The 144,179-nt window shown below is 36.6% G+C and overlaps 2 protein-coding genes across 3 annotated transcripts; both read left to right on the top strand.

Annotated features, from left to right (window-relative positions):
* The first annotated feature begins 2,092 nt into the window (after nucleotides 1-2,092).
* On the top strand, nucleotides 2,093-7,055 carry LOC131161515 (sucrose transport protein-like). Its single transcript, XM_058117331.1, has 4 exons — nucleotides 2,093-3,904; nucleotides 5,498-5,561; nucleotides 5,691-5,734; nucleotides 6,487-7,055. Exons 1-4 carry the CDS (start codon nucleotides 2,570-2,572, stop codon nucleotides 6,691-6,693), a joined length of 1,650 nt encoding a protein of 549 aa, XP_057973314.1. The 5' UTR covers nucleotides 2,093-2,569; the 3' UTR covers nucleotides 6,694-7,055.
* A 64,262-nt stretch (nucleotides 7,056-71,317) lies between these two features.
* On the top strand, nucleotides 71,318-134,131 carry LOC131161514 (embryogenesis-associated protein EMB8). 2 transcript variants are annotated; one of them, XM_058117329.1, is made up of 15 exons: nucleotides 71,417-71,934; nucleotides 72,069-72,158; nucleotides 76,940-77,001; nucleotides 83,584-83,684; nucleotides 88,735-88,824; nucleotides 105,370-105,492; nucleotides 115,146-115,223; nucleotides 122,054-122,126; nucleotides 122,304-122,352; nucleotides 123,025-123,127; nucleotides 132,483-132,539; nucleotides 132,618-132,748; nucleotides 132,841-132,924; nucleotides 133,258-133,327; nucleotides 133,475-134,131. In XM_058117329.1, the coding sequence occupies exons 1-15, from the start codon at nucleotides 71,645-71,647 to the stop codon at nucleotides 133,925-133,927; spliced, it is 1,854 nt and encodes a 617-aa protein (XP_057973312.1). In that variant the 5' UTR covers nucleotides 71,417-71,644; the 3' UTR covers nucleotides 133,928-134,131. The 2 variants fall into 2 exon arrangements, with proteins under 2 accessions (XP_057973313.1, XP_057973312.1); XM_058117330.1 differs by lacking the exon at nucleotides 123,025-123,127 and having other exon boundaries at nucleotides 71,318-71,934; nucleotides 122,054-122,139.
* The last annotated feature ends 10,048 nt before the right edge of the window (nucleotides 134,132-144,179 follow it).

Raw genomic sequence — 144,179 nt, 5'->3', positions numbered from 1 at the left:
TAGCAAAAATTGAATTCTCTTATGTTAACTTAGGCTATTGTCAAATTTTAGTTAACGAAATGCACCTAGTAAATACCTAAAAGTATCAAATATGCTCTTTCTCATATATTAATATTACCATTGCAACATTTAAACGAAGCAAGAAAAAATAAAATGAGTTGTACTATGACTAGAATTGAAGGTAACAAGAAGCATTTGACTACTTGGAAGCACAAGATGGCAATCCATTTTTGGGATCTGACCTGAATGAGTCTTCTCTTTTGGTGGCAGGTGATGGCTTGCAGCGGAGGGGAGTCGATCCATGGTCTTGGGGCTGTGGCAGATTGGAATCTATCCACAAACTCTACAGCGGAGGGGGTTCGGGATTTTGAAGGAGGGGTTGGGGATTCTACAAAAGAAAAAAAAGAAGACAGAATCACCCTTTTCTAGGCAAAGTTTTTAGTAACAGTTTGAAAAAACGTCACCAATAGTCTCAAACCATCACTAAAACGAGACTATTAGTGACTGTTGAAAATCGTCACTAATAATCGAGAAATTATTGCTAATATTTTTGCACAATAGTTTAAGCGGGAAACCCATTTTTAGTGACGAAGTAAAAAATCGTCATGTACTTCGTCACTAAAAATGTCTTATTGGTGACAAATACTTGTTCCAACACTAATGCCTTAACTATTAATGACGAATTTAATTTCGTCACTAATTGTGCATTATTAGTAACAATTTTTTCTTCATCACTAAAAAGACCATTTTTTTGTAGTGATAATTTAAGCCTTCACCGCTCTTCTCTAACTACGAGGAAGAAACAAGAATAGGGGTACAACAGAAATATTTGGGGTGATCTTAGATCACATATACACTCATTAGAATTAATATAAGTTGTTCAAGGTCATCATTCATTGGGGCTAACATGGTAATCCTAGACCAATTAATCTTTTAGGTATGCCCCCACAGGCATGGCTCGGTGGAAAGGTATCAGCACGTAAAAAAGAGCATTAGGGGTTCAATTCTAGGTAGATACACTCACAAAACTAGCAGTACTTGTGGATGGTGAGAGTTTACTCTGTGAGCTAGCGGGAACCGTGGATGATGAGAGTTCGTTCTGTGAACCAGCGGGGACCATGGATGGTGAGAGTTCTCTGTGAGCCAGCGGGAACCGTGAATGGTAATGGAGATATGTCCTGGGGGTCGGATTGGCTAAACGTTCAACTGATGCACGAAAGCCGTGTCCGCATCTGAACTTTGTCCTGATCAACGAGACCTGGGGGCGAAGGATACTGATCCATAGGTTTGGTGCCATACCAGGGGGTCCGAAGGGCTCATTGGTGGATGGAGTTCCTATGTAATAAAAAAAAAATTAATGTTTTAGGTATGATCTTATTCTTTTAAATGAGAAAATGCTACTTTAGGTCATGAATCAACACAAGTGGGATGCATGTATGATTTGGTACAAAGCGTAATGATTGATGTCCCTAACAATTTAATGGAGAGATTATATACCGTTAGAGGCTACCTAACCATGTCATACAAGGGAGTTAAGAGATTTGATAGGGGAGACTATTCAATCTCACATCTAACATGTATATTATAGATATCTTGATCATAGAGGATGGCTTAGGTTTGGACCTTGTAAGATGTCTTTCATACAATAAAATTGTGAGGCTCAATAGGTAAAAGTTGGCAATATCTTATTGAAATTGGGTCGACCGTGTTACTACATTTGGCCTCAAAATTACCTCGAGTCTTTTGTCATAGGGCTACGTATACCTAGTCATATCATATTTTAGATAATACTTAAATCTTAATTCCAAAATAATTTTGAAAAATTAGGTAAAACTTGGCTTAACTAAATAATCATGAATTGAGAATTGCCCAAATTTAAGGATTTAATTAGTTGTAAGATATATAGTCAAGTGGCCAAAAACTTATAATAACATATTATTAAAATTAGATAAAATTAAGATTATGTAGCCTGTACTTGAAAAAGAATTATATACATTGAAGTGTCCAAAAACATTATATTAGACCTGATTTTACTAAATAATCATTGAAAATCTTAAGAATATGATTGATTGTGCAAGATGTAAGATAATTAGAAAATGAATTAAATTAATAATTCCTTAAATAATTTTTTTACAAGAAAAAAAAAATTATTGAAATAGAATAACGAAAAATAAGTTAAATTTTAGATGGCCAATCAAATATGCGGTGTCAGGAGACCACTTTCTCCTGCAACTCAAGCGGATAAGACCGACCGATACCCTCCGACTGTTTCCTCCCCTCCCCTTTAGTCAACTATAAATTTGAGCAAGCGAGCAATTCACGAAGCACCACCCAGCCCTAATAGACCTGCGAATGACTCGGAAGTTTGAGATAGAAAGTAAAGGAGAGAAGGATCACGGTTATAAATTGGTACAAAAGCAGCAGAGAGAGATCTAGAATTTAATCATTTTGAGAAAGAGGTAGAGAAAGGGTGAAAAAAACAAAAGGAGAGAGAGAGAGAGAGAGAGATTGAGAGGTGAGGGTAGAGAGGCGATCGAAAGAGAAGACCCGGAGATAAGAGTCGCCGGCCATGGAGGTTGGTAACGGAAGGAGGGATTTGAATAAGGGTAATGGATCTCCGCAGGAGGTCGACCGTCGTAGAGGCCACGGCGAGCACATACGCCCCAGCCGACTGAGAAAGATCGTGCTGGTGGCGTCCATAGCCGCCGGTGTCCAGTTCGGTTGGGCCCTCCAGCTCTCTCTTCTAACCCCCTACGTCCAACTCCTCGGTGTTCCCCACGTCTGGGCAGCCTTCATTTGGCTCTGCGGCCCCGTCTCCGGCATGCTCGTCCAGCCCATCGTCGGCTACTACAGCGACCGCTGCACCTCCCGCTTGGGCCGACGCCGTCCCTTCATCGCCGCGGGTGCCGCCCTCGTGGCCGTGGCAGTCTTCCTCATCGGCTTCGCCGCGGACCTCGGCAAGACCTTCGGCGACGATATGAAGAAGCCCATCAAGCCCCGCGCCGTCGCCATCTTCGTCGTCGGCTTCTGGATCCTGGACGTGGCAAACAACATGTTGCAGGGCCCATGCCGCGCCCTCCTGGCCGACCTCTCCGGCAGCAGCCACCGCAAGACCCGCACAGCCAACAACTTCTACTCCTTCTTCATGGCCGTCGGCAACGTGCTGGGCTACGCCGCCGGCTCCTACACCCGCCTCTACAACATCTTTCCCTTCACTAAAACCGACGCCTGCGACGTTTACTGCGCCAACCTGAAGAGTTGCTTCATTTTGTCCATCGCGCTGTTGACGATTCTCACCATCGTCGCCCTCACTTGCATTCGGGAGAAGCCGCTGGCGGCCCTGTCCAAGACGGGAAGCAGGAGGAACAACAGCAGCATCATTGACGACGACGACGACGATAGCGACGACGAGAACGATGGGAAGCAGAGTCCGTCGGTGAGCGAGCCGTTCCTGGGAGAAGTGGTTGGGGCGCTGAAGGATTTGCCGAAGCCGATGAGAGCGCTGCTGCTGGTGACGTGCTTGAACTGGATCGCGTGGTTCCCGTTCCTGCTGTTCGACACGGACTGGATGGGGAAGGAGGTGTACGGAGGAGAGGTGGGGAAGGGGAAGGTGTACGACCAGGGAGTGAGGGCGGGGTCTCTTGGCCTCATGCTCAACTCGGTGGTGCTGGGGGTCGCCTCCCTCAGCGTAGAGCACTTGGGGCGTGCCGTTGGAGGCGTCAAGCGCCTATGGGGTGGCGCCAACTTCTTGCTGGCCGTTTGCCTCGCCCTGACCGCTTTGATCACCAAGATGGCCGAGTCCCACCGCCACTTCGCCCCCGGTGGCACCGAACCCCTCCCGCCTCCCACCGGCATCCAGGCTGGAGCCTTGGCTCTATTCTCTGTCTTGGGGATACCGCTCGCGGTTAGTTCTTTCTTCTTTTCATTTTCCGGTAACTTTTCAACTTATTACTGTTTGCCGCATCTATATATATAAAAGTTATTTATTTTCCCAGTGATTTTGCAGAGGAAATTATTATCTTCCCAATCATTAATAATACATAAGTTGAATCCTGCATCGTAAATGAAAATTTTTAAACTTGTTATGTTATAGACAATAATTTTGATTTTTTCCATTCTAATTTTATGTATCTTGTAAAAATTTTAAACTTTTTATAGAAAATAATTTTTATTTTTTCCATTCTAATTTTATGCATCTTGTGAGACCACCAAGTAATTGCTTTACTACTAATTATAACTCTTACAGGCATGTTCGGTTGTAGTTGTAAACATATATATATATATATATATATATATATATATAGTCACAAATTTTTATTTTCATTTTTATGCCTTTATAAAAATTTTGAAATTATCTTTTATTTTTATGCTATATTTTCATAAAATTTAAAAATAAATTATAATTTTTAACATAACTAAACTCATTCTGTCAACTTTCGTAAAATATACATAGAAGCATATAAACTTTTTGAAATTTTGGAGAAAAATTGACTCCCTTTCCCAATCCTAAGAGAAACTTTTTGAAAAAAAAAAAAAAAAAAAACCAATTTTCAGGCCTTTTACTTAGTAATTTTTTATTTTTTGGCAATCAAACAAATCCACAATTTGCCCATGAGGATTGCAGACCTAGGTGGTAGGAGGCATCTGCTGGTTGACAGTTTAGGCACGCGCGATCCAAAGAGCGTGGGAGATGAGGGCATCGGCACAACGCGACGACCTCAGTCTGTCTGGGTCGGGAGCAGCGGGCGAAGCGGTTGTCTGTTTTCGCATGAAAGTGGGAGCGAACGCGCCTTGTGGCGTCCGTGCGTCGCACGAGCGTAACAGGGACCGTTAAATTCCCAGAGCGGGGCCTCTGTGGGCTCCGCCGTGAGGTAGTCCCACGTGTGCGCGCGGCACGTGTGTGGCTGCCGCGAAAGGGGAGCTGCGGAGGGGCTTGCCTGCAAAGTGTGGTTTTTGTTTTTAGGCTCAGCCCACGTGGACCTTATGCAGTAAATGGGCCTTGACAAAGGTCCAATACCTCATTGCCGTTACCAATTATGGGCCCCCACCCTCGGCTCATTCATAGCCCCTCTCCCTTTAGGGTCCATGCCCTCAAAGTCTAGGGCACTTTGGGTCTTCAACATCCTCTCGGCCCCATTAGATTCCCTTGACTTTAATTTTCAATTCCTCACAACAATCATATTTTAATTAGGATCTCTTCATTCGTGACTTTTGTAATCATCTAGGTCCATGAAAAGTTTATATCGGGTCTAAAATATATAACAAATGATAACTTATTTCTCCGAACCCCAAATTTTCAACCGATAATTGAGATAGTTCATCTTTCATTTACTCTTTTTTTTTTTTCGGCCATTTGCTGCATAGAATTTTATTTAAGGAGAATGAAATCAATTTTCATTATATTTTTCTTTGTATATATATATATATATATATATATATATATATAATTTGTTTCAAAATATGAAGGATGATAATTAATGCTTAAATTTGTGTGCAGGCAACTTTCAGCATTCCCTTTGCCTTGGCATCCATATTCTCTAGCAATGCTGGTGCAGGTCAAGGTAGGCTATTCATTTTCTACCCATATCATTAAACTGCTCGGCATTATGTATTTTGTGGTGAAAAATAATATGATTTGATTATAAATAATTAATTAATTTGTGAGTTTGGCTGCTTTATGAATGTGACAGGACTTTCCTTGGGAGTTTTAAATCTTGCCATTGTTATTCCTCAGGTAAGTTTTTTCTTTTCTTTTCTTTTCTTTTTGAGTCCATCCAAAGCTTATTGGGTCTGCCAACTTAACATTCAGATTATATATATATATTGATGAAATTTTAAAAACTAAGGTGGTATGTTTATAATTATTTCAGAAATTTTAAACTTTTAATTAACATATACTGAATTATAAATAACATTTAAGTAACGGTAACAAATTCATGATTAATTAATGTTTAAGTAATCATATGATTATTTTCCAATGTTGTTTCTTAACATCTTAAATGTTATCAGCTAACATTAAAAATAATTTAATTAAATCGTAAAATACACTAAAATAAAAGGTAGAATAATTAATTAAATAAAACAGATCACATGTTGATGGCAACTTTTCACCGGAAGTAATTATGGATCACTACAAATAAATTAATATTTGCTTTTTAAATAAACCCTAGTTGATCGTCATAATGGCATTATATCAATTGCCCAACTTTTTGTCATTTCAGAATCGTATTTTCAAACAAAAAGAAAAAGAAAAGGTTCGTTCATTATCATTTATGATTTTTCCACTAGAAAATTTTTCTAAAAAAAGAAATTGAATCATTGACCCCGATAGTAATTTATGATTTTTTAATTTCTCCCCCTCCGCCACCCCAAAACACAAAGAACTGTGAGCAGACTCAGCATAGACTGATGGGTACGTACGTAGTTTAAGATTAATTAATTGATTAATTTACGTGGTTGCATGAAATTGTACGTACGTGGGTGCAGATGATAGTGTCGGTAGCCAGTGGACCGTGGGACGCCCTGTTCGGTGGCGGGAACTTGCCGGCTTTCATAGTGGGAGCGGTGGCGGCAGCTACCAGCGGCATCCTGGCATTCACACTGCTGCCAACTCCGCCGCCGGACCAAAGCGTGCCATCCAATAAGAATCCGAGGAATGGAAGCAGTTCAGCTGCTGCAACGCAGCATTCGTGATGAACACAGCTGGCAAATACTAGATAATTGCAACCGTGGGATTTTGGTATATGATTATATGTCAACTACTTTCTTCTGTCTCTCTGTGGGTGTGTTTTGCTTCTTTGGTTTTTACTTTTTTTCCTTCGCTTTTCTGGGTTGTTCTCTATTCCTCTCCATCACTTTCTCGCTGTTAGCTCAAGGCCTTGTCAACTGGCTGCATGCTGGAATGGCCACTTGGTTGTGTAATATTTGCATCAGTGACAGTGTCATGCTTTGGCCTAAGCGTGACCCGTACAGTCCCATGACAGTTCTTAATTTTGCTTATATACAAATGAAGCAGCTAAGTTGTGATCGAGCAGCCATTCGGCTGTTTTTTTGCATTCTCCTTCGCTTTATAGTATGATTATTAATTTCAACTGCTTTACTTTTAAGATGGATGGGTATTTCACCACTAAGGATAATCTTACCATACCTACTACGCACTCAAGATTAGTATTTCAAATGATGATCAATTCATTTTATTAAGTCTCTCACTAAAGATAATTTTCATAATTGGAGTATTCGAATTAAAATTTTGCTTGGGTCTAACACCGTAAGATGTATTAGGGATTGTTCAAAAATGGATTTCTAACACTGCAAGATGTATCTGGGATTGTTTAGAAATGTTTGGATGAAGTTATATTTGAATAAGTTGTGTGTGCAACTTCTTCTAAACAATAATATGAGAGAGCCTACAAAACTCAATAAAAGAAGTCAGTAAAGTGGTAAAAGTGTCTCCCAACACTTAAAAATGAGTTTGAAACACTACATATGAAGATTTTAAAATTATTGCTCAAGAATTATAAGCATTGTTAAGTAATTGAAAATATACATGGTGAAGATCTAAATATGTTTGAGTCAGAAAAATCATCTGATTGTCCGTCCCTGTTCAGTTATGTTATTAACTGTATGAATAGAAGAATTAGTTATGTTTTTAACTATATGAATAAAAGAATCTAAGGATTTGAAATCCATGACTACTGCTCTTTACACGCCTACAGAAAGACTTATTAAGAAGATGCAAAAATAATTGGAAACAAAGTCTTTGAACCAAATTTTCGTTCAAGGTAAAAGAAGAAAGTTAGGAAATAAGAGATCATGGATGCAAATGTGATCGTCATCAAAGTCATGTAAAAGGATTGAACTCAAGAATGCAAAGGTATGGAAAAATCTCAAATTAATCAGATGTTACGATTGCAATTCAAATGGTCATTACTCTCATATGGGTGTAGACCTCCAAACAATGTTAAAGAAATGAACAATTATGTTGAATAAGAAAATGAAGGAACATTGAGGTGATGCCTACTTTGTTGCTAGCACAAAAAGGAGATGAAGGAGAAGAAGTGAACCCTCAATATCTTGACAATAATGTAGCAAGAAACAATATGTGTGGATGCAAAAATTTTGTTTGTGCACCTTGACGAGTTGATAAGTTGGCAATATACTTTTTGGACATGTCCAAATTTCCACCATACAAGAAAGATAAAATCTTGATTTATCTAAAATTAATATGGAAGATATCAATTCATTTTTAATATATATTATGTGTCAAATATGGAGAATAACATTCAAAGTTTGGGAGATAACTCTTAGGGAAAAAAAAAAAAGATAAGATATCCTAGAAGTGTTCAACAACCCACTTGCAAACCGCCCAATCTGACCAATCCGAACCAGACTAGCCCAAAAAATTAAGTTCAAATGGTTTATGGGTCGATTGGCGGTCTCTCATTTTGCAGAACCCAACTGTATGGATTGACTTATGGGTTTAGTGTATTACTCCATCTGACCCAATCTGACTTGCCTCTAATACATATACTAAAAATAAAATTTTAAAAAAGTGTTATAAGGGTCTATATCTACTTAGGACCTATGAAAGAACATTGAATAAGATGGACTGTTGGATTTCCACATCTAAAGTGTTTTAATTTTTACATTTTTTATTTTATTTTTATTTTCAATAATGTTTGTGAGTATACTAGTTAACTAATAAATATAGTCTTCTATATTATCAATGCAAACTTGAAAATTATAAAATACTAATTATATAAAATTATAAATTACAAATTTGCATCCTATTCTAAGGATAGCAAAAGAGATTTTAGGTGAATCCAAAGGAAGATACTTAGTAGTAAAGAAAGTTGGTGGTAGGATCAAGAAGTCTAAAAAGTTGTTAAGACGAAAAGAATTTGGTATAAAATATGGCAAAATTGTAGAAATATAGAAAACTTGAAAAATATAAAGAGACAAGAAAAAAGAAAAAAAAACTATTAGTGAATCTAAATATAGAGCTTATGATATTTTATATACTAGACTAGAAAAAGAAGGAGAAAAAGACATTAATAAACTTGTCAAAAAGAAAATGCAATGATTTAGGTGATGTAAAATATATAAAGGACAAGAATGATCATGTCTTAATTAGAGAAGAAGACATAAGAGAGGTGGAGAAGATACTTTGATAAGTTGTTTAATGACAACCAAAATAAAAAACTAAACTTGGAAGTGACAAATGGGAGAAGACTAAAAATATGAGATTTATTCACAAAATTAGAGTTCTTGAAGTTAAGATAGCATAAAAAAAAATTAAAAAATGGGAAATTTATAGGACCAAATAAAATACCAATTGAAGTTTGGAAACGTACAAGGGATAAAGGAAATTTGGTTAGCTAATCTATTCAATTTTATTACAAAAGCTAAGAAAATGTCAAAAGAATGGAGCAAAAATACTTTAGTACCTTTATACAAAAACAAAGGTCATATTCAGAATTGTAATAACTATTTTTGTATTAAGATTATGAGTCATACGATAAAATTATAAGAAAGGGTAATTCAACACAGAATAAGACTAGAAACAAGAATTTCAGAAAATCGATTTGGTTTTATGTCTGAGATATTAACAACAAAAGTTATTTATCTTTTAAGAAGATTAATGGAAAAGTTTGAGGAAAAGAAAAGAGACTTGCATATGGTTTTCTATTGACATAGAGAAAACTTATGATAGAATACCTGGAAAAGTTCTTTGGTGCATCTTAGAAAAGAAGGGGTTTGCAGTAGATATACTGAAGTCATTAAGGATATGTATGATTGAGTGGTAAATAACATTAGGACTGTAGGAGGGGAATCTAGAAATTTTTCAATCACAATAAGTGTATATCAAAGTTCTACTTTGAATCTTTATCTTTTTACTTTAATGATTGATGAACTTTCTATGAATATTCAAAATGAGATCCCTTTGTGTATGTTATTTGCAAATGATATCATGTTGATTGATGATAGTGAAAGTGGAGTGGATTCTAAGTTAGAACTTTTTAGAGAGTCATATTAAAGGTTTAGGATAAATAGGAATAAGGTAGGATATATAAAATATAATTTCATTAATGTATGAAGTAGTAGTTATCTTTAAAGGATATATTGTTTATTGAATATTGCATGCAATCCAATTATCAAGCAAACAAGATTTTACTAAGTTTATTGTTAATTTAAAAAGGGATTAAAGTTTTTATTACCCAATTCACCACCCCCTAGCTTAGGTGCCTACTTGGACCAACAATTGGTTTCAAAGCAGGGCTTTAGTACTTATTTTTCCCTAGAGTTAAGACCTATAGGTACCCATGCATGGAAATTCAAGGAGTTGCTAAGGGACAATCCACAAACCAGTCACCATTATTTGATAGGTCCAATTAATTACATATATTGGAAGGCTTATATGAAAACCTACATTCAATCAATTGATGTAGGTGCTACTAGTTCTTAAGTCTAAGAAAAAATGAAATGAGACCGATGAAATAAATATTCAACTTAATGCAAAATCTGTAAATATCTTGGGTTGTGCTCTAATTTAGGGTCAATACAATAAGGTCTCGGGCTATGACTTGGCCAAAGAATTCTAGGACAAATTAGAAATCCTATATGAAAGGACAAACCAGGTAAAAGATTCAAAGGTAAAAATGCTCATGAGTGAGTATGAGCTATTCCAAATTAAAGATAAGGAAACCATCGTAAACATGTACAAAAAATTCACAAAAATCATTAACCCAATGAAAGGGCTCGGTAAGACTGTTCTTGTTAGTGATATATTTAAGAAAATTATGAGATCCCTAAATAAAAAGGTGAGAAGTAAAGCAATCATAACTGAGGCAAAGGATTTGAACTCACTTTCTCTAGATAAGTTGATTGGCTCTCTAATCACCTATGAAATGACCATAACTATCACTGAACATCTTCTATGTAGGAAAAGAAGAATATTGCTCTCAAGGTTGTAGGATTATGTATTAGTTCAAAGGAGGAGAAAGATAAAGAATTAATAGCTAACATGGCTAGATATTTTAAATCAAAGGAAAAAAAAAATCCATCAATAAGTCTCACAAAGAGAACAAGAAAAGAGAAGAAGGTACATGTTATGAATGTAAGAAGCAATGACATTTTATATCAAAATTTCCAATATACAACAAAAGAAAATGCAAGGAATAAAGGAAGAATGCCATGACTACAACTTAGAGCGAGTTAGAGGCATCAGACAGTGACAATGAGGGTATCATAAGAGAAATGGAAAACTTATATCTCATGAAAGATATTCAAGAAAACCAAAAGGTATTGAATAATTCTTCCATAACTCTAAATGATGCATGTGATCGTTTGAAAGACCTATGTCACAAATATCTTAACTTAAGCAAAGATTTCTTGATTTGAAAAGGGAAAATATTGAACTAAAAGAAACAAATCAAGAAGAATACGAAAGTTTTGAAATCCATAAAATCCAATTTCAAATTGAAAATCAAGTTTTGAAAAATAAATTAGAATGTTGTGAAAATAAAATTAAGGAGCTCAGATTCGAAAATGATATTACTAAAAAAGGGTTGATTTTCTAAAAATAGAATATAGATTTCAAGTTAGTTTGAAAATGAAAAAGATACATTAAAGAAGAAAATACAGATCTTGAGTGATGGAAGCAATGAATTATATAATCAAGTAATTTATTGCAGCATCACCTTGAAGAGTTGTTTGTAGAACCATTTTCTTGAAAGGTTTCCAAGAAATCATTCATCTCCCACAAAATATAATTTATCAAGAAAATGGGACATTCGAAAAATATTACTTCGAGTGACAACATGAGTCTGCCAAAGGCAAACAGAAATGGGTTCAAAAGAACTAACCTTCTAATATAAATGGACCCAACCATTACAAGGTACCAAGTTTAGATAAATTCTTTTCTTTTTGTTTTTGTAGACAAGTAGGCCAAGGAATGATAAGTTGTTCCTAGATAGTGTCTATTCAAGGCACATGACAGGTAACAAGGTCAAATTCTTGACTATTCGACCAAGGGACTTCGAGTATGTAACCTTTGGTGACAACAACAAAGGTAAGATCATTCGTGAAGGTACAATAGGCACTGACTCACACACTTTAATTGAAAATGTACTATTGGTGGATGGATTTAAGCATAATTTGTTGAACATAAGCCAACTATATGACAAAGGTAAATGTATATCATTTACTAAAACTGGTTTTGTTGTATTGAATGAATATAACTCTATTTTTTGTGCTCTAAAAGAAGGAAACATTTACATCATTGATTTGACCAATTCATGCAAAAATAAATGCTTTGTATCTATGCATGATGATATATGCATCTTTAGCATAAAAGACTAGGTCCCATAAATTTTAAATCAATTTTGAATGTCTCTAAGCATGATTAACTAAAAGGGTTGTCTCATTTTGATCCGCAATATTATACCATGCATATGTGATGCAAGTGTCAAAGGAAAACACAGAAGGCAAACATTTAAACTAAAGAATGTTATTTTCACCAAGAGGCCACTTGAGCTTCTACATCTAGACATTTTGGTCCTTCGCAATCTCTAAGTATGGGTGAAAAACGATTCACCTTGTTAATGTAGATGATTTTTCAAGATTTACATGGACCATTTTTCTAAAATTCAAGGATGAACCTTTCATGAATTTTCAATGTTATGCAAAAGAATCCAAAACAATTTGAGTTTTCAAATTTTCTTTTTGAGAAGTGACCTTGGTAAATAATTTGGAACAAGGAATTTGATTCTTTTTGTGCGAAGTTTGAAATTACACATGACTTCTCTGCACCTAGAACACCATAACAAAGTGGAGTGATAAGAGGAAAAACATAACTCTTACTGAAATGACTCGGTCGTGCCAAGTTAAATGATGAATCTCTACCTAAATATTTTTGGGGTTGAGGTTGTGAACACAACTTGGTACACTAATAATATAATTCTGCTTTGACTTATCTTACTTAACGCTCCTTGTGAACTTTTATTTGATAGAAAGCTTAACATAACGTTTTTTCATGTATTTCGTTGCAAATGTTTTGTTTTAAATGAATGTGAACAAAAATAAAAATTTGATTCAAAAAGTGATGAAGGTATACTACTTGTGTAACGACCTCAATTTCTAAATATAAAATGTAACATAGTAAATAAAATGGTCAACCCGAACCTGTGGGTAATGGGGACACCTGTCAATCACAGTAGAAACCTAAGCAGCAGTAAACATAAAATCAAAATCATCCATTCATAAAGTATAATGCTAGAGTTTACTACAACATCATAATACTGTATTTTATATACATCTCCATAAATATCAAAATAACTCTAGGGTCCAACACAAAATGATTCTGACCCTAGTACAAAATCTCACCCTCCTAGTGGGGTAATATCACTGACTCCACGGCGGCTACAACCCGCCGGTCACTCAGGGTCTAGTGAAAAATATATTTAGTTCGGGGTTGAGATACTTCTCAGTAAGGGAAAATAAACTAAATACAGTTGTGTACAATATAAACATTTAATGCAATTTTACATATACGGTACATTTCATATATCTATAGACATTTATCATAACATACTGAATAATCATATACTTTCATACTTGTTAATAAATCATATCGTACGTAAAACATCTGTTATACTGATAATACTGAAAACATACGCAGGATGAATAGCTAGCTAATGTCATGTATTACCCTCCATGATCTGTTGTGCAACCCGAAGGCAGGACCCGACAATGGCTGGTCAACCACTGCTGAGTCAAAAATGTCTGTAAGTATGATGGCCCCTCCACACCCTGGTCCGGACTGCCAGGTGGACGTCTACAACTCTACACTGAAAGTCATATCGACTATCCATCTCCCACCCTCTCGTGGGGTGGTTAGCACAAGTTTGAACATAGATATCTGATCTATAAATGGCTACGGTACCGAGCTCCTGAATTGAACTAAACTAACATTCGGGTTCTTATCGATAACGTATAATACATAATCATATAGCATCTTTCATAATTGCATAAATATGGCCTTGTGCCGAACATTTCATAAATTAAGGCCTTGCGCCGAACATATCATAAATTACGGCCTTGCGCCGAACATATCAAAATATCATTTTGAAAATAAATCATTTAACATGTATTTCGACATTGTAATGTACTGTACTTTCGTAATTTCTCAAAACATATGTCATTCGTATATTTGTCATATCATGATATTTTTCCATATAAAATAATATTCATACCACACATTTGCTGTATAAAACTATACTTTGTACTCTAAAAATCATGGTTTCTGGCATCTTATACATATATACATCTTTCAACATAAATACAGTATTTTTCCCAAACATGAATTAATTCCATAATATTCAAATATCATACATATTTTCAAGAAATCAGTTTGCTCATAAATAATAATAATTTGCGTGAAAAGTACCTGGTTTAGTTTATTCTCTTACCTGACTATTGAGAAAGCCCCTAAAATATCATGGTCTAACCCCTGTAGGATTTCCTAATCAATACCCTGAAATTGAAAATTCCCAGTATTAAATCTCAGTATTTCTACGTGTACATCATTTTTTATAACTATCATAAGACCAAATTCGGCTTAAAAAACCTTACCTCAACTTAAAGATGATTTCCAACTTGCTTTCACCAACGATCCGCTCTGGCAGATTTTGGAGAGAACTTCCCCAAGAGCATTGTGGTGACTTCGGATTGTCGATCCGACATAAATCTGGCCCAAAATCTATGAGAGAGAGAGAGAGAGAGAGAGAGAGGGTCGAAGGGGAAAGAGAGAGGAGAGAGTTAGGTTAAGGGTGAAGTTAAAAATTGGATTTTTGATATATATAGAACTGGATTCATCGACGAGCCACATCATTTGTCGACGAATCCTTTAATAATTTCGTCGACAAAATTCAGTCCTCGTCAACGAAATTCAGTAGGCTCAAAACTCTCTTGGTATTTCTTTGTCGACGAAATTCAGTCTTCGTCGACGAATTTTCTTCTACCCTCATCGATGAATTCCTTGTGTTCGTCGACGAGTCCTCTGGGTATTTCCTTTCTTCTTTATTATTTAAATTTCATATTTATTTGGGTTGTCACAACTTGCCATTTTAACACTAGCAAAGTATATTGGATCTTTAAAAAGAAAACTCTAGTGGTTGAGGAAACATAAATGTTAAATTTGATGAATTGTCTATTAGAGAAACCATAGATCCCACAAGTGAAGAAGCTAACAGTGCTCAGCTAAAAGTAAAGGAAGAATAAATGAAACTACAAACTCTAAAGCATACACACCTACAAACGCAAGTGCAAACACTAAAACATATATATCCAAAAGCACGGACATACACATCAATAGATGCAATCATAGACACATGAATAAATACATAATTTTGAACATGTATTCAAATAGGGTAATCTCTCACCATTTACTACTAGAATTAATTATAATCACCCATTAGATCTAATAATTGGTGATTTAAATGCCAATTTGAGAACTATATCACATTAAAAGATCTTTTGTAGTAATTATGCTTTCATCTCTCAAATAGAACCTAAGAATTTTAAAGAGGTAGAAAATGATGAATACTGGATGTGTGAGTGCAAAGAAAATCTTAAGTAGTTCAAAAGAAATAAAGTATAGAAACTTATCCTTAATCCCTTTTATCATTCAATAATTGGAACCAAATGGGTTTTCAAAAATAAATTGGACAAGTTTGGCAACATAGTTAGAAACAAGACCATATTAGTAGCTCAAGGCTATTCATAGGAAAAAAGAATTGATTTTGATGAAACTTTTGCTCTTGTAGCTAGACTTGAAGCATTTGAATGCTACTTGCATTTGCATGTTACATGAACTTTAAATTATTTCAAATGGATGTAAAGAGTGCTTTTTAAATGATTTTATTGCAAAAAAATGTTTATGTAACTCAACCCCCAATTTTTGAAAGACATGCCCATCTAGAATATCTTTTTAAAATCAATAAAGCATTGTATGGTTTAAAGCAAACTCCAAGAGTTTGGTACGATAGGTTACCCAACTTTTTAATTTCAAATGGTTTTACAAGAGGAAATTTTGACAAAGCCTTATTTGGTTAAGTGAAGTTTCAAGGCTCAAGTATGTTGATAAAAGATCAAGATCAAGTGACACAAATGACCAATATCAAGTGCTTGACAAAGTCTGTTAAAAGCTCGAATCAAATGTTACAAGATCTTATGAAACTAAACACTATTAAAGCTTAAACTCAAGTTAAACATGAAGAATAGAAGCTATACATGAAGACTTAGTGAATAGAAGTGTCATAGTTGTTTAAAAGTCTCATGTAAGTACTTCGTATATTTTCAATATAAGTTTTTGAAGCTCTTAGGAATCTTTATTGACTTAGAGATCAGTTTTTGAAAACCCCGAGAAATATATACATTTTTTTTAAATTAAAGTTTCATTTAAGAATCAAAGTATTGAAAATCAAAGTTTTTAGAAAGATGCAAGCTCAGGCGACTGACCATATTTGATCAGTTGACTGACATTTTTATACTGAATAAATTGAGCAAACAGAATAGCATCAGGCGACTGACCTCTCAGGATCAGGCGACTGACCCCATTCTGTGTTTGAAATTTCACTAAATTATAAAGGCACAAGCGACTGACCTCGATAGTCCAGTTGACTAACCTTTAGTTATTTAAATTTAAAACAGCGAGGAAAATTTTCCAAAATTGATTACTTGGACCCCAAACTTTGTAAAAATTTGGGAAATATTACAAGTAAACTTGGGGAATACAAAAATTAAGTTTTTCTATCTATAAATACACGTGAAACCTAAAGATTAAACACACCAACAAGCAGCAATCAAGCTAAACTCTTTCTACTCTCCAAAGCTCTTTTGCTAATACTTTTATTGAAGTACCTACTGTGATTTTGTTGATAAAAGTTCACGGTTCTTAGATCTTCAATCTAACTAATATTTTTCAAATCTAAAGAACCCCGATGATATTTACTTTGAACTTCATCTCTTTATATTGATTATTGCTTAAGTATATTGAATTTTAACTTGTACAAATCTTCTCTAACTGAGAGTCTTACTTGTACGAACAAAATTTGTTCTTGTTTATTATTTTCTTGACGATTCAGGACTATTGGATCATTTCCGAGTGAGAGGGGATTCTCGTTAGAGAGGCGAACTCCACTTTTGAGGGAGAGAGGTTGTAACTTGGCATGTAAAGAAGTTGGAAAGAAAAATTTTCACAGTGGTTGCTTGAGGTAAGGACGTAAGCTGCTAGCCGAACCTTGTAAAAATCCGGTGTCTCTCTCCTCTTCCTAAATCTCTTTAAATTTTTGCAAATATATTAACTGCGTGGATGTTTTAATATTTGCTGGAAGTTGAAATATTATTAAATACTGATTTAAAACAAGGAGTTTATGATTGCATTAAATTAAAATTTTAAAAGCTGAAATTGTTGAATATACATTTGATTATCTCATCTATATTTACAAGATGCTTTAGATTGGTAATTTGAAACTATTCATTGAAGTCATCCTTATTCATTGATAAAAAGATAATCAAATCTAAAATTGTTAGTATTGAAAATTGAATGGTAACATCATATTTATTTTACAACAATTATTAAATTAGGTGGTTGATAAAGAGTTGAGTTGTTGATTGTAAAAGTGTAATTAAAATTAACTCAAGATTTAAAAAGGGTTATAATTTTCTAAAGAAGTTTTAAAACCCAATTCAGCCCCCCTCTTGGGAGCACACCTTACTTTTCAAGTCTCATGAGAGAATTAAACTATTTTCTCAGACTACTAATACAGCAATGCTATGATGGTATCTATATAAATCAAACTAAGGATGCAAAAAAGCTTGTGAAGAAGTTTGGCATTGAAAATTGTAAAGCGTTTCCTACAACCATAAAGTAGTTTAGCCAAATTTGATTCATTAGCAAATGAAAAGAAAGTGGATCACAGGTTATATAGAATCATTATTGGATCTTTACTATACTTAATTGTCAATAGGCTTGATATTATGTTAAGTAATTGTGTGATAGGTATTAGTCTAATCCTAGAGAATGTCATTTAATTGTTGTTAAAAAAATATTTTGACTTTCTTGGCCCCACTAATCTTGGATTATTTTATCTTGAACTGAGCTTAAACTTTTTGGATACTTTAATGATGACTTTGCAGGTTCAAAATTAGATATATAGGAAAAACACTGGTGGATCTTATTTGTTTTTAAGTTTCAATTTGACCATTTGGTTAAGTAGAAAGCAAAATGTCGTAGCACTTAGTACTATAATTAAGGCGGCGTATATTGCTGCAGGTAGTTGTTGTGTACAAATTCTCTCGATAATTAATTGATTAAAGGATTACGGTATGAATTGTAAACATGTTCCTATTTTATGTGATAATTCTAGTTTTATTTGTTTATCAAAAAGTCTAAGTAACCATTCACGCTCAAAACGCATTGATATCAGACTCCACTTCTTAAAAGAATATGTGGCTAATCAAAACATCACACTGGAATATATTAACACAGATGATTAGATTATAGACATTTTCACAAAGGCCTTCCCCAAAGAAAAGTTTGTTAAGTTAAGAAGGGAGTCAGAGATGTGTTTAATACATCACTAAATGCAGACTCATCAAGATACACACAAACCTAACCAACCAACTCTTAAAATTGTGTGTCTCCCTATATGTCTCCTAGTATCCCTTAATTCTCCTCAATAGCCTTGAAAATAAGAGGAAAGATCCATGGATTGAGGAGTCGTCCTCTTTATTCATAAGCATCCACATCAAAAGTATCTAGTTTGGTAGAACTCTCTGACAATATGGAGTGAAACCCTAGCCCTGAGCAGTTGCTGCTATCTTACCCTATTCCTCCTCCATCACCCCCTCACACTTAACCTCCACCCTCCTTTACTTTGCCAACCATTCAAGAAGAGAAATACTCCTCGACTGACTCAGAAAAACATGTCTATGTTAATTAGCATTTTCCCCCTCCAATCTTGAAAGGCTAAACCCTTCATGTAACGACCCTAAAAATAATTATACTTAATTAGGATTATGATCCTAAAAAAATTAATTAATTAATTAATAATTATTATTAATTAAATAATATAATAAAATAAAATAAAATAATATATTAATATAATATAATATAATAAAGTTTTATATATATAAGAATCACTTCCTGGGGATTCAATCAAAAATTGAAATCCCAACCCCCCCCCCCCTCACATTTTGGCAAGCACTCTCTCTCTCTCTCTCTCTCTCTCTCTCATCAAGCTCTCTCCCTCTCTCTTCAATTTCTTGGCCATTTTCCAATCAAATCGACAATCAAACACTACCACGAAGTCCCGACTTCGATCCTTAGCAAGTCAATCGAAGCATATTCGTGATATGGGGATCCTGGGCACTACTCTAAGGTTAAGGTAAGGGGAATAAATTATGTTAGTTATTTTTAGAAATTTAGCCGAATAAATTAAAGTATTTGTTTACAGAAATATTATATATGTTTTTCTGAATATTCAAACATATGGAAATGGTGGGTTGGAATTATTATATGTGTATTTTAGAATTTAATTAAATTGCAGGGATTTAATTAAATTATATTTTTGGAAGTATTTTGGAATTTAATTAAACTGTAGAGATTTGATTGAATCATATTTTTGGGGAATATTTTGGAATTATATTAAACTGCATGGATTTAATTACATCAGTCTTTTGGAAATATTTTGAAATTAAATTAACTTGCAGGGATTTGATTAAATTAGATTTTTTTTTTTGAATATTTTGGAATTATATTAAACTACAGGGATTTGATTATATTAAATTTATGGGATGTTAGGATAGTAATTGTTCAGGAATTTAGTTAATTAAACTAAAATATATGATTACAGGATTTTGTGCTTTGAATGCCACAGGCGTCGATTTAGGATCCTTGTAGGAACATTTGTCAGGTAAGGGGAATAAATTAGGTCAGCTTGTTTTCTAAAATTTAATTGTTTAAAACTGAGATTTTAAGTACAGAAATGTTTTACGTGATTATCTGAATGGTTAGGTATATAGGAATTTTGGATAATTATTGTTATAGTTATATATTTGCGAAATAGGTATTCTGAGGTTGAGTAAAACCATAGAGTTTATTATACCATTATTTTCAACAGGAAAATAGAGTTGTCCCAAGTAGATTTTACTCAAATTGTGTGGCATGAGAATAAATATTTTTATTATGTATATAAGTATTTTAGATTATTTTATGATTATACAGAACAAGCATGGTTGGATAATGATTTTTTTTTTTTTTTAGAAAGTTATGAATGTTACAGAAATTATGATATTGTTTAGTATATTATGATCAGATAGCTGGCCCAATGTCGTGATCAGTATAGCCCTCCCAGTACCGTGATCGATTATGATATGACAGTGATTTATATACAGATTGATAGTATGACAGTGTTTCTATATACAAGAGATGTGGTATGATAGTTTGTTATATTCATGCAAATGATTGGAAACTGTACCTCAACCACTTACGAATACATTTAGAAACTCTTACTTTACACACAAATTATATAACCTAAATCAGACAAATTATAAAACATGAAACATGAAACATGTAATCTTAAACTATAAAACATGTATTTAATAACAACGATAACGCACAAGTTATGCTTAGGACAACCAAAATTTGCAAATATAATTACACGATGATTACGCCCATCGAAACATAATGTTGTTTGTTATGGTAATGGTATGAATGGCTGGTTTGAGAGACGGCGATACGAAACACCTCAAACTCAGCGAGAGTATAGTATAAATGGTTGGTCTAAGGGACGGGGGTACGAAACGCCTCAGACTCAGCAAGTGTATGTGATGAAAGACTGGTTTGAGGGACAGCAGTACAAAATGCCTCAAAGTCAACAAGTGCATAGTATGAATGACTGATTGAGGGACGGCGGTGCGAAACGCCTCAATCATTCAGAAAATGTTTGATAAATGTATGTGATGAATAGCTGATTGAGGGACGACGGCACGAAACACCTCAATCATACAGTAAATGTTTAATATATGTGTAGAACATGTAACTTGTGGTTTTTATATGTATAGGGCTTTTGAGCCGAATTGTGAACCGAATATCAATGGCTGATTGGGGGACGACGATATGAAATGCCTCAATTTCAGCAAATGATTTATATGTGTACATATCATATAACTGGTAATTTATATGTATAGGGCTTTTAAGCCGGGTTATGAACTAAAAAAGAATATGTGATATTAAATTGTATAGGTATGAGTATAGTTTAAATTGTTATTTCACTTAAGTAATTAAGAGATGATTCATACGTATATATAAACTCATTGCCACACATTGACACTAATTTATTCTTTCTTACTGAGAGGTGTCTCACCCATGATTATTCAATATTTTTCATATGCCCTGTGGAGTATAACAGTTATCAAAGTAGCGCAGTGAAGTATGGGTGGGATAGAAGGTTTAATTTAGAAAGGATGTTTTATTATATTATGTTTTTGATATATTCAGTATATTCTTTTAGGGATATGTGAATTGTAATATTGGAAATGATATTGTTATATTGGGATAATTAGTACTCTGGTAATGTGTATTGGAGGTTTTCCGCTGTATGAAAATATTTATTTTAGGTGGTATCAGAGAATTTTAAATATGAAATTTTTCGGGTCGCCACACTTCATCAATAGAAAGATTCTATGTTGACTTTTTGAATTTGATCCCTATTTTGATACTGACGAAGCGCAAGGTTCTTATGTGTGTTTTTAAGTGCTTGAACAGGTTTACTATTCAACACACACATAAGGCAGAAGAGAAGTGGATGCCAAGAGGAACTTCAAGCTTATGTGATCTGGCGAATTCCATTAAGACAAAAGAGCAAAGGAGAAGAAGAAGACATTTGATTTTATTTTGTAATTGCATTTATTTTTTACTATTTGGTCTGCAATAAAACATACATATACATGATATGGATTGAATGCTCAAATGACCATAGATTGACCTTAGGAGACCTAACCTTTCACAACAAAATCTTTTTTCTTAAATGTCAAAACTTATAGAAAGGTTTTTGAAATAATTTAGGGCCAAAATTGAGTTTTAAAAAGCCTCGGTCGATTGACCCATTGACATTTAAATCACCACGGTCGACTGACCACACCGTAGGCCAAAAGTCAAATAGTTGACTAAGCTTCAACTGACCAACCCTAATTTGAACATAGTGTCCACAGTTGACCGATCAAAGAACTTGACCTTTCTACCTTCCCCGGCCGACAAAATTTTTTAGTTCAAAATCAGCCTTAGCTAACTAAATCCACGAAGAAAGGAGAATCGCCCTTTGCTCGGCCAACCGGCCCCTTGCTCGGCAAACCAAACCCTTTTGAAATTCAAATATCCTGTGTGAGGTCAACCGACTGACACCTTGGTCTGATAACCAAACCTCTCGAGTTTGGTAAAATTTCAGTACTAATCGTTATTAAGATTTTAATTAATCTTTTTTCAAAATGACGAGCATGTCCCTAACGGTCATAATTTTTTGAAATTCTATAAATAACCCTCCATAAGCTTTATTTAGCAACTTTGATTAGTTTTAAAATTCTCTAAAATCCTTTCTTAATCAAAGTTCCCCCAAACATAATTTTATTGCAAAAATCTTTCTTTTAGGGCAAATTTTTTACTCTCCTACTCTCTTTCCTTTTGTTTATTTGAAAAACTTTTTGAAAGAGAGCAGTTTTATTTTAGGACATTTATTTTTGCATCCATGCTTTCATAGATAAATTTCTATGTTGCAAAAATCATTTGAAAAACCAATACCCTAGGTTCTCCTACTTCGTATTGAAAAATATTTTTGGAGAAAATTTCTTATTAGGGTAAAATCTTTGAAGAACTTATTAAATACATTATTTTTCAAAGATTGAAAATATTATTTTGAAAATAACATCCTTACTCTCTGAGCATGCTTCATATCATTAGAGAGTGCATTTTAAGCTTAAATGTGTACATATTTGCTTGTATTTTTAGAAGCATTTTATGTAGATAACCAAACTAGGAAAATGAGGAAATTAAATAAGAAAAGGAAAAAAGGGGATTTCAGCAAGCTTCATCAACGAGGTCCATGTTCTCATCGATGAAGGCCCTTATATGGTTTGTCGCCGAAATTCAGTGCATCGTCGACGAAGAGATCTAGAATGACTGAAAATATCAGGCTTAGGGTTCATCAACGAACAACCTTCTATAGTTCGTCGATGAAGGCCCCATTTCGTCGATGAATTTGACCAAGTCAAGGGGGCTATAAAAGGAAATTTTGTTTACTTCTTTATTAAGAAAACTATATATATATATATATATATATATATACACATATATGAGTGAGAGAGAGAGAGAGTAGGCGTGGGATATCGTCGTTTGTTGCTCGTTTCGACGAACGGAAGTTACCACGAGGATCAGAGGACGAATCTCTACAAGTCTAGCGAAATGGACTCTTGAACTAGGGAAAAAGCTAGGGTTCAGTTTTCTAGTTTTTGGTCTGTTTCGGTTTTTCTTTCGAAAATAGGTAAGGGGATTAAGTTAATGCAGCATTTTAATGATTTTGAACCGATTGAAATATGATTTGAGTATGTATATTATGTTTTCAGTTATTCTTTTGAAAATTGACTGTTCAAAATGAGTTTTTTTTTTTTTTTCAAACCTAGGATTTGTTATGATATTTTGAGAAGAAATGAACGGTGGAAAGCTCGGTTTGATCCTACAAACCATTTATACAGTGTTCTTCTTGTTTGCCTATGGACTATGTTTTAAATATGGAAAATTATGTGGCAAGTGAATACTATTTTGAGAGTTATGGTAATACTAGAAATGAGAATGTTTGTGAAATACTGAACTATTTGAGAAAGGTATTGGAAAAATTTAAGAAATGCAGGGATTTTTTATGAGAGGACCGAGGGCCAAGTTTTACCAGACAGCCAAGGGTCGTAGTTTCATCCAGCAGCTGAGAGCTGAGTTGTAACAAAGGGTCGAGGCTGAGTTTGTATTAAACGGTGCAAGGTCAAGGTTTATAAAATGACAGACTTTATGTGAAATAAGTTTTAATTACTTAAATTGTATGATATGCTCTAGTAACCCTAAGGACCCAGTTGTTATAAACACGGTACCGTTGCTAGAGAGAGTTTCACCAGTTAATTGTGTGCACCCACATTGTACTCGAGAGTAGTGCTGGGTGGTCCAGCCGATTGACCTAGGTAGAGGTGTTACCTTCCTTGGAAGTACGTACCATGAAGTGGTAAGGCAATCGCACCCGCAAGCAACTTGTGGAAGCCTACAAACGTAGATTGCAGGGAGTGACTTGGTTTGGGTTGATCTGCAAGGTTTTAGTCCAGCCTTCAGGCAACACAACCCTAACCACGAGGGTTTATACATGGCATTTAGTTCCAGGGAGAGTCTTTTATGCATATCTGTATATTTATGTAAATGAGGTAATTGCTTTCAGTACTAATTTTTAGTTAAAAGAGAGATGTATGATTCTGTATACACTGAAATGCATGTTGGCCACACACTGTTATTAACTTAATCTTCCTTACTGAGAGGTGTCTCACCCCATTATATAACATATCTTTTTAGGGGATCCAAGAGATCGAGTTTAGTAGAACCAAGGGGTGGATACTAGTGTAGTTTTTTTTGGAGTATCTTCAAGAGCTCAAATGTGAGTAGTTTATGTTGTAAGCCTCTGGGCTTGTATTATGGTCATATGGACCAAGTTAGTTGACTTGTTAGTTTGAGATGTGATATGAGAATGGAAAGACCTTGATGTATGTTGATGATTAGACTCCGGTAATAGATTATGGAGATTGTTTTATTTATTCCATTGCATGTTTTATACTATGAGATGGTATCAAGTACTCAGACGACACTAAAGTAGCACCCTGAACCCGCGAGGGGTTCGAGGTGTAACAGGTGGTATCAAAGCCTAGGTTTTCTAGGTTCTGCAGACTTAGATGGTTAAGGATTACCATAGTATAGGTTAAGATGAGATGAGGATAAGAGTTAGTAAGTTAGGCGAGTTTTAGTCTAGAGGCTTGGAGGCGGATTTCCTTCAATGATCTTCTGTGCTTTTCCTAGAATGGCGATTTTAGGAAAACCATGGTAAATTCATCGATGGTTTTGTTTCATAGTTGAGGGGCTGAAATTCGGAATCTATGTTGAAATGTTAGGTTAAGTGAGTATGTAATTGTCTTGGAGTAGGGATTAGAGAGATGGTTTGTGAATGGCAAACCGTCAACAATTTTGTGTTAGGATTACTTGACTTATTCTTTAAAATTGAGAATTTACATGTTATGGCATTTCTTCATCTAATAATTGTGTTCCACCTGATAAGAATGGAATATTGAGCTGGTTTCTATCCCATTTATAGGATGGACTCTAGGGGAAAGGACGTGGATGTCAGGGGAAATAACCATGTGGACACATCTAGTAAGGACGATGTCGATGCTTTGGCGGTGCTGCGCAGTATAGCGCGGCAGACTAGGAAGGAAACCCGAAGGGATTTCATAGAGCAAGATTAGCTAGCGGCTGACAAGGGCTACACGTTCCAGCAATTCACCCAGAAGAATCCACTGATGTTTTCAGGAGGGTCGAACTCGATTGGGTTTAGGAGATGGAGGAGCTACTAGGGATGCTAGAATGCACTGAGGAAGATAAGGTTCGGTTTGCCACCTTCAAGTTGGTGGGGGAGGCAAAGAGGTGGTGGAGATTGGTTAGGCTGGTGGAGGAACATCGTCTAGGGTATGTATCTATTACCTAGAGCTGTTTCAAGGAAATCTTCTTTGGCAGATACTTCCCCATTGCCACCTGGGAGGTGAAGGCTAAGAAGTTCTTACATCTGACCCAGGGACCCATGAATGTATAGTAGTATACGGTTCAATTTGTGGAGCTATCCCAATTCGCTCCACATATAGTCTTGGATGAGCCAAAGAAGACTTGGATCTTTGAGAGGGGGCTGAGGCAGGCAATACGCGCACAGGTGGCAGCATTATTGACTTAGAGCTTTATTGAGCTAGTGGACAGAGCCATGGCGGTAAAGGCTAGCATTCAAGAGGGGGATAGAGAGGCAAATCAAAAGAAGAGGCCCTTGCCTTAGAGTTTTTAATCCACTACCATCCAGGGCTCATGGAAGCGGCCTGGTAGTTTGTTGAGCTAGCGACAAGTGATGGGTCCTCGAGCCCATCAGGGGAATTCTCAATGCTTTACCTATCCCAAATGCCATAGGAAGCATGCGGGTGAGTGCAGGACTGGTTTTACAGGTTGTTACTGATGCGGTAGTGTGGGACACCAGGTTCGGGATTGTCACACGGTATTAAACTATACGCCTCTACAGCAGCAGTATGGGGGAGGTAGTCAGGAAACCAGAGGTGGTCACCAGGGGGGCACTGCGAAGGAGCAGGTGTACTCATTGATGCCGGGTGATGTAGAGAATGCTAATAATGTGGTGACAGATACTATTTCAATTATGTCACATAATGTCATTGTATTATTTGACTCAAGTGTGACCCACTCATTTGTATCTCGAGGGTTTGCTAAAGTATGTGGAGTTGAGACTTAGTTGTTAGGGGTCAAGTTAGGTATGGTCATGCCGACAAGGTCGATTATTGTATGCAGTAAGGTGATTAGAGACCACCTAGTGGTGATTCAAGGGAGGAGGTTACCCGTTAGTCTAATTATTCTTGACATGCAGGGATTTGATGTTATTTTGGGGATGGATTGGTTAGTATTCAGCTATGTGAGTATAGATTGCTGAAAGAAGAAGGTAGTGTTTAGACCTCCTGGAGAGCAGGAGTTTAAATTTGTTGGGTCATATGTGCACTCTGCACCACAGATCCTCTCAGCGATGTAGGCAAGAAGGTTACTCCTGAACGGAGGCCCAGGATACATAGCATGTGTGAAAACAGTACCAAAAAAGGGGCTGAAGCTGAAGGATATTCCAGTGATACGGGAGTTCCCGGACATGTTTCCTAAGGACTTACTAGGATTGCCTCCAGATTGTAAGGTGGAGGTCACTATTGAGTTAGCACCAGGGATGGCACCAATCGCCAAGACATCTTACAGAATGGCTCCAGCAAAACTAAAGGAGCTAAAGGAACAGCTGTAAGAACTTCTTGGTAAGGGGTTCATCAGATCGAGTGTATCACCCTGGGGAGCACTGGTGTTGTTCATAAAGAAGAAATACGGGTCAATGAGAATGTGCATCGACTAAATAGAGATTAATAAGGTGACGGTGAAGAATAAATACCCGTTACCTCGTATTGACAACCTATTTGACCAACTGCAGGACACTCAGGTTTTTTCTAAGATTGATCTGCGATCTAGGTATCATCAGCTGAAGGTGAAATCAAAGGATGTATCGAAGATAGCTTTTCGAACCCGGTATGGCCAATACAAATTCTTGGTTATGTCGTTCGGATTGACAAACGCACCTGCAGCACTCATGGACCTAATGAACAGGGTGTTCCACGAGTACTTAGATAGGTTTGTGGTGGTGTTCATTGATGACATCCTGATTTATTCAAGGAGTTCTGCAGAGCTTGAGACTCATTTGAGGTTGGTACTTCAGGTACTCAGAGAGAAGAGATTGTTTGCTAAATTCAAGAAATGTGAGTTTTGGCTGGATCAGGTTGCATTTATAGGACATATAGTGTCCAGAGAGGGAATATCGGTGGACCCGAGCAAGATAGAGGCGGTAGTTAGTTAGGTTAGACCAAAAAACATACATGAAATTAGAAGTTTCTTAGGTCTGGTAGAATACTATCACCGATTCATCGAGGGCTTTTCTAGGCTGTCAAGTCCTTTGACACAGCTTACGAAAAAGAATAGTGGGTTTGACTGGACTAGTGAGTGTGAGCAGAGCTTTCAAGAGTTGAAGCAACATCTAGTCACAGCCCCAGTGTTGACAATTCCATCAGGGGATGGTGGTTTCATGATCTACAGTGATGCATCCTAGAAAAGGTTCAGGTGTGTTTTGATGCAAATTGGAAAGGTTATCATTTATGCTTCTCACCAACTCAAGGAGTACGAGAAAAACTACCTTAGCATGACTTGGAGCTAGTAGCTATTGTTTTTGCATTAAAGATCTGGCAGCACTACCTATATGGTGAAAGGAACGAGATCTTTACAAACCATAAGAATCTCAAATACTTCTTCACCTAGAAGGAGTTGAATATGAGGCAACACAAATGGCTTGAGCTAATTAAGGACTACGACTGCACCATTAGTTACCACCCAGGAAAAGCTAATATGGTAGCTGATGCATTGAGTCGAAAGTTAGTGGGTGCGTCAATTTCAGTAGTTGTTGTATAGCATCAGATCATTATGGATTTGGAGAGGTTAGGAGTAGAGTTGGTGGACAGGGATCCACAGGCGATCGTAGCCAGTTTAGTTATTCAGCCAACCTTACAGGAGATAATCAAAGCTACTCAGATGAGAGACATAGAGTTAATGAAAACTGTGGAGAAGGTACGGAGTGAGCCATATACGGACTTCAATGTTTCTAAGGATGGAGTTCTTAGATTTCACACCAGATTATGTGTGTCTAACGATGCAGAGACTAAGAGGAAGATTCTGGAGGAAGCTCATTGCTCTCTCTATATTGTTCATCTAGGGAGTACGAAGATGTATAGATATTTACGGGAATCATTCTGGTGGAGTAACATGAAGAGGGAAGTTGCTAGATTTTTGAAGCAGTGCCTAACATGTCAGTAGCTTAAGGTAGAGCACTAAAGGCCAGTAGGACCACTTCAGCCACTTGACATCCCAAAGTGGAAGTGGGAGCATATCTCAATGGAATTTGTGTTGGGATTTCCTTCAGCGGTGCATGGGTAGAATGCTATCTGGGTTATAGTGGATTGGCTAACGAATATTGTGCACTTCGTTCCCATCAGAGTCAGCTATTCCATGAATAGGCTGGCAGAGCTATATGTGCAGGAGATTGTATGACTCCATGGCATTCTGGTTTCTATTGTTTTAGATTGAGACCCACGATTTACCTCTCGTTTCTAGAAGAGTTTGCAGAATGCCTTGGGATCGCTGCCCACATTCAATACCTTGTTTCACCTGCAGACAGATAGGCAATCTGAGAGGACTATTCAGACTCTAAAGGATATGCTACAGGTGTGTGTGCTGTATTTTGGGAACAGTTGGATTCAGTATCTACCGCTCGTGGAACTCGCATATAATAACAATTACCAAGCCAATATAAAGATGGCACCATATGAGGCTTTGTATGGTCGCCGGTGTTGATCTCTATTGTACTGGGATGAGGTAGGTGAGCGGCAGATTTTGGGACCGAAATTGATTTAGCATACCTTTGTAAAGGTTAAGCTTATCAGGGAGAGGATCAGAGTAGTACATAGTCGGTAGAAAAGTTATGTGGATACTCGCCGATGGGAGTTAGAGTTCGAGGTTAGGAATATGATATTCCTAAAGATCGCCCCAATAAAAGGGGTGATGAGATTTGGGAAGAAGGGGAAGTTAAGCCATCGACACATTAGGCCATTTGAGATCCTGGAAAGGATAGGTCCAGTTGCTTATCGAGTGGCGTTACCCCCAGTACTATCCAAAGTTCATGACGTGTTTCACATATCAATGCTGAGGAATTACGTGTCATACCCTTCGCATGTGCTAAGTTATGAACCTCTGGAGATCAGGGATGCTTAGCATACGAGGAAGTACTAGTTCAGATTCTGGATCTGAAGTTACAGAAATTGCGTACTAAGAAAATACGATTAGTCAAAGTGTTGTGGTGGAACCATGCAGTTGAGGAGGCTTCATGGGAGTTGGAGACAAAGATACGTCAGAAGTATCCTCATCTTTTTAGAGATGTTTAGAGCTAGTTTGGTATGTAGCTCAGCGGGTAAGTGGTTTTATGTATGTATAGTGGTTATAGTAGGTTTGGTTATGATTTAGCGTATGTTGGGTCTTCCAGAGAGTTTTGTTTGGATATTGTAATCTCCTAAGACATTATGTGTAGCCACGGTATTCCTCTACCATAAGTTAGGGCAGGTAATAAATTTGGGATGGAGCTGCTATGTAGGTGGTTGTCGGCTCTTCCTAGAGTCATAGCAGTGATGGTTTAGATGATGTGATAGAAAAATGTTAGCAAATTTCGAGGAAGAAATTTTTATAAGGAGGGGAGATTGTAGAGACCCGAACCAAGAAAATAAGGAAATTAAATAAGAAAAGGAAAAAAAAAAAAGGGATTTCAGCAGGCTTCGTTGATGAGGTCTATGTTCTCATCGATGAAGGCCCTTATATGGTTCGTCACCGAAATTCGGTGCATCATCGACGAAGAGATCCAGAACGAACGAAAATGTTGGACTTAGGGTTCGTCGACGAAACCCTTCTTTCGTTGATGAACGACCTTCTATAGTTCTTCAACAAAGGCGTCATTTCGTCGACGATTTTAATCGAGTCAAGGGGGCTATAAAAGGAAATTTTGTTTGCTTCTTCATTAAGAAAACTAAATCTCTCTCTCTCTCTCTCTCTCTCTCTCTCTCTCTCTCTCTCTCTCTCTCTCTTCGATCTCTAGTCGTTCATTTCCCATTTCGACGGACGGAAGTTAACATGAGGATCAGGGAGCGAATCTCTACAAATCTAGCAGACTGGATTCTTGAACTAGGGAAAAAGCTAGGGTTTGGTTTTCGAGTATTCCATCTGTTTCAGTTTCTGTACCGAAATCAGGTAAGGGGATTAAGTTAATGCAGCATTTTAATGATTTTGAACCGATTGAAATATGATTTGAGTATGTATATTATGTTTTCAGTTATCCTTTTGAAAATCGACCGTTCAAAATGAGTTTTTTTTTTTTCAAACCTAAGATATATGTTATGATATTTTGAGTAGAAATGAATGGTGGAAAGCTCGATTTGATCCTACAAACCATTTATACACTGTTCTTCTTGTTTGCCTACGGGCTATGTTTTAAATATGGAAAATTGTGTGGTAGGTGAATACTATTTTAAAAGTTACGGTAATACCAGAAATGAGAATGTTTGTGAAATACTGAACTGTTTAAGAAATGTATTGGAACTGTTGAGAAATGTAGAGATTTTTTATGAGAGGGCCAAGGGTCAGAGTTTTGTCCAGCGGCTGAGAGCCGAGTTGTAACAGAGGGTCGAGGTCGATTTTGTATTAAACGACATGAGGCTAGGGTTTATAAAATAATAGAATTTATGTGAAATGAATTTAAAGTACAGTTTTAATTACTTAAATTGCATGATATGCTCTAAGAACCCAATTGTTATGAGCATGGTACTGTTGCTAGAGAGAGTTTCACTAGTTGACCGTGTGCACCCACACTGTACTTGAGAGTAGTGCTGGGTGGTCCAGTCGATTGACCCAGGTAGAGGTGTTACCTTCCTTGGAAGTACATACCAGGAAGTGGTAAGGCAATAGAACCCACAAGCGAGTTGCGAAAGCCTGCAAACGTAGATAGCAGGGAGTGACTTGGTCTGGGTTGATCCCTCAGGTTTTAGTCCAGCCTTCAGGCAACACAACCCTAATCACAGGGGTTTATACATGGCGTTTAGTTCTAGGGAGAGTATTTTATGCATATCTATATATTTATGTAAATGAGGTAATTGCTTTCAGTACTGATTTATACTATGAGAAATGAGTAAAGAGTATACATACTATTTTCAGTTAAAAGAGAGATGTATGACTCTATATACACTGAAATGCATGTTGACCACACACTGTTATTAACGTAATCTTCCTTACTGAGAGGTGTCTCACCCCGTTATATAACATATCTATTCAGGGAATCCAAGAGATCGATTTTAGCAGAACCAGGGGGTGGAGACTAGTATAGTTTTTTTTTTTTTTGGAGTGCCTTCAAGAACTCAGATGTGAATAGTTTATGTTGTAAACCTCTCAGCTTGTATTATGGTTGTATGGACCGAGTTAGTTGACTTGCTAGTTTGAGATGTAATATGAGAATGGAAAGACCTTGATGTATGTTGATGGTTATACTTTGGTAATAAATTATGGAGAATGTTTTATTTATTTCCGCTACATGTTTTATACTATGAGATGGTATCAGGTACTCAGACGTCACTAAAGTAGCACCCCGGCCCGCAAGGGGTTCGAGGTGTTACATTTTATATGCACAAAAATGTTTTAATGTAACAATTGGGTTCAGCCCGTTAATTGAACTGGGGAGTCTCCGCCCCATAAGGGAGACCAGTTCAGCTCAACCTAGTAATTAAGCTGGGGTATTCCTCACCCCGTAAGGAGAGATTTGTAGGTTGGGGTCAGCCCTGTAATGTGACTTAGGGTATTCCTCGCCCAATAAGGAGAGGAGGTTGTAAACGATTTCTGCTCCACCCATTAAGTGAGCAATGTTAGTGAAATCCTTGGGAGGTATGCCCAAGGCAAGGATGTAGGCTAGTTTGCCTGAATCTCGATAACAAATATCATGTGTCTCTCTCTCCTTATTTCATTGTTGGTCTAACAAGGCTTACAATTCTTATTTTGATAATAACAAATCATGATATGTTTAATATGGTTTGTTTCAAATGAAAGTTTTTCTCGAAGAAGGCAAAGCTTAGAGAGAGTTCAAAGCTCAAAATGATGATAAAGCTTATGATGAAAGTACTATTCAAAAAGACCAAGAAAGAATGATGATCAGAAGCTCAAAGATGATTTAAGAACAAAAAGTTAATTAAAGATCAAAAGAATATAGTTTTAAGAATGGTTAAATGAAAGTACTTCAAGTAAAATTCAAATATAAATTGAATTGAAGCTCTTATAAAACAAAAGAAACTCAGAAAAGTGGTGTTAGAAAAATCCTAAAGAATGTTTTAAAAAATCAAAGTGAATGAGGGTTCAAAATAAGAAATTTTTTATGAAATCTGATAGGCCAGGCGACTTCCTCCCTGTGGTAGACGACTGCCTAAATAAGAAAACTTTTTTAAAAGAGGCAGTACGGTGCCAGGAAACTGCCTAAGCATAGCCAAGTGCCTAGGTGGTCAAGCCAGGTGACTGCCTGGGTTCTGGCAGGCGATTGTCAGTATTCTGTGTTTTGAATTTCCTTTATGGCAGGCAACTGCCACTCGAATAGTTTTTTAAAAATATCCAACAAGAAGATTTTTTAAATAGATTTCTTAGGCACTACTCTTTTGAAAAACTTGGGGATTACTCAAAGTAAACTTGGGGGGGGGGGGGCAAGGAATTACTTTTAAACATCTATAAATAGCCCCAAACTTCAAAGATTTTGACACCAAGAAATTTTTCAGCAATCAAAATTCCCTAAAAGCTCTCAAACTCTCTTGTGTTCATCCTACTTCAACTACTGAGTTACTGCTAATACAAATTCCAAAGTAGAGCCTTCAAAGTATGAATCTTTCAATACTTGGAAGATATTTGGTGATCTAAATTTAGTTTGAGCTTCAATCTTTTTATATTTGATTTACTTTGAAGTATACTTGTGCTGAATCTTGTACTAATCTACTCTAGTGTGAGAGTGTCTTTTGTACACAAACTTTTCTTTATCTTGTTTCTTGTTTAGAGACGATTCAAGGTTGTAGAATTATTGGACCGAATGAGGGAATATCATTTGGAGAGGCGGGCTCTAGCCTAAACGAAGGAGTGGTTGTAATCGATATTGTTCCACCCATCAACGGAACTGAATTAGTGAATCCTTTGGTGGTTTGCCAAAGGCGAGGACGTAGGCTGGGTATAAGTCGAACCTCGTAAAACCTTGTGTCTCTCTTCTTCCTTACTCTTTATTTTTCAGCAAAACTTACAACTTGCATGTATGCTTTAAATGGTTAAATTCTAAGTGTATGGTTGTTAAATAGACCGGAAGATAATTTGTTTTGGCTTGATCAGCATTGATTGCGGAAACCGAAAGGGACTACGTTGGTTGATCATCCTAAACTTATTAATCTGAAAGTTTGTTTAATAACTAAACACAAAGAAGAAGTGTGATTGTGAAATAACACAGGGCTTATATAAATTTAGCGTGCTTTACACTTTGATATAGGGGCTATTGATATAAAGATTAAGATATTGATTATTTTGTTGATTGGTTGTGGTTGACTTGATTTTGTGATTACTTGTTGTGATTGTTGATATAAAACAAAGTATTAAAAAGAAAATTATTTTAAAAACCCAATTCATCCCCCCCCCCCTTCTCTTGGGAAGCTATCCTAATTTCAATTGGTATCAAAGCTTAGTTATAGAAAATAAATTCCTAACAAGAAGCTATAAAAAGATCTAAATGGCAAACATAGGATTAGCTCCTTTTGGAGAGGGCCAATCCTCAACTCGTCCACCAATCTTTTGTGGACACAACTACACCTTTTGGAAAAAGAGAATATAAATCTACCTCCAACACATGGATTGGAAAGTGTGGGAAGTAGTTATGTACGAAGACCTTATTCCCACTAAAATAGTAGATGGAAAACAGATTTCAAAAGAGAAAAATGATATGATCGATTCAAATTATAAAATGCTTCAAATAAATTCGAGTGCTATAAATGTTCTGTATTGTGCTTTTGACACTAATGAATTTAATAGGGTCCTGGCTTACAAGATGGCTAAAGAAATATGGGACAAATTAGAAGTTACATATGAAGAAACTATTGATGTTAGGGACAATAGGATAGACATGTTAACAAGCGAGTATGAAACATTCAAGATGAATCCAGATGAAACCATATCAAGTATGTACACAAGATTCACCCACATAATCAATTCCTTAAGTGCCTTAGGAAAAACTTATACCACCTACGAAATGATTAGGAAAATTTTGAGAGGTCTTCCCTCCATATGGGAACCAAAGGCTACAGTAATTACCGAAGGCAGAAACCTTAAGACCACTTCCTTAGATGAACACATAGGTTCACTCCTTACCTATGAAATGGCTTTAAAAGAAAGAAATCCTGAACCAAAGCATAAGAAATCTATTGCACTAAAAGCATCTAGCCACAGCTCAAGTGAAGAGGAAAGTGAAACAAGTGACTTAGATCAAGATGAATTAGCATTCATCACTAAGAGACTAGGTAAGTTTTATAGAAGGAATAAAAGATTTCCTAGAAAGTTCAATAAAAGGAAAACTGAAAAAGGAGAATCAAGTAGAAAAGAAAATAAAAGTAAAAATGAACCTCCAATATGCTATCACTACAAGAAACCAGGGTCTATCAAACTGGACTGCCCATTGCTCAAAAAAGACAAGAAGAAAAAAAAAGGAAGCTATGAAGGTCACTTGGGATGACTCAAGCTCCAGTGAAACAGAAAACGAATCAAGTGGACAAGAGATGGCAAACATATGCTTCATGGCGAATGACGAAAAGGTAAATTCCAACTACTCTTCAATAGAATCTTGCAATGAATCTTGTGATGAGTCATGTGATAGTGTGCCCTCAAACAAGGAATTACAAGCTAAATTGTTTTCCCTACATAAAAGATTCATAAAAATTTCCAAAAGAAATATAACCTTGAAGGATCAAAATAAAGAACTATTGAAGCAACTTGAATAATTCAAAACTATTGAAAAAGAAAAAGACTCTTGTATTGAAAAATTAGAGGAGGAAGTAAATAAAGTAACTCAAAAATTAGGCAAAACTCATAAAGAAAACTTGAATAAAAAGGATTTAGAAATAAATGAACTTAAGAAATTAGTAGGGGATAAGGAGAAAATTATATATAACTTTACAAAAGGTAAAGATAATTTTGAAAAGATGTTTGGACAGCAAAGGCTACATGGAAATAAAGAAGGAATAGGTTATAATGGTAAAACAAATATAAAAAAAAAAATTATACGTGGGATACTTCGTCAAGGAAGCCAAGCAATATGCTAGCACTTCCTCAAACAACAAATATGAACACACTACTTGCTCTATGTGCAAAACTAAAGGTCACGTAATGTTTGATTGCCCACTAAAAAGAAAGTATGTTAAAGTACAAGGAGAATGGAAAGTTAATAATGGAACTAACAGCAAAACAAAGAAAGTTAAAAGAATTTGGGTTCCAAAGACTAACACAATGAATCCTCCATTGTAGGTATGTTTTTAGGACAACATCATCAACGGATAAGTGGTACTTGGACAGCGGGTGTTCAAGACACATGACCGGCGATAAGACCAAGTTTACCTCTCTAAGAAAAAAGGATGGAGGATATGTCACCTTCGGCAATAATGCCAAAGGTAAGATTATTGGCATAGGGAGAATAGGTAAAGAATCTTTTATTACCATTGATAATGTGTTATTAGTAGAAGGATTAAAACACAACCTTTTAAGCATTAGCCAATTGAGTGACAAAGGGTTTGAAATAACCTTTAAGAAAGAAAAATGTGTTATCCAAAATCCTAAGGAAAATAAAACCTTGTTTATAGCTCATAGAATAAATAATTTTTATTGTATAAACCTTGAGAATCTAGTGAATCAAAACATAACTTGTTTGGTAGCAATGAATTAAATAAGTTGGCTATGGCATAGGAAATTAGGACATGCTAGCATGGACCTATTATCCAAATTATCAAAGAAAAATCTTGTAAAAGGATTACCAAATACCAAATTCATAAAAGACAATATGTGTGATGCATGCCAAAAGGGAAAGCAAGTTAAAACAAGCTTTAAAAAGAAAATATATATATCTACTAAAAGATCCCTAGAACTATTACACCTAGACTTATTTGGTCCAACTAGAACCTTAAGTCTAGGAGGAAAACAATATGTTTTTATAATAGTGGATGATTATTCAAGATTCACTTGGGTATTATTCCTAGCAAACAAAGATGAAGCCTATGACATGCTAATTACCTTATGCAAGAAATTACAAAATAAAAAGGGCTATAATGTAACAAGTTTTAGAAGTGATCATGGTAGGGAGTTTAGAAACAAAGAGGTTGATAAATTCTGTAATGAATATGGAATAAATCATAATTTCTTAGCACCTAGAACTCCACAACAAAATGGAGTGGTAGAAAGAAAAAATAGAACCCTACAAGAAATGGCAAGAACAATGATAAATGAAAATAACCTACCTAAATACTTTTGGGTTGAAGCTGTAAATATAGTGTGTTATATTGTAAATAGGGTGTCTATAAGATCAAGTATAGACAAAACACCGTATGAACTATGGAAAGATAGAAAGCCAAATATCTCCTACTTTCATGTATTTGGATGCAAATGTTTTATCCTTAACACTAAAGATGATTTAGGAAAGTTTGATGCAAAATTTCATGAAGGTATCTTCTTAGGCTACTCTACAAATAGCAAAGCCTATAGGGTTTATAATAGAAAAACACTTACTATCATTGAATCAATACACACAACATTTGATGAATCAAATAATTATGACAATAAAATTAAGATTGATGAAAAAGAAGATATTCCACAAAAAGAAGATCTTGAAATAAAAGAAGAAAATAATAATGAAACTTCAAATGAAAACATTGTAGAAAATCCAAAACTACCTAAAGAATGGAGATATGCTAAAAGTCACCCAAAAGAACAAATTCTTGATGAAACTTCAAAAGGAATAACCACTCGAGCCTCATTGAAAAATATTTGCAACCATTATGTCTTTTTATCTCAAGATGAACCCAACAATATTGAAGAAGCCTTAAAAGATGATTCTTGGATTATAGCTATGCAAGAGGAATTAAATCAATTTGAAAGAAGTCAAGTGTGGAAACTTATACCTAAACCCAAAGACAAATCAATCATAGGAACTAAATGGGTGTTTATAAATAAAAAGGATGAAAATAGGATAGTTATAAGAAAATAAGTTAGGCTAGTAGCATAAGGTTATAATCAAGAAGAAGGTATTGATTACGATGAAACCTTTGCTCCCATAGCAAGAATGGAAGCAATTAGGATGCTCTTAACTTATGCAGCCCATAAGAATTTTAAATTATACCAAATGAACATAAAGAGTGCATTCTTAAATGGATATATAAATGAAGAAGTATATGTCAAACAACCTCCAGGTTTTGAAAATTCAAAAAATCCAAATCATGTATTTAAGTTAACAAAAGCTTTATATGTATTGAAACAAGCTCCTAGAGCTTGGTATGAAAGACTAAGAAAGTTCCTAATTCAAAACAATTTTTCAAAAGGAAAGATAGATAGCACTTTATTTATAAAAACCAAAAACAAAGACATGCTTATAGTACAAATTTATGTTGATGATATTATTTTTGGAGCAACTCATGAGGATTTGTGTAATGAATTTGCTAAGTCTATGCAAAAAGAATTTGAGATAAGCATGATGGGAGAGTTAAATTACTTCCTAGGGTTACAAATCAAACAAGCAAAAAATGGAACTTTCATAAATCAAACTAAGTATATTAAAGACATGTTAAAAAAGTTTGTTATGGAAGAAAGTAAACCTATAGGAACTCCCATGAGCACCTCAACTAATCTTAACAAAGATGAAAAAGGGAAACAAATAGATACCAAGCATTACCGAGGCATGATAGGAAGCTTACTTTACTTAACAGCAAGTAGACCAGATATTATGTTTAGTGTATGTATGTGTGCTAGGTTCCAATAGGCTCCTAAGGAATCACACCAAATAGCAGTTAAACGAATCCTTAGATATCTACTAGGCACACTTAAACTAGGCTTATGGTATCCAAAAGGAACTAAATTTGAAATGATAAGCTATTCAGATGCAGATTTTGCTGAATGCAAGATAGATAGAAAAAGCACTAGTGGAACTTGTCATTTTCTAGGACACTCTTTAGTCTCCTGGTCTTCAAAGAAACAAAACTCTGTGGCATTATCCACAGCGAAAGCAGAATACATAGCAGTAGGAAGTTGTTTTGCCCAAACATTGTATATGAAACAACAACTAAAAGATTTCAAAATTCAATATCAAACTATTCCAATAAAATGTGACATCAAAAAATCTGGTATCTCACTCAAGAACAAAACATATTGACATAAGACATCGCTTCTTGAGAGATCATGTGCAAAATGAAGACATAATGCTAGAATTTGTAAATACAAACGACCAATTAGCAGACATATTCACAAAACCACTCTCAAAAGAGCGGTTCATATTCATTAGACGAGAATTAGGAATGATGCATATACGAGAAGCAACCTAAACAAGTTTTCAGCTTGGCAGGCGACTTCCACCTAGGTGCCAGGCGACTGCCATGCTACTGACTTTATATTTTCTTGTTTGACAGACATTTGCCTTCTCCTTGTAGGCGACTGTCTCGCGATGGGTAGGGTTTAAAACCCTATTATATGTCTTTTTAACTTCCCACATGCACCCGCCACTTCTCCTCTCTCTCCAAAAATCCTCATTCCTACTCATTTCCAAACCAATTCCTCTTCCAAACCAGCCTAAAACCTTGAATCAAACCTAACCTCTACATCATTTTGCATAAAAACCTAGGGTTTATCAGTTTCCCTCTTCAAAACAAACATGCCATGAATCAAATCGGTTGGTAACAAGGGTTCCTCCTCCTCCACAAGGATCAACAATGATGAAGTAAAGAAGAGGTTAGTAACTCCTCACACTAAAACTCTCTATAGGAATCAAATCGCTTCTGCCAAACCAATCCTAGGTAAAATACTTGATGTTACATTCTTCAATTCTGATTTTCCTGAAATCATGGAACTTTTTAAGGAAATTGGGTGGGAACGGTTTATCAAGTATTAAGCAAAAGGGTACTATCCAAACGTGGTTCGTATTTTCTATGCTAACATGGAGAAATTTGAAAATGGGATAAAAACAAATTTTCTAGGACAAAGTATTCATCTTACTCCCATATCTTTGGAAAAAATTTTCGAGTCAAGCTAGGAGATTTTGAGGTTCAAATTGCTGAGAAACAATGGATAATGACCCAAGGATTTACTCTAGAGGAATTTTTACCTTTAGTCATAATTAATACACCTATCTCCTTTAGGCATCCACCTCTTTACAAACAGCTCAATCTCCAAGCTTTAATCCTGCACAAACTTATTACATATAATATCCTACCACGATCCGGTTCTCATGATCATATTTCCTTCAAAGGAAAAAAGCTGGATTTTCCAAGTTTACTTCTCAAATGGATCAATATGAAATTTGATGCCCTTCGTGTCATTCTACCATATGTTGGGGTCTTAAATATGGAATTTGCCCATTTCAATGTTCTCACACCATCGTTCAACTTCACTAGAAAAACCCATTGCGATATCTTTTCTGATACTATTCTTAAGCATATGGGATATAAGCAAACTTCTCAAGGATGGTTTCATAAGGGACATCATGACATCTCATCTGCACCACCTCCTTATCCTTCCATGCCAGTCCCTTTAGTACAGCTTGACCCAGAAACTCCCTTTTGGTTCAATCCATTTTACAATCACTATATGACCTTCAGTGATGGAATGCAATCTGGACTTAGTACACTTCGAGAGAAGATTTCCACTATGGAAACTCATTGTTTAAGCCTTGTTCAGCTTGTTGACAAGATTGAGAAACATTTGGCTAGATCTTCCAAAGGCAAAACTCATATGGATATCAGCTCTGATCCATCTAGTGATGATGAATCTGCTAAAAAATATGATGAACAAGAAGAAGAGGAAGATGAAAGAGGGTCTATGGAAGCCTCCGATTGATTTGTTTCGTATATGTGATGTTTAAAACTTTTTCCTGTGTATTAGTATTTATGAGTACTTCACCGGATAGCATTTCATTTGTGTTTGTAAGATCTACAAGTACTATGTATTATAGCTCTTCACTATATTTTTTTTTGTATCGCTCCCTTTTCCTTTTTGATTGATATCCAAAAGGGGAGAGTGTTTGAGAGAAAGAAGTGCAAAAAGAAATATGTTATGGGCTTGTAAGAATATGAATGCATATGTAATGGAATACTTGTTGTATGAATGCATTTTGAAAATGACATGATTTGTATAAATATATTTGGTATATGCTTATGTTTATCTCATGCTTGTTGAAAGGGGGAGCCATGAGCATTATTTCCTTTTTTTTTTTGCTCTAGATTTGTCATCATCAAAAAGGGGGAGATTGTTGGTCTAACAAGGCTTACAATTCTTATTTTGATGATAACAAATAAGTATAGTACATATACAAAACACTTACGTAAGCTAAAAATAGTACTAAGCTTCGACATCCCTCTAAAAGCCTAGGGCCTGTTTCCTGAAGGACCTGAAACAAAGATTGTAAGTTAGGGTGAGACACTTCTACTAAGGTGGAGATATTACATTCATGTGTGACAACGTGTGTTCATTCCAGTTGAAAACAATTATATATAAAGCATATTCTCAATACTATAATATAGGAGATATATATATATAAATCCTACAATAGCTAATTCAGCATCATAACAAGCTAGAGTTCCCAAGGTTAGGTAGGGTACAGGCCCATACACTGTACAATCCCTCTGCTCGGTACTCAAACTCGTGACTTTGCCCATTTTTGTTTTTAAATCATGCATATGTATATTTAGAACACCGTCCAACTTTGAAACATCATAATAACTATGCCAACACTACCCCATGGCACGGGTGGTGTGATAATAAAGCACTGATCGAGCCCTGTTCGTGCAGGCATTGCCAGGCATTGTAATTTACTTTAGTTCATCTTGACCATCACCACCCTGATCCGTGATCAACCAGTGGCCCTTCATACCAAGACGACTGCATAGGTACCTACACTGAGAATCTAACGTGTGGTTGCACTATATCTCATTTCTAGAAATGGTACCGCGCTTACATAATAACATTAAGCTTTTTAAGGCTTTCATAATTTGTTGAGCTTCATAAGGCTCTCATAGGAACAAGTTGCAGTCTCGATATTATATATACGATTTACAGTAAAACACCTTAACCTATACAAAGCCAGTATTTTTTCACAATCTCTTTCCAACATTCATTCATACATTCTTTCTTTCATTCAAACTGTGGTATAAACCGGCACACACACTCTCAATTTAACCTTTTCACATATAGAGCTCGGTATCTAACCGGCACCTGTTTTTCACATTTTTTTATAACAATTTGGAACTTCAGTTCCCATAAAATATATACGTATTAATCAGTTACATATATTCCATTTCATAACGTATGTCACACTCATTTGGGTAAAAACAGATCATATATAGTATATAGTTCGAAAACATCATTTAAACAGAAAACAAGGGTTACAGGCATCTCCTATATTAGGCTTAATACAAATAAAGTAGTTTTTGGCAAGTTTGGAGATGATATGCCAAAACCCGACTTTTTACCAAAATCATAAAACTGAAAAACTGACATTTTTACCCGGTGAAACTTTGTAAATAAGCAGTCATATCATACATATAAACATAAGCTAACTTTTTGGTGGTTTAGTTTTCGAAAAAGACTGAAATAAACAAATCCCCTTACCTTTCCTCAAATACTAAAACACGAGTTATACGGTTCCAAAACAGCGAATCGAGTTCTCAAAACCTAAAAAGCAAAGAACAATACTTTAATACAATTCTATTTACTACAGATCTACTGAAGCAAAAACGAACTTAGACCCTTACCTCAATTTCAAGATAAAACCTAAAAATCCTCAAAATGAAGATCTGATCCTCTATAATCGTATAGGTTTTCCCCTAATCCACGTGGTAACCTCCAATCATTTAAATAGGCAATGAATGGCAAAGGATCGAAGAGAAAGAGAGAGAGTTCGTCCGTTCTAGAGAGAGAGAGAGAGAGAGAGAGAGAGAGCTTTTGTGATTTCTTAACCATTAAGCAACTAAAATGATATTTATAGACTCTTTGACTCGGTCAAGTTCGTCGGCGAGTCAGCGCCTTCGTCATCGAACCACCAAGGTTGTTCATTGACAAACCACTTCCTTCGTCGACGAACACCAACCCGATATTTTTCCAGCCACTCTAGATCATTTCGTTGCTGAGGATCTGAATTTCAGTGACGAACCTTATAAGGCATTCGTCGATGAGAACCTAGGCTTCATCGATGAATCCTAGTCTGATATTTTTCCTGTCGGTTGGGATTTCTTCGTCACCAAGGCTCTAAATTTTGGCAACGAATCCTTATAGGGCATTCGTCGATGAGAAGCTTGACTTCGTTGATGAAACCTGCTGAAATTACCTTTTTACCTTTTTCTGATTTATTTCCTTATCTTATGGGTTCAGTTCTCTACTATAGTGACCCAGAGAATTTATAATATTTAAATGATAAAAGGAAGGGAGGAAAAAAACTTTAAAAGGGATGCACAGAAGGTCTTCGTTGACAAACGCGAAGAGTTTGTCGATGATGCGGTATACTGAGAGAGGATTTTTGGAAGTCTGAAATTCATCGACGAAGGTTCAGATTCGTCGACGAACTTTCTATAGGACTCGTCAACGAGGTGACGTGGCTCGTCGATGAATCCCACAGTATAAATAGAGGTTAAACGCGATTTTTCAGCTTAATTTGGTCGTAGAAATTCCTCTCTCTCTCTCTCCCTCCCTTCGGTTTCTCTTCCTTTTCTCTCAATTTTTGGGTCCATTTGTTGCTGAATTGATGATCCAAAGCCACCACAATACTCCTGGGAAAGTTCTCTGCATATCTGCTGGAGTGGATCGTCAGTGGGGCTGAGTTGGAAATCATCCCAAATCCAGGGTAAGGCTTTCTACTCAGTATTTGCCTATTTGACAGTTGTAGAAAGTGTAGTACGCATAGAAATACTAAACTTTAGTTCTGGAAAATATTGTTTTCAAGGTATTGAACGGGGAACCCTGCAGGTGCAGGGCCGTTTGTTTTAGAGGCTTTTCAGGACTCAGGTAAGGGGATAAACTAAGCTAGTAATTTTATGAAAAATATGTATAGTGTTACAGCATTTGATTTGTGGAAAATAAATATATTTATATATGATTTATATTTGGGAAATACTACTGAAAATGATGGTATGTTAAATATACGAAAAACCTGTTTCATGTGGCATGAGTTGAAATTAATATGAAATATTATTTTCTGGGAATATGATAAAGATATGGATTTTTATAATGAAAAATCAGCGTACGGGCTGAGATTTTTATATGTTTTTCCAGCATACAGGCTGAGCTATGTATATGACTTGCCGGCGTACGGGCCGTGCTATATATATGATTTGATGGCGTACGAGCCGAGCTATGGATATGATTTTCCCGTGTATGGGCTGAGCTATGTATATGATTTTCCAAAATATGGGCCGAGCTATGGATGTGATTTTCTAGCGTACGGGCTGAGCTATGGATATGATTTGCCAGCGTACGAGCCAAGCTATGGTAAAATGTGAAATACCGGCGTACGGGCCAATGATTTTCATGATATACGTGTATATGCAAAACAATATGATGATATTGATCTAGTAATTAATGGTATGAAATATCCATGTATCACAGTTTCAATATATGCTATATGTTATCAGAACCTGGTTGGCTTGGTCTAGGCTAGCACTTGCACAATACCGATGTTATGTGTCCATGATCATCATGATCATGATATTTGTGTTAACGCCGCTGTACGGAGTGGTGTGAGATTGGATGGTCGATGTAGTTTTAAAAAGTGTGTGAGCGCCCCTAGTGTATAGACTAGGTCTAGCAGACCCATCAAACTTACAGATTGTACTTTTGAATTAGCAGTGGTTAGCCAACCATTGTCAGGTCTCGCCTTCGAGCCACACAACCCAGTCATGTGGTGGTAATACATGACAGCAACCAACTAACCTACTAGGATTTTTTTCATATTATGTTATACGAGATGAATTATATTTATAAAAATCATGAATGTTCTGCAATGATTTGAAAATATATGTTTCCCAGATATTATACAGACAGTTATATTGATATGTTTATGTATAATTTTATATAGAACACGAAAATACTTATGTTGCCACACACTAATGTTAGTTTATTTCCCTTACTGAGGGGTGTCTCACCCCGAATTTCATAAACATTTCAGGAGCCCCTGATAGAAGAGCAGGTAAAGCTCCGCTGATCTAGTACTTTTCATCTGTCCTTCCAGAAGGGTAAGTGTTTTGATAGCGTCGGATGTTTTTTTTGGGATGGCCCTAAGATATCTTTTAGGTTGTGTACTGTGTGTATATAAATACGGTGGTTGTAGTAACTCTGGTATTGTGATGTATGGTATAATGAGATGTATTTGATTGTATGTTTCCTACTACTTAGGCTTCCGTTATATGTTTTGGCGTACCCCTGGTACCCACGGGTCCAGGTAGATTATGATCTGCTGAGTTCTGTGATCTTGGTTTTTATTATAAGAAAAAAAGTGTGGAAATTAAGCAAGTCGTTATAGTTTGGTATCAGAGCCTAGGTTGCTAGGTTCTATAGACTTTAGAATGTAGCGAAAAAAATACTAGAGTATAGGAAATGATTTAAGGTTTTGTTCTATAGTCTAGAGGCAGAACTGCCATGGTAGTTTATGTGTTTTTCCTGAGGTGACGATTTCAGGAAAACCATAGTAAGCTATTGTCGGGTTGTGTTCTTAGAGTGTAGGACTGGGGATTAGAAATAAGTTGAGAGTGTTGAGATAAAAGGTTAGGTTAAGCAGGTAAATTATAAGGATAGGATTACTAAATTGCAATTGTTATTTTTCAGTATGGATTCAGGAGGAAGTAGTGCCCATGCGAGTGGCAATGATGGAGCAGGGCCATCAGGTGTAGCTGGGACTGACTCTGACGCGGTATTACGTAGCGTGGCTCAGTAGGTTATGGCTGAGATCGCTAGGAGCTTAAGGCATGGGTGCACTATCGAAAAGTTTACAAAGATGAATCCTTCGACCTTTTCGGGAGGAGTTGATCCTGTTGCCGCTGAGAACTAGATGCAGGAGACCTAGAAAGTTTTGGCCGTGAGATGGTGGACTGCTGTGAGGCTTTTAAAGCAGCAGAGTACTATGCCGATAGCCATGACTTGGTATCAGTTCAAAGAATTATTCTTTAATAGATATTTTCCATCTTCTGTCAGGGAGGCTAAAGTGGAAGAGTTCCTAAGTTTGAAAGAGGGACAGTTATCCATCCAGCAGTATGTGGCGCGTTTCATTGAGCTTTCTCATTTTGCCCCATACATTGTCCTTGATGAGGTGAAGAAAGCGAGGCAGTTTGAGAGAGGCTTTGAGGCGGAGTATATTCAAGCAGGTGGTGGGGCTACAGATCCAGGATTTTTCTGAGCTAGTCGATAGAGCCGCCTTGGCGGAGGTTGGTGAGTGGCTGGATGTAGAGGAGCAGGGATAGGAAGATATCTGCATCTATAGGTTATCATTAGGGTCATAGACTGGGTCAGTGGAGGAAAGGAAACCATGGCAGAAGGCGGAGACTGGAGACTGGAGGATGTGAAGTTCAAGCCGTGCAAGGTCCTCCAATCTGTCAAACTTGTGGTAGGAGGCACTAGGGAGAGTGTCGAGCTGGTAGGGTGGTCTGCTATCACTGCGGTAGACAGGGCACATGGTGCGAGACTGCCTTACCCCACCAGATGCAGTTCCAGCTCCTAGACCATACCGGGGAGGTTATCAGGCGACATGTGGGGGCCAACAAAGGAATACAACTCAAGCCAGAGTGTTTATGTTGACGTTGGGTGACACTGAGACGGCGGGTTACGTGGTCACAAGTATGGTTGTTATGCTTTCTTTTAAAGTTATTACATTGTTTAATTCAGGTGCCACACACTCGTTTGTGTCCTTGGGATGCACTAGACTATGTGGGGTAGAAACACATTTGTTGAATGCTGAACTGTTGGTATCTACACCGACTGGGTCGGCAATAAGGTGTAGTAGGGTGCTCCAGGGTTGCTCAGTTGATATTCAAGGGAAAATTATGTTTGCTGATCTTCTAGTGCTAGATATGCATGGATTCGATGTGATCTTCGGCATGGATTGGCTAGCAGCTAATTTTGCCAACATAGATTGCCAGGCACGAGAAGTGATATTCAGACCTCTGGGGAAAGCAGAATTCAAGTTCTTAGGGTCGCAAGTGCAATCCCTGCCTCAGCTAGTTTCAACTATTCAGGCGAGGAGACTACTAATGAGTGGTTGCCAGGGGTTTGTGACTGTTGTAAAGGAGATGTCAGAGAATGAAATGAAACTTGCTAGCACGCCTATAGTAAAAGAATTTACAGATGTTTTCTCGGATGAGTTACCAGGCTTGCCACTCGATCGTGAGGTAGATTTCCTCATTAATCTACTTCTAAGCACAGCGCCGATTTCCAAAGTACCTTATCGAATGGCGCCAGCAGAATTAGCAGAATTGAAGGATCAGTTGCAAGATTTGCTCGATAAGGACTTTATATGGCCCAGTGTATCTCCGTGGGGAGCTCCAGTACTGTTCGTGAAGAAGAATGATGGGTCTATGAGGATGTGTATAGATTATAGGGAGATTAATAAAGTGACAATCAAGAACAAATATCCTTTACCCCGTATTGACAATTTGTTTGACCAGCTTTAGGGTACACGGGTGTATTCAAAGATTGACCTCAAATCTGGTTATCATGAAGTAAAAGTGAAAGCAGAAGACGTCTTGAAGACGGCCTTTAGGACCAGGTACGAGCATCACGAGTTTCTTGTTATACTGTTTAGTTTGACGAATGCTCTTGCGGTATTTATGGACTTGATGAATAGAGTCTTCCATCAATACCTAGACCAGTTCGTTGTTGTTTTTATTGATGATGTATTGGTCTATTCAAGAAGCCATGAGGAGCATGAGACGCATTTGAGGCAGGTTCTGCAGACGCTATGGGAAAAGAAGTTGTACGCCAAGTTCAGTAAATGTGAATGTTGGCTTGAGAAGGTCGTGTTTTTGGGGCATATTATATATGGAGATGGTATTTCCATGGATCCTAGTAAGATTGAGGCAGTTGTGAATTGGGCTAGACCGAGGAATGTCCAGGAGATCAAGAGTTTCTTGGGGTTAGCTGGGTATTATCATCGTTTCGTTAAGAGATTCTTAGTTTTATCAGGGCCTCTAACACGATTGGATAAGAAGAATGATAGATTTGAGTGGGACGACAACTGTGAGTAGAGTTTCTAGGAATTTAAGCAAAGATTAGTCACAGCACCAGTATTGGTCATCCCGTTAGAGGGTGAGGGGTATGTCATTTACAGTGATGCGTCCTTGAAGGGACTTGGCTATGTATTGATGCAGCATGGCAGGGTGGTGGCATATGCTTCTAGGTAGTTGAAAGAATATGAAAAGAACTACCCTACGCATAATCTTGAATTAGCTGCAGTAGTACACGCCTTGAAGATTTGGAGGCATTACCTATATGGCAAGCGTTGTGAGATCTTCTCCGACCATAAATTTTTGAAGTACTTTTTCACTCAAAAGGAACTGAATATGAGGCAGAGAAGGTGGTTGGAACTAATTAAGGATTTTGATTGTACCATCAGTTATCACCCAAGGAAAGCAAACGTGATAGCTGATGCGTTGAGCAAGAAGTCCAGGGAATTAGTATTGGTGACTATGGAGATCCAGTATCCGATCATGATGGATCTGGAGAGACTAGGCATCGAATTAGTTGAAAATGGTTCTCAGACTCACATTGCTAGTTTAGTAGTGAGGCCTAATTTACAGGAGAGGATTAAAGCTGCTCAGAGAGAAGATCCGAAATTAGCAGAGGTGATGGACAAAGTGCAGAGTGGTCAAGGGGAGGAATTCAGTGTTGCAGATGACAGAGCTTTGCGGTTCCGTTTCAGGTTATGTGTTCCTGCCGATATGGATATTAGGAGGACCATTCTCAAGGAGGCTCACAGATCTTTGTATACATTTCATCCAGGTAGTACGAAGATGTACAAAGATCTGCGAGAGTCGTATTGGTGGAGTGGTATAAAGAGAGAGATTGTCGATTATGTAGCCCAGTGTCTGACATGCCAGCAGGTAAAAGTTGAGCACCAGAGGCCGACAGGTCAGTTGCAGCCGTTATTTATCTCAGAGTGAAAGTAGGATCATATATCTATGGACTTCGTGTCAGGACTGCCGAGGGTGTTACATGGTTAGAATGCCATTAGGGTGATTGTTGACCATTTGACTAATACCGCCCACTTTTTTTCTATAAAGATCAGCTATTCCCTCAACCGTTTAGCCGAGATCTACATTCAGGAGATAGTTCATTCACATGGGGTTCCATTATCGATTATGTCAGATCGAGACCTCTGTTTTACGTCATATTTCTGGAAGAGCTTGCAGGAAGCTCTAGAGTCTCTGTTATCGTTTAGCACGGCATTCCATCCTTAGTTAGATGGACAGACTGAGAGGACGATACAAATATTAGAGGATATGCTCCGAGCGTGCGTATTGGATTTTGGGGGTAGTTAGACTCAGTTCATGTCATTGGTAAAGTTTGCGTATAATAACAGTTATCAGACTAGCATCGACATGGCACCATTTGAAGCTCTATATGGTAGGAGATGTCGTTCTCCTTTATTTTGAGATGATGTGGGTGAGCGGTGAGTAGTGGGGCTAGAGCTTGTTCAGCAAGCACGTGATAAGGTTCGGCTTATCAGAGAAAAAATCAATGCAGCTCAGAGTCGACAAAAAAGTTATGCTAATAATCATCGCAGGAATTTGGAATTTGATGTGGGTAATCATGTGTTTTTGAAGATAGCTCCGTTGAAAGGGGTTATGAGATTCGGCAAGAAGGGTAAACTTAGTCGTAAGTTTATCGGTCCATTTGAGATTCTAGATAAAGTGGGGTGATCGCCTACAGGCTAGCTTTGCCACGTATGTTGTCCAAGATCCACGATGTATTCCATGTGTCTATGTTGAGGAAATACATCACAAATCCTTCACATATCATCAGTTATGGTGAATTATAGCTCAATGATTTACTAGTGTATGAGGAGGTATCAGTACAGATTCTGGATAGGAAAGTGCAAGAGTTACGTAACAAGGAGATTCCTCAGGTAAAATTTTTGTGGAGAAATCATACAGTTGAAGAGGCTTCGTGGGAATCCGAGGAATAGATGAAGCAGAACTATCTGCACCTATTCCAAAAAGTCTAAACCGGTAGAATGTAGCTAGATAGTATTTCTTTTGCAGGTACATGTAATGATTTAATTAGTGTAGCATTTTAGTTTTGGGAGAATTTTTCTTTTGTATATGTAATCTCCTAGGACTTTGAATGTAACCACAGTATTCCTCCGTCATAAGTGAGGGTAAGTAATAAAATAAGTAAACCGCTTTGTTTTAAGGAATAGTGAGTTGCGTGAATAGTAAATTTTGAGGACGAAATTTTATAAGGAGGGGAGAATGTAGTGACCCAGAGAATTTATAATATTTAAATGATAAAAGAAAGGGAGGAAAAGAAATTAAAAAGGGACGCACAGCAGGTCTTCGTCGACAAACACTTCGCGTTCGTTGACGACGCGGTATATTATACTCATCGATGAGGGTGTAATTCATCGACGAGAAGATAACGAGAGAGGATTTTTGGAAGTTTGAAATTCGTTGACGAGGGTTCAAGTTCGTCGACGAACTTTCTACAGGGCTCGTCGACGAGGTAACGTGGCTCATCGACGAATCCTATAGTATAAATAGAGGTTAAATGCGATTTTTCAGCTTAATTTGGCCATAGAATTTCCTCTCTCTCTCCCTCCCTTTGGTTTCTCTCCCTTTTCTCTCAATTTCTGGGTCTGTTTGTTGCCGGATTGACAATCTGAAGCCACCACAACACTCTTGGGAAAGTTCTCTACATATCTGCTGGAGTGGATCATCGGTGGGGCTGAGTTGGAAATCATCCCAAATCCAGTGTAAGGTTTTCTACTCAATATTTGCCTATTTTACAGTTGTAGAAAGCATAGTACACGTAGAAATACTGAACTTTAGTTCTAGGAAATGTTGTTTTCAGGATGTTGAACGGGGAACCCTGCAGGTGCGGGACTATTTGTTTTAGGGGTTTTTCGGGAATCAGGTAAGGGAATAAACTAAGCTAGTAATTTTATGAAAAATATGTATATTGTTACGACATTTGATTTCAGGAAAATAAATATATTTATATTTGATTTATATTTGGGAAATACTATTGAAAATGATGGTATGTTAAATATACGAAAAACTTGTTTCGTGTGACATGAGTTGAAATTAATATGAAATATTGTTTTCTGGGAATATGATAAAGATATGGATTTTTATAATGGAAAACCGGCGTACAGGCCGAGATTTTTATATGTTTTGCCAGCGTATGGGCTGAGCTATGTATATGACTTGCCGGCATACAAGCCGTGCTATGTATATGATTTGCCGGCGTACAGACTGAGCTATGGATATGATTTGCTCGCATACGGCCTGAGCTATGTATATGATTTGCCGGCGTACGGGTCAAGCTATGGATGTGCTTTGCCAGCATACGAGCTAAGCTATGGATATGATTTGCCAGCGTACGGGCCGAGCTATGGTAAAATGTGAAATATCGGCGTACGGGCCAATGATTTTCATGATATACATATATATATGCAAAACGATATGATGATATTGATCTAGTAATTAACGGTATGAAATATCCATGTATCACAGTTTCAGTATATGCTATATGTTATCAGAACTTAGTTGGCTTGGTCTAGGCTAGCACTTGCACGGTACCGATGCTATGTGTCCATGATCATCATGATTGTGATATTTGTGTTAACGCCGCTGTACGGAGTGGTGTGAGATTGGATGGTCGATGTGGTTTTAAGAAGTGTGTAAGCGCCCCTAGTGTACAGACTAGGTCTGGCAGACCCATCGGACTTAAAGATTGTACTTTTGACTTGGCAGTGATCGGCCAACCATTGTCAGGTCTCGCCTTCGGGCCACACAACCCAGTCATGTGGTGGTAATACATGACAACAGCCAGCAAACCTACCAGGATTGTTTTCATATTATGTTATACGAAATGAATTATATTTAAGAAAATCATGTATGTTCTGCAATGATTTGAAAATATATGTTTCCCAGATATTATACAGATAGTTATACTTATATGTTTATGTATGATTTTATATAGAACACGGAAATACTCATGTTGCCACACACTAGTGTTAGTTTATTTCCCTTACTGAGAGATGTCTCACCCCAAATTTCATAAACATTTTAGGAGCCCCTAATAGGAGAGCAGATAAAGCTCTGCTGATCTAGTACTGTTCATCTGCCCTTCCAGAAGGGTAAGTGTTTTAATAGGGTTGGATGTATTTTGTGGGATGACCCTAAGATATCTTTTAGGTTGTGTACTGTGTGTATATAAATACGGTGGTTGTAGTAACTCTGGTATTGTGATGTATGGTATAATGAGATGTATTTGATTGTATGTTTCCTGCTGCTTAGGCTTCCATTATATATTTTGATGTACCCGTGGTACCAACGGGTCCAGGTAGATTATGATATGCTGAGTTATGTGATATTGGTTTTTATTATAAAAAAAAAAGTGTGGAAATTAAGCAGGTGGTTACATCTACAATCTCCCCTCCTTATAAAAATTTCGTTCTCGAAATTTGTTAACTGTTTCTAAGCATAACTTCACCTTACAACTTAGTTCTACAGAAGAGTCGGCAGTCACCCACATAATGGCTTCGGCCCAATTTATTACATAACCTCTACTCGTTCTTCGTCTTCCTTCTGAGCTGTTCGGATCCTCTCTTGTAAGGTCAGCTGTACCACCAAGCTAGCAAGAAGAGCCAGATGATTTCCTCCCACTACCTCCAGGCCCAACCTTCCCAGATCCATAAATGCCACTGGTGCATTTGTTAGACCGAATGGCATAACCATGAACTCATAATGGCTATACCGGGTTCAGAAATCTGTCTTCGAAACGTCCTCTACTTTCACCCTTAGCTGGTGATACCAAGATCGTAGATCAATCTTAGAGAAGATCTACGTGCCCTGTAGCTAGTCAAATAGATCATCAATCATGGGTAGCAGGTATTTGTTCTTGATCGTCATCTTGTTAAGCTCTCTATAGTCAATGCACATCCTTATTGACCCATCATTCTTTTTTACAAATAACACTGGTGCTCTCCAAGGCAAAACACCCAGTCGAATGTACCACTTATCTAGTAGCTCCTGTAGTTGCTCCTTCAACTCTCTCAATTCATCTAGATCCATATGACACGAAGCTTTCGATATTGGCGTCGTACCTGGAATCAATTCTATAACAACCTCCACCTCACGATCTGGAGGGAATCTTGGCAAGTCCTCTTGAAACTCGTCTAGGAACTCGCACACTACAAGAATCCCCTCCAGTTTACGTTCTTTTTTAGGCATGTCTTTCACAAATGCCATATACCCTTGGCATCCATCTAGCAGTAATTTCCTAACCTGCATAGCTGAAAGGATCCATGGTGTTGAACGCACACACGACCTTAAGAACTTGATATCCTATTCTGTAATGACCTGATTTTTCTTGCCTTTTTTTTCCTACATAAATTAAATGTAAAATTTCTACTGCTCTAATACCTTTTAATATAAAACAAACCAACATCACGAACCATATAGGACCCCGTGGAATCTGAGACGCAATAAACCACCTAAACAGAGGGAAGCAGAATACATACAACCATACCAATATATATAGTACCATAGTGTCAAAATATTTCCTAAAATATACATACACAACCATTCCAAAAATACCCTTGACTGAACCTAGGGACTACTCAAACTGACTTCCCAAAAATACTCACCCTACAGATAGGGCAGTACAGAAATCCCCTTTATCTGCGAGCCTGATCTGCTCGCCTAGCTGGATCACCTGAAAAATATTAAATCACTAGGATGAGATAACGCTCAGTAAGACGAAATATGCTATTACTAGTGTGTGATAGGTGAGTTTATATATTTGTAAAATTAAATATAGAAATATCATAAATAATTGAGTTTGAGAAAACAGGTGTAAATATTACAGTATAGCTCAAACCTATGTTACTTAACATAAACTGATTTTTTAGGATTTTCTAAACATAATACTTCTAATATCCATAGGTATATCTATGGTTTCTGTGAACTTGAATATACATATATATAATAACTGAGAAAATTTCCTTGGATGGATAACTGAAAGTCATGATTTAACCCCTCATGACAGGGTTGTGCAGCCCGAAGGTGGGATCTATCCTGGCTGACCGACCAGGGTAAGTCAACTGAACTTCGAAAGTCATATCAGCCTCCTCAACCCTTATCTGAAGGGGAGCCTATCCACAACGTAGGCATGAGCGACTGTTGAATACCATATACTATCTAAGTAATGTGGTTGCACTTTGAATTGAATATAGTTACGGTACCGTGCTCTATTGACTGAATCTAGTCCATCCAGGTCTGATACTATATACATATGTAACTGATATATCTATATTACTGTTTTACCATGATTTTATAATAACTAAAACATTGTAAAACTGATATGCTAATCTGAATAACTGGCTGAACATTTAATGTTTGTATATCTGGCTAAAATCATGGTATTCTGAATATGCTTGTAAATATTTGTTTTTATACATATACTGTAAATCATGGTATCATGGAAAATAGATAAATCATGGTATTCAGAATATTCTGTAAAATTTCTATCTATATGTATATTGAAAATCATCTTTTACAAAACATACATTTATTCGATGATATTTTCTACCTAATACACTGAAAAACATGGTATTTGTAAATTGTATAAATACTGTACTAGTCTGTTAAAAACTCATTCCACACAATTTAAATAAATAAATTCACTTGTTCTAAAATCTGTATTTTCTGCTATACATATAGATTATAATCTGAATAATAATAATATGGTAAAACATATAATTTCTGCTGACTATCATACTAAAATTCCTAGCATAGCATATTTCTCTTACCTGACTATCTGAGCACTAACTATTATTTGCAATCCCACATGTGTGGCATTCATAATTTCAACATCCTAAGATAACACACGTATATTTTCCAAATCAAACAACTGAATTAACCTAAATAATTATCATATACATACTCCCCAAATCCACACATGCACAAATCCTAAACTATAATCCATATATCATTTTACCTGGGTTCCTGAAAAACCATCCACTGGGGTCCTTAACGCTTGTCCATAGGGTCCCAAAACACCTTATTCTTGAAAATATAATAGTTTAATTTTTCTTCACAAAACCCTAGTATTTTCGCATATAATGCCGAATCTGACTTCAAATGAACTGGGTAATACTGAAAACGCTTAAATAATCCACTCACCCTGGTTTTGGGATGGTTCCCAAGTTGGCCTAACCAATGGATTACTCCAGCAGATTTGAAGAGAATCTTCCTAAGAGTGACGTGGTGGCTTCAGATTGTCAATTAGGCAAACAACAGGGCCAGAATCGAGGAGAGAAGATGAAGGGGACGAAAGCCTAAAGAAAGAAAGAGCCACATGCAAATTTCCTGTGTTGAAATCCGATTTTAGCATACTTATACACCTACCTTCATCGATGAGATATGTCACTTCATCGACGAGGTCAAGAAGGGAGTTCATCGACGAACTCATAACATTCATCGACGAATTTCAGGCACTGAAATAGCCCTCTCGGTAACTCTTCGTCAATGAGACACGTGTCCTCGTCGACGATCCCAATAAACCACTTCGTCGACGAACGCGAGGACCTACTGTGACCGTCTTACAATTCTCTTTTCCCCCTATTTTATTATTTAAATACCATAATTCTTTGGGTCTCTACATATTCCCCTAGAGGTCTAAACACCACCTCTCTCAAGTGGCAATCGATACTGGCATAACTAGTAGATAACCTGTCAAACAAAATAAAATTGACTGGTAGTACCCTCTTCTGAATTTCTACTGGGAAGACACGGATTACTTTACTACATATGACTACTGACCTTGATGGCGTAGCCACTACTAGTTCATAACCTAACTGTTGAACCTCTAATCCACACAATTTAATGAATCTCTAGGAGATAAAGGAATGCATTGACCCTGAATCGAATAATATAACAGCTTTATTGGAAGGCATGTAAATGATACCTATGACAACATATCCAGCTATATGGCTGCTGTGGGGGTGCCCCCTTACCTAGGTTGTACCCCCTTGATAACCACCATGCTGCACCTGAGCGCCACCTCTATATGGCTATTGTGGGGGTGCGTTGCCACCTGGTGTGCTGCAATTACATGCCATATGTCTTGGTTTGCCACACCGATAGTAAACCCCTAAACCCAGCAAACACTTCCTCGAATGAGGCTTGCCGCAAGAGGGACAACCTGGTAAGGACGTGGTACCCTAAGATGTACCACCTCCCATCTCTCGTCGTTCACCTTCACCACCTCCATACTTCTTCCATGCGCCCTACCCCGTGCCTAAATAAGAATTGGAAGGTGCTGGCCTCTTCTTCGAAATTTGAACTTCTACGTCCTCTTGCAGACTCTCCTCTAACAACTTAAACATTGCAAAGGTTACTTTCTACTTCTCTGTGCAGTTCAGAACATCTAGGATCTTCTCGATCTCCTGGGTCCAATTCTCAGCTTGAATCGAATCTGCACTTCCTATGAAAATAGGAGGTTTCAGTCTAGTGAATTGGTCGATAGAACAACCCAACTCAGCCATAGGCGGCCTGCCCCCTATTTTTTTGCACCATCTCAACCATAAGCTACTGTGCGAAATCCCGCAGTACACTCGTGGAGTCACTGCCGACCTCATGGCCAACCCCTTCGCTACTACTACCTCCTACGTTGGCAGTAATATCCCTGGACTCCATCCTAAAGAAGCAATTGAGAAAATTCTTAGAAACTTAAACACCTTCATAACAACTAATGTTACCATACTATAAAACTAGTTTAACATTCCCAATATCGACATACCTCTATAACTCAACATTCTCATTTTATCTCAAGTTCTACCCCCCCCCCCATTTAGAAACAAAAACTGTCAATGGATTGCCATGATTTTCTGAACCATCGACTGATCCAAAAAAACATAGAAGTCGGTCAATGAATTTTTGTCTCCAGGTCTACAAAGCAAAATTCGAAAATCTTATTCTCATTCTATACTCTGGTAAAGTCTAATCTACAGAACCTAGCAACCTAAATTCCGAGCATATCCATAACCAGGCAATGTGAATCTTATCACACTTTCGGCTGGCTATGGCTCTTATACCATCTATAATTCCTCGGCCCAGTAGGTGGGTCCGGAGAGTTACTATTCATACTTAGTTTGCACATATCTCATAACATACATAGACTACCCACCCTAAACAGGGACATACGAGTGTATTCATACAGATCTGTGCTTACATACATTGCAGAAAATATAAACATTCATATGGATTCTTATAGACATACCAGAGTTTCTAACTGTATCCTTACGTACATATGACCGTACTTAAAACATAACCTGTATTACATTCCCAAAAAGACCACCTGAACTAAATCCAATACATATACAAAACACTTACGTAAGCTAAAAAGAGTACTATGTAATGAGCCGAAGAATAATGGTAATTAAATAATAATAAAAGAGGGTGAAAAGGGAATAAAAGGGGGCATAGTAGGTCTTTGTCAATGAACGTGAACCGAGAGGGGGTTTTGGATAATTTTGAATTTCGTCAACGAGGCGAGAGTTCGTCAACAAGTTGTCTCCTGGGCCTCGTCAACGAGGTGACGTGGCTTGTTGACGAAGGCCATAGTATAAGTAGCCCTAAATTCCATTTCTTGGCTGATTTTTGCCGCAGAATTTCTCTCTCTCCCTCCCTTCGGTTCTCCTTCCTTTTCTCTCAATTTTTGGGTCTGTCGGCTGCTGGATTGACGATCCGAAGCCACCACGAAACTCCTAGGAAAGTTCTCTGTATATCTACTGGAGTGGATCATCAGTGGGTCGAGTTCAGAATTCATCCCAGATTCAGGGTAAGGCTTTCTACTCAATATTTGACTTTCTGACAGTTGTAGAAAGCGTAGTACGCGTAGAAACACTAAAGTTTAGTTCTGGGGAATGTCATTTTCAGGGTGTTGAACGGGAAACCCTACGGGTGCAAGACTGTTTATTTTATGGGCTTTCCAGGATCAGGTAAGGGGATAAACTAAATTAGTTATTTTATGAAAATATATGTATGATATTACAGCATCTGATTTCAGGAAAATAAATATATTTATATATGCTTTATGTTTAGGAAATACTGGTGTAAAAGATGATATGTTTAAACATGTATGAAACCTATTTCATGTGGCATGAGTAGAATTTATAATGAAATACTGTTTTCTAGAAATATGATAAAGATATGGATATGTTTTGTCGGCGTATGGACCGTGTTATGGATATGTTTTTTTAGTGTACGGGCCGTGTTATGGATATGTTTTGCCAGTGTACGGGTCGTGCTATGGATATGATTTTCCAACGTACGGGCCAAGTTATGTTAAAATATGAAATGTCGACGTACGGGCCGATGATTTTCATGATGTATATAAATATGCAAATTGATGTGATGATGTTGATTTGGCAATTAATAGTATGAAATATCCATGTATCACAGTTTGATTATATGTTATATGTTATCAGAACCTGGTTGACTTGGTTTAGGCTAACACTTGCACGGTACCGATGCTATGTGTTCGTGATCATCACGATATTATGTTAATGTTGTTGTATGGAGTAGCATGAGGATGGATAGTCGATGAGGTTTTAAGAAGTGTGAGCACTCTTGGTGTACGAACCAGGTCTGGTAGACCCATCAGACTTATAGACTATACTTTTGACTTGGCAGTGGTCGGCCAACCATTGTCAGGTCCCGCCTTCGGGTCACACAACCCAGTCATGTGGGGGTAATACATGACAACATCCAGCTAACCTACCAGGGTTGTTTTCGTATTATTGTTATGATATGAGATAAATTATACTTGTAGAAATCCATTATATTCTGCTTTGAAATAAGTATACATGTTTTTCCCGGATATGATACATACAGTCTTACTGGATATGTTTATGAATATGATTATACGTATAACACATAAATACTCATGTTGCCACAGACTATCATTAGTTTATTTCCCTTACTGAGAGGTGTCTCATCCCAAAATTTCATAAATATTTCAGGGGCTCTGGATAAAAGAGCGGATAAAGCTCCGCTGAGATAGTACTGCTGATCTGCCCTCTTTAAAGGGTAAGTTTTGATGGGGACAGATGGATTTTTGTGGGAAATGTCCCTAGGACTTTCTTTTTGGGTTGTATATACCTAAATACAATGGATGCAGTAGCTCTGGTGTTGAGATGGATAATTTTGTGTTTATGATATTATGATTTTATGTTTCTTGCTACTTAGGCTTCCGTTTTGTGTGTCTGATATATCCCTAGTACCCACGGGTTCAAGTTGATTATGACCTACTGGATTTGATATATTGATATTGTATTTTATTATTTAAAATGAAAAAATATATATAAAAAATAATCAGGTCATTACACTAAGCTTCGACGTCCCTCTAAAACCTAGGGCCTGTTTCCTAACGAACCTAAAACAAAGGTTGTAAGTTGGGGTGAGACACTTCTCGGTAAGGTGGAAGATATTACATCCGTGTGTGACAACATGTGTTTATTCTAGTTGAAAGTAGTTATATATAAATCATATTCTCAATACTATAATATGGAAGATATATAGATATAAATCCTGCAATAGCTAATTTAGCATCATAACAAGCGAGAGTTCCCGAGGTTAGGGTAGAGTACAGGCCCATACACTGTACAATCCCTCTGCCCGGTACTCAAACCTGTGACTTTGCCCATTTTTGTTTTTAAATCATGCATATGTATATTTAGAACACCATCCAGCTTTTAAACATCATAATAACTATGCCAACACTACCCCGTGGCGCAAGTTGTGCGATAATAAAGCACTGATCGAGCCCTATTCGTGCGGGCATTGCCAGGCATCGTAATTTACTCCAGTCCGTCTTGGCCATTACCACCCTGGTCCGTGATCAACCAGTGGCCCTTCGTACCAAGAAGACTACATAGATACCCACACTAAGAATCAGATGTGTGGTTGCAGTGTATCTCATTTCTAGCAATGGTATCGCACTTACATAATAACATTAAGCTTTTTAAGGCTTTCATAATACGTTGAGCTTCATAAGGCTCTCATAGTAACAAGCTGTGGTCCCAATATTATATATACGATTTACAATAAAACTCATTAACTTGTATAATTCCAGTATTTTTTCACAATCTCTTTCCTGCATTCATTCATACATTCTTTCTTTCATTCAAACTATGGTATAAACCGGCACACACACACTCTCGGTTTAACCTTTTCACATATAAAGCTCGGTATCTAACTAGTACCTGTTTTCCACATTTTCTGATAACAATTTGGAACTTCAATTTCCATAATTCATATACATATTCATCAGTTACATATATTCCATTTCATAACATATGTCACACTCATTTGGGTAAAAATAGACCATACATAGTATACAGTTCAAAAACATCATTTAAATAGAAAATAAGGGTTACATGCATCTCCTACATTAGGTTTAATAAAAATAAAGTAGTTTTTGGAAAGTTAGAGATCATATGCCAAAACCCAACTTTTTACCAAAACCGAAAAAATCGACATTTTTACCCGGTGAAACTTTGCAAATAAGTAGTCATATTGTACATATAAACATAAGCTAACTTTATGGTGTTTTAGTTTTCTAAAAATACTAATGTAAACAAATCCCCTTACCTTTTCCCGAATACTGAAACATGAGCTACATGGTTCCAATAGCGAACCGAGTTCTCAAAACCTAAAAACCAAAGAACAATACTTTAATACAATCCTATTTACTACAGATATACCAAACCAAAAACGAAATTAGACCCTTACCTCAATTTCAGGATAAAACCCGGAAATCCTCAAAATGAAGGTCTGATCTGCTATAATCGTAGAGGTTTTCCCCCCTGATCCACGTGGTAACCTCTGATTGTCGAAACGGGCGATGAATGGCGAAGGATAGAAGAGAGAGAGAGAGAGAGAGAGAGAGAGAGAGAGAAAGAAAGAGCAACAGTTCTAGAGAGAGAGACAGAAAGCTTTTATGATTTCTTAACCATTAAGCAACTAAAAATGATATTTATAGACCCTTTGACCTAGTCAAGTTTGTCGACGAGTCAGCGCCTTTGTCGACGAACCATCAAGGTTGTTTGTCAACGACCCACTTCCTTCGTCAACAAACACCAGCGTGATATTTTTCCAACCACTCTGAATTTTTTTTCCTATCGGTCAGGATCTCTTTGTCACGGAGGCTCTGAATTTCGACGACGAATCCTTATAGGGCATTCGTTGACGAGAACCTTGGCTTCGTCGACGAAGCCTGCGAAATTACCTTTTTACCATTTTCTAATTTATTTCCTTATCTTATGGGTTCGGTTCTTTATAGCCTATACTTGTGTGCATGCTAGGTAAACTTTATGAATATCTTCATAATGCATGCTAAAAAATTGAATAGGTGGGGTATATGTTGAATTCCATATGCTATGTGCTAAATTGAAAAACATGTACAATCAAAACTCTTGGAATTTTACTAGGATGCTATTCATCATATACACATCTTATTGTCTTAGGATAACTTTGTTCGTGGACACCATTTGGTCCAACTCTTTGGGTTTTGTATTTTCACTCTGGACTCAAATGGTAAAGCATCATCCTTATAATTAAAAGTCTCATATCTTGATGATGGTCTTTTGGGAAACTGCATGACTTAGGGGGAGTGTTCATCGCACATATACTCATTGTGTACTTTGAGTAGTGTTATTCTCATATTGAACTCCTATTGCATTACTTTTGAGTATAGCCTTGATTGGTTATCGAGTACTTCATTGAAATGCAATCTATCATGCTTGAGTGCTAAATGCTTAATATTTGCTACATGCTGAAATTCTTTGAAGGGATGAATATATGATGACTGCTTTTAAATGAACATCATCCTGGAACTAAATGCAAGTAAGCGTGTATGCAAATATGTAGGGGAGTTTAAGCCATATCCTTAAGAAAAAGGATTAAAGCACCTGTACCATGGACTCACATTTTCATTGTTACTACTTTTTGAGTCCGAATTTTTTTTCTTGGGTACCCTAAACATCATATCATGTCTTCATTGAATCATATTTGATATGGATTGTTCCTCGTACACATGAACACCTTGCACATGACTTCATATTAAATTTCTGGTACATGTGTGTTCTAGGAATGATTTTACTGGTAAAGTACAAATTTTTTAGCATATATCCAGTAAAATATATTAAAAATAAAAGTAGTTAATAGATTCTAAGCACGAATTCAAATTGATGGGGGGAGCATTCCTATCTTGTTATGCTCACCAACCTTTTTATGCTTAGATATCATTTGAATTATTTGTGGCTCGTGCTTAAATGAAATGGTTTTATTGAAAATCTTAAGTTAAAATTTGTTGCTTGACCACTAAAAGTTTTCAAATTTTTCCATATGATCATGTATTTAAATTGTTCAATCTTTTGGATTCATATGGTTGTCTTATTCTGGTTATATTATGGATTGCTCTTAAATATCAAACCAAAAAAACATTACTTGCTAGATCTTCTAATTAAAGTTTCTTTTTCAACAAGCACAACCCCTAGTATTTATCAAAAATCATAAGGGAATATATGTTTATGTATATATATATATATATACACATGCAAGAAATGAGCTTATATGGAATATATCTTGTTTCTTGCTTCTGGTTGTCTTATTCTGGTTATATTATGGATTGCTCTTAAATATCAAACCAGAAAAACATTACTTGCTAGATCTTCTAATTAAAGTTTCTTTTTCAACAAGCACAACCCCTAGTATTTATCAAAAATCATAAGGGAATATATGTTTATATATATACATGCAAGAAATGAACTTATATGGAATATATCTTGTTTCTTGCTTCTGTGCTGAATTGCTTCGTGACTTGTGCTATCTTGTTATAAAATTTTATGTCATGAAATTTTAAACTTTTTAAGAGTGTTGCATTGGATAACTGGTTCATTAATCATAAATAAAAATACATACTAACATGTTAGACCATTTTTATATTCAAACCTATCTTTTCATATGTCGCATGCTTTAAATTCAAATCTTTTTGCGGGTCTTACGTTGTGCTTAAATTGCAATGGTTTGAGGATGTCTCTAGAATGATCATGCTTACCATGTGTCTTTACATATATATGGCTAGTTATACTGTTTTTATGCCCAAATCCTATCCCAAAAGGGGGATAGTTTTGTAAGAAAAATAAAAATTTTTTTTTTTAAAAAAAAGTAGGAGTTCTCTTAAGCTAAGTTTTTTTTAATACTCAAAATATTTTCTACTTAACTTAACCTTTTTGCTGATGCCAAAAGGAGAAGAATTTTTATGAGCAAAATGTTTATAACCAAAAGGGAAATTCTTGTTAGGAGCAAAAATATAAGGGCAAATATATGAATTTGTGCTTTAACACAAAAATTTAAACGCATAATTCAATTGTTATGTCTTCTTTATTGAATAAGCTTGTGTCATACTATTTATATTCTTAGTTATGCATATTCTTAGGGGGAGCCTTTTTAGACTGTACCCATTTTGCTCCGGTGTGTTTGTTTAATATTAAAAAAAGGGGAGATTGTTGACTTTTTGAATCCGATCCCTATTTATATGCTGACAAAGCACAAAGTTTTTATGTGTATTTTTAAGTGCTTGAACAGGTTTACTATTCAACACACACATAAGGCAGAAAAGAAATGGAAGCTAGAAGGAACTTCAAGCCTATATGATCTAGCGAATTCCATGAAGACAAAAAAGCAAAAGAGAAGAAGAAGACATTTGATTTTAATTTGTAATTGTATTTAATTTTTATTATTTGGTCTGTAATAATGCATGCATCTGCATGATATGGATTGAATGCTCAGATGACCATAGATTGACCATAGGAGACCTAACCTTTCACAAAAAAACTTTTTTCTTAAATGTCAAAACTTATAAAGGTTTTAGAAATAATTTAGGGTCAAAATAGGGCCAAAATTGAGTTTTTAAATAGCTATGGTTGACCAACCCATTGACGTTTAAATCACCATGGTTGACTGACCACATCGTAGGCCATAAGTCAAATAGTTGACTAAGCCTCGGCCGACCGACCCTAATTTGAACATAGCGTCCACGGTCGACCGACCAAACAACTTGACCTTTCTACATTCCCCGACTGACCAAATTTTTTAGTTCAAAATCAGCTTCAGCTAATCAGCCTTCAAGGCTCAGTCGATTGGCCATTTGGCTAGTCAACCGAATCCATGAAGAAAGGGAAATCGCCCTTTGCTCGGCCAATCAAACTCTTTTCAAATTCAAATATCCTGTGTGAGGTCAATCGACCGACACCTTAGTCCGGTCAACCGTACCTCTCAAGTTTGGTAAAATTTCAGCACTAATTGTAATTAAGATTTTAATTAATCTTTTTCCAAAATGACGAGCATGTCGTTAACAGTCATAATTTTCTGAAATTCTATAAATACCCCTCCACAAACTTTAATTAGCAACTTTGATTAGCTTTAAAATTCTCTAAAATCTTTTCTTAATCAAAGTTCCCCCTAACATAATTTTATAGCAAAAATCTTTCTTTTGGGGCAAAATTTTTACTCTCCTACTCTCTTTCCTTTTGTTCATTTGAAAAACATTTTGAAAGAGAGCAATTTTATTTTAGGGCATTTATTTTTGCATCCATGCTTTCATAGATAAATTTTATATTACAAATATCATTTGAAAAACCAATAGCCTAGGTTCTCCTACTTCGTATTGAAAAATGTTTTTGGAGAAAATTTCTTACTAGGGTAAAATCTTTGAAGCACTTATTATATACATTATTTTTCAAAGATTGAAAAATATTATTTTGAAAATAACACCCTTACTCTCTGCATGCTTCATATCATTAGAGAGTGCATTTTGAGCTTAAATGTGTACATTTTGATTGTATTTTTAGAAGCATTTTATATGTACAAAAACATTTTAATGTAATGGTTGGGTTCAACCCGTTAATTGAACTGGGGAGTTTCTGTCCCGTAAGGGAGATCGATTGGGTTCAACCCGAAAATTGAACTGGAAAGTCTCCGCCCCGTAAAGGAGACCAGTTCAGCTCAGTTTGGTAATTGAGTTAGGGTATTCCTCACCCCGTAAGGAGAGGTGTGTAGGTTTGGGTTAGCCCTGTAATGTGACCTAGGGTATTCCTCGCCCAGTAAGGAGAGGAGATTGTAAATGGTTTCTACTCCACCCGTTAAGTGAACAGGTTAGTGAAATTCTTGGGGGGTATGCCCAAGGCAGGGACGTAGGCTGGTTTGGCAGAACCTGGATAAAAAATTTTGTGTCTCTCTCTTCTTATCTCATTTATTTTATGCACCTTAATTTCCATATGTGTGTGCCTATTCATTTACAGTTATAATTATTTGCATGCACACATTTGAATTAAATAAGATATGTTGCATGTGTATGTATGGACTCATGGCTTAATCACTTTACATACACGCTTTAATTAAAATGGGATATGATGTGGTTTCAATATGCTAATATTCAATTTGCTGTGAATGTCATATTGATTTTAAATATTAGCATACTTGATCCATTGGGGGAATAGTGAATGCTTAGACAAACCCTAAATTGTGTAATACTGTTGTTATCTAATTTAACTTAGGAAAAAATTTTAAAATATCCAATTCACCCCCTCTCTTGGGATCACACCATTCACATCATTTTACCACCTTGCTTTGCCCATTTTGAATTCCTTTCTATCAATGGATTTAGTTTTTATGATCTTTTTGAAGCCCATGGGTGGATGAAATTATGTCGTTTCAATGGACCTCTCCTAGGAAATTTTATTAAAGTATTTTATTTGAATCTTAAAAAAAAGGGACAAGTGATGCTCCCATTTTGAGATCCTACTTGCACTTCAAGCACATATTGAGTCATGACATTCATATGCTTTGTTTAACCTTCACCTAATTGGTAATGATTATATTACTGCCCTTAAGAAAGAAAAGTGTTAAAAGTCATCTTTGGATCATCCAAGTCTTCGAGTGATGTTAACCTTTTATCACCTAACAAAAGACTTATTCATCACATTGTTGCAAATTGGTTGCTTCTCTAAGCAGGCTCAATGACTGTGATGATTGATCTTGATCTTCTGTTCATGTGAACTTGAAAAATAAACCCTTTAACTTGCCTATTTCCATGTTGCACCACATGTTGGCTATCAAGGACAGAAGCATTACTTCTTTATCATATGCCCATTACCTATGCAAACTCTTTGAAAGTTTTTATTACCCATTGGAGATGTAATCCCATACCAGATATGACTCCCATACCAGATATGACCCAAGCATTACAATGAGTCAACTCTTACTTCTAAGAAAATTCAACATACTGAACAAGGTTGGTCGCATATTGTAAAACCCTCCAAACACAGCTCTTGCACATTACCTTCCACCTGTACACCAACACAAGATTGAATAAAACACTCTAAAAACTCTTTCTGAATGTGTGCAACATTTGGAAGAGCTTGTTAAGAACAATGCTCGATTGATGGATAAGTTGATTCAATAAAATAAAGAGATTTTAAATTTGGTACAACCACACCCCCTGTCTCGCCACCATAAGATTTGCTCTTTTTCTTTTTATTTAGTATGTACTAATACAATTTTATTTTCTTTTATTATTGACACTCCCTATTTTCTTTTTGCTTATGACAAAAGGAGGGAGAAGAAAGTATACTATTATGTGTAAAACTATTACTATTGATATTATTGCCCTACCACTACATATACTATTGATGCATGGCTAATGAACATATATGTCTTTGAATGCATATTGTATGCCTCCCTTTGATTGTTGTAACATATCAACTAATGTTTTTATTAAGGGGGAGCTTTATAATAAGTAACGGGGACCACACACTACATAAACACGTACACACCTAGTTTTGTCATCAATAAAAGGGGGAGAATGTTGATTTTAGTAATGCTAGTTTTGATGATTGACAAAATGTGGTGTTCTGCAATTAGACTTACAAAGACTCTTAAATAGACTCACACATTGATTCTTGAATAAACTGACACACAAAATCTTTAATGGACTCGCATAAACTCTTGAACAGACTCACATAGACTCGTGAACAAACTCACACATTGGCTCGTGAACAGACTCATGAGTAGACTCACATTGATGCACTTACAAACTCAACAAAAGACACACTGTAATTTTTATTGTGCATAGTAATATACTGCTTGGCCACCTTGTTGTATTTGCTGGTTTTATATTATATGTTATATTGATGATTAATATCCTAGAAAATTTTTAACTTCTCCATATCCAAGCTCCAACTTTTGAATTTCAAATTAGAGAATCAAGTAAGGATTTTTCAAAGGTTAGAAGTTTCCTTCTTCAACATGCATTCATAGTCAACCTCATTGAATAATATCTTCCAACTTAGTCAAAACATTTACTATAGAATATCTAAACAAAGTTTGTTGGATATCCTCCTCTCGCCTATAAATACCAATCAATCAATAATCATATTGAAGCACGCAACATGCACAAGTTTTGAAATTTTACTTTATGGTTACATGCTATTATTTGATTAACTTGGTTGTTTTTGCTACTACTATATTTTGTGCTTATTATTGTATATCTCACATAATAGTTAAAGTTTTTCTCCAAGATTCTCTAGTTCCACGATTCTGATTTTCAAAACTTGCACAGGTGAACTAGGAAGAGACCTCGAAGGCTTATCTTGGTTGTGTTTAATATTTTTGAGTGTTATCTTGTGTTGGAATTGTGTTCTCAGAGTGCTTAGGCACTGGTTTTTGGGTGTTATCCTAGTTGGAGCTATGTTCTTGCAGTGCTTAGACACTAGTTTTTAGGTTTTATCCTAGCTGGGACTATGTTCCTGAAGAGCAAGGAACTTGCGTTTTGGCTAAGGGCTATGTTAGGGATTGTGTTGATCCCGTAAGTCGTTTTCCCTGGTGGTGCAACACAATTGTTGATAGGTTTTCAGCAACATTGGATTTTTGTTCTTTATAATATTGTGAGTATTAGTGGAAAGGCTCAAATTTATTGTTTGGGGAGTGGATGTAGGTCAAAAATCAAACCACCATAAAAATATATATGTAACTCTTTCATCTCTCTTTAACTTATAATTTGTTTATGCACTTTATTTACTATCCTTGACTAATCAATTAAATGGTTGGATTTTGGACTTTTATCGCATCTATCATTGATAAATCAAATTCAAACATCAAGGCTGGAATCTCCATACAAGCATATCTATTTACCATTTTATTCACTTTACTTTAATATTTGTGCCTTTGATCGTCTGACTTATTTAATCAACCTGATAATTTAGAAAGTTCGATTAATATCAAGTTGATTAATATTACATTGAATCATTTGTATATTTAAAGAATATATTGCTTATTAAATATTGCATGCAACCTAATTACCAAACAAACAAGATTATATTAAGCTTATTGCTTAAAAAGAGACAAAAGTTTGGATCACCCAATTCACCCCCCTTGGGTGCCTACCTAGACTAACATTATCCTTATCACTCCTAGCCCTCTTTACCCGATGACCACTAACAATCCTCTTAGCCCCACTCTCTACTCTATAAGTACCCACAACCCTCTCTACTCTTAACACTACCAACAACCCTCTTTACCCCCCACAAATTCCATGACTACCACCAGTCCTCTCTACCCCCACTCTTTGCCCTACGAATGGCCCCAACCCTCTTAACCCTATTAGTGGTCCTTGTTAGGGATTTATACTGAAAGACATGCTTTATAGAATCGGTTTTAGTATTTATTAATAATTTTAGTTATTCCATTTTAATGAGAATCTTTGTGAGCAATGTTTGCCTGACATTATTTATTTAATGATTATGCACGTGTATCATTTATTCTATATAGTAGATGATCTAGTGTGTAGAGTATGATTTACACACAGAATATTAGATCATTAGTTCTTATAGAATATAAGTTTATTGTTCACAGTTTTAAATGAAATTGGACACACCATTGGTAGGACTATAGCACGAGGTTTTAATAGGTTTGTCTTGACTATTGGGAATGGTACAGTTCCAACTCTTTGTGCTAGTACACTTTGTGTGTATTGAATAGGATCGTCTTGGGGTAATTGTTTTTATATTGACTATAAAACAATTAATACCTCATGGTTATTATGAGTGCTTATGTTCTTAATCTTGATATGATTATTGGTCACGTGCATATAGTGTTTATTACTTTGATTCATAGAAAAGTGAGATTCTTTATGGGTCAAAAAACTTAGTGAGTTGGGTGATGAAATTATATGTATGGTAAACATTAATTTTTGATGGAATCCATGTCCCAGTATCGAGATTGATGATACCCTCTTGAGGAAGCTTATAAGTTTTGATTGTGTTAAACCTTGCAGGTGGATTTTGAATCCGACACACCAAATAAGTTAAGTGGAAGGTCTTAGGAAATAATATGTCAATTAATTAAATTGTTAGTAATTTAATTTAATAGAAGGGTACCTGTAATCTTTACATAGGGAGATAAATAAGGATTTAATAATAGAAGCTTGAAATTTAATTTCGAATATAACAGGGAGTGCAATTATAATTCTTTAGTGGTATGAATTATAATTAACGTAATTAGCGATGAATTTGGGTCGAATTAGGAATTCTTAATTACATGGGAAGCCCTAGTCATATTTGCTTAGAGGTCCCTGCTGTAACCTATATACACGTGCTCCATTCAGCAGCTAGGGTAGGACGAGTAAACTCTCACAGAGGCAGACATTTTTCGTGAGAGAAGAAAACCCTAACAACCGCTTACGAGCCCACTCTCTCAGGAGCAAGGCGTATTTAAGGAATACAATAGAAGATTCCTAGTTGTCTTCAAGAGCTCGTTTTCGTACTTGCAGATTCGGGATCAAATAAGACAGATCTCGCAGGTATAATCCTAATCACATAATTAGGGTTTGCATGATCAGATTATTATTTTTTTGTTATCCGTATGCACTACAGCCAGATCTTAGGGCTATTCTACCAGCCCTTTTAGTCCTAACCCTCTTTGCCTTACTGTCTACTCCATGGTTAGCACCAACCCTCTTTGCCTTATTCCCTTCCTTATCCAAAAGTTGAATGACCATATGAGATTTGTTAGTTGAGCTATCAATGAACAAAAACTTTTGAGCTACATTAATGGTTGTCCTTTGATGCAGATATATCATTACCATTTTACTTGGTCGAATGTATTACACCATATCTAATACATCTTTATCATACTTAACTTTTCTTAATCCATCATTTAGTCCCTTGCTTCCTTTAGTCCAATAGTATGTCAATAATCTACTCTGCCCTAAAACCTTAACCACGTCATTTATGTGTAATAATGATATACAATCAACACTACCCCAATAAAAGTGATCAACCTCCCCCCCCCTCCCCCCGGGGAGCATATCTTGTTAACCTAAAATTCAATAATACATCCCCCACGGTGGTATTCAATGCTGAAGAATTCTTCTTTGTCCACCCCTGTCATTTAGAAAAACACATGAACTTAAATAAATCAAAATAGCGAACAATGATATTTGACCAATCATAGAAAGCAATAGTAACTTAAAAACTCATATTACCCATACATTTTGGAAATACAAATTTCGTAGCTAATGTGTAAAACGCTAGCTAAAATCACCTAAAAACAATCAAAATATACAATTATGCATCACAAAGTAAATCAAATAACTCACACATGTATGAAACTAACATTGTCTAACATCTAATGGTGAAAATATTCAATTATATATGAAGTCATAGGAGTCACTCACATATCAGAAGATACTTTAGTTAGTCACAGGTGTATCCTCATATAAAAAAGCATGGGCACTTATAAAAATTGGCCACTACTTAAAATATTTGCCAATAACCAACCTTTCTTTTATATTTCATTTAGAGAACATAATGGAACAATTGTGCAATAATTTGCAGGACCTGTATAAAATAGAAATAATAGCAAAGTACATAAAAACCCTAATTCTAATTGCAATCATTGTTTCCCAAATCCTAAGTTTTTATTCCATAGTTGAATAAATCATTGTTGTGTCCTCTTAATTTGTAAAGAGTAATCATCCTTCACTTTCTTCTATGCTTTACCCAGGAAGGTTTGAGATAGAGAATCTTTACATAGGAGAGAGCCTCATCATCTTTGCCTTCTTCTTGGTCATCATAACCCTTAATGGTGGGTCCTTAAGGTGCATGAGTAGATATGTTTCTAGTGGAAGGAAATCAAGATGCATCGGAGAGACCCACATTGCCATGCATATGAAAATGAAAGAGCATTTAAATTGGATGAAAAAAAGAGGTTGTAATGATTTAATGGATGTGTGGCCTTGTGCACAAAGAAAAAGTTCAATAGCCTCAATGATTTTAATCAATAATTAAATCATCATGCATGAGTGCATTTCATTGAATTTGAATTATAGTAAATAGTAATAATTTGGGGGGGTGTTAGAGCAATTTACGGAACTTCCTACTTCCAACTGCCCATAATTCCTTCGCCACTCCTCGACCTTGATCACACTTGCACATCCTCTTCCCGCAATTCAACCGTTTCAAAAACACTTTTGTTGTTTTCTCAAAGCATTTCCCAAATGCATTTTCCTGCAACAAATTTAGGATCTTCCATGGATTGCTTTGATTCATCAGAGGCATCTCTCTCACCCTATGCCCTCCTCTTCAAAGCGGCCTCCCTCATTCCCATTTCCCACTGCTTCTCAGCCCTCCTTTTTCTCTCTCTCCTCTTCCTCTACAATTTCTTTGAATTCCATCTCTTCCAGGACCTCATTCACGGGTTCCGAGGGAGCCCCGTGTCTCTGACTTTCAATTCGCGCTCGGAGATCTACGATGGCGTCGCATCGAAGTGCCGGATTCTTCATGGGAGGTGAATTCCTAAAGAAATGTTGGGTTGGGGGTTCGTAGTATTATTGGTATTGTGGAATTTGAATCTTTTGCTGGGGATTGTAGGCATCAATTTGGATTGTCGGCGATATGTTATTCGGTTATTGAATTGTGCAGGTATTTGGCGACGCCTTGGCTTTCGAATCCCCATTTTCAGACTGCTTTTCTTAATTTCTTTGGGATGCCTCCTGCTGTGAGCTACCGAAGGTAGTGACTATATATTCCTTCAAGTAGAACTTTTAATTAGTTTTGTACCTGGTGATGCTGCTCTTGAAGTGAATTCTGTTAATGTACTATACTTTATCGAGATGGTTGATTATGAAATTCCTATTATTAGGAGGATAGTTTTAGAGGATATTTATATGTTAGCCATGCATTATGTATGGACTGCAGATTGCCTTTTAGAAAAGCAACATGTTGCCCATAAGATGATAGTTGAACTTGAACGTATACAAGTGATTCCCGTCATATTATGGGCAAACAAATATTCTAAAATAACAAGAAGACTAATCAACAATTTATGTCATAGAGTGCCATTTGTTCAAGTGATCTCATGTCCTTAGAATGAGCATAGTTGAAGACTGAATACAGGAAATTTAAATTGATACAACAAAACAACAACAACATCATCAAGCCTCAAGTCCCACTAGGTGGGGTCGACTACATAAATTTTTTTTTTCCACTTTAGAGGATCAAGATCATTTTTCTCCACTAGATTAAGAGCATTAAATATTTCATCACTAGCTCATTTCAAATTATTTTAGGCCTAGCGCTATCCCTTTTCATGCTAGAGGCAATAACTAACTCACTCCTCCTCACAGGTGTGCTACTTGGCCTACGTCTCGAATGCCCAAACCATCTAAGCTGCCCTCTTTTTATTGTCTTCAATTGGTGCTATGCCTAGATTATTGCGTATATGCTTGTTCCTTAATTTATCTTTTTATATCAAATCACTCATCCTCTTTCATTTGCATATCGGCAACTTTTACTTTTTGTATATGTTGTTTCTTAGTTTCTCAACATTCTCAACCATAAAGCATAACTGACCGTATAGCCATCTTATAGAACTTTCCTTTTAATTTTAAGGGTATTCTACAATTCCACAACACACTTGACACACTCCTTCATTTTACCTGACCTGCTTTAATTCTATTACATCCTCTTCAATTTCCCCTTCCACTTGCATACTAGTTTCAAGATATCAAAATCTATAAGTGCTTGTAGTTTCTTGATTATCAAGTTTAATCTTCTCTCCACTACTCCTCCTTACGTTACTAAAATTACATTTCATATATTCTATCTTATTCCTATTTATCCTAAAAACTTTAGACTATAAAGCGGTTTTCTAAAGTTCTAACTTAGATTCCACTCCACTCCTACTTTCATCAATCAAAACAATATTATTTGCAAACAACATACACCAAAGGATCTCATTTTGGATATTCTTAGTGAGTTCATCAATCACTAAAGTAAAAAGATAAGGACTCAAAGTAGAACCTTGATGTACACCTTTTGTGATTGGAAAATCTCTAGATTCCTCTCTTACAATCCTAGCTTTAGTCATTACTCTATCATAGATATCCTTAATAATTTCAGTATATCTATTGCATGCCCCCTTCTTTTCTAAGACCCATCAAAGTGTCAACGGAACTGCAAACAGCAAAGCAAAAGATTTCTTTCCTTTACTTCAGCCCACATTTATTTCCTTATATTTCAATTCATTATTTTGTACAATTAGCATATATTTGGTTTACATGTATTGGGCTTGACAGATTATAGTTTACTTGTATAGGGCTAGAATCATGCTAGATCTGATTTACTTTCCATGTATAGCATTATTGTAAAGTCTATATATAATATACATAAATCAAGGCCAATTCATTTGGCCATTCACAAAATATTTGACATGGTATCAGAGCCAGCTGACTGTTAGGTTATTTTTCCCTTCGATTTTTTGTCTTCTCAGTTTCGTGGCTGTTGTGGTTTTGTTTTCTATTCTGGAATTTTTCTCTATTCTTTCGGTACTTCTGTGGCTGCGTGGCTGTCAGCACAGCAGGTTTCCATTTATTCCTCCAATTTATGTCCTTGTGATTCTCGGCAAGCAGGCAACAGTTTTTTGTTGCTGTTTGTGACTTTCGGCAAGCAGGCACAGCAGGTTTCTGGTTTGCCACTTATTTCTCCAGTTTTTGTTGCTGTTTGTGACTTTCGGCAAGCAAGCTTGTGACTTTTGTTTAGAAAGCACAGCAGGTTTCTGGTTTGCCACTTATTTTTCCAGTTTCTGTTGCTGTTTGCGACTCCCGGCAAGCAGGCAACAGCTTTCTGTTGCTTTTTCTGGCACTTATCTTCTTGGCACAGCAGGTTTTTGGTTCAAGATTTAATTTTTAGTGCAGTTTTTTGGTTCAAGATTTAATTTTTTAGTGCAGGGATGTTGTTCTTGGTTTTTATTTGTACCTGCGTTGTTTATTTTGGGCTTCTAAATTTTCTGGTGGTCTGTTTCTTTCGGCACATTCTATTTTTTTGGGCTTCTCGATTTTCTCCATTATTTAGCATGGACTCTGCACTTGTGTGTGCCAAGTTTACGGGCAACAATTATTCAATGTGGGCTTTTCAGTTTGAACTTTTCCTAAAGGGAAAAGATCTTTGGGGTCATATTGATGGCACGGATTGTGCACCCAATCCTGATAAATATAAGGAGTCTGCAGCTTGTCCTTCATGGGCTGTGCTTGATGCTCGGATTATGTCTTGGCTTCTTGGCTCGGTTGAGCCACATATTGTTCCCAACTTGCAACCTTATCGCACCGCTCAATCCATGTGGACTAATTTAAAAACAGCATATCATCAAGATAACGGTGCCTGTCGTTTTCAATTAGAGCATGTGATTGCCATGTTTCAACATGACAACCGTTCCATCCAAGACTATTATTCAGGGTTTTTGACTCTTTGGAATGAATATTCTAACATGGTTACTGCAGATGTTCCTGTGGCTTCTCTTCCCGTTATTCAACGTCTTCACGAGACTAGTCGTCGTGATCAGTTTCGTATGAAACTCCGCCCCGAGTATGTATCTATTCGCTCATCTCTGCTAAATTGCTCTCCTGTTTCTTCTTTGGACGTCTGTTTTGGTGAGTTACTTTATGAAGAACAACGGCTTAGTACTCAAGTTACTCTAGCACAATCTTATGGTAGTTCCGGGTCTGTCCCAGTGGCTTATGCTGCTCAACGACGAGGACCGCCTGCGCATTCTAGCACTTTGCAGTGTTTTTGCTACAAAGAATTTGGACATATTGCTCCTAATTGTTCTAAGAAATTCTGCTCTTATTGCAAGAAGGGTCACATTATCAAAGAATGTCATATCTACCCGCAGAATCGTCAGGCCCAGGCATTCCAAACTTCTGTTAGTGTACCCCCCACAGTGACTTTTGTGGCCCCTGACTCTTCTTCAGGTAACTTCCCATCAATGTGACCCATGACCATCAATGGTGTGCAACGATACTTGGATGACTAAGAGGGACATTTGTCAACTTTTGCATTATGCATTGAAACATACTATGTTAGTATAAGAGCAACTTGGTTGTTTAATCATTGTCTTTTATTCTATGTTGTCCTTGCAATTCTTCCTAAGTTTGCCTTGCAAGGACACATGCAGGTAGCGTACTTGGCCTTCCATTCATGTTTCTTAATTTGCTTCTCTTGTGCTTTCATTAATTTGGAGCTAATATACCTGGTGTGCATTAGTTCAGGTTTAAGCAACTAAATTTGAGATCTCATACAACTTATATGCCTAGGCGCAACGGTAAAGTTGTTGTTGTGTGATTTAGAGGTCACGGGTTTGAGGTGTGGAAATAGCCTCTTGCAAAAAATACAAGGTAAGACTGCGTACTGAAGATCCATCGTGGTTTGCCCCTTCTCTAGACAACGCATACATGGGATCCTTGTGCACCAATCTGGTAAAAACAAAAAAAAAAAACAAAAAAAAAAACACAAATTTGCTACTTTAGAATTGTAGATGGCTAGTTGCTAACAATGCGAAGGGGAGCTTAGGCGCAACGATAAGGTTGTCGCCATGTGACCTAGAAGTAACGGGTTTGAAGCATGGAAACAACCTCTTGCAAAAATGCAAGGTAAGGTTGAGTATTATAGACCCATTGTGGTCCACCCCTTCCCTGGACCCTGAATACGCGGGAGCTTTGTGCACCGGGCTGCCCTTTTTTAGTTGCGAACAATGCAACAACACTTTTCATGTGAATTGCTTGCTAAAGATTACTGTCAAGCTTATAGATGCTATCTATGGATAAATTATACTGCTTTTATATTCAAACCTACCAGCTTATTTTTTAGTAAAAAGCCTTAGTGCTTGTACATTTTTCTAAGCTTCTTTGGTCATGTTTCAACATGTATTGCTTTTGTTCTCTCTAGCTTTGCTGTGCTTAAGGTCTTTGAAGATTTTCTTGATGTTATATTCATAGTCTTAAATTTCCACGAAATTGTCGAAATTTCCGACTTCCGTCACCCTCAAAATCGAAATGGCATTCGATTTCTGTCTTGTATAATTTCGGTCAAAATCTCAATGAATCATCCGAAATTTATCGAAATCTCGAAATTTTAGCGAAACTTGCCGAAATTTTAACTATACAATAAAATTTCCTTAGAATTCAAATGAGAAATTTAGGAGTGAAGTGAAATTCTATCATTATTTATTTTATTTATTTTGTCAGAACAAAAGATTATTACAAGTGCTTTTGAAATTTTATGAAAAAATAAACTTACGGTAACATTTTATTTAACCATTCATGTCTAAATTATCATTATTTGTATAATAAATAATATTTAAATGATTTGTGAATTTCATTTGTATTAATTGAATATTTTTAATGTACATTATCTTAAATAAATCGAAATTTAAGACCTTGGTTATATTATTGAGTTTATCGGTGTTTTGAATTAAAAATTCCCAGTTTCTTTCTGATTTCATATGTATTCTTTCTCAGGCAACTATTTCATGCATCTGATGGTGGAACAATTGCTTTGGATTGGCTAATGTCTTCTGATGGTAAATACAAAATACTTTACATTAAATTAGATGAATATGAATGTAATGAATCTACGTGTAAGTGTTTTAATTGTTATGACATAAATGAATTGAATTTAACTAGGGTTTGTCGATCTGTTTATTTCTCAACCTTGATTTCGACACCAGTTGGTGTTAAAGCTGAAATATATGTTTTATCTTTATATGATATTAATGTTGGCATGTTGCACCTTTGAAGATTCAGCATTCTGTTTTCATAAGTGACCTTTTAGGTAAAAAGAAAAACATATCCTTTTAGCTTTAAGGCCTTGGGCCAAGCAAGGCTCAACATGAAAGGCCCTACCCTGCTTAGAAGTATTTGACCCACACTATGGGCCTTGGGCCAAATTAACAATCTTATGTACATCATCTGGCAACCAATGACCGCTTAAAGAATCACTTGCACTACCAGCACAACCATCATAAAGGCTTTGCCAACAATGACTCAAGTGCAGAGACTTGGTTAGCCTTTTCTCACTTTGCTTTTAGTATCTTTATATTCAAATGGATGCATTATGTTATTATTCCATCTTTTTTTTTTCTATTCAAGCATCAATATAAATGTCCTTTGCAGAAGATAGTAAATGTCATTAGTGCGTATGCTCCCCAAACATACGTGGAGCCTTAGTGGTGAAAAGCATTCATCATTTGTCAGGAAACACAAAAATTCCATAAATTCAAACAATGACCAAGTGAGAGAGTACTTCATATCGTTTTGAGGCTTGGTTGGATAGTTCTTATTTTGTTACTACAACTCTGTCTTCTTGCGTATAGGTATAGATGTTGTAATATGACATAAATGAATTGAATTTAACTAGGGTGTGCCCTTTCAACCTTGATTTCAACCCCAGTTGGTGTTGAAGCTGAAATATATGTTTTATCTTTACATGATATTAATGTTGGCATGTTGCACCTCTGAAGATTCAGCATTCTGTCCTCATAAGTGATTTTTTTAGGTAAAAAGAAAAAAATATCCTTTTAGCATACATACACTACATTTGGTTGGCGGACTTAGTGCTGAAAAAGAATTGAAGTTCAGACCCAGTTCCCGTTCAGATGTACAGTTGACAATGTTAAATTCCCACTTTACCTAAAAAATTTAAGCTGTTAGGTTGTATGCCAACAATGTATATCAAAAGCTTTTTTAACACTCCCCCTCACATCCAACCCAATTACACGTGGAGAGATAAACAAACAATAAATAACGCCACACAATATGAGGGTGGGTCTTGGACAGCGGCAAGGCTGCTCTATTTTGGCCGGTTGGTCACGGGTTCGAGTCCAAGGAAACTGCCTCTCTGCATAAAAGTAGAGGTAGAGTTTTATAAAAAAAAAAAAGAATTGAAGAGAGTCGGGGTTACAAGGTTTGCTACATCTTTTCTTACATTGAAGAGTTTTGATGAAAAAAACTTGCTATTCGAGCCATGTTTGCATCAAAGGAGTGGACCATGTGTCAATATGCTTTGAGGGTGGAAGCTAAGAAAGTGGAAGCCATATTATTGTGTGATGATAAGTTTTAGTAAGCAATAAAGCATTGCTTGAAGTGTGTGAGTCCACTTATGAAAGTTTTGAGGCTTGTTGATGGTGATGCGAAACCGGAAATGGGGTATATATATGAAGCCATGGATAGAGCAAAGGAGCAAATTGCCAAAACTTTGACCATCAAAAGACCAAGTATGATCGTATTTGGGGCATTGTTGATACAAGATGGGATTTGCAACTCCATAGGCCCCTTCATGCAGTAGGATATTTCCTTAATTTAAGATAAGTTGCATTGTCCAAAACCAAAATCAATTTGATAACATGTTATGCGAGCGGTGAGCCAATTACCTATGCATTTATATTTATCACTTCTTTTATTTGTAGGTTCCAATATAGTGATGGGCCTGATGGTTTCAATGCGGGCATGGAAGTCAAAATTGGTCTATATACCACTATTGAAAAAATGTATTGGGATGTTGAAACAAGGATCAAGATTGATCAACAATTGGAAAAGTTCAAAAAAGCCGAAGGGATGTTTGGCATAAGCATGGCTACACTAACAAGAGACAAGGAACAACCTGGTATTATATCAATCCAATAGTTGCCTACTTGCCCTTATGATAATTTTTTCCTTGTTTAGTTTTTTATTTTTGGTTCATAACTAAAAATATGATATGATGTTTATTCATTTGTTTTGATAATATGTATAGCTTTATGGTGGGAGAGTTATGGAGAGGAGTGCAAGGAGCTTCAAAGACTTGCAATATGAGTTCTTAGCCGCACATGTAGTGCCACGGGATGTGAGAGAAATTGGAGCACATTTGATCATGTCCACTCCAAAAAAAGGAACCGATTGGAACAACAAAGACTAAATTCTCTTGTTTTTGTTAAGTACGGTATTCAACTAGAGTTGAGGCAAGCGAGGAGGTAACAAAGTGGTCAAACAGATGATCCAATTTGTTTATCGAATGTGGAATTAGATAATGAATGGATTATTGAAAAGGAAGGTCCTTTTGTACTGGAAGACATTTCATGGATGAATCTCAATAAGTGCTTTGAAGATAATGGAGGAGTTGGAAAAAGCAAGAAAAGGAGAGGTATGAGTTGTATGAGTTTATATTTGTTGCTTTATAAGTAATTAGTTTATGAGTGGAGGATGGAGCTTTAAAAATAATTGTCATGTTTTAATAATTTTATAATGTCATATGATAATGTAGGACCAAGGAACCTGAGATTTGATCATAGAGGAAAAGGAAAAAATGTCGAAGAAGATGACATTGAGCTGATTGATGAAGAGGGAGGAGATGAAGAATAAGAGGAACAAGAATAGATGATTGTGGTTGACGATGAAGATGATGATGATAATGATGACCTTGCATTAGGGGAATGGGATGATGAATGATGATGCACTACATTAGACATTAATTGTCTATATTCTATCATAGATGGTTTAGAGTTTAGTTTGTTTTGTTTATAAATATGAGATGTGGGCTTCTAGATATCTTTTTTTGTTTTTGTTTTTGAAGATGACATCTCATAACATGTGTTAAACTTATAGTTTTGTGGCAAGCTACCGTAACTTGATACTTGATAGAGATGCAATGGATAGATCATGGTATATTTTCTTGTATATGGCTAATTTTTCCTTTATATTAATATATGTAGAGCTAAATAGATCATGATAGGATTCAGACCTACAAAACTTGCTTCAACGGCAAGCCTCATTCTAGTGAACAACATGATTGATCCAAATTTTGTTGAAATTTCAATGTGTTTTGCTATTTTATTTTGTTGTACATAAGTGCATGTCATTTGAAATCAATTTTTCAAATCTTTTACTGAATCTTACGATTTGATTTGACTCTCAATTCACGATTTACTAATTGGAATTTCGATTTATGATTCGAATCTTGATTTGAAAACTATGTGTAAAACCACATGGTGATCTAAAAATGGGAAGCGTGTTGTTGTATGGGTCACTTTGATGCAAGTTGGAGACTGATTTCAAAGAATAATTTCAATGGATTGTTGGGCAGTAAACCCAAATGTGTTCAGTAAATTAGCTTATCATGTGTGTTTAGTTTAATTTGTTGTTGGTTTATGTGTTGGAGTTTGTTTTTGATAGATGCGTCTTTAGGACTTTAGATGTAATTTCTTGTGTTCTAGTCTTTCCTATAAATCAGCGTGTGGACATCATATAAAGACAGTTTATGGTTTCGAATTGCGAAGTTAAATGTGGTTTCTCCTTGTGTTTCCTTCTTCCCTCTCCTTCCTCTTCTCCCCCTATTCTTTCCTATATTTCTCTTCCTATTACTCTCGTGGCTGCAACTCCAATAGCTGTTCTGCATCACATGGGCCTGAAGATCCCATGCAATGTATTTAGCCTCAAGTTTGATCATCACTCTTTCCATTCCATTGCTTCTCTTCTCATAAACTAAGGCTGCAGAGTAGCCATTATTTCTCATCTTATAAACAAAGGCTGCGGAGTTCACAAAAATAGATAGGTTAAAAGATAATTTGAAAGCTAAATTTTTTATGGCCTAATATATTAAGCCATATAATTAACTTCAACCACACCTGCGCTGCATTCTCATGTGTGATGTTTTAATACATATGTTAGTTTTTTAACAACAGCCTTAATTGTATTTTTAACGTGATTCATTAGAAAATCTGGCAAATTTCTGCACAATATGAAATGATTAACCAATTTCGTTGTCTATTTCTCCAGTAAGTATCTTTTTAAAACATAATTATTTGATACACATTGGCCTCCTTGTTTTAGTGGTTTTATTTTTTATTATTATTTTTATGGACCTAAAGGTTCCACTCGATGCCTTTTTAGGTGTAAATTTAACCATCCAATTTTCATTAATGGTTTCACTTTCAAAACTAAGGATGTTGAGATTTTAATCATGCTTTGAAAATGGCTGTGGAAATTTTCTGATCAGAACAAACTCATTAGGCAGAAGGCTATTGAGGTTAAATATTTCAGCTTTGGTAGATGGTGGCTGTGAAAAGAGGTGAGATTTTCCTTGCATTCTGTCGCTGGAAAGGGGTCATGATAGAGGACAGGTAATGAGATAAGGTGCTGGCTGGATGTTTGGTATGGAGACACAACTCTTAATGATACTTTCCCAGCATTATTTAATCTGGCCAGAGACAAGGAGGAATTTGGTCACTTATTGATAATTAGACCTCTTGGATTGGTGATTTCACAGGGGCTGCAATGACTAGGAGTTGGAATATGTGTAGAACCTTCTAAGCCTTCTTTATAAACTTTGACTATTTCAGGGAGAACTGTATCGGATTGAAACCTGTTTCATGAATAGGGATGATTAGAAATTTCTCTTGGAAACCTGTTTGGAGACCTAAAATGCCAAAAATGGTTGCCTTTTTTCATGAGAAGCTGCATGGGAGGCCATGCTTACTGGAGAAAAATCTAAGAAGAGGGATTATACTGATTTATTGCTTCATGTGCTCAGAAGGCAGAAAATCAACTAATCGTTTCCTTCTCCACTTCAAAATGATGTGGGATATATGGTGTTCATCTCACAGTTTCTGGGGTCCGCTACATCATGCTGACTACAGTGAGGCAGAAATAGCAGGAACAATAGGGTTTTGTACTTGACCCCCTGTATCTTTTGATGCATCTGAAGGGGAAGGTATGCGAGGGCTTTTGATGGGAAGGAAATGCCTCAACAGAAGTTGAACAACTCTTTCTTTCACACCCTGTTTTATTTAGATTCTGGAAATTTTCGTTCAGGGTCTTTTTTCTTGGGTTGATTTTTTCCTTTTGAATGTAACTTTTTGGCTTTACTAGTGCCTTCTTTTATGTACATGAGCTGGCATCCACTTAGTACATTTTTAATGCATGCTTTATTACCAGCATCAGTTGAATTAAAAAAAGAAAAAAAGACAAGAAGTTAAAGGATGGTCTGATAGCTAAATTTAGGGTCTTGGACGATGATTTTTTCCCCTTTTCTTTAAGAAATGATATATGTCAAATTTTTATACTTTTGACTGCTGTTTTGATTATCCTGTCAATTAATAATAACATTTGAAACTGAATGAAACACTGGTATTTACATTTCTCAACAGAATATCTTTGTTTAAACCTAGTTGTTTAATTCTCTTTCAATTTTTTTAAAAAAAATAAAAATATGATTTTTCTGTGAGAAAAATTTGATATACATTGACGTGCAATGTTTTGCATGTTTTTTCCTTTTCATGCAAGTCTGATGGTCCCAATTAACGCATTCTAGCTGCAAATTTAATCATTGCACTTCCATTTCAATGTTTCTCATTTGTTTTTTACTGAAGGTTTCATCCAACAAGTACCCAAAATTGGATAAAGTTTTAAATGGCCCAATACCTAAATTCCGTGCTTTGGACCGTGATTTTTCAAATTTGAGGGAAATGAACTATTTCAATCCTCTGTAGTGAGTGATCAGTGACAAATATATGAAACCCATTGAAATAATGGTATTGATTGGGTATTTTTTTTCAACAACTTTTTTCACAGAGCTGTTGTTGTCAGAGTACTACAATGCATCCTTATCATAAAAATCTATGCTTTAAATTCATTGTTACTTTGGTATGTGCTGTTTTGGTACTTGATTAAGTTTATAACAGTGTCCTGTCAACATGCTATATTCCTATTAGTCTCTGGCATCATATTGCTTTTCCTAGTTCCTAATTCATATTTTGATGAAATTATTTCTTTGGTAGATTTATTCTTCAACCATTGTGGTCCTGCCTACTCTAATATTTTGAAGTGACTTAATTTAATGGTCAGAAAAAAAATCAATGTGAGATTTTTTGTTATACTCCTTCCCTTAGCATTTGATATGGGATTCCATTTTATATATTTTTTGGAGAGAAATGAATTGGAAACTTAAGAATGTTTGTTCTTATTATTATATTTTAATTAAAAAAATCTCTTTCCATGATACCCATTATACTAGCACATTTAGTTAGTGGCTATATGCGCATTTGATGTTTCTATTGTTAAATAATGGCCTTATTGTAACAGATGTAGCAAGTCTTTCTTTTCTTTGATTCATCTATCTGATTATTATGTAGTTTTGGGAGCTGCTTTTCGCATGAATAATGCTAGTTCTAAAGATGATACTACCCCTATTGTAGTAGTCATCCCTGGCTTAACAAGTGATTCTGCTTCTGCCGTAAGTTCTCTATTATCAACTATATTGATTTCCCACCTCTTTGTAATCATTGTAATTGTTCATCCAAATGCTCCTGATGTCTCTCAAGTGTTTCTAGGAATATAAATTTCATTTTTCAACTGAAAAGGAACACAATCTTTTTAGATAACAGAAACAATAATAAAGACTAAAAAATACAAGTCTTGGAGCAAGAGTCTTGGAGACCAAAGGTTGAGGGCATCACTTTCAGAAATCTAACCTCCTCTATAGCTCGGATGCTTGAGCAATGTTCTGAGGAGGAGGAAATTCTCCAAGCCCTTTGAATCTGTAACAGGGACAAAGTCCCTGGCCGTGATGGTTTCAACATGGCTTCCTTCCAAAAGTACTAGGACATCCTCAAGCACCAACATCATTGTTGTTTTTTAGGATTTCCACAGGTATGGTAAATTCGTGACTAGCATCAATTCAACCTTTTGTCTACTGATCCCTAAAAAAGCAGGAGCTTCCAGCACTAGGGACTTCTCCCCATCAGCCTTGTGGGCACTGTGTATAAACTCCTCTCCAAAGTTCTTGCAGCTAGTCTCAAACTAGAAATTTCAGTAGTCATTGGAAACACCAGCATGCCTTTGTTGCAGGTAGGCAAATCATGGATACCTCCTTGATTGCGAAGGAGGTGGTGGATAACTACCTTAAGGGTAGAAAAAGAGGAGTGGTGTGCAAGCTGGATATGGAGAAGGCGTTTGACCATGTGAACTGGGATTCTTTTGCTGTATCTTCTCAGGCGAATGGGTTTTGGGGAAATCTGGTGTAACTGGATCAGCCACTGTATCTCAACTCTCTCTTTCTCACTGTATCTGTGGCTGCCCTACAGATTTCTTCAGGTCATCCTGAGGTCGGAGGCAAGGAGATACTCTCTCCTCCTTTTTTGTACATCTTGGTGATGGAAGTTTTGAGCCTTATGTTGTTAGCACGACAGGAATAATGATACTATGGCGGTCTCTCATCTTCTTTTTGCAGATGACACTATCATTTTCTTTGAGGATGATCCTGAGCAAATTCTCAATCTTAGATGCATCCTCATTGGGTTTGAAGCAGTCTCAGGCCTAAAAGTGAACTTGCGCAAAAATGAAATCTTTCCAATCACAGCTGGTTGTCATCTCCCTTTTCTAGCCAGTCTTCTAGGCTGCAAGCTTGGAGGTTTTCCCAGATCTTACCTCGGTTTCCCACTAGGAGCCAAATTCAAATACGAGAATTTGAGACTCTATCATTGGCAGATTTGAAAGGAAGGCTAGTTGGAAAAAAACTCCTTGTCTAAAGGGGATAGATTCATGCTCATTAAGAACACCCTCTCCAAGCTTCCTGTTTTTTTCATGTCCCTTTTCCCCATCCCCAGTCCTGTAGCTAAAAGATTGGAAGGCGTTCAAAAAAGATTCCTTTGTGGAACACAGGTGAGAATTTCAAATATCATCTGGTTAGATGGGGTGTCAAACAACCTGTGCAGTGAGGAAGTTTAGGCCTCAGATTCCTTCTCACCTTTAATAAGGCTCTTTTACCAAGTTGCTGTGGAGATTCTTGATCAAGAAGGAGCATTTTTAGAGAGAAGTCATTGCCTATAAATTTGGTCTCCGTCACAATGGCTGGATCTCAGAGGAGGTAAATGTTCCCCATGGCACAGGTGTCTAGAGAGTCATCAGGAAAGGATGGAGTACCTTCTTCCCTCTCATTTTCTTTCAGGAGGGAAATGGGGAGGAAGTGTATTTTTGGCATGATATCTTGTGTGGAGATTCCAAGCTCAGGACTAAATTCTCCTCTGTCTTCAGGCTTGCCTGCAACAAAGATTCCCTAGTCAGCCAGCACATGGAGTTCTCTGGTCAGGGGTTTTCATGGAACATTCCTTTGACTAGGAATGGTTTTGACTGGGAGATGGATATTCTGTCAGATTTCTTCAGCTACTTTTATTAATTTCAGCTCCAGGACATCACCGCTAAGCCCTTGGGGACCTTGAACAAAGTGGGTATTTTTACTGTCACTTCTTACTTCAATTACCTCAGCTCTAACTTCCTTTGGGTTTCCATTTGGAAAACTCCAGCCCCCTCTAAGGTCGCCTTCTTTCCATGGGAGGCAACTCTTGGAAAGATCCTTTCCCTTGACAACCTTCAGAAAAGGGCTTACTGCTTGTGAATAGGTGCTTTCTTTGCCTTGAACAAGCTGAATTGGCTGACCACATTCTTCTGCATTGTCCTTGGACCAGAAATATTTCGAGCTTGGCTATCTCTATGGTCAAGCAGAAGTGGGTTGTTGCAGCTTTGGTGGAGGGTGAGTTATGGGTTTGGTCTGGGATCTGAGCAAAGAAGTCCCTTCCCCTCTTCTCCCTCGATGTTTGCTGGACTGTTTGGAGGGAGAGGAATAGAAGAGCTTTTGAGGGAACTTCTTCCAATCTTCAGGTTGTGAAAGATCGTTGGCTAGCTATGATTTCTAAATCGTACAGTAAGAAGATTGGGAGGGACTTCTTTGTAATTCTTGATTTCCTGGACACATTATGTTGACGGTTTTGTTGCTTTTGTTTTCTCTGTTACTTGAATGGCATCCCCTTGATGCCCTTTTCCCTTATCAATAAATTGCTTCTTTTCTGAGCGGAGAAAACAAAAAAGACTAAGAAGTACAAGAGAGGGAGGATAAGGCATCCTCCAGAAAACAAAAAATTATCCCTTCCACTCCCTTTGAAGATTGTACAGCTATAACCCCCCGAAACCCCAAATGAAAGTGGCCAGAAAGAAGCAAAAACAGTAACTTTCTCCCAAAGAAAATAGTAGAAGTCTTTTGATCCTCAAAAATTCTTCTGTTCCTCTCAAGCCTTAGAGTCTGCAAAATGGCATACACTGCACAAATCCATAAAGTCCTCCCTCTTCTACTCCCCAAAACCCCAAATCTCACCTATAAGAAAATCATTCACTTTTTTACGGGGCCATTGAGTCCTCAACAGAAAAAGAAAACTGTTAGATTATCTCTTTACCTAAATGCTTGTGCTGTTAGGTTGTGGACCATGTGGCTAATAATGTACATCAAGCTTTAACACCTCCCACACTTGCAGCCAGACAGCACATAGGTAGATAAACAAATGATAAACACCCATTACAGAGAGTATAATAATGTTTAAACACCACACAATAATTGTGGGAAACAAGACTAGAACCCAGGACCTCCTGGTAACCAGCTTTGATACCATGTTGGGTTACCACTTTACCTAAAACCTTAAGCTGTTAGATTGTAGACCAACAATGTATGTCAACCTTTAACAAAAAGAAAGTATTCTAAAGATACCTCACCACCTGATAATGAATAAAAGGATGAACATTAGGTTTTTTTGACTCATGACACAGCAGACAAACATTAGGGCTAAGGGCCTTATAGGATCTCCTTTTCTGTAGCAGGTCATTTGTATTAGTTGTGTTGTGAGCAAGAATCCAAATGAAATCCTTAATCTTGAAAGAAAAATTTTCTTGCGAAGTAACTTTATTCAAATGGAAGAGGATGGGAATTGAAGATTTTATAAGATGAATAAAGAAAGACTTTGAAGACAAAGACCCTGAAGAGGCCCTATAAGGCTCTCAGCCCAGATATTTGTATTTTCTGCCCTGAGTTCCAATGAGACTGATTCACCCCTCTCTCTTCATTATCAGGTAGCAAGGAATCGTTGTTTGATGAAAAGTGGGTGGCTCCACAGAACATGTATGAGTTCTTAGTTGTGACTTGTGAGCTATCACAATTTTGGGAAGACTAGAAGAGGGAGAGCTTTTTAGTTATGTGCAGAGCATGAAATCTTCTGGATTCCATGACTTGATATAAATGCATGGATATTTAAAGCTCAATCGACCTCTTCTGCCCAACTGGGTAGGATTGGTTTTCTTTTTTTTTGTTTTTTTTTGGGAACATTCTTTTGGAATTTTTGGGGTGATAGTGCTTTCTAACCTTCTAAGTGGTTGGAGTGCAGCACATTGTGATTAGTTAGTTCGTGGGGATATCTTATTCTCCTTCTTCTGTACTTTTGTTTTGTTTTCAATGTATTTTATAAATGAAATTTTTTTATTTTTATTTTTTAGGCGAACTTTTTTGTGCCTGTTACAAGCAAAGTATTAAATTTTGATAGTTTTTCTAAAATTTCAGCCAACATTTTGGATTTCTGGAGGGTTTGAAATAGAAATTGTTACAAACTTGAAAGGTCTAATGGATTGCAGAAAGCATAATGGATTATGGTTACTTGGTTAGGGCAAGAGAAAGAAAGATAAAGAGAAGAGAAGAGAGAATTGTTGGCCAGAGTGACAACTGATGCTGACTCTCCAGACTGACTGATTTAATTAAAAATAGTTTATGGTGACAAAAATACCCCTCAAACATAATAAACGTAAATACTTTTAGTTAAACTCAACAATACTCTAACAGAAACATCGTACGTTCCTTTTTGCAAATTTTTGGCTGAAATTTTGGAAAATTTGGGTTTCTAAATTAAGAAATGAAAAATAAAATAAAATTGTGGGGCTTTAATTTGAGTACTAAATTATTTACAATCATCTATTTTAACATTTTCCAAGATTTCATTGATAATTTCTGTGATTTACTTTAAGTTTCCATTGTTTCTTTAAATTGAAAATTTGAAATTTCTATCACATTTTAAATTTCTGTCAAAATTTCATAGATTGAGACCCTTGAAATTTCTATTAAAATTGAATTTTAAGTCCTGGTTACAAGGCAACAATACACCTAACCGATAAGACCTGACTAGGACAGTTTAGCCGGCTCTAACGTTCAGAAGAGGACCAATTTAAAGCTTCATTTAGCATAAAACAAACCCCATATTTATTGCCATATCAAGGAAAGTATAAAAATGGAAAATAGAGTTTAAATGCTCTTTCAAAATTTCAATATCAACTCTACATTTGACCTCTGTTAGCATTGACTGAGCTATACTTTCATTGCTTCATTTTTTTCTTGCTAAGAATTTGTCAGATTGAAGCAGCTGCTTGTATTTGAGAATTAAACATTTTATTGGTTGCTTTTGCAATATGTATTGCAGTACATAAAGCATCTTGCCTTCAATACAGCAAAACATGGATGGAACATTGTTATTAGCAATCATCGAGGATTGGGTGGCATTGCAGTTACTGTGAGTTTATCCTTTAATGATATATTTCACATAATCAGTTGTGTGAAGATCTCAACTTTGCAGCATCCATTTTTATATTGGTCATTGATAATCTATGGCATGCCTGCTAAATTGGTTGCATAAAATTTTGAAACTTTGCAATAATCATTATGATATTGATCATTCTACGGCATGCATGCTAAATAGGTAATAACTTTCGTTTTATGGATAATATAAAATGTGTTATGCTAAATGAAGTAATTTACAAAAGGCAAGAATTGAGGAAGCTTCAAAGCAGAAGATAGGATGACTCAGTGCATGAGCTCCCCCTGGAGTGGGGTTTTGCAAGGCCCAGATGTTCATAGCCTTACCTCTGCATGCAAACAAGATATTTTTTGTGACTCAAATCTGTGATTCCTTATCGGAATGGGATAAGCTTACTGATGCGAGACTTGCCCTCATAAGGATCCTTAACAATGGCAGAAATGGACTATAAAACCTCCATAACAAAGGCAATCCATAACCACCAAGTGCTCAAACAATTTGTAAGGGAAAAACAATTTGACCTTTGAAATATTGATGAGGGGTCCTCGATCATTGTCCCTCAATTTAACAAAGAATATACTTACATTATGTGATGTGGCACAACATAACTACATTCTAGGGGAGATTGATCTAATATCCCTATATTGAAATATGGATGGGGCCACGGGCCTAAACTTACTCATGCCATCCAACTAATGATGACAGGAGTCTCACTCTTGACATAATGATGCAAACTAGTAGAGAGTAAACGTGGTTTTTTTTTTTGTGGCATTTCAAACATCAATTTGCTTTCATAAAGCTAAAATTCCTGGGAGAGTTCCCATCTAAGTTGAATTTAATCACCTTTGCGGAGGCTGGGCTCCAAGAGCATGAAAACCTGTTATGACTTCTAAAGAGCACAAGAAGGTGTATTACTCACGATGAACACACATGCTTCCCAGTAATTATGGTAGATACTTATATATTTGACTATAATAAAAATGAAAACAAAAATTAACAAAAAAAAAAAAAGTGAAAAGGCTAGGCCCTTGGCCTCCCAAGTCAATGTTAAATTTTTTCTTTGAAGAAGGTCAAGTCTTTTGAGAAGGTATTAATATGAAAAAAGGACAAAGAAATATCAAAGATGGGCATCTTTTAGGCTCTTCGAACAACTATTCAAGGGTGGGTCAGAGGCAAGAGTGGGAAGTTGTTTAGCCTGAGAACGTTCAAAGGCTTGGAGTGCCATGTACTTGAGTATATATGTGTACATAAATATGTATGCGCCTGTATATGTATATATTCTTAATTGGGTGGAAGTTAAAAAGTTTTTCACTGAGGAATAACTTGACATAATTTTCTTCTTTCGACTTTTATTAAAAAATTGAGCAAGAAATTCAATTTGTATTGTCTTTCTTGACATTATTGAGCAATTTCCATGAGGTTAGAGTTTTTTCCTTTTTTGTAAGATAATCTACTGTATAAGTGAAATTAGAACTTTGTTTTAAGTATTTTTAGAAGTTTTTGAGATCTTCTCATGGCAGGGGAAGGTTCTATCATTGATGGGAGTGAATTTCTATCTGGACAGCAATGAGGCTTTGTCAAGATTCTGAGTAAGATATACTGGAATGAGTTTTTAAAGTGAAAGCACTATAGTATAAGAGATTCTTACTTTTAGCTTTATGCTTACAAAATATGACTACGCTTTTGCTCTCTTCTTGGATCCCTTTTTGGATTTTCTTTTTGCTAGTTTCCCTTAATAATCACGGGGACTCTCTCTCCAAGCATGGACTTTTAGACCCTCTTTCTCTCTTTGAAAGTCAAGAGAAAAGTTATTCTACTTTACTACAACGCTAATAGAAAAAACTCGTGTATGGACACACATGGCAGTTGTTCATTTATCCTTCTTAAACTAAGTAGGCTTCATTGTTCTCTAAAATCAGAATAGGTTTTCTGTATTTCTTGAATAAATTTTGTACAAGCCAATACACAATATTTTTAATACAATTGTGTATTCTAAATATGGAAACAATCTCCTAAAATAATCTCTCCCAATAATATGCAATCCTCTACATAAATACCCCCTAAATCACTCCAAGATACTCGAGATTTCTACACTCCCCCTCAAGTTGGATCATAGATATTGATCATATCCAACTTGTAGATGAAATCATCAAAACTCTGTCGGGCTAACTCTTTGGTAAAGATGCCTACTGTTTGTTCCTTGGTAGGTACATAAGTCATACAAATGGTTCCTTCATCAACCTTCTCTTTGATAAAGTGTCAGTCTACTTCTATATGCTTTGTCCTGTCATGTTGAACTGGATTGAGAGAGATACTGATGGTTGCTTTGTTGTCACAGTAGAGTTTTGATAGGGAATTTCATCAGGATCTGTAATTCTTTCAAGAGTTTCCGCGACCACAGTCCTTCACATATCCCTTGTGCAACTGCCCTGAATTCAGCTTCAGCACTACTTTGAGCCACTACATTCTGTTTTTTACTCCTCCGAGTCACCAAATTTCCCCATACAAAGGTGCAATATCTGGTGGTAGACCTTCTATCTTTAGCTGATCCTGCCCAATACGCATCTGTGAAGACTTCTACTTCCTTGCTTTCACACTTCTTGAAGAAGAGTCCTTTGCCCAGAGAGCCGTTGAGATACCTGAGGATCTTGTACACAGCATCTAGGTGAGTCTTTTTCGGTGAATGCATGTATTGACTTACCACACTTACTGCAAATGCAATGTCGGGCCTAGTATGTGATAGATAGATTAGTTTACCAACCAATCTCTGATACCTCTCCTTTTCAACTGACATTCCGCAGTCTTCTACTCTCTTTACTGCTTCAATGGGGTTTCACTATGTTTGCATCCAAGCATGCCAATTTCGGTTAGGAGATCAAAGATATACTTTCGCTGAGAGACACGGATACCCTTTTTTGATCTAGCAACTTCCATTCCCAAGAAGTACCTCATTCATCCCAGGACTTTAACTTCAAACTCAGTAGCTAGGAATTTCTTCAATCTTTCTATCTCCACTGTATCATCTCCAGTTAGGATTATATCATCAACATACACAATCAGAATTGTTTTCTTACCACTTTCAGACTGTTGGAAAAACATAGTGTGATCTGATTGCCCTTGTGGATATCCTCAGTTCTTTATCACCTTCGCAAATTTGTCAAACCATGCTCTAGGAGATTGCTTGAGTCCATACAGGAACTTTTTGAGTTTACATACTTTGTTTTCTTCACCTTTCTTACTGAAACCTGGTGGTATTGTCATGTTGACTTCTTCTTCTAACTCGCCATTTAGAAATGCATTCTTAATGTGGAGTTGCAGTAGTGGTCAATCCAAGTTGGCTGCCAAGGACAGGAAGACCCGAACTATATTCAATTTTTGCACTGGTGCAAATGTTTCCGTGTAGTAAATGCCATAGGTCTATGTAAACCCTTTTGCAACAAGTTGGGCTTTATACCATCAGTTCTATATTTCACTGAGAAGATCCATTTGCAACCTACTGGCTTCTTCCCTCTCGGCAAATTCATAACGTCCCAAGTTCCACTCTTTTCCAGGGCCCACTATTGGAATTGGCGTATTCCCAAGAGAGGGGGGGGGGGGAATGAATTGGAGATTTAAAAAATTCTAGGTCAAATGTTTCACAATCAGTATATCACAACCTAGAGTCTATCTATAACAAGTATTGAATTTACAAATAGATGAAGAAGCAGTTGATTTGCGCAAGTGTATGCTTCCAGTATTTTCAAACAATCACAAATAAATATTTAACGGTTTAATGCAACAAATTAAGCACATAAATCTCACCAAGCAAATACCCGAAAGTAAAGCTGATAAAGTAAGAGATAACACCAGATATGTTATCGGGGTTCGACAACCGTGCCTACATCCCCGCCTCAAGCTACCCCAGCTATGAGGATTCCACTAAACCTTGCCCACTTACGGGTGGAGCGGCACCAATTATACTATCCTCTCCTTACTGGGCGAGGAAATACCCCAGGTCACATTCACAGGGCTGACTCCAACCTTTACAATCTCTTCCTAAAGGGGCGGAGAAGACCCACCTCAGGCCACACCTAAGATTACAACAAATAATCAAATGATATGTACAATATCAGTGCTTCTTAAATAAGCAAATATGTACCAATACAATCAATGCACTCACAAAAGATAAGGATTTATGCTCAAGTGAGAATAAGTTAAACTATATGTCAACTCTCAATCAATGTATATATATATAGACACATATACATATATATATATATATATTTGTATATACGTGAGAGTGATACCTTTGATTCAAGATAATATTTTCAACAAATGAATAATCAAAGGACTTTGAACTTCTAAGCAAATCTCTCAATAAATATTTTTCAAATATTAAGCACAACCGAGTTTGGGTTTAAGCTTGCAAAAACGTATTTTATCAAATAACACAAGCAAGCTTTCGAATCTGGCAATAAGAATGCCAAGACTCAGAAGCTATTTTGAGTTCTTCCCAAATAACATTTATAAATCAAATATAGTGGGAATGACTCTAGTTTACTCTCAAGAAAAATCAGCCAATGCAAAAATATGAGAGTAGTAAGCTTCAAAATAATATATGATTATGCACACAATGATAAGAGACAAACTCTATTCAACTTGCAATTGATTTGCAAATGAGGAGTTTAAGAATATAATGCTCTCTACTTCAAAATGATTTTAGCAAGAAGAATCAAAGAAGAGAGTATATTATGCTTGAAAATTGGAATTGTGTGAGCAATAGAGAGTATAAAAATTCAGAGAGAACTTTTTTCTAATCAAATGCTAATCTACTATTAATCTGGACAAATGAAGGAGTATTTATAAGTTCTCCAAAAAAATATAACCGTTGGGGACACCGCCGGTATTTTGAGAAAGTTTAATTAAAAAGTTAACCCCAATTAGTGCAGTTAAAATTCGGCAACCCGAGAGTTTCAGTCAACCAAGGGGTTCATCGGTCGACCATTCAAGCCAAAGTTTTGAATATTTCGGTAACGCACGGTTGACCTTAAATCGGGTCGGTTGACCCAACAGAGGGTGAACCGGAACCCTTCGTGGGTTCGGTCGACCATAACTATTTTGAACTGAAAGACTTGGTCGGCTGAGGAAAATAGAAGTTGGATGGTTGACCGTGGAAGCTTAGTTCAAATCTGGGACAGTCGACCGTGCCGTGGTCAACAAGTTGACTTTGGGGCAGCCAGAGGGGTCGGTTGACCATCGTGTTTTAAGCGGTCAAGGGTTGGACCAGTTGGACGACTGAGGCAAGCAATTTTCCAATTTTTCCCTATAATTGTCCTTAAACTTTTTCAACAATGTGTGAAAAATGTTTATAGCATTTTATACCAAAGGTTTTGGGTCCTAATGGCCAGTCTATGGTCATTTGAGCATAAATACCTATCATGCATGAGATGCAATTATTATAGACCAAAATTATTACAGACCCAAGAATTTGAATTGCAATTACAATAAAGAAAAATAGTCTTCATTCCCTTTTGTCCTTCAATAGCCATCTTGTGATGTGAGTATTTGGTTCCTTATGGCAACACCTGTATCTTTACCATCCATATGTGCTGAGGTTAATCTTGTACAAAAGCTCAAGGCACAGGTAAGATTCAAAGAGATTTTTCATTATCAAAACGGGATATGATTCATAGAGTCAACAATCTCCCCCTTTTTGATGATGGTAGATACTCAAGCAAAATTGGGTATAACCTTAAAAAGGCTCCCCCTGAGAGTATGCATAAAAGAATTTACAATGTTGTTCAAGCATGTGTGGAAGGAAGACACCAAGTAATCAGGCAATTCAAATTTTTGGCAGTTATAGCTCAAGTACTATAATTAAAATATTCCCAGTTTTGCTAAGATACTTCTCTCCCTTTTGACATCATCAAAAAGGGCTAAGGTAATAATAACTTATGCATGCAATGCAACCTTAGGTGGAGAACCAGTCTATTTTAGAGAAGTATATGATTGGTTTGAAAAGATTTGTCATTATTGGCACTAATTACAGTATGACTGGCCAAGTGGGATAAATATTACAACATGATATACAGCTCACACAAGCAACATCTAGGTAAACATCGCAGAATATTATAAAAGTTAACCATATGGACTCTGAATGATAAATAATTCAACTGCATGATCATATGGTATGAAAGGGAAAGGATCTGCGATAAATCAAGATATTTGCTATACATGCTACAATGCAGCTCAATACACATCTAATGCTCAAGAGCAGGGTGAGTAAAGTAAGATAGTAGTATGAATGCATAAGCTCCCCCTGTGAATATGAGTATGTGCTTAGAAAAAAAATTTCAACTATACTGTGGGTAGAAGAGGTTTATTATTCTAAACATGCGGACCACAATAAACAATAGGTCTAAACTAAAAGTGGAGCGATCATTTTAATTAGGATTGTATAAAAATTCCCCCTATCGATTTGCAGTTCACTCATCCTTTCAAAAATGATTTTAATGTTCAACTCAGTATGATTCTCTTAGCATGTGGTGTTTGAGTTTGTGTATGGGTTTTCTAGAAAAAATTCGGCAGCATGCCGTCTGTAAATTGAACATATTCCATACCTGCAAAGCACACAACAGCAAGCAATTTTCAATATATCTGCATCTCAGATGCTAATTGCCAGTATTTCACATCACTGCATTAGCCATGTAGGTGGCATTCCAGATATAATAACTTAAAATATGCAGTGGCAGTCAAATTCAGATCGTCCTACATTCATTATCTATCCAAATGATCCGAACACAGAACAAGATAGTAAAGAGAGTAGTGATCAAGTAGAATCCTGCAGTCAAAGGCTGCCTTTCCCCTAGGCAGTAGTAGTTAAAAAAAATGCAGGAAACAAAATAACCCAACCATCACACATATGCAAAACTGGATAGTGGGTGCACGTGCCATGTAGTGATGCAGAAAAATGAACGATGCATGGTGTTTTGTAGTTACAGACCCAACCAAAATGTATATAAGCAAAAAGGAAACAGAGAAGCAGCTGAGTCAGAAAGGCGCTCTTCATTTCTCTCCATCTAATCCTTCTGGGATGTTGCTCCTAGGGCCGTGCCTAGTCTCCTCCATCGAAAGGTCCCCCTCCATCTCCAGCCATGTCCAGCGGCTCCTCATCTCCATCATCGTTCAATTCATGTATGCGATCGTTGAGCTCGTTGAAATTTGCAACCATGAGCCTTTCCAGCTCTCTATGTCTATTCTCATAAGAGATTGCAAATGCTCTGAATTCATTCTGAAGAGCTGTATATTGAGCATTAGATGACGAAGCCATCTCGCTTAGATCTCTCTACATGGACTGTGTGAACTGGAATTGGGACTCCCTAAATTCAGTAAAGGATGTAGTAAGACCTGTCATGACAGCCATCATTTCAGCATTGGATGGCTGTGGAGGCTGTGGTGGTTGCTCCTGTGGAACCTCATGCTGATCTCCCTGTCTCCTACTCGCTGTGGGCAACCACATGTTCCCAGCAAGTTCATATCCCATAAGTCTCAGGGTGGTGTAGGAGAACATATCTGAGTTCCTTCTCCTCTTAAGCATAGCAAAATTAGATCTAATGACTCCCATTCTCATAAAAACTTTATTCATTATTCCCCTGTATGGCATGATAATTCTGTGACCTATGGACCTTGAGAACATCCATTTGATAATTAACCTAGGCAAGTCCAATTTCTTTCTAGTGAAGAGACACCACATTACGAAATAGTCCAGAAAGGATACATGAGCTCTAGACCTAGCCTTAGGCAAAGATATCGTATGTTATCAAATGATGGACTATTTTTGCTTCAAGATTGAAGGTCCTATAGTCTGGAGTATGATTGAGATTTGCTACAAGGACTGTCATTGCAAGAGTTGTAAATCTTTCAACTGAAAATTCCTGCTCATTTATCCATGTTGCCCCTAGATCAGGGCATTCAAAATTCCCCCGCTCAATGTTAAGGGTCTCGGCCAGGTAATTAGCATTGAATCTAAGGTCTGTTTCCAGAACTCTGGAGTAATACTCGTCGTCATCATGACCTAGATTTGCATAAAATAATCTGACAAAAGTGGGATAATGCCCTCTGGGTTGGTAGGACATGAATGAGTACCATCCCTAGTACCTAAACATATCTAAAACGTTCCTGAAATGTTCCTCCATAAAAGTAAGGTCAAGGATTTTACCTAGAATCATTTCCTTGGGACGGAAGTCCCTTGCATATCTCGTCCTTGCACCCTCTGAATTGAACCAGTTATCATCCACAATATCGATTTCTTGAGCATTTATGCGTTCATTGGGCCTTGCTATAGTGGAAAATGGATTGTACAGATGCCTTTTGGTAGGTGTGAATGTGGGTGTATGCAAGGTCTTAAATTTCGATTTCGACTCAAATTTCGAAGCTCCAAAAGTACAGAAATTTCGACGGAAATTTCGATTTCGATTCAATTTCGATTTCGATTTGAAAAAGTAACGCAATTCTGTAATAAAGCATGAAATTCTTTGTGAAGCTTTAGAAATGGTTAACAAACATAATAATATAAGTTTTAGGACTAGTATATTACAAATTAAATACATCTATGTTTTGTATGAGGTGTAAAAGTTGTAAAATAGTATGTGTATCAAATATATTTAAGATAATATACATTAAACATATTCAGTTAATACAAATGAAATTCATAAATCATTTAAATATTATTTATTATACAATAATGATAATTTAGACATGAATGGTTAAATAAAATGTTACTATAAGTTTACTTTTTCATATAATTTCAAAAGCACTTGTAATAATCTTTTGTTCCGAAAAAATAAATAAAAGAAATAAAGATAGAATTTCACTTCACTCCTAAATTTCTCATTTGAATTTCAAGGAAATTTTATTGTATAGTTAAAATTTCGGCAAGTTTCACTAAAATTTCGAGATTTCGATAAATTTCGGATGATTCATTGAGATTTAGACGGAAATTATGCAAGACAGAAATCGAATGCCATTTCGATTTCGAGGGTGACGGAAATCGGAAATTTCAACAGAAATTTCGACAATTTCGACAGAAATTTCGACAATTTCGTGGAAATTTAAGACTATGGGTGTATGAGGAAATCTTGTAATAGAGGAAAAAATGGAAGTTTTATCTTAGAAAGGCCATGAAAATGAATGGATCGTGCGCAGTGAAATATATATACTGTGCGTGGTTCGGTTGACTAAGAGAGGCCTCAGTCCGACTGAGGAGTTTTAAGTACAGTGCCTTCTGAGTCTAGTTGGTCAACCGTGACAAGGGTTGGTCGGCTGAACCTAAAGTGACTTTTCAATTTCCATGAGTCGGTCGATCGGTAGAATTTGTTCTAGATGTAAACGGTCGGCCGAGTGAGGTTCTGTCTGGGGTTTGGTTGGCTAGTAATAGACCGAAGCAAGTTCGGTCGGTTGATGACTTTGAGTATAAACATGACGGTCAACCGAGGGTAAGTCAAGGTCAACGTTACAGTTGACCGTACCCAATTAAAGCATATATGACCAGTCGACCGAGCCAAGTCAAATATGTTGACTTTGACTTGGTTTTTCCCGTTTTTCTCATTTTTCATCTTATAGCCAACTCATCTTTAAATCTTCCCTAGTAATTAACAGCTTTCAATTTTTCACGCTCTCCAATAAAGATCCCTTCGATAAACAACAATTAAACTGTTTAAAGCCGACAAAGGGTTTATTAATCCAGTGACCTAAGGTGTGATTGATTAGACCAATTTTGGTACACATTTCTCTTGAAATCCCGGTGGGTTAGGATTTGGTGTTATTTTGACATTCCACACTTGCTTTTGTTTCACACCTTTTCTTTTGAATGGGCAATCAAATTTTATATGTCCCTTCTTTGTACACACGATGCCGGTGGTGTGAGCATATGCACTAGAGGAGGTACTAGCATAATGTTTAGATTTTCTTACAAAGTACCCCACGTATAGGTTCTTTCTTTTCCTATTTTCAATTCCATTATAACCTATACCTTCCTTGTCTAAGGTCATCTTTTGTGAGCCGCTTTTCAAAATTTTCTTGGCCTCTAATGAATTTTTAGATGATCTTAGTCTGATCTTCTATTTTTCTTTCTAGGCCTTTAGTTTTTAGATCCTTTAAACCCTTGCAAACACCTTGTAGTTTTACGAATTCTTTGGTCATCATGTTTGCTTTATACTCTAGTGCAGATATTTGAAGATCCTTTTCATTTTCAATAGAAACTTTGGATCTTAAATCTTTTAGCTCTTTTTCCAACATTGCATTCTTGTTATCTAATCTTATGATTTTCAAATCCTTTTCTTTTACAACAAGAATTTTAGATTCTAGATCTTTCAATAAAGCCTCATTCTTGTCTTTTAACGACATATATTGTTTGTTAATTTTAACAAGAAACTTATGAGTTCTAATATATTCAACTTGCAATTCCTCATAAATAGGCATGCTTTCACTACCAGAGTTATCACATGATTCAGTATCTAATGTATCACAAGAATTATTACATGAATCATTGCATGAAATATTCAATGAAGTAGAAGGAGAGAAATTTACCTTTTCGTTGGTTAAAGAATAAAACACCGATTTTCTCCTTGAACGTTTGAGCATGATACCTTTGGAGTAGTCTCTCCATATCGCTTTTCAAGTGCCTCCCATATCTCTTTGGCACTTTGACATGCCATGATTTCTCTGAAAATGTCAACATCTAAAGTACAGTATAAGATATGCATGGCACTTGAAAATTGGAAGTGTTTGAGCAATAGAGAGCATAAAAATTCAGAGAGAATTTTTTGCTAATCAAATGCTAATCTACTATTAATCTGGACAAATGAAGGAGTATTTATAAGTTCTCCAAAAAAATATAACCGTTGGGGACACAGCCGGTATTTTGAGAAAGTTTAATTAAAAAGTTAACCCCAATTAGTGCAGTTAAAATTCGGCAACCCGAGAGTTTCGGTCGGCCAAGGGGTTCACCGGTCGACCATCCAAGCCAAAGTTTTGAATATTTCGGTAACGCACGGTTGACCCAACAGAGGGCGAACTGGAACCCTTCGTGGGTTCGGTCAACCATGACTATTTTGAACTGAAAGACTTGGTTGGCTGAGGAAAATGGAACATTGGACGGTTGAATGTGGAGGCTTAGTTCAAATTTGGGACGGTCGACCGTGCCGTGGTCAACAAGTTGACTTTGGGGCAGCCAGAGGGGTCGGTCGACCATTGTGTTTTAAGCGGTCAAGGGTCGGTCGACCGAGGCAAGTAATTTTCCAATTTTGCCCTTTATTTGTCCTTGAACTTTTTCAACAATGTGTGAAAAAAGTTTATAGCATTTTGTACGAAAGGTTTTGGGTCCTAATTGTCAGTCTATGGTCATTTGAGCATAAATACCTATCATGCATGGGATGCGATTATTATAGACCAAAATTATTACTGACCCAAGAATTTGAATTGCAATTACAATAAAGAAAAATGGTTTACATTCCCTTTTGTCCTTCAATAGCCATCTTGTGATGTGAGTATTTGGTTCCTTATGGCAACACCTGTATCTTTATCATCCATACGTGTTGAGTTTAATCCTATACAAAAGCTCAAGGCACACATAAGATACAAAGAGATTTGTTAATATCAAAACGAGATATGACTCATAGAGTCAATACCCACATTTCCTCCATGACAACTTCCCTCCATTCAGGAACCTCCAAGGCTTCCTGGATATTCAATGGAATTTTATCCTGTCAAGGTTAGAAGTAAAAGCACCATGTATTTTGACCAGGGATATAGAGTACATGACCTGGTGTGTTTTCTGACTGCAATGGGTAAATTGATGTCATCGGGTGCAGACTTATCAAAAGGAAGCTCATGGCCATCTATTACCTGATCGGGATTGGGCGTGGACTCATGGTTGCTTGGAGCTATCACCGGTTCCAACTCTCTTGGTGCCTCAGGTATGAGATTCTCCCTGTTCTTTGTTTTTGGCTTTCTTGAGTAAACAAGTATTTCCTTATTTTGTTTTTTCTGCATCTCCGCCTGAGTTTAAGTGGTCTTTTGTACATGACAGGTCAGGAAATGATGCAATGACAGACTCAGTATATGGCACAGATTCATCAATTGAGATATATGGCACAGATTTATCAACAAAGAAGATCTTCACTCCAACTCTCCCCTTGAAGAAAGGGCTTTAGGAAGTAAGGAGTGGTTTCAAAGAACATGACATCAAGGCTAACAAACAATTTTTTTTGTGACAGGATCATGACATTTGTAGGCTTTCTAAGTAGGAGAGTAACCAATAAAAACGCACTTAATGGCACGAGGTTCCAATTTATCCTTGTTGTGAGCATGAACATGTACAAATGCAGGACACCCAAAAATTTTCAGGGAGAGATTGGAGTTGAGCTGAGAGTTGGGAAAACATTCTTGGAATTTTTGGAGAGGAGTGGCAAAAGAAAGAATCCGACTAGGCTTTCTATTAATGAGATATGTAGCTATTAAAATGGCATTGCCCCAAAAATATTTTATCATATTTGTAGTGAACATCAATGCCCAAGCTCCTTCAAGAATATGCCTATTTTTGCGTTCAGCAAGCCCATTTTGTTGAGGGGTATCCACACAAGAACTTTGATGAATGATCCATTTTCTTGAAGATAATTTCCCGATATATTATTGAAATACTCTATACAATTATCAATACGTAAAATTTGAATGTGAGTTTGGAATTGTATTTGAATCATGAAGTGGAAACTGACAAAAATAGAATAGACTTTAGTTTTATCTTTCAACAAGTAAACCCAACAAATACGAGTATGATCATCAATAAAAGTAACAAACCATTTCGTGTGAGTGGAATTAAGAGAGCTTGAGGGCCTCCATAAATCACTGTGAATCATAGTAAAAGGTCTGATGGTTTGTATGTGGATTTTGGAAAGGAATTACGTTGGTGTTTTGCAAGTTCACAAATCTCACACTGAAATTCAGAAGACATTTTATTTGAACAAATGGAAGGAAATAAACGTCTTAAATATTGAAAATTTGGATGACCAATCCTAGAATGCCATAACAAAATTTCACTATCCCTAGAAACAGATGCAGAATCACAAATAGCAGTTTTACATTGTTCACTCATATTTGCCTCCTCAAAGTAGTAGTGTCCCTCACACGCCTTAGTACTACCAATTGTCTTCCCCGATGATAGGTCCTGGAAAACATAGTGAGAGGAAACGAATTTAGCAGAGCATTTGGAATCTTTTGCAACTGGCTAATGGATAACAAATTGCAAGACAACCTAGGGACATGTAGGGCAGATTTTAGAATTATAGAATCAGAGATTCGAATACTTCCTTTGCCTGCAATAGATGGGAGTGATCCATATGCAATTTTAACTTTCAAATTCCCAGCACAAGGTGAATAGGATGAGAACGGATGCTAAGAATCAGTCATATGATCGGAGGCACTAGAATCAATTATCCATGGTGATTTGTAATAAGAGGTGGTATTTAAGGCTATAAAAAAATTACCTCGGTGGGCTAAAGAACTAGAGGAATATTTGTGGAAGACTAACCCGATGCTTGAATGGTAGAGATCATTTTATAGAGTTGCTCCCACTGCTTTGGACTAAATGCGACACTTGAAGTCGAATTGTTATTTTTCTCACCTTGTGGTTTTTCAGTTGGGTTATCAATAGCAGCTTGGTAGCCACGATTTTTTTGATTCTGTCTAGGCTTCCAATCTACAGACTTCCCATGTATTTCCCAGCAATTATCTTTTGAGTGGCCCGACTTGCCGCAGTGCTCACACCAAGGTCGCCCTTTCTGTGCCTTTTGACTTGTACCTGCAGGAGTTCTCGAAATTAGGGAAAACATCTTAGGCCCATTATTTCCGATCGGCTCCTTCAACATGACCTTGCGACGACTCTCCTCTCGCCTCACCTCCCGCCTCACCTCCGTGAAGACTTCCCAAGTCGAAGGCAGAGGATGTCGGCCAAGAATCCTCCCTCGTACCTCATCCAAGTCTCGGTTGAGTCCGGCCAAGAATTCAAAGATTCGTTCATTCTCGAGTCTTCTCTTGTATCGAGTACTGTCTCCAAGGCATTTCCATTCTTCCTCAACGCTCAGGTCGAGTTCTTGCCAGAGATTCGTCATCTTCATATAGTAGTCGATGACGTCTCTCCCTCCTTGCCGCATTTGCCATAGCTAAGTCTTAATCTCAAAGATTTGGGAGTAGCTTTCAACATCTGAGTACGTCTCTCGGACAACATCCCAGACATCCTTCGCTGTCGGTAGGAACAGATAGGTCTTGCCAATTGAAGGCTTCATGGAGTTTACGAGCCACGCAGTCACCATGGAGTTCTCGGACTTCCACTTCTGCAGAGCTGCAGCGTTAGTTGAGGCAGGCTTCTTCCTCTCATTGGTAAGGTAGCCTAACTTTCCTTTGCCGTCAATCACAAGTTTGATTGACTAAGCCCATTCACGGAAATTTTTTTCGTTCAATCTCTCCACCAAGAGTGGAAAGGACAAGCTGTCTAGCGCATTCGAACCCATGGTGGAGGTGGCTTCAGTCTCGCCGTCGAGAGCTTCAGAGGTGCTTGACCCTCTGCTGTTGACGGTTCCTTTGGCCATTACTAACTAGGATTTTGAAACCCTAGCTCTGATACCATGAAATGAGAATAGGTTTTCTGTATTTCTTGAATAAATTTTGTACAAGCCAATACACAATATTTATAATACAATTGGGTATTCTAAATATGGAAACAATCTCCTAAAATAATCTCTCTCAATAATATACAATCCTCTACATAAATACCCCCTAAATCACTCCAATATACTCGGGATTTCTACAACCTCCATATTTAAAGGTGATTTTTTCCTATACATTTTTGTAATTTTGTAAAATATTTTTTAATTATTTTCCTCTACTTTTATTAACCCCCATATTCTTAGTAATTTTTTATGAGCTATTTTTTTGGTTTCTTGGGGAAAAAGAAATAAAATTTCCTCATTGACGCTAACAAAAGTGGAACTTCTTTTTTGTTTTGATCTAGGAAACATGGACACTTTTGAAAGCTTAAAGTGTCACTGTTCGACACTTATCAGATACCATACATGCATGACACTTCTTGACACGTATCCAACACATGTCAAGAATTAATTGATTAATTATTTTTTGGACATGGCTAAAACACTTTCCAACACTCTGTTACACGACTAGGACACCTACAGGACATTTCTTGCACTGAAATGCGGTGTTTGGTTGCACTCTTTAATTATGTTAATAAAACCCCATAAAACAATTAAGGAGAAGTTGAAAGACTACGAGTCAAGAGGTTCTTTGACATTTGAGTGGTTGGGATTTGAAGCACTAGTGCATGTGTGTGCCAGCCTTGTAGAGCACCGTTCGACCTCCGAACCCCTAGATCCCCCTACCATCTTTGAAATAAAATAAAATAAAATAGAATAAAACCATCATTCGTTTGCCACTCTATTCATATATATATATATATATATATATATACATATATATATATTATATATTATATATATTTTAATTTCTTGATAAGACATGTCCGTCGCCACCATTAGCCATGCCCTTGAGCTGTGTTTTTGTTGTTGGAGCAATAGTCGTATCCTTGTCTTATGTTGGTATCAATGCTTCCTAGGTTTTGATACCAGTGTAAACTGTATAATAGATAATGAACCATTTTCATTTTTAGTGGGCAAAATTTTTTTGCTAGCTTCAAAATTGTGTACACTCGTAAAATTGATATTTTCTCTTGTCAAAAAGAACAATCTACAAGGAATTAACTAATGATTACCTAGAATAATCTTAAGGGCAGCTCTATGTTTTTAGGCACAAACATGAAAGGAGATAATATCGTAGCTGTTCTCAACTATGTATAATTTTGTGGCTTTTCTTGAACATTGGTTCACAGTGGCTTAGGTGATACACTTGTTTTATTTGTTTTTTGATAAGGAAATATCTATATATATAGAAATAGGAGCACGAACTGTCCCTCACCAAATAAATGAAAATTACAAAATATCTGCTTTCCTATATCTTTGTGAATCAGTCAAAGCAACACCCTGGAACAACCACAAAGCTACAGCCCAAAGAGAAGCAAAAAAAAATGGTACTCTATACCACAAGTAAGAAACTGTTGTTTGATCCTGAAAAATTTTGCATTCTTTTCTGTTGACAAAGCCCAAAGTATAGCAAACAAAGAATATTGTAATGACAGCTTGCCTTTATTCCACTGCTGGGCCTAGTTCATATGCTGCTTATTGGCATTTAGTAATAATTGATATATGGAGGCCGCTTGTTACATTTCCAAAATAAAATAATGATTTGTATACTTGTATTTGAGATTGGAAAATGGTTTAAATGTGACAGTAAAAAAAGTTTTTTTTTTCCATTAGCATTTCTTTAACATTGACTTGTCATTCTTGACATATGATGCATGAATTCTACCATGCTGTTTAGTTTTGTCTTTTGACATGTTATTTTTCATTATAATCTGAGCAGTCTGATTGCTTTTACAATGCTGGATGGACAGAAGATGCACGAGAAGTCATTCGATATCTCCATAATGAATTCCCACAGGCTCCTTTATTTGCTGTTGGAACTAGCATTGGCGCTAACATTTTGGTATGTTGACTTTGGTTACATGTGAAATTTTGATTTCAAATGTTCCATTTTTTTTTTTGGACAAACGAGATTTATTATTAGGGAGAAGAATGCACAGCAGAAAAGGAAAAAGAGAAAATAAGAAAATAGAGAAAGAATAGGGAGAGTAATAAATCCTCCCTTTACATCAAAAGCAACTAGTTAAAAAAAGAGCACAGCAGAAACACAAAATCCAGCTCAGTGAAGGAGAGCCAACTAATCCCACCACAGATCTTCCAAAGAAACATGATGAAAAAAAAAAGGGCCATTAGCTGGCATCCAAAGCAAAGCAAGATAAACCACTCTACTCCAAAGCAAGTTGTTACTGGTAGCCACACCTTTGAAAATTCTAGCTTTCCTCTCCAACCAGACACACCAAATAATAGCCATCACAGTGCATCACGACAAGGATTTTCTATCCTTTACCTTTCCAAAACTTCTAAAAATGATAGTACAAAAACCCTTCAAAAGGAGCAAACCCAGTTAATATACCAAATAATTTATTCCGAAGTGTAAGGGCTGTGAAGAGACTGATGTAAGCAAGTTTCTCCACTCCTCAAGCAAAGGACACAAACATCAGGTAGCAAGGTCTTAGTAGGCCTTCTCTTATGAAGCAAATCATTTGGATTGATCCTTTCAAGTATTGCAGTCCAAATAAAAGCTTTTATTCTTATTCTCTAGGGAGCTTTAGCTTTCCAGATCAAAGAGTACAAAGCAAAAGGATGTGCATTAAAGTAATGAGTCAAATAAGGGAAAAAAGATTTACAAGAGAAATCCCCAAAAGGATCTTACACTCTTTTATCACTCCCCAAATGAACATGAAAAGAGTTGAGCAAACTGGTTAAGAGAGCCAACTCATTAATCTCCTTCTCATTAAGATGTTTCTCGCAAAATCAAAGTTCCAAGAAAAAGCATCCCTTTGTGAAAGAAGAAAAGCTGAGATAGGGGTATCACGAAGATTAGATAACTGAAACAATCAAGGATAAGTAATTGCCAAAGGCATCTCCCCCCCCCCCCCCCCCCCAATGCTCCTCCCAAAAAAGAATTTGTTCCCCATTACCCACCATATACTGGAATTTTGGAAGGAAATAATCATAAATCTGAGAGACGAACTTCCTAGGGCTCGAATAAGTAATATTAACCCTAACTTTAGCATCCTACCTGTTTTGTAGTAGACCAAATTTTCTATGAATTACCTTATGCCAAAGAGAATTAGATTCTAAAGGAAAGCGCATTAACATTTCCCTACGAAAGAAATGTTTTCAGACAGCAAATTACCAAGACCCAAGTCTCCCTTCCTTTTAAACCTGCAGAGTCTCCCAACCTACAAGATGATCTCTACTACCCTCCCCCTTACTCAACCACAAGAAATCACTCATTAATTTCTCAAGCCACCTCGCCAATCTCATAGGAACTCTAAAAAGAGAAAGATAATAGAAAGGGATAGAGGATAGACACGTGTGGATAAGAGTAATATGAACCCCTAAGGTGAAGAATGCTCCTTCTCCACCCATTCAATCTCCCAGCCACTCTCTGTAAAACAGGGTCCCAGAAAGAGTCGGCATTAGGAACTAGGGTTACCACCTAGGGGACACCTAAATAAGTAATTGGCCAAGTCAAAATGGCACAACTAGCTAGCCTGGAAAAAAAGGTCCACATTAGTGGCAAGACCCACAAAACCACTCTTATAGAAATTAGTTTTCAACCCGGACACATAAACAACAAATTAGGGAAGCAATCCCAGTTTTTTGAGAGCAAGAGAATAGTGTCATCTACAAACTGAAGATTCAAAACGATACAATCCTCATACACTACCTTTATCCCCTCCACCAAGCCTCTATTACCTCCTCTCTCAATCATTCTACTCAAGGCATCCACCACAATAGTTAAGAGAAAAGGAGAAAGAGGGCCTCCACATCTTAGGCCTCTAGACACATGAAACCAAGACTTAGCCTTGCCATTTACTAAGACAGAAAAAACTGCAAAAGATAATCACCCTCTAACCCATTTCCTCCACCTCAGGGCCAAAACCTTTTCTAGCCATGACTTCCGAGAAACTCCAGTCACTTTGTCATAAGCATTCTCAAAATCCAATTTCAACCCTAGAATTCCCTTTTTACTTTGAACAGAATTTTCAACCGCCTCATTTGCTGTCAGGGCAGCATCTAGGATCTGTCCACCACCTATAAAAGCACTCTAGCTAAGAGAAAGTGTCCTCTAGAACTATAGCCTATCTCTTAGAGAACACCTTTGTCAAAATCTTATAGACACTCGTGCCAGGCTAATTGGTATAAAGTCCTTGTCTTTAACCGCACAACCGTTTTTGGGCACCAAGGTAATAAGTGCTGAGTTCATTCTCCTTCCTACTACTCTTTTTTCAAATAATTTGAAAAAAAAATAAAAATTCAGAAGGTCTGGCTTCAATTTCCCAAGAGTCCTTAAAGAATGACATGGTAAAACTATCCGACCCAAGAGCCTTCTCTCTATCCATCTCAAAAACCAAACTCTTAATTGTCTTCATCATAAGGTCTCTCTAGCCAAACTACTTTATAAACACTAATCCAGCCCCTCAATCATACTTTTCCCTCATCCTCCCCTGAAAATAGGTTCCTATAAAAATCAGTGATAACTTGCAGATCCCTAATAGCCTCTCTTTAATCATCCTCAAGTTCTTTGATAAAATTCCTTCTTCTACCATTCATCACCCTATGAAAAAGTCCTAGAGTTTCAATCAAAGCTCCTGACCTAGTTCATCCTAGAGATATTCCAAATTTATTTTAAAATAATTTACATATTAATAATTTATGATCTATTTTTAGTTCTTTTATCCTTTCTTTTGACACTTCGGTTTGCAGTTATATGACAACCGAACTCAAGCAACAGTAGCTTGTTGATTTACATTTGATAGTGGCTAGGAGAAGTTGATAAAGTGATGTGCATCATATTTTCTGTGTGCATGCCATCAACATTTTCATCACTTCATCCAAATTAATATATCATTAATTATCTTAGGATAAAATAGTGTGTCCTAACCAAGGTCTTAAATTTCGATTTCAATTAAGATTTTGAGCTTTAAAGTAGGAAAAAATCTTGATGGAAATTTTGATTTTGATGTCAATGTCAATTTCTATTTAAAAAAATGATGGAAATTTGTAATAAAGTGTGGAATTCTTTTATGGAACTTTGGAAATGATTAATAAAAATCATAATGCAAGTTTTAGAACTAATATATTATAAATTAAATACATCAATAACAGGTATATTGTGCATAAGGTGCAGTAGCTATAATATAATGTTCATATTAAACACATTTTGTTAATATAAATAAATTTCATAAATTAGTTAAATTTTATTTATTGTACAAAAAAACATATAAATGGCTAAAATAAAATTAGTTAGAGCTTTCATTAAAAAGAATAGGGTCGGATTGCTTTCTCGGTATGAAGGCTCTCCCGACATCTTCCTTCGACCTTGTGAGCATGGCTGGCCTGACCTCTCCTCTTGATCCCTACTATTTCTCATCCTCTATTGATACCCTTTTCAAGAAAGCGGAACCTAGCACTGTTAAACCAACATTAATCGAGCTCTATTTTCCCTTCTTTTATTACGAAACCCTTCTAACTTCCAACAAAACATACCAGTAGTTCTTCGAACACCCCGACGACAAATCATCCTTGGCCTTAAGAGAGCAGTCGATTTACCACTTTATGACTGTCGGAAAACGCTTGTTCATGATTCTGAGTCTCCAGAGTGTTGGGCGAGAGTATTTTTCTAGCTCTCGCAACTTTGGTTCATTGTAGTTTGTAGTAAAGAATGGGGGAGACCAGCTGCTTGTCTAGTAAGAAGCTGTTTGGTTGGGGAGGACTCCGTTCAGGTCGAACTTAAGACTTTTTATGCTAATTTTCTTAAGCCCTCAATCCTCTGGATTTTAGAGAATTTAGGGAGGAAATTCTCTCATATTCTACTCTAAAGAAAGAGGAATTTCTTTGGATCGTTAAGTTACTGAGGGTGATTTGCAAAGGAGATTGAGGCGCAGACACGCTCAAGCAAGGAGGCTTATACCTAAAAGGCGAAGGAGCGTGGGCCTCGATCAAATTGTGATCCAATGACAAGGGAGATTCCTTTGATTAGAAAAGGGGATTGCAGGAGGAAAATGAAGCATTATTTGTGTTTCTAAGACTAAGAATAGTGAAGGTTGGAGGAATTTTTCGAAGCTTTACTGCAGATTTCATCTAATCACAGCAAGGAGATAGTGATTAGACGTTTAGACTGTGGTTTCTTGAACATAATAAGACACAAAAGGTTAACGAAGGAATAGAGTGGAGGCTCGAGGCAGTCAGAGAAGCGCTCTTTTGCAGAAGTCATCAATGTTGTGTCAGCGAGGGGAAAGATGATTTGGGAAGGAATGATGGAGAATCTCGTGATTTCTAACTTTCCTACTCAGCCCAATTTTTAAAATTGCTTCCAAATATAAATTGGCGGAAAAGGATTCATGTAGCTGACCCTACCTAGTGGGACTTAAGGCTTGGTTTTGTTGTTGTTGTTCCAAATATAATATTGGGCTTGGGAGAGGGGAGTTTGGGCCTGTTACTAATGGGCCACTTATAGCCACTAAATGGGTAATTAAAGGTAAAGGGGTTAGCGGGTCAAGCCTTATCCAAAGGGGTGTTGGACATGTCTTAGAAGTTAAGAAAACAGAGGCTAGTACCCAGACCTAAGAGAACGCTAGAAAAAAAACAGCAAGGGCCGAGGAAGATACTGACAGCAGAACCGGCAGAAAATATAGGAATCGGGCTAGAGGTGAATGGTTCTAGCAAGCACGCTCAAATTAATTTAATCTAAAGGATAAGACTAAGCTTCTTAAAGACCCTGATGAAATGAGGGGGGAGAAGGGTGAATTAGCTGAAGGGGAAGTAGAGATTTCAGATGATGTACCTCAGTAGCTAGATAGTTTAGAAAATCTGGTTCAATAATTAATGTAGCAAAAATAGGGTTGTTCCTTTTATGAAACTGATCCTCGTTGCAGCAAAGGTTCGTATTCAGTTGAATATGAATATACACAAATAGATGAGTTCAGTGAGGAGAGGTGCTTAGAAGTAAACGATGATCTAAGCAGTTTTTGTGATTCTGATTCTGACCTACTAATCGATTAGTTGAGAAGTGAGTTAGTGATGGGAGAGAAGACAATGGGAAAAATTGGCTGGATATTTGTGCTTTAATGAAAGAGCGGAAGAGATATTACTGAGTAAGAAACAATCACATACACCTTAGAGCAAGGTGAGAGTTCTTTATTGTCCTCTAATATCGGGCAAGGGTTAGATGGTTCTATCACACACAAGTCTGATCAGAGTACAACTTTGATTGGTGAGGGGTTTTTGCCCCTTGTTCCTGAGCCAACTCTTAATAAGGTGGACGTTGGTGTTAGTCCTTTAGGTGTTGGGAGGGACAATAACGAGGACACTGCGGCTCCAATAGACGATCTGAAGTCTTTAGAACCTGGAAATGGTATTCATCAAATTCCTGTTTGGTCCTTCTTTCCTAATGATTCTTTATGCCACAATGGGGGAACTAATGGGGGTAGTGACTTTGGTGTTGACCGAGGGGTTATGAGAGGGACTATAGAGACCTAAGTTAGCTCTTAAACGTTATGGGATTGAAGTTAGTGAGTCTTGCAAGAGTTGAGGTTAAGTTGGGGATGAGTCCAAAAACTTATGAGAGGAATAAGAAAAGGGTGGAAAAAGAATTTAAAAATTTTGATTTCTTCCATCAATTATGGGGGAGGGAAAGGGGATAATCGCATTAGATTATGAAGATTATTAATTGGAATATTAGGGGTCTAGGGGATGTTAGGAAGATGAGTCTGATACTCTGATTAGCAAGGTTTTGTTAAGGAATTCCCCCAATATTGTCCCAATCCAAGAGACTAAGCTTGAGTTAGTAGATGGGGAGGTAGTTAGAGGGATTTGGGAAGGGCGGTGTAAAGATTGGGTTTTTGTACCATCTCGGGGTTCAGTAGGTGCCATTTTAGTGTTATGGGACACCCGGTTTATTACAAGAGTGGACAATTTAGTGGGTTTTTTCTCTTTTTCTATTTTTCTTGATATTAGAGATAGGGGCCATTGGTGGATTTCCTCTACGTTCAGTCCTTCTAGGGTTGCTCTTAGGGGGAATTTTTGGGATGAGCTATTTTTTGTTTCTGGTTTTTGCTCGCCTAGGTGGATTGTGGGCGGTGATTTTAACCCAATCAGGTTCCCTGAGAAAAGAAAGGGGGCGGCAGGGTTAATGCATCCATGCAGAAGTTTGATTTGGTTATTAGGAAGTGTGGGTTGAGGGATCTTCCCTTGGGCAATGCCAATTTTACATGGTCAATGGATGGGGCTAGAGAGGTGGCTAGTAGAATCGATAGGTTCTTGTTTTTAAACGAGTAGGAGGAGTTTCCAAATCTTTCTCTAGTATTACCTAGACCCACTTTGGATCATTTTCCTATCTTACTAGAATCTAGGAAAGTGCCTTGGGGCCCCACCCCCTTTAGGTTTGAGAATATGTGGTTAGTGCATGGCTGCTTTTAAACTTTGGTTAGGGATTCTTGGAGTAAGGATGTGGAAAGGGGTTGGGAGGAGTTTAGATTTATGAAGAAGTTGAAAGAAATTTGGAAGTGTGGAATAGAGAGTTGTTTGGAGATATTAGGTTTAAAAAGTCTATTATTCCAGGAGATTCCAATTCATTCTCCAAAGATACCCTTTCGGCCTTTTCCTCCCTTGAAAGGATCACTTCTTCTCCCTTCCTATCTAACTCTTCCAAATCTCCTAAGATAATAGAAAGGGAGAAGGAGTGATCCTTTCAAGGGAGGAAAAGGCTAAAAGGGTTTCTTTGGAGAACAAATTGGAAGAACCGAACTTTAAGGAAATAAGAAGTTGGGGGCACAATACGAAGTTTTAATGGGTTAGAGATGGTGATTGTAATTCTGAATTTTTTTATAGGATAGCTAATGAAAAAATGAGGAAGAATTTGATTAGGGAGATGGAAGTGGATAAAGGGGTTATTATCTCAGATTATAATGTAATTGCCTTTGAGATCGCTGATTTTTATTATAATTTGCATACTGAGGAGGATGTGAGTAGACCGATGGTGGAAAGATTAGAGTGGGATCCTTTGCCTATTGATAGGATAGCTTTGTTAGAGAGACCTTCTGAGGAAGAGGAAGTTAGGGCTATAGTTTTTGGGATGGAGAGGGATAAAGCTCTTGGGCCGGATGGCTTTAATTTAGCCTTTTGTCAAGATTGTTGGGCAGTGGTGAAGAATGAATTGATGAAGGTTTTCAATGAATTCTATTGGAATAGGGTTTTAAGAGTATTAATTCTACTTTTACCACTTTAGTGTTTCCGATTATAGACTGCTTAGTCTAGTTTCGAGTGTTTATAAAATCATCACCTAAGTGTTTCTAGAGTCATATTTGCTGTCCCACTCTGCGGCGCAGAATTCCTTTCAGCCAGGGGAGAATGATGGAGGACCACCTGTACCCCCAAGGCTGCCCATTTGGCACACGAATTTTAGGCGTAGGTTTAGGAAGGTTTAGGAAAGACTTCTTTGTATTTTTAGGGACTTTAGTATTTGTAATTGTGTTTAGTTGGGTCCTATTTGTAAATATGTGTTTGTTGTACTAGTCGTCTAAGTGCTGGACATGCACGTTATTGTACAGTTTTTGTTTTGAATTAGATTGCAGTTATCCTCTCTGTTTCTCTCTCTCTCTCTCTCTCTCTCTCGCAGGTTCTTATGCTCTTCCTTCTTCTTCTTCATTTAGTGTGTGTTTGGTTTGATGGCTAGGCTAGGCAAAGGAACCTTAGCCCATGTTTGGTGCGACAATCTAGTAGGATAGGATTGGTATAGGACTGGTTTTTCACCCCCCCCATTTTGGCCAGTCATGGCTAAGCGATTTCCAACCCCTTGAAAAATAAAGATACATATTTACGCCCAAGTTGCAGCCAGATCTGAGCTTCTTCCTGAGGTTAGGAATGTAGACTGCTCCTGCTTCAACAGCCAATCCAATAGCATCTGAATCTCAAGCCACAGACGCCCTTCATCTTTGTCTCAGCTGTTGGAACTACCACTCCCTCCACCGCGCACCTCACTCCTCCCATCATGTGCTGCCGCCCGTACCTGCAGCCATGGCTAACTTTCGATTTCTTCTTCTTCTTCTTCTTCTTTTGGCCTTCATTTTTGGATTGCAAGGCTAGTAATGGTTTTGTTTATTGAAGATGGGAGGAAATGGTATAATCTACATAAGTTGCTCCTTTGTGGGAATGTAAGGGCTGGTGAGTGGTCAGATCTGGTCATTAAAAGGCAGGTTTATGATCTTCTAAATGGGATTTTGATCTGGACATAATTTTTCTTTCTTTCTTCTTCGGACCTTCACATAGAGAAGAGGAGGATATTTTGGTCTTTTGAATTATGAGCCTTTAGTTATTCTATATTCTTTGTAAATGGCAACTGCAACAGGGTATAGGATAACTATCATAACCAGCCCAGTCCAGTCCAATTTTGGCGCAGTGTAATCTATAGACCTTAGACAGCAAAATGAATGCACCCTTAAGATCCTATAGAAGTCAAAATGTAGTTTTAAGAGACTTGTTGAATCTCCTATGGAAAAATAAAGTGGTACAACTAAGCTGCATCTAGACTGTAATGTGCAATTTAATTGGAAGTTAGAATGTGATGGCTTAAACTACAAGAGATCTTTAGAAGGAGAAGATCTAGTGAGATAAGAACATAGGATGTGATTAAATGATTCATGCAGGAAGAGTTTGTGCCTCCTAACTACCAGCAGCATGTCCATATCATAGTTACCTGGGTCACTGCCCACCCCCTGGAACCGCAATTTGGATCACACGTATTTGTGGGTTAATAACGTCCTTGTCAATATACTCAACTCAACATAGTGGAGTTATTTTCAGCAAAATTGATGTATGGTGGGAAGCCGACTATGGATGCATTGCTTTGACTCTCTTTGGAGGTTGATTCCAAAGAGTAGTCAAGGACTTTTTGTGTCCTAAACCCAAAAGTGTTGGGTTTAACTAATTAGCAGTCTTATATTTATGTGGCAGTTTGTTTGTAACTATGTCCTTTTGGATTGAGTTCGTAATTTTCTTTAGTTTAGTTTCCCTTACATATTAGTAGGTTATCTTTTAAACAGTTGGTTAAATGAAGCAGAATTTGAAGTTAATGATTCCTCCCCCACCCCCACCCCCCCAAACAAAAGAAATTAACCTCTCTCTCTCTCTCTCTCTCTCTCTCTACTTGGTTCTACATCTTATTGTATATCAAGCCTTAAAACTATCTAAACAGCTCACGAATTTGGACATGGAGTGCCATTTTGTACTTTTAAAATTCCTTTTGATTTGCTTGTGTGCTGCTATTCCTTAATTTGATAAAATATGAATTCCTGCATTGCTTGTCTACTTGAAACTTGTTTGTGCTTGTTTGGGTTTTTTTGCTGAATCTTCTTGTTCTCCTTGCATTTGAGATTGTTTATTCTGGAATGCAGTTCATTAACCATTTCTTTATTTTGTGCTCATCCAAATGTAAGGATTAACAGATTAAAATTTTATTTCGCTAATTGTTTGAATGATTGTTTCCAGGTAAAATATCTTGGAGAGGATGGGGACTGTACCCCTGTTGCTGGGGCTGCAGCTATTAGCTCTCCATGGGACCTTTTGGTTAGTGTTATAATACTTATATCTTTAAATGAATGTCCAAAAATATTTTTTTTTTTTTATGAGGTGATGACTTGGTCAGGCAGTAACAACTCATTTATCACATTTTTTTTTCCTCCTATGTGTCTGTGTCATTATATTGTTCTTTGGTCAATAGGCCTTCAACTCTGGCCCCTGCTAAGTTGCATTTGTAGTAAATCTAAACCTTATGGCTTAATAAAGAAATAATGAATTCGCTTCATGTTTGATACATAGGAATGGGATGGAGTTGGTTGGAATGGTATCGAATTTATCACTTATTTTGTCCGAGTCACCATTCATATTTTCATATGTTCCATTCATACCCATTCCACTCCGCAAACCAAGCATGACGTTAGGGTTAAAGTAGGAGAAAGGGGAAGCAGAAGAGGGAGGAGAGGAGCAGTTGGCAGGAAGAGAACACTGCATGTTCTGTTTTTTCTCCGGACCAGGCCTTATTTGATTAGTAAAATACATATGACAAAAATATCCCCACGTGCACGAAATAACCTATGCCTGCCTGTAACACTCCCTTTCAAGCTGGGGGTGCATAAATATCAGTATCACATTATCACCTAAGCCCAGCTTTTTACAACACTTAGACAATGCCATTTGAAAGAACTTCCACTCAAGCACTCAGTCATTTACTAAAATCTTTAGCAGACTGACAGTAGAAATAAAAATGAACATAAAAGCTCTGGGTATCATGAAAGGAAGTAGGAACAGGCCAGCTGAGAACTGCTTCAATCTTGCTGGGGTCTACCTTGATTCCTGTAACAAAAATAGTGTACTCAAGAAACACGATGCTATTGGTAGGGCTGCAAATGAACCAAGCTGCTCATGAGTGGCTCGGGAGCTCGGCTCGATAAAGCTCGTTCGGGCACTTTTATTATCCAAATAAGCGATTCTCAAGCTAAATTTTTAGGCTCGTTTAATAAATGAGCCGAGCTTGAACACAGTAGGGCTTGGCTCGTTTAGGCTCGTGATCATCTCAATTAAGCTTGTTAATGAGCTCGATTTTATATTTAATTATTAAAATATTTTATTTTATTCTTTTTAAGTTCATTATTTATTGCTTTACACAAATCAACACACAGTAATAAACTCAAAAAACAACTAATAATTATCAGTTTATTTAGAAATTAGTTTATATTTATTAATTAAAAAAATGCGGAAAAGGAGGCTAATATGGAAGAGTTTTCACCCAGGAAGAGTTCTATCTTCCGATGTGGGATATGGAGTTGAAGTGGGGAGAAATCATGGGGAGAGAGGCAGAGAGTTGCATCTACATGCTTTTGTCTCACATCGGAAATCCACAATACATTTGCCTCCTCAACAGCTTATAAAAGCCCTTGCCCAGCTACCCATTTCCTCCACCTTCCCCATGGCTGCAGGCCAGCTCCATTGCAGGCCTGCTTATTGTTTTATCAAAGGTGTGGGCATCTTTTGTTGTGGGTTTCCCATGGGTATTTTGAGTTGTATTTGGGCTTGTTAACTAACGGGCTTTTATACTCTATTTTAAGCCCAGCTGGCCATGAAAGGCCTTTAAATTTTAAAAATTAAGTTGGCTGGCCTCGGATTTGTTTGGTTTGTGGTTTAGACGGAGCTGAGCTAGAGTCAAACCCGAGCCTGTGATTAATTTTCGAGCCAAGCTCGAGCTTAATTTTTGGAGCTTGAATTGAACTGAGCTCGAGCCCAAGCTGAGCTATTCTTTTTTCAAGCTGAGCCTTAACACATGAAAGCTTGGCTCATTTCATTTGCAGCCCTAACTATTGCCAAAGACATGGAACTTCTTCAGACCGACATGAAGTGTCTGACCTTGTATAACACCTGCCTTTAAGGATCCATGTGCTGCTCTTTGAATTTTCTACGCACCAAAAAATATCATCAAAGTAAACAAAACCTAGCTATCATGAGAGGTTTAAAAAAATGAGTTAGAAGACGCATAAAAGAACGAGGAGCAAACAGATTTTGGGGGGCATAACAACCATCGAAAGTGCTCATTTATGGCTTTGAAAATCTCCTTTTGCACATCAGCATACGGCACTTGAATCTGGTGATTTCTGTCAATGGAACAGCAAACAGAAAAACAAAATATTTCTTTCCTTCAGCCCACAATTATTTCCTTATTTCTCAAGTCATTATTTTGTACAGTTAGCATATATTTAGTTTACATGTATAGGGCTTGACATATTATAGTTTACATGTATAGGGCTAGAATCATGCTAGAACTTATTTACTTTCCATGTATAGCATTCTTGTAGAGTCTATATAAAATATACAGAACTCAAGGCCAAACTATTCGGCCATTCACACAATACTTTGACATGGTATCAGAGCCAGCCGACTGCTAAGTTTTTTTCCCCTTCGAATTTTTTTTGTCTTCTCGGTTTCAGAGGTGTCTCTCGTTTCTGTGGCTGTTGTGGTTTTCTTTTCTCTTCTGGAATTTTTTTGTTCTCTGTTCTTTCGGTATTTCTGTGGCTGAGTGGCTGTTGGCACAGCAGGTTTTCTGGTTTGCCATTTATTTTAGTGCACCAGGTTTCTTGGTTCAAGATTTATTTTTTAGTGCAGGAAGGTTGGTCTTGGTTCTCTCTGTTGCTGTTTCTGCTGCTTCCCTGTCCTTGTGATTCTCGGTATGGCATGTTTTTTGGTTCAAGATTTATTTTTAGTGCAGGCAGGTTTTTCTTGGTTTTCTTTGTACCTATGTTGATTTACTTTTTGGGCTTCTAGATTTTCTGGTAGTCATTTTCTTTCGGCGCAGTCCGTTTTTTCTTTTGGGCTTCTCGATTTTCTCCTTTATTTAGCATGGACTCCACACCTGTGTGTGCCAAGTTTATGGGCAACAATTATTCTATGTGGGCTTTTCAAAGGGAAAAGATCTTTGGGGTCATATTGATGGCACGGATTGTGCACCCAACCCTGATAAATCCAAGGAGTCAGCGGCTTGTCCTTCATGGGTTGTGCTTGATGCTCGGATTAAGCCTTGACTTCTTGGCTCGGTTGAGCCACATATTGTCCCCAACTTGCGACCTTATCACACCACTCAATCCATGTGGACTTATTAAAAAAACAGTATATCATCAAGATAGCGGTGCCCGTCATTTTCAGTTAAAGCATGCGATTGCCATGTTTCAACATGATAATCGTTCCATCCAAGACTATTGTTCCGGGTTTTTGACTCTTTGGAACGAATATTCTGATCTGGTTACTGCTGATATCCCTGCTGCCTCTCTTCCCATTATTCAATGTCTTCACAAGACTAGTCGTCGTAATTAGTTTCTTATGAAACTCCGCCCCAAGTATGAATCTGTTCACTCGTCTTTGCGGAATCGCTCTCACGTTCCTTCTCTTGATGTTTGTTTTTGGTGAGTTACTTCGTGAAGAACCACGACTTAGTACTCAAGTTACTTTGGCACAATCTCATGGTAGTTTAGGGTCTGTCCCTATTGCTTCTGCTGCTCAACGACGAGGACCGCCTGCGCATTTTAGCACCTTGCAATGTTTTTGCTGCAAAGAATTTGGGTATATCGCTTCTAATTGTTCCAAGAAATTCTACTCTTATTGCAAAAAGAAGGGTCACATTATCAAAGACTGTCGTATCCGCCCGCAGAATCGTCAAGTCCAGGCATTACATACTTCTGTTATTGTACCCCCCACAGTGACTTTTGCGGCCCCTGGCTCTTCTTTAGGTGACTCCTCTTTTCCTACACCTCCTACAACGAATTACTGCACGCCCGAAATGGTGCAATAGATGCTAATTTCGGCATTATCAGCAATGGGGCTCCAAGGTAACAATTCTACTAAACTCAGGCATGTGGACTCGGGTACCTATAAACACATGACGAATAATCCCACTACCTTGTGTCATGTTCGGCCCTATGCTAGTCAATCTGCTATTCAGACTGCCAATGATAGTTCTTTGCCAATAGCTACTCTCGGAGATGCCTCATCTAAGTTCACTGATGTGTTTCTTGCTCCTTAGCTTTCCACGAATCTTATTTTTGTTGGTTAATTAGTTGATAATAATTGTGCTGCTAATTTTTCTGGTAATGGTTGTGTTGTGCAAGACCAGGTAACGGGGGAGCTGATCGCGAAGGGACCTAAAGTGGGGCGCTTGTGTCCACTACTTTTTCCTGTTCCAGCACATTCTCCAGTTTCTTCTATTAATTCTTTTGCTTGTAATAATGTTCCAGATCTTAGTATGGTGTGGCATCGTCGTTTAGGCCATCCCAATACTCAGATCTTATCTCATGTATTGAGCTCTAGTTTACTTGGTAATATAGAACGTTCTTCTTTATCTCTTAAGTGTGCCTCTTGCAAACTTGGTAAAAGCAAAACTCTTCGCTTCCCTTTGCATGCTAGTAGAGCTTCTCAGTGCTTTTATCTTATCCATTGTGATGTTTGGGGACCTTCCCCGGTTAGTTCACATGAAAAATTTAAATACTATGTGACTTTCATTGATGATCATAGCAGATTTACTTGGGTCTACTTTTTTCGCTCTAAATCTGAGGTTTTTCGTACTTTCACTGAGTTTTTAGCGTATGTTGACAATCAATTTTCTGCTTCTATTAAGAGATTACGCACAGAGTTTCTAAGTCATCGACGGAATTTGAATGCCGGGCGATGTCTCTTGCTTGTTCTAAAATTATTTGGCTTCGAGGTTTGCTTGCTGAGCTAGATTTTTCTAAGACCAATCCTACACCTCTACATGCCGATAATACGAGTGCTATCCAGATCACGGCCAATCCTGTCTTTCATGAGCGCATGAAGCATATTGAAGTTGATTGTCACTCTATCCGTGAAGCATTTGAAGCTCGTGTTATCACTCTTCCACATATTTCCACTAAATTACAAATTGCGGATATCTTCACCAAGGCTCTCACTCATCATCGACATTGCTTCTTAAGTAACAAATTGATGCTTGTTGATCAACCCGCATCAATTTGAGGGGGGCTGTCAACGGAATAGAAAACAACAAAGCAAAAGATTTCTTTCCTTACTTCAGGCCACAATTATTTCCTTATTTCTCAATTTGTTATTTTGTACAGTTAGCATATATTAATTTTACATGTATAGGGCTTGACAAATTATAGTTTACATGTATAGGGCTAGAATCATGTTAGAACTTATTTACTTTCCATTTATAGCATTCTTGTAAAGTCTATATATAATATACAGAACTCAAGGTCAAACCATTCGGCCATTCACACAATACTTTGACAAGTTCATCATGAAGATCAATTCTAGAGAAAAGCACAACACCATGCAATTGATCAAGAAGATCATCTTGCCCAATCTATACATGATAGTCAACTTATATTGCTGCGGTGTCAACTTACATTTTTCATGATCTGTCCTTAGTCAATCCCCTAACTAGAAGGTGTATACTAGTCTGTACAACTCATTCTTTTATGGGTTCATTTCATATGCTGGTTTATTAGGAAGAACTGCTTCTGGAACTAGATCAATGCAATTGTGTATGCCTTGCAGTTGTGGTAATCCATTTGGAATTTCATCAAGAACTACATCATAAACTCTTCCAAAAGGGGCTGCACTAGTAGAGGTAGTGAGATACCTGATCCTCTTCCCCCTCTGATTCTTATACTTTAACAGGCATCACTATGTTCTGGCACCCAATGGGAGACGGTGTGTATTTGCATGCAGAAAGAGTCTCTCGCTTTAGTTCAGTGGTGGTAACCATGGAATTGGATAGCTGTTGCTGTCTGTCTTGAATATCTATGACTACTTGAAAAAATATCTCAATGTCCCTATCAGCTATATTTTTTTTTTTTTCTGACACGTCCTTTGATATCAATATCTCTGTCAACATCTCCTTATATTTCAAAAGTCACGACTCATAATGTTAGCATCAATATTTTCTTCCTCATTGTGACCTTTGATAATAAAAAGCTGTGTTTTTGTCTTGCTTACATAAAAATTCTGGATTAGGATCCTACCAAATAAATATAATAAAATAATGAGGGAAAGTAAAATAAGAGAAGTGCATTTTGAAAAGAGAGAAGGATTATTTTCTTAGAAAAATAAAATATTCATATTCAGTTGATGAAGGGAAAACTGCTTTTTTAATGGAATTTCATATGTAACAAACAGAATCTATCATATTATTAGACCCTCTGTGTGTGTGTGTGTGTGTTTTGGGGGGGGGGGGGAGTAATGGATTAGACCATATATTCTGAAGATTGAAGTAAAAACTAACAAGACAGTATTAAATCAAGCATACAAATTCCAATTATAGTGTTTCGTTGCACACATGTAGCAGACACTTTTAGTCAAAATGTTATTAAGTAAATCATGGGTTTTTGCAACTATAGAATGCTTTAGGTGTGCTCATATGGGAAATGCATAAACTGTGTAAAGATGCCTTGTAATTCAGCTGTTGATGCCTTTTTGGAGGATACACTGCAACATTTATTCAAGTTTGTACTTTCTTCATTAGATTGTGGCAGGTGGAGGGGGACATGAGAGAGAGTTTGGTTACTGGAAAATATTTTATGGTTGTACCAGTTATTATCCACAATGCTGTAGCCTAATGTCTGCAATAGTTGCAATCATTTAGCCTTTTGATATGCTATCTTGAACTGAAACAGAAACTATGATTGACAGATGTCACAGTTTTCCTTATTGGAACCTGAATTTAAGATTAATACTAATAATTCTTCATTTCTTTGGATAATTCTATTTTAGACACTTATTTGATTATGAATTTCTCTTCATATTTAGAATAATTTCAATTTAAATGTAAATATTGTTTGTTACCTAATTAGAAGTTACATTTTGTTTTTCTTCCTTGGCAGATTGGTGATAGGTTCATAAAACGCAGATTTTTGCAAAAATTATATGACAGAGCTCTTACAATTGGCCTTCAAGGTTATGCGCAATTGTATGCTTCTGCCTTCTTAACTGCCTCCAGATGAAACATAATAATGATTTCTTATCTTATTAAAAATTCATTAGTATACTTGCCTTTGTTGTCAATTGCTTAATGCTATGATGTACGTGTATTACCTAACTTTATATTGACTATTACTGGATGTTTTTTTGCAGACATCAGCCTCACTATTCTCGACTTGCTGATTGGGAAGGCATTAAGAAGGTGAATATCTCTATGACATCATTTTTCAATTTTGAGAGCTGCCTGCAGCTATTTGTGTTTAGCAATCAAATAAATTTTATGAGCATAGTCTTCCACCATGGAGCAGAAAATGTTCCCTCTGTCATGCCCCTATTTTTCATGTGGCTCCATCCAAAAACACGATGAAGGCACTACGTCTAGGAAAGAAATATTTTTACAAAAATCATCATTTGAATTCAAGTAATAAGCCAAAGAAGGGGAAAAAAGGGAAGCATTTGTTAAAACATAAGATACATACATATATTCCATAATGCAACCAAAAATATTTTTTCTTTCACTGACAAGATCTTTACATTGGGGTTTACTCACTTTATAAACAACATTTTCCACATGTCAAAACAGTTGTATTCCACACTCCTTGGACCAAATATGTTCACCAACAAAAAAATGCATGTTTTGTGTACGTGTCAAAAAGTAGCAGTGTCTTGGGATATTCAACAAATATGGCTTTCCTTCAAGCCAATTGAACCTGAAAATGTTAGGAAAGTAGGGTGAGCAACCATGAACTCTATTCTCAATTTTCTTTTATTCATATAAGGATTTCATCCTTTTAAGATGTCATTTCTTTACATGCATTCGTAATCATATTGCTATAAACATATTATTCTCATTTCAAGCAATCTCTTTATCTAGAGTTACCATCGCAAGACATCCAAATAGCACACAGTTCCAACATCATTTCAACTTAGCAGTGCCAGCTCATCCCGTCAACGGAACAGAAAACAGCAAAGAAAAAGTTTCTTTCCTTACTTCAGCCCACATTTATTTCCTTATATTTCAATTCATTATTTTGTACAGTTAGCATATATTTAATTTACATGTATAGGGCTTGACAGATTATAGTTTACTTGTATAAGGCTAGAATCATGCTAGACCTTATTTACTTTCCTTGTATGGCTTTCTTGTAAAGTCTATATATAATACATAGAACTCAAGGCCAATTCATTTGGCCATTCACAAAATATTTGACATGATATCAGAGCCAGCCAACTGCTAGGTCTTTTTTCCCTTTGATTTTTTGTCTTCTCAGTTTCGTGGCTGTTGTGGTTTTGTTTTCTCTTCTGGAATTTTTCTCTATTCTTTCAATACTTCTGTGGCTGTGTGGCTGTCGGCACAGCAGGTTTCTGGGTTGCCATTTATTCCTCCAGTTTATGTCCTTGTGATTCTCGGCAAGCAGGCAACAGTTTTCCGTTGCTGTTTGTGACTTTCAGCAAGCAGGCACAGCAGGTTTCTGGTTTGCCACTTATTTCTCCAGTTTCTGTTGTTGTTTGTGACTCTCGGCAAGCAGACAACAGCTTTCTGTTGCTGTTTCTGGCACTTATCTTCCCAGCACAATAGGTTTTTGGTTCAAGATTTAATTTTTTAGTGCAGGGAGGTTGTTCTTGGTTTTTTCTTTGTACCTGCATTGTTTATTTTGGGCTTCTAGATTTTCTGGTGGTCTGTTTCTTTCAGCTCAGTCTGTTTTTTTTTGGGCTTCTCGATTTTCTCCATTATTTAGCATGGACTCCGCACCTGTGTGTGCCAAGTTTACGGGCAACAATTATTCTACGTGGGCTTTTCAGTTTGAACTTTTCCTGAAGGAAAAAGATCTTTGGGGTCATATTGATGGCACAGATTGTGCACCCATTCCTAATAAATCCAAGGAGTCTGTAACTTGCCCTTCATGGGCTGTGCTTAATGCTCGGATTATGTCTTGGCTTCTTGGCTCGGTTGAGCCACATATTGTCCCTCAACTTGCGACCTTATCGCACCACTCAATCCATGCGGACTTATTTAAAAGCAGTATAACATCAACATAACGGTGCCCGTCGTTTTCAGTTAATGCATGTGATTGCCATGTTTCAACATGACAATCGTTCCATCCAAGACTATTATTCGGGGTTTCTGACTCTTTGGAATGAATATTCTGATCTGGTTATTGAGAATGTTCCTGTGGCTTCTCTTCCCATTACTCAACGTCTTCACGAGAATAGTCGTTGTGATCAGTTTCTTATGAAACTCCGCCCCGAGTATGAATTGGTTCGCTTGTCTCTGCTAAATCGCTCTCCTGTTCCTTCTCTGGATGTTTGTTTTGGTGAGTTACTTTGTGAAGAACAACTGCTTAGTACTCAAGTTACTCTGGCACGATTTCATGGTAGTTTCGGGTCTGTCCCTATGGCTTATGCTGCTCAACGATGAGGACCGCCTGCGCATTCTAGCACTTTGCAGTGTTTTTGCTGCAAGGAATTTGGACATATCACTGCTACTTGTTCCAAGAAATTTTGCTTTTATTGCAAGAAGGGTCACATTATCAAAGAATGGCGTATCCGCCCGCAGAATCGTCAAGCCCAAGCATTCCAAACTTCTGTTAGTGTACCCCCTACAGTGACTTTTGCGGCCCTTGGCTCTTCTTCAGGTGACTTCTCTGTTCCTGCACCTCCTCCAGTGAATTACTGCACGCTTGAAATGGTACAACAGATGCTAATTTCAGCATTATCAACAATGGGGCTCCATGGTAACAATTCTACTAATCTCTGGTATGTGGACTCGAGTGCCTCTAATCACATGACGAATAATCCCACTACCTTGTCTCATGTTTGGCCCTACGCTGGTCAATCTACTATTCTGACTGCCAATGACAGTTCTTTGCCAATAGATGCTGTTGGAGATGCCTCTTCTAAGTTCACTAATGTGTTTCTTGCTCCTCAACTTTCCACGAATCTTATTTCTGTTGGTCAATTAGTTGATAACAATTGTGCTATTAATTTTTATGGTAATGGTTATGTAGTGCAAGACTAGGTAACAGGGGAGCCGATCGCGAAGGGACCTAAAGTGGGGCGCTTGTTTCCACTACTTTTGCCTATTCCAGCATGTTCTCCAGTTTATTCTATTAAGTTTTTTGCTTGTAATAATGTTTCAGATCTTAGTATGGTGTGGCATCATCGTTTAGGCCATCCCAATACTCAGATCTTATCTCATGTATTGAACTCTGTTTTACTTGGTAATAAAGAACGTTCTTCTTTATCTCTTGAGTGTGCCTCTTGCAAACTTGGTAAAAGCAAAACTCTTCCCTTCCCTTTGCATGCTAGTAGAGCTTCTCAGTGTTTTGATCTTATCCATAGTGATGTATGGGGATCTTCGCCGGTTAGTTCACATGAAAATTTTAAATACTATGTGACTTTCATTGATGATCATAGCAGAGTTACTTGGGTTACTTGGGTCTACTTTCTTCACTCTAAATTTGAGGTTTTTCGTACTTTCACCGAGTTTTTAGCGTATATGAACAATCAATTTTCTTCTTCTATTAAGACATTACGCACAGATTATGGTGGTGAATATGTGTTTACTGAGTTTTAGGCATTTTTGGCTTCTAAAGGCATTATTCAACAACGTTCATGTCCTACTACTCCCTAACAGAACGGAGTAGCCAAACGGAAAAATCGTCATCTCCTAGATGTGGTCCGTACTCTCTTGCTGGAATCCTCTGTTCCATCCTTGTTCTGGGTTGAGGCTCTGAAAACTGCTACTTGATTAATCGTTTACCTTCTCAAGCCCTACTCCTGGAGTCTCCCTATTTCCGTTTATTTACTAAGCAACCTAGTTACAATAACCTCCGTACCTTTGGTTGTGTATGTTTTGTTCATTTTCCTCCTCATGACCAACATAAATTATCTACTCAATATGTTCGATGTGCATTCTTGGGATACAATGTGTGTCAAAAGGGATTTGTTTGCTATGATTCTACATTACATCGTACACGCATTTCTAGGAATGTTATTTTCTTTGAAAATCAACATTTCTTTCCTATGTCCTCTGTACCCTCCTCTCTTACTGTGATTCTCATCTCCTTTAAGGAGCAAGTCTCAGATCCTCATCTAGTTAGTTCTCGTTTTAAACCAGGTATTGTGTATACGTGGCGCCCCTGCCCACAGTCTCTTTCGGTAGCTCATCCGATATCTGATCCTACCACGCTCCAGATTCAATCAATTGTAGCACCTCCAGAGCCTTTGGTACGTCGCTCTTCTCGAGTGTCTTTACCCCCGAACAGGTTTGGGTTCCCCTCTTCAAGTTCTGGTAACTCTATTTCAACTTTTACTATTGCATTGTCCAATTTAGATATTCCCACTTCCTACTCACACGCTGCCAAGCATGATTGTTGGTGACAAGCTATGCAGGAAGAAATTGCTGCTCTAGAGGCCAATCACACCTGGGACATTGAGCCTTGTCCTCCCACCATTGTTCCTCTGGGTTGTAAAAGGGTTTACTCAGTCAAGGTCAGATCTAATGGAAGTTTGGATCGTTACAAAGCTCGCTTTGTTGCACTTGGGAATAATTAGGAATATGGTGTCAATTATGAAGAGACCTTTGCTCCTGTGGCTAAGATGACTACTGTTCGTACGATTCTGGCTATTGCTGCTTCCAGTGAGTGGCCACTACATCAGATGGATGTCAAGAATGTTTTTCTTCACGGGGATCTTAAAGAGTGTATTTATATGAAGCCACCCCCAGGATTGTTTCCCTCTCCAATTTCACATTTGTGTAACCTTCGTCGTTCTCTTTATGGTCTCAAACAAGCTCCGAGGGCCTGGTTTGATAAATTCCGCACCACTTTATTACAATTTTCATTCAAGCGAAGCAAGTATGACACTTCATTGTTTCTTCGGAAATCAAACATCGGTATTGTTGTTTTGGTTTAGTTTGATGATATTTTAATTACTGGTTCCGATTCTGCTTTACTTGCTCAACTCAAGACTCATCTCTCAGAGTCCTTTCATATGAAAGATCTTGGGTCTCTCACATGTTTTCTTGGTCTTGAGGTGAATCGTAGTCCCTCGGGTATTTCACTCAATCAACATAAGTATGCTAATGACTTGGTGGCCATAGCTGGCCTTCAAAAGGGTGCTTCTGTTGATACTCCCATGGAATTAAATGTATAGCTTTGCAAAGAGGAGGGTGACTTACTTGCTGATCCCAGTTTATACCGGAAGTTGGTGGGTAGTCTTGTCTATCTCACGATTACTAGATTAGACATTTCTTTTGTTGTACAGCTAGTCAGCCAGTTTCTTCATACTCCTCGTCATTTTCATTTGGCTGCTGTCCATAGGATCGTATGCTATGTTCAGGGCACTTCTGCCCATGGTTTATTCTTCCCTACAGGCAACTCTACTCACATTGCTGCTTATAGCGATGCTGATTGGGCTGGTTGTGCGGATACACGTCGCTCCATCATTGGTTGGTGTGTGTTCTTAGGTGACGCATTGATCTCTTGGAAGAGTAAGAAGCAAGACAAAGTTTCTAAGTCATCGACAGAATCTGAATATCGGGCGATGTCTCTTGCTTATTCTGAAATTATTTGGCTTCAAGGCTTGCTTGCTGAGCTAGATTTTTTTGAGACCGATCCTACACCTCTACATGCCGATAATACAAGTGCTATCCAGATCACGGCCAATCTTGTCTATCATGAGCGCACGAAGCATATTGAAGTCGATTGTCACTCTATCCGTGAAGCATTTGAAGCTCTTGTTATCACTCTTCCACACATTTCGACTGAATTACAAATTGCAGATATCTTCACCAAGGCTCTCACTCGTCATCGACATTGCTTCCTAAGTAGCAAATTGATGCTTGTTGATCAACCCGCATCAATTTTAAGGGGGCTGTCAATGGAACAGCAAAAAGCAAAGCAAAAGATTTCTTTCCTTACTTCAGCCCACATTTATTTCCTTTTATTTCAATTCATTATTTTGTACAATTAGCATATATTTAGTTTACATGTATAGGGCTTGACAGATTATAGTTTACTGGTATAGGGCTAGAATCATGCTAGACCTTATTTACTTTCCTTGTATAGCATTCTTGTAAAGTCTATATATAATATACTGAACTCAAGGCCAATTCATTCGGCCATTCACAAAATATTTGACACATACAAGTTCCTATTTCCAGCTTCGCCAACCACCCCTTATTTGCAGAAATACCTTCCAGAGGTTTAGGGCCTTTCCACCAAGGATTCACAATCCTTACTTGCTCAAATTCCACAAAATCATGGGCACAAACAACATGGCAGTGCGAACTATATCACATAATAGGAATATTCAACTATTTCTCATATTAGCAGTTCAGTAGATGCACACATAGGTTGTTCCTAGCCAACAAACGCTACCATCCTTACATGATCAATACACATTGCATGTGAATTTGCCAACTACAATGAAAATATGCGTTTATGAGAACCAAATTACGCAAACTATGCAACTACGGAAACCCAACTACAACAAAAATATGCAGCTATGAAAACCCAGGAGAACATATTTACTGCCATATCTATTAACTATTTGTATCCAATTTAACGCATGTTCTATACTTTTTCCTTGAAAATTCCACTTCTACTCAAAATTTTTAGAAGAATAAACAAAAATTAAAAACACTTACCTTGGTTATTAGGTTCTCCAATATTTTTTATGTTCCTCTGATTTTTTCTACACTTTTCCTGATTTCCCCTGAATTTTCGTGATTTTTCTTATTTTCTGAAAAATTCTATCTCCCTCTCTCTCTCTCTCTCTAGAACAGGGTTAAGCAATTGGTAATAGTTGTATTTGTTGTTGCTGGTATTCCTGATGCTGGAAACAGATTAGTACAGTAACAGCTTGCAGCAAGTAGGCCTGCAGTGGTGCCAGCTTGTCTGCAAGCCATCCACTCCTATCTTGAGGATGATGTTTTGTGGAAGAATGGACTCTCTGCCCCCAAAATCCTCTATTATTTATGCTTTAACATAGACTCTCTTAGTTTCATTTCACCTATGCTCCTACCACTAATAAATTAAAGAAATTCCAATATCTAGTAGCTTAAACTTAATTAGCATACAACATGCTTAGTGTCACAAACCACCAATTTAAACTCAATTAACGGGCCGCGCGGCACTCGTCGAGGCTCTCCCTCGACAGAGTCAACCCACAACTACACATTCAATCCAGCTGCCATGAACACTCGAGAGGATTTCGAAAGCCATCATAGGCATGAAATATCAGTTCCAACAATAATGAATTCATGAAGACAAGTGACCTTCATACTCAACGACAAGTGGAACTAGTTGTTATATTCAATCAGCAAGACAACCACATAAGCTATCATCCGAGTTATTCAACATCCAGTATAAAAATCTTTGGCAAGGGCAAGCGAAGACATCTCCCCTCCCCATTTAACTTAGGTCACACTGTCAAGCCCTAACATTCTCCCCCACTCACTTTGTCAACGACCTTGTCGATGTATTTGTAAGAAGACTTCCCACTCTTGTTGTTGATGACCTTCGTCATTGACTACATGTCTACCATGTTATACTCTACATATTTAGTCTCGACTCTATACGACTCATCCACGGTATGAGGGAACCATGAATACTCACTTGTTAAGAGCTGAAAAGGGACACAAACTCATCCACTGTGTGAGATTATGACGACTACTGACTTGCAAAGAGCTGAAGAGATAAATGACTGATCCGCTGTGTGAGTTAACTATGACTACTGATTGGTAAAGAGCTAAAAAGGGGTACAACTCATCGACTATGTGGGATAACGACGACAACTGACACTTAAGGATCTGAAAAAGCATCCAACTCATCGGCTATGTGAGGTAACTACAACAACTGACAAGTAAAGAACCGAAAAGATATATGACTCATCCATTCCAATTGGTTTTCTTTTGGGTATTGAAATCTACCGAATCTCGCATCATACCATCGTTCAAGTCATCAGAGGCTTGCAATTATCTATCTTAACTTGATCAGAGCATGCAACGTTCACCCTGCCTACCCCTGTTCGCGCGTTTGGCATGTCACCCTACCTACTTTCCTAGCTACTTGGCGGTAACCATTATCCTTTCTCTGCCATACCAACTGAGGCATGCATCATTTACCCTGCCAACCCTTTAGCGCTTGGTGTGGCACCCTACCCGCTTTCCTAGGCACTTGGTGTGAACCATGACCCTTTCTCTACCATGTTGACTTACAGAGCGTGCAACGTTCACATTGCCTTCCCTTTTGCACTTTTGTGTGGCACCCTGCCTACTTTCCTGGGTGCTTGGTGTGAACCATTGCCTTCTCTCTGTAGTCTTACCAGAAGTCCTCTACTCACTTACCCATCGAATTGTCATGGATTCTTTTCCCATCCTCTGTACGTGCAATATAAGCAACAATCGCAATTAACTTCCGTAGGGTGGCCTCAAGCTCTATTAGCACAAACCCGTGGGATTCTCGATTGCATCTGACCTAGATGTCATTCAGCCTATTCAAGGCTTTCGACAGCTCAACATTCTCTGACAAACCTCAAGCTCTATTGGTCTGTTTCCCGTCGGGAGGCCTTAAGCTTTATTGGCTCTACCCTCTGGGACAATGAATGGCATCACACCCTCGATATGTTTCAGCTTACTCAAGGCTTCCAATAACTTAATATTCTCTGGCAGACCTCAAGCTCTATTGGTCTGCTTCTTGTAGGGAGGCCTCAAGCTCTATTGGCACTACCCTTTGGGATGATGGATGGCATCATGCCCTTGATGTGTTTCAGCCTACTCAAGGCAACAACTCAATACTTTCTAGTAGACCTCAAGCTCTATTGGTCTGCTTCCCGTAGGGAGGCCTCAAGCTCTATTGGCACTGCCCCTTGGGATTATGTATGGAATCATGACCTCGATGAGTTTTTGACAGCTCAATCCTCCTTTTGAATACCGCAAGCTTTGTTTGTCTTTCTCCTTATGAGTTGGGAGATGGCATCATGCCCTCGATGTATTTCAACATATTCTCGAGGCTTTTAACTACTCCATACCAAGGATTTTCATACATGGAGTGTCTTACTAAAGTTCCATAATTCTATTTTCAAAATCAATTTTCTTTTTGGCAGTCTTAAATTCTATTGGCACGCCTTTCTCTTGAGTCATCCCTTGCCTTACATGCCTCCACATTGTTCTGTTTTACAAAATTTTAAATTCTCATTTTCCTACTCATAGTGCTCATGCCCACCAAGCTCACGCAAACCTAGCTCTGATACCAACTGTCACGGACCGTCAATTTAAACTCAATTAACGGGTCGCGTGGCACTCATCGATGCTCTCCCTCGACAAAGTCAGCCCACAACTACACATTCAATCCGGCTGTCATGAACACTCGAGAGGATTTTGAATGCTATCATAGGCATGAAATATCTGTTCCAACAATAATGAATTCATGAAGACAAGAGACCTTCATACTCAATGACAGGTGGAACTAGTTGTTATCTTCAATTAACAAGACAACCACACAAGCCATCATCTGAGTAATTCAACATCCAGTATAAAAATCCTTGGCGAGGGCAAGTGAAGACAGCTCTCCTCCCCATTTAATCGAGGTCACGCTGTCAAGCCCTAACACTTAGCAAAATTCGTTCAACACAGGAAAGTAAATGCAACAACTATTCAATTTATGAAATTATTTAAATTTACCATGGCTTGAAGGGTATGATTATCACACCATCAGCTGCGGCACCTTGGGGATTTTATGCTGTACGTTATCCAATTCCATCTTGGTGGCTTGGTGCCTGTGGTAGCCAATTATCAACAAATTCCCATAAAAAGTGCCCCATAGTTTGATATTTCTTTTTCCATCTTGGCTAGAATATTAAGTTAATTAAATCAAACGGGAAAGATTACTTCTGCAGGGAATATACAAGTACTGGGTATGATAATTAGCTGTGCACAAGTGGGCTTTTATTTGCTTCATAATTACTCAGTTATCTTATTTTTAACCTTCACATTATTTTCTAATCTCACAAATATTAGAAACTTTTTGTTTACGACTCTACTAGACGCTTGGATGCATAAATAAAGATTTATTCTTTATTGTCTTCTATAAACATTCCTGATCAAAATCTACTTCTAGTGTTATCGAAGGTTAATGCTAAGTTCTTAATCAAAATTGGCCCTGGTAAGATTTTGGACCAAGACATTATGCTTTGGACCCTTATCCATTCTTCTACACAGTAATATATGTCATTGTTGGGTACTAAAATGTGCTTTATTATACTTGTTTTGTGTCTTTTCATCCATACTAATGCTGTATTTTTGGTTATTATTTTTGGCTTAAATAGTCACGTTCCATTCGTGATTTTGACAACTATGCCACCTGTCTTGTTGGAAAATTTGAGGTAATCCTCCCCCCGCCACCTTTTTTTTTTTCACATGCACACATACACCTTTGACTTACTGATGTATTGTTTCTCTAGACAGTGGATACATATTACAGGCGTTGTAGCAGCACTAGTTTTGTTGGAAATATCTCAGTGCCTCTACTCTGTATCAGTGCTTTGGATGATCCTGTCTGTACTAGGGAAGCCATTCCTTGGGATGAATGCAGGTGGAATCATCAATAAATTCTTGAATGCTTCCTTTTCATAATATATTTCTTTCCTGACATTTGAAGCACCTGATTGAAAATTTCTTTACTAGGGCAAATAAAAATATTGTCCTGGCTACCCCAGAGCATGGAGGACATTTGGCATTTTTTGAAGGAATAACTGCATCTGGTCTATGGTATTATGATTTCTTGTTTTTGGGATTGTAACTGCTTTTAAAGATTTAGTGTTCAATGCTTGTTATGATTGTTCATTAGGAAATTAATTTACCAAATGCTTCCAAGGTAGACCTGGAACATCTTTGTGCCATGTGCAACTCCACGTTACCCCTTGGGTCGTTATTGATATTGCGCTTGTACCAAATGAACGCTTTATAATTGGACTTTTTATGAGCCCTTTCTTTTTTATTGTAGCTTTCCTCATCTATGACAACTTTCTAGCCAGCTCCAAGTTGGTTGATCTTTCAACAATTTCAAATAAAATATGGAGTTTTTCTCTCTCTACTTTGCAGGTGGGTAAGGGCTGTTAATGAGTTCTTCAGTGTTCTGCACTCTAGCCCTTTAATGCACACGCAAAAGAAGGTGAAAATCATGTTCATTGACCCTGATGCTGTCAATTAGCTTAAACATATAATCTTTTAGGATTCGTACAGAAATACTGTGTTTTCTCCACAAATCAGTTTACTGCTCATTTATGCCGCACCATACTCCATTGTTTGGTGTTTGCAGACACAGGATTCCAGCCTGCCTTCTGCATTGGAGTCATCCATAGACCAGGGCCCATATGTAAATGTTGTAGGAGACGGAATGGTTGCTGCAATGGGGAATGAGTCAACCATCGATGATATTGTAGAAGACCCATCTGAAGGACAGAAAGTTCTTCGCAGGGATGAAATGGCTTCAGATACAGAACAAGATGAACAGACAGCAAAAGCAAAATCCCATCGTCCGCCCAATGTTGCCCAAACTTCCAACCAAGCTAGAGGCAAGGAGTCTCTTGGGCTAACTTCCCATTTTAGAAGATGCCTAGATCAACTCTCTGGACAGAATAGAAGGTCAATATGGTTGCTTGCTTACATTGCCATTGTAACAAGTTGGCCATTGGTGGGCTCCGCGCTTCGCTTCATCTACAAGAAAAAGAAACTAAAAAGCGTCTTACCTGCTGCAGCACCTGGAAGATGAAGGCTCTGCTGGCAAACAATAGTCATATTATGTTATTGTGATTTGTTAAATGCTCGAAGTTACTAAGTTAAACCAAAATTAACTCTACTAACTTTTACATAATTCAGAAGGGTTAAATGTTCGAAGTTACTAAGTTAAACCAAAACTAAATATAATTACGATTAGTTATTTTACAATAATAAAAATTATGAATAATTGTATCTAGATTATATGTCATAAAAATTATGTTTCATTAAATAGTTCTTTGTTCCATTATGTGCTCACATAATATGATGGACGCACTAAATAGTTCAATGAAATAGCTATAGATCCATTATTTATTTACTGTGTTTTATATATTCCTTTTCATTAGTTTTATACAAGTTCTTTTGCAAGATAATATGGACTTACAAATAAAAGCAAAAATTTGTCGTCTTATTGTTTGCAAATGGATTTATATAAAATACACAAAATTTATATCTTAGATAAAGATTTGTTATCCTTTTTCAATTATATTTTATAGGGAAAATTTTAAAATATCAGGTTAATATATTTCATTGACCATCAAATTATTGTCATTAAGATAATTATGGAATCACCGGTTAGTTTTTAAATAGCCGAGAGGATCTATTGAAAGTGAAAACTCTTCCTCTTTAAGTGTATAAATAATATCAACTATTATTTCAAGAATTGTTCTTCAAAATAAAATGTAACAAAAAGAAAGTAGAGAAATTCTCATTTTCTTAAATTTAAGTTTTCAGTAGTGGAAGTCTTTCTTAAAATGTATTTAGTGATAATTATATACACATTCTTAAATGTAAAAGATAATTTCTTTATTAAATGGTATATACTTATATATCCTGAAATTTAAACAAAATTCATACAATTTATTGCATGATAAAAAATAAAATAAAATAAAATAAAAACTGGAAGTTTTTAGCTAACTTTTACAAATCCCAATATTATAATAATCAATTCAATTTAATGTTCTTGTGAAAAGAAAATAATATTTAGTTGGATAAGTTAGTTTAAAGAAACTTATAAGTTCATAAAAACCTATTATCCGAAAAGCTAATATTATAAAATTTGATTGTAAATTATAATTTATCTATTTTTTAAGCATCTGTATAGACTTGGTTTTTCAAATAAATAAATAAATAAAACAAATGCCTCTATTTTTTTTTATCATGGTCAACAACTATGGCTCGAAAGTTTACGAAGTGTCTAGTTGTTTGTAATGGCAATTATGGCTAGAAATTTTTCTAAAAAGTAATTAACTATCTCTTGTTAATAAATTTTGTTTTTGCTCTCACTTTTAGGCTCTCTTGGATAAAACATAGGAAGTATTTAACATTATAATTTATAAGATTGAAAATACAAAACCCTAGTTTGAAAGTATCATTTATCCTTTGTAAGAAAATAGTCTTGTCCGTTGATGATTTCTTTGCTTCTCCTATTAAAACATTCTCATTTTCTAAGGTTATCTATAATTATAGAGGAAGCATTTAAAACATTTTTTCTTATTATAATATAAATGTAATGGCAAAAAAATGAATAACTTATCATGCTATAGGTGCTTGTATGGTTGTTGACTTCAATAATGCAAATAAAGCTTTGTTAATGAAGAAAGAAGAAACCATATTAATGACCTACTTGACCCTCAAATTATAAATTAGAAATGTTTCTTCAAACTTGATCAATAGGAAGAAAGAAAGAGAAGGTGAATTGGAGATTAAAAAATTTCTCCCCTAGGTCAATTAACCAACAGCAGTATTACACAACCCTAGGGTCAATTTAGTGCAGATATAAAATAAATTGATATATATATATATATATATATATATATATGCTGAAATTAAATTACACCAGTAAGCTAATTACGCATGCAAGGTAAAGCAGGTAAAGAGAGATAACATGAGATATGTTATCGAGGTTCGGCAAACTGTCTACGTCCCCGCCTTGGTTCACAAGCACAAGAATTACACTAAGGCTCACTTCACGGGTGGAGCGACACCGTAATATAATCAGATTAAATTAACACAGGGTTGACCTCAACCTTTTACAACCAATCCTTATGAACTAGATTAATGCCCCTTTAGGCCACGCCTAGAATATAACAAAATCACAATACAAAATGTGTACAAAATATTTGCTTCTCAATCAAATAGATTTGTACTAGTAACAATCAATGCACATCAATAATGTAAGAACTATAAGCTCAGATGTATATGTGTGCAAACAATACTCAAAGTAATGTCTCTATTCAATCACGCACAAGAGTGTATCAACAAACTAATCTTTGAAACTATGTATAGATGAAAATCTCTATCACAGTTTAGGGTTACAAAGATTTCTACCAAGAGTATTCTAAATATCTCAAAAATATTTTCTCAATATTCAAGCACAAACATATATTCAAAAGATGGGCTTGCGAAAAAAATTTTGCACACACAAAAATACAAGCTCAATGAGTCTTGCAATGAAGATGCAAAGACTCACTAGCTACAAGATTTTTCCTACACACGGATTTATTATATAAAATCAGGGGGAAAATCTTTGCTTAACTCTCAATATGAAAATCAAACAATAACAATGCAATGAGAGTTTCTAGCAATGTATAATCACTGAAATAACTCTCACAAGGTTTGGTTTAGCAAAGCAATGAGTGTATGAGAGAGTATAGGCTTTGAATTTTGCAAAAGGGTTCTAAAAAATACAGAGGATATTTTTTTAATCGGATTGCTAATTGCATGCTAATCTGAGCAAATGAACTTATATATATAGAGAAGGCTTAAATTATAACCGTTGGGGATACAAAGGGAATAATTAAATTTATTTTAAATGAGTTTAATAAAATTAACTCAGTTTAACCCCAATAAACTGCGATAAAATTTAAGCCAACCCGAGAGTTTCAGTTGACCAAGGCATAGGTACGGTTACCTAAACAGGCACAAACAAAAAAGGTGATATTTGAAGTGCGAGTGCCTGAATAAGGGTTTGGTTTGTTGACCAAGGTGATTTTCCAATCTATTCAAGGTTCGGTCGTCTGGTCTTAAGTTCAATCTACCGAACTTGAACATTCAGTCGCCCGAGGGTATTTTGAACCTGAAGTTCGGGTGCCTGAGTTGTTGGAAAAAGTTAGGGCTTGAGTTCGGTCGACCGTGGACACTCAATTCATTCTAAGTTCGGTCGCCCGAAGGTAGGTCAACTTTTTGACTATTCAACGGTTTGGTCGACTGAGGTGTTTTGAACGCCAAGGTTCGGTCACCCAAAACCCTAATAACTTAACACCTTAAGTCTTGTTTTAATTCAATTAGTTCCCTTGATAGTATATGTAATAATGGGGACTATCCTAAGTGTAAGTCTAAGGACCTAGGGTCTTTTTAAGGTTTTTGAGCTAATTAGTTCCTACATGCATGATATGCATAAATTATTACAGACCTTTCCTACTTTACTATTACAGACCCTAATTAAACTTAATATAAAATTACAACAAATGAATCTTCTGGGTCTTCTTTTGCTTCAAGCTAACATATGCCATCATACGATCCTGCTAATATGAATCTCCACACAAATTTGATAGACATAAAATGCCGGAGTATTTGTCATAATCAAAACAGGATATGACCTATAAGGTCAACATTCTTCCCCTTTTTGATGATGACAAATACATCATGCAAAAGTGGGTACAACCAAGAAAAGCTCCCCCTAACAGTATGCATAATGAGAAGTTTAAAGTTTTAAAATTTTAAACATATATCCCAAGTACCCAATTTTGTCACTCTTCCCCCTTTTGGCAACAGCAAAAAGGGTCATGATAAATTTAAAGCATATAAACAAGGCATTGAGTATGAATCATTTAAATACAAGATATGGTTGGGAAGATTTTTAGAAATTTCGGCAACATGCCGTTTGAAAATAGAGCATTTCCAAAAAATATATGTATAGAAATGACCTGATTGAGTTCAAATTTACAATTTATCCACAACTAACAACTCAAGTAGTCCAGTATGATCAAAACAAAAAACATAAATATAACTATCAATATGCAAGAGATATGATAGCCATGCATTACAAACCACAAACATATTCACAAAGTATAAGGCAATGATAGATTTAAATTATTCAGAGTCATATATTTTCTATGTTAAGAAGCTCCCCCTAAGTTTGTGCACTCTATCAGTTTTCTATGTGGCCTCTTTACTATGCATTAAACCTAACTCTTGTCTAATATGTATAAACCTATCTTCCTGAAGAGGTTTGGTGAAAATATCAGTTCACTACTCATTTGTGCACACAAACTCAAGTGTCACATCCCCTTTCTGCTCATGATCATGAATGAAATGATGTCTAATCTCAATATATTTTGTTCGTGAATGTGAGATATGATTCTTTGAAATTTTAATTGCACTAGTATTATCACATTTAATTGGAACCGTATCATAGTGCAATCCGAAATCCATAAGTTGTTATTTCATATAAAGCGTTTGAGTACAATAACTTCTAACCACAATATATTCAGCTTCGGTTGTGGATAAAACAACTGAGTTCTACTTCTTGGAGAACCAAGAAACCAGAGATTTTCCAAAATAATGATAAGTGCTGCTAGTACTCTTACTATCTACCTTACTACCAGCAAAGTCAGGATCAGTATAACTAACAATCTCAAATGTTGTATGCTTAGGGTACCATAAACCTAATTCGATAGTCCCAACTAGGTACCTAAGTATTCTTTTCATAACTAACAGATGAGACTCCTTAGGAGCGGCCTGAAACCTAGCACACATGCACACAATAAACATGATGTCAGGTCGACTAGTTGTAAGGTATAGGAGACTACCAATCATACCATGATATAATTTCACATCAATAGGGATGTCTTGCTCATCTTTATCAAGTTTGGTGGAAGAACTCTAGGAGTACTAAGAATTTTACCATCTTCCATATGAAATTTATTTAGCAAGTCCCTAACATATTTAGATTGACAAAAGAAAGTCCCATATTTAGCCTGTTTAATTTGAAGTCCTAAGAAAAAACTCAGTTCACCCATCATACTCATTTCAAATTCACTTTGCATGCATTTGGCAAACTCATTGCACAGATCATCATTCGTTGCTCCAAAAATAATATCATCGACATAAATTTGAATAAGGAGCATATCATCTTTTTTAGATTTGATGAAAAGTGTAGTGTCATTTTTGCCCCGAGTAAACTCATTTTCTAATAGAAAACCACTAAGCCTCTCATACCAAGCTCCAGGAGCTTGTTTCAATCCGTATAAGGCTTTGGACAACCCGTATACATGATCAAAATACTTATAATTTTCAAAATCAAGAGGTTGTTCTACTACAAGTTTTATGAGAAATCGTCCAATTTACAAACGACATGCTACTAAAATTTCGGTAGATTTTTTTCCCAAGTAAAATCTTGTACAAAGATGATTATGTTAAAATAAATAATAAAATATTTTTGAAAGGATGAGTGAAAACTAATTGAATATTAAATTTCATTCTAGCATAATCATTGAATAGTTAGAGGAGCTCAGCTCCATCCTTAGAGAAAGAGCATAAATAAATCATATGCATCATGCTTTACTTTTTCTTTCCTTTAAGGATTCATGGAAGGGTAACTCAAAAACTTAGGAGGGTTACGAGGAATTTTCTTTGGTCAGGCGAAGGAGAGAGGAGAGAGAGTTTGGTTAAGTGGGAGGTGGTGATATGTCATTATAAATAACATTGCAAACATTTATCTTTACTAGATATTTATAATGTAAAGCATTACCTTCTCTTAAGCATCAAATGTTAAACTTCCACAAGAATTTATCACAATGCATCTAGACTTGGTGAATAATATAGTCTCGCCTTCCTCACATAGTTAGCTAATACTTAACAAATTATGTTTTAAACCTTTTACAAACTAAACACTTTTCAATTAAGGTATTAGAATTTTTACCAATGATACCTTTCTCAAGAATTATTCCTTTATTATTGTCACCAATGTTACAAATCCATAATTTCTAAGCTGGATAAATATGAACTTCGATTTATCATCCATCACATGTTGAGAGCAAGCACTATCTAAGTACCACTTCTCATTTCCTCTTTTATTTGCGTTTTGAAAGTAGCAACATCCTTCTAATATCGGTATCTAGTGAAGCTAGGTCCATAAACCTTAGAGATAATTTCTTGGAGTTCATTTTTGTTTTCCTTTTTGAAACTATTCTTATTTTTTTTTTTCTAACAATCCTTTTCAAGATGTCCAAATTCATTACCAATAATACAGTGAATAACAATAGGAGCAATTTTGATAGATTTTACTCCAAACTTTGATTTCTACTCAAAGAAGATTCATAATCAAGTCTTTTTTCATTAAAACATGGATTCTGATTTACCCAAAAAAAATTTAATCTATCTTATTTGATTGAAAACTTTTCAAAAGCCTCATTTACATCAATTATATGATTATATAAGTCATTATTCCATGATCCAAAATCTTTGTTTTCTTCAATGTTTCTTTTTCATTTTCAAACTCACTCATTTGAGAATCAAATTCTTTTCTTACATATCCATCTTTTTCAAAATCATTTATTTTCAATTTCAAGTTTAATTTTCTCAAATTCAAAAGTTTTCAATTTCATTTTAATTCTTGATTTTCAAAATCCTTAAATTATTCTTGATTATTTTTCTTAAGTTCATAATTTTAAATTTTTAACTCGTTAACTCTTTCTTTTAATTTAACAAATCTTTTTACAAATATTTTTAACACCATCCTAATCATCTATTGAAAGAGGAGGACCATACATTACCTTTTTTCATCTTTAATATCAGCGATCAACATAGATTAACAATTTCTTACTTAATTTCTACATTGATAGCTTTAGAGGTTTCTAAACCATTCCATGTGGCAACCAATGCCTTCTTTTTAGTCTTCCATTTTCTTTTATTTTAAAGAGGACAATTATTTCGGTAGTATCCCTATTTCTTACACTTAGAACAAGTAATTTATTCTTTCTTTTTCAAATAATATTTTTAAAAAGTTTTTTCCAAATTATTTTTCCTTTAAAATCTTTTTTCTTCAAAAAAAAAAAAAAGAGCTACATTTGCAATAAGTTCATCATCCTTTTCTTCCTTTGGGCTGTCTTTTTTTAGTTAATTCTTTTGCTTTAAGTGTTGCGTTCTTCTTCTTAACATGCATAGTTGAAAAGTCAGTGACATTTATTGTCATCTCATGTGTAATAAGTGATCCAATAATCTCATTAATTGATAAAATATTTTAATTTTTTGCTTCTATAATTGCAGCAATCTTGGCTTCACATTTCTTTGGCAGAGATCTTAAAATTTTCTTTACCATCTCACTAGTAGGAAAGATCTTGCCGAGTCCTTTCATAGGATTAATGATATTTGTGAATTGATTGTACATTTTGGTAATTGAATCATTTTCATTCAATTAAAACATCTCATGTTCACTCGTTAGTAAATTTACGTTAGATTCTTTGACTTGATTAGTTCCTTAATGCATTACTTCAAGTTATCTTAGATTTTCTTAGCTAGATAACAACATAAGACTTTATTAAATTCAATAGAAGTTAAAACACAATATAAAACATTTACAAACTTGGTTAATTAAATATGTCTATCATCACCATCAGTATATTCTTCTTCAGTTTTTGGAACTGACTTACCATGTACCATCTTGCTTAGAATTACTAGACCTTTCAAAATATTGTTTCATATACCAACATTAAGAGATTGAATACAAGTTTTTATTCTAGCTTTCTAGTGAGTGTAATTTGTTCCTTCAAATGAGTAAGGCGAGCTGGTGGACTATAGTTTAGCATGATAGTGGCTTGCCATGGATGCCTTTGATATACTCTAGTGTACAAATAAAATAAGTACAAGAATCATGCTTTGATATCAAATGTTGGTCCCAATAGGCACCCAAAAAAGGAAGGTGAATTAGGTGTTTTTAAAACTTGACTTCTATATCTTTTTTCAAGCCAAATTGATAATTAGTTTGACCATAGTAAATAATAGTGATGCAATCTAAACATAATCACAAAGTGCATGCAAATGAAGTTAAATAAATGCCATAAGCTAGAGAGATGCCAAATTTATAATGGTTTGATCACCAAACCTACCATACATCCACTTTCCAAGTAACTCAACTTGAGAATTTTCACTATAATCAATCAACTATTACACTGAGACCCCTCAACTAGGACTACCATCCTTTTCAACACAACTTTCTCTCGGCTTGCAAGCCAAAAATAGTGCAACTGCACTCAAGATCCCTAGCCTTGCAAGAAAACTCCCCATTTATAGAAGTATAGAAAATTTTAGTCCAAAGGATCTTTTCTAACTCACTCAAAGTTATTCTTATTTAGAATTACTGAAACTAGAGATATGTGATTTAGTCTCAACCTATTTGCAAGATGTTACAATAAGAATAATTGAATAAGAAATACAATAAAAAGTAAATCTCTTGAGTGAGAGGACAGTATATGCTTTGATAATGTATGTACATATCTCGATTCCACGTCAAATTGATCAATGACAACCATATATAGTATCACCAAGCTCATTATTCAAACAATAGCTGCCTTGAGTAATTGTCTAATAGACACATTCTATTGATAATCGAAATGCCAGAAGACACCTGATTTCCAAAGACTGCATTTCTAAGAACATAGTTTAAATTCCAAAAACCTAAAGTCAAACATCGAGTGAGTTGGATTTAGAATTTAAACATAACAATTAAATTGATTCAATTTCCATAAAATTTATATGTTCTGTTGCTTGTTTAATTGTGCTACCTGATTGCATGCGTAGTCTAGAATGCCTCTTGCATGGCGGATGCAGTGGATGTGAATTGCATACTGGTAGTGGATATATGTTCTTGTATACCTTGAATTGAATCATAAATTTCTTATTTGACCCTATCAAATACTATTTTAATGGGAAAACATCCAATTTACAGACGACATGTTGCCGAAATTTCGGTAGATCCACATAAAACCTTGTATCATTGTTGGGGTTATTGGCCTGATAGTTAATGGTTCACTGCCAAGTAGTTAAGAGGATGGCAAGTTACAATTTTAAAGTCATTTACATCATGATAATGATTTTTTTTTTAGGTACTATCAAATCCTAGTATATAATTGTTTTATTCTTGTGTATAGAAAATTCAGCATCTATATCTCATTCTTTTAAGTCTAATACATGTGAACTTGATAAAGAGATTCATGAATGGGTATACTTGGGAAAATTGATCATGTAAGAAATATGCTTAAATATTGTTAGCTGGTAAAGTTTGTGACTTAAAAGGTTTAGAAAATGTTCTATTTACAGACAACATGCTGTCAAAAATTTGTTAAATTCCAATGCAAAATAATCAAAGCCATATACCATATTTGTGAAAATGATTATAGTGTGTTGAATGTTAAAAACATTTTTGAAAGGATGAGTGAAGTTCAAATGAATTGTGAACTTCATCTCTAAATTTACTTTTGCATATGCTAAATGAAAATTCTATCAATAATGGACTCATTTGCATTATTTGATTATTATAGTTGTTTTTGAGTCCTAAAGAAGTCATGTAAACCTCAACAACATATTTTATTTTTTCATAGAACTATAGTCTGATATAGATTGTTTGTGGGATGCATAAACACATTACATTATTTAATGCTAATTATATAAAGATCTTGTGCACAAATAAAATTCATTAATTACTAGTTGTATAATTGTGAATTGTTTGTGTAAACACCAAGGTTTCAAACATATCTCTATGGAAAATGTCATATTTATAAGGGAAATGCTGCCAAAATTTCTCAAAACTGATAAAATTTATCAATTTAAAATATTATCATTTTTTTTTTTAACTTTGTCCGAATGTCCGTTTATTTTTTTATCAAATTATTGATACTTATAGTACGTATATGGTCAAAAATCGTATACTAATTTTTTTTTTTTTATAATTCTTAATTTGTAGGGTTTGCGGCTGTCACACCATCAACACCATCCCATGCTACAGAAGGATGCAGCTTTTGACTTTTTTTTGTATTTTTTTTTTTTTTTGTTATCTGAACATATGAGATTCATGTATAAAACATTTGGAATTTGTATAATGTTGTATTTCATTTTGAATTATAATTTTTAATAATTTATGAATCTTTTTAATATTTATGGTTTGATGTTATCTATAAAAAAATGTAATTACAAATTTTCACAGGAATTAATGATTTAAAAAATATTAATTTTTAATTAATTAGTGA

Source organism: Malania oleifera, chromosome 8 (genome assembly GCF_029873635.1).
Source record: "Malania oleifera isolate guangnan ecotype guangnan chromosome 8, ASM2987363v1, whole genome shotgun sequence".
In the NCBI taxonomy this organism is placed as follows: Eukaryota; Viridiplantae; Streptophyta; class Magnoliopsida; order Santalales; family Ximeniaceae; genus Malania; species Malania oleifera.
The sequence above is the reverse complement of the archived record's forward strand: the minus strand, read 5'-3'. Positions and strand labels throughout refer to the sequence as shown.

What these genes read in the sequence shown, in the direction of transcription:
- LOC131161514 (XM_058117329.1), top strand. Translation starts at nt 71,645, where the DNA reads ATGCATTTTCCTGCAACAAATTTAGGATCTTCCATGGATTGCTTTGAT. An exon ending in GCATTGGCGCTAACATTTTG is followed by an intron (nt 105,493 to 115,145) that starts GTATGTTGACTT and finishes GATTGTTTCCAG; the next exon opens with GTAAAATATCTTGGAGAGGA. An exon ending in GTCTTGTTGGAAAATTTGAG is followed by an intron (nt 132,540 to 132,617) that starts GTAATCCTCCCC and finishes TTGTTTCTCTAG; the next exon opens with ACAGTGGATACATATTACAG.
- LOC131161515 (XM_058117331.1), top strand. Translation starts at nt 2,570, where the DNA reads ATGGAGGTTGGTAACGGAAGGAGGGATTTGAATAAGGGTAATGGATCT. An exon ending in TCTTGGGGATACCGCTCGCG is followed by an intron (nt 3,905 to 5,497) that starts GTTAGTTCTTTC and finishes ATTTGTGTGCAG; the next exon opens with GCAACTTTCAGCATTCCCTT. An exon ending in CAATGCTGGTGCAGGTCAAG is followed by an intron (nt 5,562 to 5,690) that starts GTAGGCTATTCA and finishes TGAATGTGACAG; the next exon opens with GACTTTCCTTGGGAGTTTTA.